General features: G+C 35.6%; 9 protein-coding genes and 1 non-coding gene across 19 annotated transcripts; 4 read left to right on the top strand and 6 right to left on the bottom strand.

The window, feature by feature from the left end:
• The first annotated feature begins 637 nt into the window (after window positions 1-637).
• LOC121237066 (pyruvate kinase isozyme G, chloroplastic) lies at window positions 638-12783 on the top strand. Of its 6 annotated transcripts, none has more exons than XM_041133628.1 (14): window positions 641-878; window positions 994-1162; window positions 2975-3256; window positions 4340-4505; window positions 5386-5520; window positions 5661-5771; window positions 5871-5959; window positions 9177-9239; window positions 10353-10528; window positions 10754-10856; window positions 11084-11232; window positions 12121-12232; window positions 12315-12624; window positions 12743-12783. In XM_041133628.1, the coding sequence occupies exons 1-13, from the start codon at window positions 697-699 to the stop codon at window positions 12426-12428; spliced, it is 1851 nt and encodes a 616-aa protein (XP_040989562.1). In that variant the 5' UTR covers window positions 641-696; the 3' UTR covers window positions 12429-12624; window positions 12743-12783. The 6 variants fall into 6 exon arrangements, with proteins under 6 accessions (XP_040989566.1, XP_040989562.1, XP_040989563.1 ...); XM_041133629.1 differs by having other exon boundaries at window positions 644-878; window positions 12124-12232; XM_041133630.1 differs by having other exon boundaries at window positions 727-1162.
• A 1606-nt stretch (window positions 12784-14389) lies between these two features.
• LOC121237068 (protein NRT1/ PTR FAMILY 7.3-like) lies at window positions 14390-19770 on the bottom strand. The gene is made up of 5 exons (XM_041133634.1): window positions 19626-19770; window positions 19287-19401; window positions 16598-16815; window positions 15877-16439; window positions 14390-15693 (listed from the first exon to the last, which is right to left on the bottom strand). Exons 1-5 carry the CDS (start codon window positions 19650-19652, stop codon window positions 14823-14825), a joined length of 1794 nt encoding a protein of 597 aa, XP_040989568.1. The 5' UTR covers window positions 19653-19770; the 3' UTR covers window positions 14390-14822.
• A 16196-nt stretch (window positions 19771-35966) lies between these two features.
• Window positions 35967-37425, bottom strand: LOC121237069 (glycine cleavage system H protein 3, mitochondrial). Its single transcript, XM_041133635.1, has 4 exons — window positions 37173-37425; window positions 36853-36941; window positions 36451-36621; window positions 35967-36290 (listed from the first exon to the last, which is right to left on the bottom strand). The coding sequence occupies exons 1-4, from the start codon at window positions 37279-37281 to the stop codon at window positions 36162-36164; spliced, it is 498 nt and encodes a 165-aa protein (XP_040989569.1). The 5' UTR covers window positions 37282-37425; the 3' UTR covers window positions 35967-36161.
• A 16486-nt stretch (window positions 37426-53911) lies between these two features.
• On the top strand, window positions 53912-58477 carry LOC121237070 (protein phosphatase 2C 29-like). The gene is made up of 4 exons (XM_041133636.1): window positions 53912-55996; window positions 57193-57306; window positions 57461-57725; window positions 58008-58477. Exons 1-4 carry the CDS (start codon window positions 54044-54046, stop codon window positions 58130-58132), a joined length of 2457 nt encoding a protein of 818 aa, XP_040989570.1. The 5' UTR covers window positions 53912-54043; the 3' UTR covers window positions 58133-58477.
• Window positions 58478-59816: 1339 nt separating this feature from the next.
• LOC121238023 lies at window positions 59817-59944 on the bottom strand. The gene has a single exon (XR_005935068.1). It is a non-coding gene; the product is annotated as a U6atac minor spliceosomal RNA (small nuclear RNA).
• A 7228-nt stretch (window positions 59945-67172) lies between these two features.
• LOC121237071 (NAC domain-containing protein 71-like) lies at window positions 67173-70214 on the top strand. The gene is made up of 4 exons (XM_041133638.1): window positions 67173-67969; window positions 68578-68855; window positions 68983-69303; window positions 69392-70214. The coding sequence occupies exons 1-4, from the start codon at window positions 67813-67815 to the stop codon at window positions 69668-69670; spliced, it is 1035 nt and encodes a 344-aa protein (XP_040989572.1). The 5' UTR covers window positions 67173-67812; the 3' UTR covers window positions 69671-70214.
• Window positions 70215-73229: 3015 nt separating this feature from the next.
• On the bottom strand, window positions 73230-76906 carry LOC121237072 (aluminum-activated malate transporter 12-like). The gene is made up of 6 exons (XM_041133639.1): window positions 76519-76906; window positions 76278-76418; window positions 75820-76092; window positions 75536-75657; window positions 75271-75414; window positions 73230-74035 (listed from the first exon to the last, which is right to left on the bottom strand). Exons 1-6 carry the CDS (start codon window positions 76832-76834, stop codon window positions 73412-73414), a joined length of 1620 nt encoding a protein of 539 aa, XP_040989573.1. The 5' UTR covers window positions 76835-76906; the 3' UTR covers window positions 73230-73411.
• Window positions 76907-83789: 6883 nt separating this feature from the next.
• On the bottom strand, window positions 83790-94188 carry LOC121236651 (aluminum-activated malate transporter 12-like). The gene is made up of 8 exons (XM_041133088.1): window positions 93627-94188; window positions 93388-93528; window positions 92706-92978; window positions 87693-87817; window positions 87429-87572; window positions 85351-85968; window positions 84642-84887; window positions 83790-84308 (listed from the first exon to the last, which is right to left on the bottom strand). Exons 1-8 carry the CDS (start codon window positions 93937-93939, stop codon window positions 83790-83792), a joined length of 2379 nt encoding a protein of 792 aa, XP_040989022.1. The 5' UTR covers window positions 93940-94188.
• A 12484-nt stretch (window positions 94189-106672) lies between these two features.
• LOC121237073 (MND1-interacting protein 1-like) lies at window positions 106673-109742 on the bottom strand. Of its 3 annotated transcripts, none has more exons than XM_041133641.1 (3): window positions 109532-109742; window positions 107714-109402; window positions 106673-107378 (listed from the first exon to the last, which is right to left on the bottom strand). In XM_041133641.1, the coding sequence occupies exons 2-3, from the start codon at window positions 109391-109393 to the stop codon at window positions 106860-106862; spliced, it is 2199 nt and encodes a 732-aa protein (XP_040989575.1). In that variant the 5' UTR covers window positions 109394-109402; window positions 109532-109742; the 3' UTR covers window positions 106673-106859. The 3 variants fall into 3 exon arrangements, with proteins under 3 accessions (XP_040989575.1, XP_040989576.1, XP_040989574.1); XM_041133642.1 differs by having other exon boundaries at window positions 107714-109425; XM_041133640.1 differs by having other exon boundaries at window positions 107714-109742.
• A 970-nt stretch (window positions 109743-110712) lies between these two features.
• Window positions 110713-113386, top strand: LOC121237074 (protein LOL1-like). 3 transcript variants are annotated; one of them, XM_041133644.1, is made up of 6 exons: window positions 110713-110843; window positions 111250-111406; window positions 111635-111748; window positions 111916-112029; window positions 112208-112317; window positions 113084-113386. In XM_041133644.1, exons 2-6 carry the CDS (start codon window positions 111346-111348, stop codon window positions 113123-113125), a joined length of 441 nt encoding a protein of 146 aa, XP_040989578.1. In that variant the 5' UTR covers window positions 110713-110843; window positions 111250-111345; the 3' UTR covers window positions 113126-113386. The 3 variants fall into 3 exon arrangements, with proteins under 3 accessions (XP_040989578.1, XP_040989577.1, XP_040989579.1); XM_041133643.1 differs by lacking the exon at window positions 110713-110843 and adding an exon at window positions 111034-111181 and having other exon boundaries at window positions 111217-111406; XM_041133645.1 differs by lacking the exon at window positions 110713-110843 and having other exon boundaries at window positions 111213-111406.
• The last annotated feature ends 8825 nt before the right edge of the window (window positions 113387-122211 follow it).

The following is a 122211-nucleotide window of genomic DNA, read 5'->3' on the forward strand; positions in this document are numbered from 1 at the left end:
ATAACATTATTAAAAATATTTATTTAATCACTAAGTAAAAAACAAAAAAAAAAAAAGAAATTTGTCGGGACCCAACATTATGTGATTATAGCATTTTTGAATATATAAATGTATTAAATTTAATAATTAGGAGTACATGCTAGAAATGGGAAACCAATGTTAACATTAGTATATTACTATCATCTTTTGTTTATTTGAGGATTTTTATTAATTCAAAGCAGATGTTTTTGCTGCTGTTATTGTTATTTATTTATTTTTGAATATTTTGAACAGATAAAAATTTATAAAAAAAGTAACGTAATCTAATCTATTAAATTGTAATTTTTTTTTTTTTTTGTAAAATAAAATTGACATATCACGTTAACTCAGTTTGTAAAATTTTTTATATAAAATATAGAAAAATACTAGTCTTTCCATTGGGGGCTCTTGTTGAGATTTTTTAATTTTTTTTTTACTTTGTGATTAAGGAAGTATTTTTTAACGAAGTTGTGATTTTTTTTTAAATATTTAAAAATATTATAAAAATATATGTAAAAAAAGAATAAAAAAATACATAAAATAACCAAATGGGAGAGCTCCCAGTGACCCTAGTGTTACTCTAAAATATATTCTCTCTTTTGAATATAGTTTTTAAGTGCAGATTTTTCGTTGCAGATATTGTAAGTTAATTGTTCATTGTTCAATGTTCTGTTCAGAATGAGAGCCAGCAAACAGACGCAGGGCATAAAATCCAACTGTCCTACCGAGATTGTCTCTCGTCCTTGCATTCTCTCTCTCTCTCCTCTCTCGCGCAGGCATGCGAGCGGCCACACGCGCGCGTGCGCACACAAACACACTCTATTTCACTGCGCCAATTTAGAAGTCTCCGCCACCTTCCGGTATCTCTCTCTCTCTATCTCTCTCTCTTGCTCTCTCGCTTTCTCTTACGCTCTCTCCGATGGCGACGATTAATCTTCATTCGAGAACGTCCCTGATGAATCTCGACTCCTCCAGGGCCTCTGATCGCCTCGCGGCTACCAAGCACTTTAGCGACTCTGTCTTCCAATCGAAACTACTCAGAAGGAAATGCATTCAGAAGCAAATATTTGCCGTCAGATCGATGGAGATCACGGAAGCAAGCCAGCTTGGACGGCTCACTTCCCCAAATGGTCCTCCGGGTGTTGTAGGTTTTTCTCTCTCTATTTTCTACCTGGATTTTTTTTTTTTTTTTTTGAAGTTGGAAACTTGGAAGTGTCATTGATTTTTACTGGTGTTTTCTGTTTTGTTATTGGAAAGGTGTGGAAAAAAGGGTAGAATGGAAGGTTTGAATTTTGGGTCTTTGTTTTCTGTTTCTGGTAATTGGGGAACTAAAAAAAGCGGCACATGCTTACTCTTATAACTGTTTTGCTCTGTTCTCTTACTGTGGAACTGTGGTAAATAAAGCATTTCGAATGGTGTGGTTTTTCTTATGAAAAATGCTAATTGTAGTTAAGAAAAATTTATAAAAAATTTACTTCTCCGCATGTGAACGTGTGAGCTATTGAGAGGCTGAAAATTATAAAATTAAAAATTAAAAATTTGAATCTAATAGGAAACTGATAAAACGAGTCTTTGTAAGTTTTTTATAAGTAAAATTGTAAGTAATCTTTTCTTATTTTTTATATAGGCGAGTGGGCGTAGGCTTCCATAAAAATCCGATATATAATTTTGCTTTTGTTGGTTACTGAGAAAGTTTAGGAAACATTTTTTTAACGGTAAACAGGGATTTTATTGATTAGAGAAATGGACATAGCCCAATGAGCAACACCTATGCATGATTGTGTAGAGATTCAAGAAATTCATAATTTAGGAAACACACAAACTCAAAGATTAATAGAGATTTCACCATATGGAACCTGAAATTATAAAGGCCTTCCCTTTTGAGAAAATCCCAATACAAATCTTCTGGCTCATTTAGGTGATCCTAATGACATTAGATTTAGAATTTTCCTTTATTTTCTTTTCACTTTTTGGTAACCATATGGAGGGTGAATTTATTGATATAGCTTTAATGAATTACGTACTCTACCCTTACAGACATTCACAAGTAATTCTAGATCAAGTTTTTGAATTTTTTTTTGTGATGCATTTTCATTGAACCCTGTTTAATTTGCCTGGCTATTACATGTCTCTCTTTTCTCTTATGTAAGTATGGCCAATTATTTAGAGAAATTACAATTTTTTTTGTGTGTGTGTGTGTGTGTGTGTGGAGAGGAATGTATAGGTGCAAAGCCTAGCTTTTATATTGTGAAGTGGCAGGCTCACTGTAGATCAGCTAGAAGCGACTGGAAGTGCGCTTGTACGTAAGACCGGAAATAACAACAAATCAAAGAGAAAAAAGGATAAAAGGAGTGCTTATGTGTAGTGATCGGTTGCCTAGAGGCTTACCTAGTAGAGGCAATGAATGGAAGAAATGCTGCTTATAGAGGAGGCTTCATTTGCTTCAGATGTGGCTCACATAGCCTAACCTGTGGCCAAGATTTTTTCTCCGGTTGCTGAGGATGGTCTGTGGGTGTGGAATTTGATCTTTTTAAATGTGTTCTTATTGGAGAAGTGGCTAAGACATTATGCTTATGAGAGAGTTACTGGTGGGTATTAGTGATTATCACGTATGAGAACTTGGGAGGTGGTTGGTATTCTCATGAAGTTTTTGGGTCTTTTTGGGTTTGCCTTTTGAAGAACATTATGAGGGATTACTTACAAAAAGAATATTACGAGCGAATACTAGGTTGGTGCAGCCTAGTGGTCTAATGGTGGGCTGGAGATGAGTGTTAGACAAACTCTGTTTGATTTTACACTAGGAGTTATAGAACCAACCTTTTGGTCTTGATGGAACCTTACAATTGTTTCTCAATCCATGTGTTTTTCTTTCTTTTGCAATTAACTAAATATGGAATTATGTAATTCTATAACCTTCTTATGCTGGTTCTTCATTTTCTTTCATTTTTTTCCGCAGGGAAAGCTGAGCTCTCAGTTTGAGCATGAGTCGAGTGATAGCATCCTTGGGCAGGAAGGGGTAACCTCAAATTTTCTGAGAAAAACTAAGATAGTATGTACAATTGGTCCTTCCACGAGCACACGAGAAATGATATGGAAACTGGCAGAAACTGGAATGAATGTGGCACGTTTAAATATGTCACATGGAGATCATGCATCACACCAGAAGACCATTGACCTGGTAAAAGAATACAATGCTCAATTTGAAGACAAGGTTATAGGCATAATGCTGGACACAAAGGTCTGTTAGTCACTTCACTTATAAATATATATTAATTCTTTACCAAATAGTTTCATGTAGGAAATTAATCCATTGATGCATTTTTTTTAACTAGGTCATATTCACAGTGGATTAGTGTTGACAGAATATACGAATAAAAAATCTCATTAAATCATAAGTTTTTTTTATTCCTTTTCTTTTCAAAGTATCTCCTCCTTTATTTATGGTGGAGAAATTATTGTTTGAAAACAGAACTTGAATTAGTTTTTCATTTTAAAGAATACATTTTTAGTTTTTTGAATTATACTTCTTGGTTTAGAGATTGCTACTTTTTTTTTGCTGAATTAAAAAGGTAAGAGGGCGCAACTAGAGGTGGCTTCCCTACCTAAGGTGACCATAGTAACACCCTACCCGCTAGGAACTGGATTGGAGGAGCCTAGAATTCTACAAGCCTTAGGCGCTCTCAAGTAGGGAATTCAATGAATCCTTAGGCGGATAATACTAATAGTCTAAGGTGAATCTATATTCGGATTCGAACCCAGGACCTATTACATGTCATACCACTTGGGAGTAACCCAAGGATCATTGAGCCACCACCCCTGGTGGTTGGGATTGTTATTGAAGCCTTAGGCGCTCTCAAGTAGGGAATTCAATGAATCCTTAGGCGGATAATACTAATAATCTAAGGTGAATCTATATTCGGATTCGAACCCAGGACCTATTACATGTCATACCACTTGGGAGTAACCCAAGGATCATTGAGCCACCACCCTTGGTGGTTGGGATTGTTATTGAAGCTTATGGTGAATGTCAAAATATTGTGCCACTATAACTCAACGTTTATACGATGTATTATTTTATATTGTCATCCTGAAGTAGAATTAATAGATTATGTATAATTGTGATTTCATAGCAAATATCCTTTCTTACCATTTCTTGTATCTACATATCCAGCATCCAGTCAATTTTTCAATTTTGACATCTTTTTCAAATTTTCAATTTCTTGTATCTACATATGCGTACTTATTTTTTCCGTTCTTTTTTTTTGTTGTCCTTAGGATAAACATAAATGGAATTTTTTGATGCATTATTTTTTATATGCAGGGTCCTGAGGTTAGAAGTGGAGATGTACCTCAACCAATTATGCTTAAGGAGGGACAAGAATTTAACTTCACTATCAAAAGAGGAGTCACCACAGATGACACGGTCAGTGTAAATTATGATGACTTTGTGAGGGATGTAGAGGTTGGAGACATACTGCTGGTTGATGGTAAGTATGGATGCGTGACATCGAAGTTAAGTTGGTGCATGAATTAATGGAATGTCAGGTTGTTGTCCGAACTGATGGAGAGTTTGTTATGTATATATGGTTTCAATTATTAGATATGGAAAATAGCCCTCCACTCATCAGAGTTTTACTGGATATAGGACAAAAGATGTTTCATGTATTTGAACTCACTAAACTATTAATTTTTCTCATGGGATGGTTGAGAATTCAGACTGCTTGCAGATTATATCCACTTTGTCCAAAATTTTTAGTCAATTTAATGTTTTGGCCAATATTTTATGTGGATTAGAAATCTTGACCCATATTTATACTTTGCTGGCTTCAATTTAACCTCAATTTGTTAAAGTAGAATTCGTGGAGTTGAGTTACATGTGAGACCTACTTTGTAGATACAGGCAAGACCTATTAATTGTATACAGGCTTTTGCTTTTAAGTGTCTTTAAAATATTTTTCCCAGAATAAATAAACTATCTTCTTACTTATAGAAAAAACTATTTTTTCCCAGAATAGATGACATTTTGTCCTTTACTGGTTTGGCAGATGGCTACTCTTGCCTCATTTTTATGTTGCAAGTCTTTATTTCATATATTTTTTTTATGGATTTGCGCCAATCTCAAAAATATGTTGCATCTCAGACTCTGTGATTGTGTTACCATTAATTGAAAATTTTCTTGTCATTTGTTATGACATAAATCTTCCCACTGAAATTAATATTCACTTGTGTTCAAACTCTATATATGTAAGCTTTAAGTTTGATGATCTGTTCATTAGACCTGATGAATTATCTTTTTGTCCATGAGACCTGATAAGTTTTATTCTTGCCTATGAGACCTGGTGAGATTTGTTTTTGTCCATGTGCTAGGTGGAATGATGTCTTTAGCTGTTAAGTCAAAGACGGAAGATCTGGTCAAATGCGTAGTAGTTGACGGTGGAGAACTCAAATCAAGGCGTCATCTAAATGTGCGTGGAAAAAGTGCAAATCTACCTTCCATAACAGGTGAACCCTGATTATATAGCATAAAAAAATGTTTCTTCAATCACTCATATAAAAGGTTGTTCTATCTTGATGTGAGGCTTTAATCCCTTATCTGTATTTACAGTCACCATTTTGATCTGCTTTATGTCTCATGTCCTCAGATAAAGACTGGGAAGATATCAAATTTGGGGTGGACAACCAAGTTGATTTCTATGCCGTCTCGTTTGTGAAGGATGCTAGAGTGGTCAATGAGTTGAAAGATTACCTAAAAAGTAATTCTAGTTTTAATTTTTAATCTTTAATTGTTTATTGGGGTTTTTTTTACTCTTATTTATTCTTTTTAATTGGAAGTATTACAAAACCTTCTGTAGGTTGCAATGCAGATATACATGTGGTTGTCAAAATTGAAAGTGCAGACTCCATACCAAATCTTCATTCAATACTTTCAGCATCCGATGGGGTTAGTTATAAGTCTACTGATGATTTGTGTTTGATTTACCAGATATGTTTGACATTTGAAATTAACGAGGGGAGAAAACTTACTGATCTATTTTGTGCCTACCCTTGTTACCTCTTTGCTACGTTTATTTTTTGTATGGATATGCTTTGGAAACGATATATTTTAAATTATATATAACTATCAATAAGGCATAGATTTTCTTTTAGGAAAAAAACCTCTGATTAGGCAAGGAAATGAGTATTGCCTTAAGTATACAAAAGGCCACGGAAAAAGAAAATTCCTTTGCTTAGCTTGAGAATATTCAAAGAGTTCTAGGAATTAGAGTTCTCTTGCAGGTGGACTCGCAATTGGGCTAATAGATTTTTGTATTCTGTAGCTTGCTATTGGTTCTCAAATTCATTGAAAGAGCTCTCACTGTTGCTATTAAAACCAGAAATTTGATGAAACAGAAATAATTTATTTTTATAAGATTTTGAAATTTCTCCTACAGTAAATTGATATGGGTTAAATTATCAAAATATATGAGAACAAAGAAAACCAAGTCAGATGTTAGCCACCAAATTAACTCCATGAAAGCTGTGCTCGAGATGTTTTGGAGAATTTGATCACCATTTCTGTGGTGGATGTATAGGAGAAGGCTTAAGGGGAGAATGAAGAGGCTAAGGCTACATTTAGATGTTGAATTGAGTTGAGTTGAGATGATAAAATATTGTTAGAATATTATTTTTTAATATTATTATTATTATTTTGGGATTTGAAAAAGTTGAATTGTTTATTATATTTTGTGTTGGAATTTGAAAAAGTTGTAATGATGAGTTGAGGATCCAAACGTACCCTAAGTGTAGCCTCATTAGATTGTACCTCTTTCTTGGCAATTCCAGATTATACGTAGGGGCATAACTGGGAACAATCTGGAGCTACAAAGACAGTTATTAAACCATTAGCGCCGTTGCTAACCCTAGTTAGATTCAGGCATGATACACTTATTAGTTATTGGGAGAGCCCAAGTATTATAGATTCCTTCTTTTCGTGGGTGAAATAGGTGGGGGCGGGGTTGGGAGTGTTAGCCATCTATTATGTACTAAGCAGATTATTATAGGTTGTGGAGTTCAGCGGATCAAGATGAATTGTAAACAGTGATATTGGTTGCATGACCCAATCTTTTCTGCAGTTGGTACTGTTATGAGAAGTGAAAGAGTGAATCACTCACATCTTTTGTGCTTACTCTCTTCAATTTTTTTTTTTTTTTTTAATCTATCACTTTTTCCTATACCTGCAAGTGTGGTAGGCCGGATTGAGAAACTCCAACGTGACTTCCTGTGGGGTGGTTTGGGAGAGGAGTTTAAATTTCACCTGGTCAAGTGGGAAACGGTTTGTCGCCCAATATCCAGTGGTGGTTTGGGTATTAGAAATGTGAGGACTTTTAATCGTGCGTTACTCGGCAAATGGTTGTGGAGATACAATAAAGAACCGGAACCCTTGTGGAGAGGGGTGATTGGGTGCAAATATGGCGATATATGGGGGGGATGGTGCACTAAAGAAGTTAGAAGAGCTGATAGAGTAAGGTTGTGGAAACATATTAGAAGAGGATGGATGGTCTTTCTTCGTCACACTCATCTTTTGATGGGCAATGGATCCAGGATTAAATTTTGGAAAGATACTTGGTGCGGAGATAATGCTCTACAAGATGCATTTCCATCATTACTCCAAATTGCTAGTGTCAAAGAGGCTTCAATAGCGGAGGTTATGGGAATAGTGGGTGAGCAACTTCATTGGAATATCAGTTTTAGTAGGGCTGCGCAAGACTGGGAGTTGAATAGTTTTACTGATTTCTATAGTCTTCTGTACTCTGTGAAGCCTAGTAACTCACAGGAAGATGGATTGTGGTGGGTACCTACCGGGAAAGGTGATTTTTCAGTTTGCTCTTTCTATAAGGCCCTTACTCAAGATCCCAAAATTCGGTTTCCTTGGAATATGGAGACACAAGGCACCCCTCAAAGTAGCTTTCTTTGTGTGGACAACATCTTTAGGCAAGATTTTCACAACTGATAACTTGAGGAAGAGGCGGATTATTATAGCAGATTGGTGTTGTATGTGTTGGGGAGGGGGCGAGTCAGTGGATCATCTCTTGTTACACTGTGACATAGCATGGGCTTTATGGGATGGGGTTCTGGGTAGAGTAGAGTTGGGTTGGGTCATGCCAGAGACCGTGGTGGCAGCTTTGGCCAGCTGGCCAAGTATTGGAGGGGTACATAAAATTTTAGGAATTTGGAAGATGATTCCAACGTGCATCATGTGGTGTCTATGGAAGGAACATTATGTGCGCATGTTTGAGGACAAGGAGAGATCGTTAGAGGAACTTATAGCTTTATTTTATAGCACATTATGTACTTGGTCCAATGCTGATGATTTCAATGGCATGGCCCTTCATGATTTCCTTGTTTCCATTGCATCCTCCTAGTCAGGGTTGTCTATTGCATCCTCTATGGAAGGAACATTATGTGCGCATGTTTGAGGACAAGGAGAGATCGTTAGAGGAACTTATAGGTTTATTTTATAGCACATTATGTACTTGGTCCAATGCTGATGATTTCAATGGCATGGCCCTTCATGATTTCCTTGTTTCCATTGCATCCTCCTAGTCAGGGTTGTCTATTGTATATACTGGGCTAGGCCTATTCTTGGAGTAATATAATTTATTTACTTATCAAAAAAAAAAAAAATTCTTTTTCTGTTTTGTGGAATAATTTTTTTCTGGGTGGGAAATGAATATTCTAGAGTGTAATTATTTTCACTAAGGGCTAAATTTATGAGGAAAAGTGAGCTGAAGGGTGTGGTTCACTTGTTAAAAGTTAAAAAGTGTTTCACAGGTGATCCCTAAATCTCAGATTATACTGCTGTGGAAGTTTTGAATTAAGTTCATTACCTGCTTAATATTCTCAAAGAATTAATTTCAGATGATTATTTAAAAAAAAAAATTCTCACAGAATTTATGGCCAGAATTTGTTATAATAGCATAGACATGCATTAACAAGTGAACCACACCCTCCTCCAACAAAAAGAAAAAAGAAAAAAGAAAAAAGAAAAAGAACATGCTAGTAATTACTGTTTGTAAAGTTTACTTATAAAAAAAAAAAAAAATTACTGTTTGTAAAGTAACAATATTTTTTGTGATCTTAAATCAATATCATCCTTCCTAATGCTTCTGACTTTGCAGGCAATGGTTGCCCGTGGAGACCTTGGAGCAGAACTGCCAATCGAGGAAGTTCCTTTATTACAGGTGAATTGATGTTAGGAATATGCATCACATCTTTGCTCAATGTATGTCAAGTTTGAGACAAAGTTGCTTGACATAAATAGCTTTGGTGTATGATCTATTCTTTTGGTATGGGTTAAAAATGTTAGATATTGTACATCTAATTTTGGGAAGAATAGATTTAAGAATCATATGCATGTTCAATTAAATAAGTTAAAGGAAGAATCCCCATACATATTGATCCAAAATTTGTTGTAAGTTTTGCACTTTTACTTTAGTTTATAATAGTTATATAAGAGAATAAAAATTTACTTTCTTTTATTTAATACATGTCCACTAAATTTTAGTAAAGAGATTTACTATAACCAGGTAGTTTTGTACTCAAAACTGTGGAAGGAGAAGTAAAAGGTGGCTGATAAGTTTGAGGGATGTCAGGACATCCCTTCGGGCCTCCCCCTCCCTCACAGCTGGGGTTTCATTTGAGGTGCTGATGGTGTTTAGCTCCAGGGTTTCGCAAATGAATTTGTTCTCGTATAGTTTATGGGCTTCTAAAAGCTCCTTATGGAATCATAAAATGCATGGAATATTTTTCTGAACCTAGCTTTGAACCAAATCGAAGGTTTATCAGTGCTTTTCAAGGGTTGATGAAAATGTTCATAGCCAGGTTTTTCTATTCATATTTGTTTGTATCTTATTTCAAATTCTTTTCTCAGCCCAAGAGCATTTTACACACCCGAGGTTCTGAATCAACTTCTGAACTATGATAGTCATGGTCTCCTGGCCTATGTATGTCATCTTTCATTGGGCATAGTTCGTTCATTTCACTGAAAAAGGAGAAAAAAGTCAGATATTTAGACTCCAAATAGCACTTCCAATATAAATTGGATTATCAATTATTTGGGCTTAGTTATGATGGATGGAATATGTTGCAGTGTACAATCAGTCTGTCTTCTTTCTTGAGGTCCTGATCTTATCATGCTTGCATGATTAACCATCCTTTGTTATCTTGACAAGTCTGTCACCTCTTTTTTTTCATATGATTATATTATTTATCTTTTCCTAACTCTGAAGTTCAGCAGGTATGATTAATGTGTATTCTAAATCATCATGGATCTGAATCCTAAGTTTGTGTAACAGGAGGACATCATTCAGAGATGTCATAGTATGCGGAAACCAGTGATTGTAGCAACAAACATGCTGGAAAGTATGATAAATCATCCTACACCAACAAGGGCAGAGGTATCTGACATTGCAATTGCAGTACGAGAAGGTGCTGATGCAATCATGCTTTCAGGAGAAACTGCCCATGGAAAGTAAGTTTACAGGTTTACAATTGGCTGCTCTTGTAATTAGTTTTGGTCAATATAATAATAGCAGTTCAAATTTCGATTCACACCTGCTAATAACATCAGTGGTGTTTTCTTTTCAGGCATGCACTGTTTCATGTTTGAGTTTGTTGTTTCCCTCTTCTTTTAAACGACATTTTATCTTTGTATCTGATTTTGTTTATTACTGTTTATTAATAACACTGTCTCAAGGTATCCTTTAAAAGCTGTCAAAGTAATGCATACTGTGGCCTTGAGGACCGAGTCAAGTCTACCAATTAGCTCAACTCCTGCAAATCAACTGACTGCCTATAAGGTATGCATTCATTACAATGAGGTGTCACAGCCTGTTTCTTATGTTATTGAAGTTGGTTTGAGTTCACATCTTACCTTTTTAAGTACTTTGAAATTATCATGTTTGGTTTGACATAACTAGAAAAAAGGATTTCTATTCAATGTTGCAGTGGCTTAACAACTGTTTATCAAAATCCATCTTTAGCTTATTATTCAATATCCGATGATGTTGTGGACGTTCTTTTGCAGAGCAATATGGGCGAAATGTTTGCTTTCCATGCCACGACTATGGCTAACACTCTCAATACTCCAATCATTGTTTTCACAAGAACAGGATCCATGGCCGTACTTTTAAGTCACTATCGCCCATGCTCAACAATCTTTGCCTTCACAAACGAGTGAGTTCAGTTGCAGTATTGTGTATAATATTATTTCAAGTCACATGTCTTGATTTCTTTTCTGATTTATAACCTGGACAACAGAATTTATATATTTTTTATAAGTAAGAAGTAATTTTATTAGAACCAAATGTATGGGCGAAGCCCACAACAGAATTTATATTAGTAAATAATCATGGTATTTGCACTGGATTTTTTTTTTCTTTTTTTCTATTCTGGTAATATGTCTGCCAACATTTTACTTTGGAATGATTGACATGCATCTGTAGATTTATAAGGTTCATTCAAATATGCTTGTAGTTTGATTTGATTAAGCCAAAGCTCAGTTATACTCAATCAGATGGTGGATCTGAATACCCCCCCCCCCCCCCCCCCTCCCCCCCCCCCCCCCCCCCCCCCCCCCACCCAAAAAAGAAAGAAAAGAAGGATGAAGTACAGAAGAAAAAAGATGTCACTCGGATATGTCCACTTTTTCTTTCTTTTTTTTTTTCTCTCTTTTCTAAGTTTTTAAATGGCTGTATGACAATCAGAATGGTTTGGTATTCTGGCCTTGCTCTTCTCACTAGAAACCAACACATTGCTTCCTCTCTCCACCCCTCCTTTCTAACTAGAATTTGAAACCATTTGGAAGCAATGAATATGAAACTTTAGGGTATACAAGATCAATATTTTGTTGAAAGATTGTAAGGGGTTTTTCATATTTATTTACTGCATGATGGCGGTATCCATGTTGGGAAAATAAACAGAGATGCAAAGTTCTGGAGTTCCTTCGGAGAAATCTGCATAAAAATCTATATACTTATAACTGCACAGTTTTATTGCATTATCAGCTGGAAATGTCTGCGGTAATCATTGAGAAAAACTTGTCTGACATGATTTCATGCATAGCAGAGAGAGGATTAAGCAGAGGCTGGTGCTTTACCATGGTGTGATGCCCATATATATGCAGTTTTCAGATGACGCAGAGGAAACCTTCTCCAGAGCACTGAAGTTATTAGTGGTCAGAGATTTCTCAAAAAGATATTACTTTTTATCCTTGGAATTATTATCTCAAGCTAAAATATTTTAATTCTATGCTTCAGGATAAGGGTCTGTTGAAGGAGGGAGAGCATGTTACTCTTGTCCAAAGTGGTGCACAGCCAATCTGGCGTGTAGAATCGACTCACCACATTCAAGTTCGAAAGGTCCAAGGTTGATTTGAAGAGGCTTTTACTTCAATATACATATTTTTTTATAGGTAGATACTGTGAACTAATATTATTAGTTCACAGTATCTAATATTAAATTGAAGTATCTTTTAGTTGTGTCTTCTAACAATCTTGTGATTTCTTGTTCCTAGTTTGAACCAGGGTCAATTCTAACAAATTTGATAATCACAAAGGTTGCTAATTAGTTCACAGCATCTAATATTAAATCATAGTATCTTGTAGTTGTGACTTCTAACAATCTTGTGATTTCTTGTTCCTAGTTTGAACCAGGGTCAATTCTAACAAATTTGATAATCACAAAGTTTGCTATTTATTGGGATTTTAGTGGAGAATGGTTATCTCATTGATTTAGAATCTTAGATCTTGCAAGGTGCTCCATTAACCTTAAATTTAGCAGTTATATATTTCTTTGTTTGATATCAAAGGTGCCAAGTCATCATTGTTTTCCAAACTTGTTTCAATTTTCTCAATTCTGGCTTTGTGGATTGTTTTTGCAAATTTGTGCCATATTGAACGTGTATTTACTTAACAGAAAAAGGTATCTTCAATCAGTTCATGAACGTAGAAGTTCTTTTTCACTCTACCTTAAATATTCCTTTTGAGGTTCTCTACCCCATTTACTATAGAATTCATTCATGTCAGCGCCATTGTGTATATACGTTATATATGAGACCAAGCTATCTTGGACTGCTTTGCTGGTAGTAGTATGTGACTCATGTACGTGTGTTATTTTCTTTGAGCATGTTAGCGTCATTTGTGGTGGTTCGTTCTTTTGGATTATACATAAAGAATTGGTTGATCAAACGCTCTTAATAGTTTATCCTTACGCAAGAAAAGAAAAGGAAAAGAAACTGCTGGAGCTGAGTGCAAACCGTGTAGGATTTTCTTGATGGTCATGGCTCTGAGGAAGCTGTTACAGGGTATGCAGCAGCTTGCTCCTTTTATATAACACCAAATGCAGAGCTACTGCTGCTAGTGCTAGGCCTGCAAACCACTGCTTTCTTTGTTTTGGCATCCAATATAAGCCAATCAATGAAGCACGAGAACTATTTACCTCACAATTCGCAACTGCAGTCCACATAACGACCAAAGGGTGTCTCCCAGCCCATAAAATAAGGCAAAGCACGAGACATCCATGGGCTAAAGGGTCGTGGCTGTGTAAGTATATCGACTTTTAACAAGGTGCCATTAGGCTATCTGATGCTTCTGAGTCTGAGGACCTTTGCCAGAAAACGACTTGCCTGTGATCTCCTATATAAGCTCAACCAGTTAGTCTCCTGACTGAGACTCTCCTCACAGGTTAGCACCTAGCTCTCCATTTGGGGCTGTTATTACGAAGCAGCTCCACTAGTTTCATTCTGATTCAGATGGTTCTCTTTTTCCTTCTTGGGGCTGCATATGAGAATCTTCTTGTCGACCATCATGGTTTCTAGTTCTCCAATGACATGGGCAGATCTCGGAAACGTGCTAAATGCAAGTTCTGTTTCGTATATCTGTCACTATGAGCTGTAGGACGTCATGCATACATCAGTTACAATCTAGGTAGGTTTTTGCAATTATTTCATCAGATATTTCTCTCTTCTTTCAGGAATTTTAGGGCGTTTCTAGTCCGATGAGAGTCCTTTTATGCTAGTGTGCAGCATTGATAGCTTTAGGTGCATTTTCACTTGGTACTCTTGATTTATGAAAACTTGGGGTCACTTCAGAACTGAAATAATGTTACCAAAACTTAATTTACGCTTAAAAAGTATTTTTCCTGTTGCATCTTCCCCACTGGTTTAGTTCAAAAATCTCCTGTTGCGATCTCATGCTCTGCTTTTGGAGCTGATATCATCACTATGCCTAGCAGTCGTTCTCAAAGTATATAAATGAATCCTTCACATGCTAACGATGCCATTATAGTCTAGAATCATATGATTGTTTGCCACTAAATGATCTGAAAATAAATATGAAGGAAAGGGGTGCTTCTATTAGTGTCAAAATAGTAGCTCTAATACACAGATATGGTCTGCTTCTATTTATGCACAGGTAGACAGCATTTTACATAAGAACTTCTGACTTAACCCAATGGTTAACACCATTGTAGCCATGTTACCAAAAGGACTTAACCCAATGGTTAACACCTCTTTGACTCAACTCTACATAACCTAGTTTGCTCCAAGAGTAAGGAGAGAAACTACATCGAGTTAGGTGTTTATAGAAACAGCAAGGAGTGATGCAAGAGACACTGAGAAAAATGGGTTTCTGTTATTCCATCTATCTTCGTTCAAGCAGAAACATGTGCTGGTGTTTTGTGGCTACACCATTCCTTCACTTATTTTTATATAAGCTGGAACCGCAGGCCTTAACATGTCTTGCTGATGTTTGTTTTCAATAAAAACATCAGACTCTGAACTCATCTTGATCATCCTTCTCTTGGGATCTACCTTCCAACTCGATACACTTGAACCACTTAGCACAACCAACATAGACAACCAAATCTATTGTTGTCAAGGAGGCTAAAAGGAAGAAAAACCTGTCCAGGTGACCTTTGTTGAGATTTCCTGGGATCCATCCTGGCATGTGATCCTCAGTAGAGATCTTCATTACCATGCTCACAAGCAAGCTGCTCACATAATTCCCAAGGGAGATAGATGCCATGCAGAGTGCACTTCCAAAGCTCTTTAACCCATCTGGTGTCTGTGCATTGAAGAACTCCAATTGGCCCACATACATAAAAACTTCAGAAGCTCCTATACATGCGTACTGAGGAATTTGCCAAAGGATACTCAGGGAGCTTGATTCTTCACAATGTGTGCAGTCTCTTCTGGCATACTTCAGCCTATAGAGCTCCAGTATTCCTGCTGAAACCATTGCCATCACTGCTATAACAAGGCCGACACCCATTCTCTGAAGCTCAGTGAGCCCCTTGGAATCTGATTTCTTAATTCTACCCACAAGAGGGTCGAGAACTCGCCGGTAAATGAAGATAAAAGTTGCCACGCTGAGTATGTCGAAGCCAGACATGCTTGCCGGTGGGATTCGGAAGTTGGCGATGGTAGTTTTCATGGCTGCACCTTGCTCCACGAAGAGAGAGGCCATTTGTGTGAAGACCACAGAGTAGAGTATGGTGCAGAGCCAAATTGGGAGTAGTCTAAGGACGCATTTAACTTCTTCCACTTGGGTGACTGGGCAGAGACGCCAGGGATTCTTAAGGCCATGGTTCTGGTCATCAAGATCCCTTGATGAGATAAATGCTGCCCTATCCAAGAATCTACAACATAGATGAAAATGAGTTAGCATCATAATGAATAGTCATCTAACTTGCAGTGCATTATTTCCATTCAGGTTTAGCTTAGACATATATTTGAAAACTAAGTTGGTCCAAATTAAAGTATAGTGGGGTTATCCATTGAAACAATGGAAAGTGAGCAATTTGATGGATCTTTAGACTTACTTGAATCCATGGGTGTGTAGTATCCTTCTACTACCATTTGTGGAAGAATCTTTTCCATCCACACCATACAAGTCCCCTGCACTTGGTGGCATCTGGACCCTCCATTTCTTCACTGCAGAAACTATGACCTGGCAAAACCTGGAGAGTGGGTTGCCGCTTGGCTTGAAGTGCCTGTACCTTGGGGTCCCAACAAGAAACAAGACCAGTGCTGCGAAGGCAGATCCGGCAGACACCCAAAATCCTAATGCCCACATCCCTTCATCCTCAAAGTACACCAATATGGTGTTTGAGAAGAGGGAACCGAGGTTTAGAGCAAGGTAAAAGTAGCTAAAAAAGGCCACCTTGGAGACTCCCTCCTTGGGGTTTTCCTCATCAAACTGGTCAGCTCCAAATGTACAAATACTAGGTTGATAACCTCCATTTCCCAGGGCAACAAGGTAGATTGAGAAGTAAAATAATGCCATCTCCATGCTTGAATGGGTACCACATGGAGTTTTTCCATCCCCACAGCCTTTAGGTTTGACCAAGGAAAGGTATGCTGACAGTGATAACGATACCAAACCCTGTCGACAAATGCACATATATAGGAACTATAAGATTGCGAAGACTCTTCATTCATTCATTCATTCTCATTTTGTAGATTTAGTCCAGGAATTTGAAAAAACAAAATTAAATAAAAGCTAGCGTTCAAACATATAATATAGCAATTCAGGATACTCACTACGACAAAGATGAGCTGAAAGATGGCACAGGTTTTGTATCTTCCCCAGTAGGAATCACTTAGGAAAGCCCCAACTAGAGAGAAGATGTAAACTGTTCCAGTCCATTTGCTCACGCTGTTAGCAGCATCAGCATTGTTTTGCTGCATGACCCTTGTGAGGAACAACACCAGATTCACTCCCACTCCAAAAAATGCTAGGGTAGCTAGACCTTGGTTCACTATTGATTTCATCATGAGCAAAATAATAAAGAAGAACACAAAGTTAGAAGCTGCAATTTGCTTTAGGATATAAATATGTATATAGAACACTTTAGAAATTAGAAGCTTTTTATTGCCAATTAAGCTAAGCTAGCGGTATTCAGTTTTAAGGTGTGCCTTCTGTTCGATCTAATTATTCTTTGCAGAAGCCAAGGAAAATCTCATGGAAGAAGCCAAGAAAGTGTCTTCCATGCAGCTCACTCTAGAGCCCCGTTTGTTTTCACAACTCTTATCAACTCATCTAATCATTACAATTTTCTCAAATTCTCACACAAAATAAAATAAACAATTCAACTTTTTCAAATTTCAAAACAAAAATAATATTAAAAATATATATTCTAACAATATTTTATTCAATTTTTAACTTTAATCTCAACTTATCTCATCCCATCTGTGAAAACAAATTACGATTGATTGCACTCAGATTCCTAAATACAGTCCAATTAATTAGGAGATCAGCGAAGATTATCGAAACCTTGATCTTCAAATAATAATTAACACAAAATCAGAATATTAATGCATGCCTTGAAGTTACTAATTAATTAATCATGATCAAAATGAACCTAATTCTTCCACTAATCCTAATTAATTAGCAGCTTCTTCCACCAATACTAGTCCATACAAGTGATTTTCGTGTCATTACTCATTAATTAATCAGGTTAGTGGGACATTAAAACATTCCACGGGTGTAAAGGGAATTAGGAAAAGAAACATTAATTTAATACTAGATATTATTAATTTGAAATTAATACTAGTACTACTGCATACATGATGCATGCAGAAGAAAGAAAATTCGGCCTTCCATTAATACCAAACATGCTTACCTAAAAAATTAATATATTTAATTAATTGTCATGACTGTGACTACATATATAGTTTGGAGGTAGACCCCAAATTAATATATTTAATTTGTCAACCAAAAAAGATTAAAATAAAAAAGAAAACATGAGAATGCTACGTACGGTAAATTTGATTGGGATTTATAAGCATATACTGATCTCGATTTAATAATAATTACTTTACATGATGATGGAAACAACTAACTACGTACAGTACCCCGGCCCATAAACTTCGAACTTTAGACGTACAAGCTATCAAAGAATATTTTAATTGAAAAAAAATTTGGGCTTTACCATTAAAAAATAGATATTTTAATGTGAGTATCAACTTTATGATCTATTTTTTTTTTTTTTTAAACAGAAACTCTATGATTATATAAATCATTTTCCCTTCTCATCCTATTTGGCACGTTTAAGATTTTACAATGACAGAAGTTATAAATCCATATACTAACTATAATTAGAACACCATGTCTTTATATATATATATATATATATATATATATATATTCACATCGACACAGACGAGATCAACACTGACCAAGCACTAAAAATATTAGCTTGGTCTCTAGCTTTCCTTCTACCCTTTATTTTTTTGGGACAAGGGGTTAGGTCAAGTTGCTGAAGTCACGTTGGATAATGTGGGCGTGGCTTCTATTTTCATTTCCCATGCTTTCTTTCGATGCAAATTTGTGCCCAATAACACGTGGAAGTGACCCACATCATGCAAAATCGAGCAGTACTACTCGTTACGTGTCAAGCACGTCCTATATCTAGCTACTTCATATGCATCGATCCATGCTCGCTCTCTCTCTGTGCTCGAGAGGCATGTCGGTTAGTTCTCAAAGTAGGGTGGTGATCAAGCTCAGGCACAAAGGGTGCAACACATGGTTAGGTTTTCAGTGCCAAATTAATAATAAGTACACCCAAACCTTCATTTATAGAACTGTCCTTATCCGGGGACTTCGGTATATATCGATGAGCTCTTATGAAATCTCTTCTTATAACTGCTTATCTAAATATGTTACATCGAGACAAAAACCTCACTATATTCTTTGAAAGTTTCGAGTGTATGTTCTTGTTCCTGAAAGCGCCGCCAAAATTATAGAAAATGGCTTACACTAAACAATTACACGCAAGTGATATATGTATATGTATTTGGTATTCATGATATATGTGTGCATGGATATGGCAGCATGTAAATTCTGAAACGCGTTGGGATTAAGCAATAGAAACAAGATGGATATGCCGCATCAATGGCGCCATCATGCATCCATAATACAAGGGAGGCTAGCTGGACCTTTTTCTCTGGTGGAGCAGGCAGAGGATCTTGGAGAGAGAGAGAGAGAGAGAGAGAGAGAGAGCAATATAAAAACTACGTACGTAGTCAAGATTCTCTGGTATATTTTTAGATTTAGAGCCGGTTTGGATTGGGAGATGGGATCACTGAAAAGGGTTTCGTCGCAGTTCATAAACTGGTTCAATAAATGAGAAATCCTATATGCAATGCAATGAAACTAAGAAATCTTGTTTGTTTAAAATCATTCCCAGAATTATTTTTCGATAAAAGTCATCATGTCTAAAAAACTTACAAAGTATGATACTTCCAGCAACCCATCCTCCAGATTTTGCTCTGATTGCGGGGCGGCCATCCCAATCAACACTTCCATCAAGAGTGCATGCTTCTTGCCCTTCTTTGAATTTAACCTGCGTATTCTTGAAATAATCAGTAAAACTTCCAAACTACAATCGATGTTACTATCGAAATCATCACGGTACTACAGAAAATCTTGTCGTATAATGCAACTACGTACAATTCTTGTCGTATAAACAAGAAAATCTTAAAGAATAATATGACATGCAATGACACAAAAGGTACTTTGTGCAGAGAGAGAGAGAGAACAAGAGAAGAATATGAGACTTTCACTTACTTCCTTACACAACTCTAAGCAAGCCATTGTTGAAGAGTTGTGCAGATATTAATGCAGGGGAAGTGAGCAGAGGAGTGTGTGGTGATTGTGGTGATTTTCAAAGAAGAGAAGTGGGGTGGAATAAATAGAGCAAAGGGTGTGGGATGGACGGTGTAGATTTAGAGATATAAAGCAGGAAACCCACTTGCCGAATCATAAAAAAAATGTTACCAATTCCGAAGCAATTTGTTTGGCTGAAAAGGGGATGGAAAGTCTTTCAAGCTTAAAAATTCATTTTAATTAATTAGAAGGTACTATAAGAGAAGGGGGGTGGAAGGCCTTTCAAGCTTATAAAAGTCTACAGATTTGAAAATTTAACACGATCTTAAAAAGAGCATTAATGCTAAGCTGAGATTTCCCCCGTGGTTGTGGACCTTCCCACATCATCGGTAACACTTCAATATTGGTAAGCGATGGAAGGAAGGGGTAACTGAGTTCACCTCCCCCAGATAGCTAGGTGGGTGGGTAGGAAAAAGAAGAAAAAGGTGAGTACTAGACGTTATAGCCAAAGAGAGATCCCATAAAAGTAAATTTATAAACTAGCATGACTTCATATGATCTGTTAGATTTAATTTATAGCAAAAGTAATTTTATAATTTAACATACATCTACATTAAGTTACGTCAGTTTATGTGATCTCTTTATAGCTAAAACATTAAATTCTTGTAGAAAAGCTTTCCAAATAAGTCATTTAGATATATAGATTTAATATTGTATCACGTTAATATTTTGAGATCTCCAGTCTCAACTTTAATAAGAAAATGGTATCCTATAATTTATTGTCTAATTTAATTTTGAACATGAACTTCATATATATATCGATCAGCTCTTAATTATTCAGTACCCTCAATGGTGCTATCAATTCTTAAATGTCTTTGGAAAGTCCTTGTAAGTCCTGCCAATCAACTTGCATGAGATAGAAATTAATGGGAGTGTCAACGAGATTAATTTGTCACCTAGTAATTCGAGGTTTTGTTTCAGCTTATGACACATCAATTGTAAAAGTCTAACAAATTACAAGTCTAAAAGTCTAACAAATTACAAGTCTAAAAGTCTAACAAATTACAAGTCCAAATTCTAAAAGTCTGAATTACAAGTCCAAAAGTCTAAATTACTATTTATAGTTATAATAATATATGATCATAGTGATATAGTCATAGTGATATTAATACTATATATAGTTATAGTGATTTAGTTATAGTGAATTAGTGATTAGTATAACTATATAATAATATTAGTAGTATAACTATATATTAGTATTAGTTATAGTGATTTAGTATAATTATATTAGTATAAGTTATAGTGATTTCGTATAACTATATTAGTATTAGTATAAATATTAGTTAAAGTTAAAGTGATTACTGATTAGTATAACTATATATTAGTATTTGTTATAGTGATTTTAATTTAGTATAACTATATAATAGTATTAGTATAATTATCAATATACCTATATTACTGATAGTTGTAGTATTAGTATAACTATATCACTATAGTATCATATAGTGATATAGTATTAGTATAAAAGTGGATTACTAATACTAAATTAATATTAGGGCATAAAATGTAATTAATATACTAATATACATTAGTATACTAATTAATTAAAGTGAAATATAATTAATATATTAATGTATTATGTATTTATCAAAAAGATTGTGTTGAGAATTTATTCGGCCATAAAATGTTATTAATATATATATATATATATTATGTTTAAAACATATGATCAAATAAATTTTCATGTTTAAGATTAAAATTTTTATGTTATAAATTATAAGAACATTATTTTCTATATAATTATAATTTATATTATTATATATATTATATATAAAATAATATATAATATAAAAAATATTATATATAATATTCAAAAAATTAATTTAAGATATATAAAATAGTGAACCGGTCTGGTCCTAAAAAGCATAGAACTGGAACCGGACCGGTACCGGCCGATTTTGGAACCAAGGGAATAATCCAAAACAGGACCCATTCCACCGGTTCGGGCCGGTCCGGACCCGTTACCGGGTTAAATTTTACATCCCTAATACTAATTATATTTGGATCAAGATATTCTTATCCGAATTTAAGGGTCTCAAAAGGAAGAGGAAGAGAAGTTTTATAGCCAAAGAAAGATCCCATAAAATTAAATCTAAAAAGTGACATGACTTCATATGATACGTTAGATCTAATTTATAGTAAAAATAATTTTATAATCTAACATATTACATTAAGCTACGTCAGTTTGTGAAATCTTTTTGTAGCTAAAACATTTGATCTCTTGTAGAAAAGCTTCCTGAATAAGTCATTCAGATATAAAGATTTAATATTGTATCATGTTAATATTTTGAGATCTCTGTCTCATTTTTAAACATATTTTTAATAAGAGAATGGTATCCTATAATTTATTGTCTAATTTTGAACATCAACTTCATATATATCGATCAATGGTGCTATCAATTCTTAAATGTCTTTGCAAAGACCTTATAAGTCCTGCCAATCAACTTGCATGAGATAGAAATTAATGGGAGTGTCGACGAGATTAATTTGTCACCAATAGTAATTCGAGGTACTTTTCTTTCAGCTTATGACACATCAATTGTACGTACAAAATTTCAGCATATTCGGAACGGCATGCATGCATATTTTTCTAGAGCATAAACCTAGCTTGCTAGTTTACTCTCATAAACAGTAACAAGATGATGATTCTAGAAATAATTCATCATGCTATGGAATAAAGGATCAATTAATTATTTAATTATATATATTTTCTCAAGATTTGCATCAAACAATATTTATATATATATATATATGTATGTATGTATCTTTCCCGCTCAATTATTAGAAAGGATAGGATTCCAACATGACAATTTATACATGATGACATACAAGATATATAGAAGATTACATGCAGAGTTTTTGATCGATCTTTCATTAATAATTGATGCAATTATTAGAGTACTGAATGTTGAATTATGAACAAATAATACACTTCTTTACTACAACTTGCTAAGACATTCTCGCACACAATATATCCTCGATATGCCAATTTGCTAGCTTTTCATGATCCGAAGGTGTCTTTAAAAGCACTTTTATGTACAATTATTTAGTCGATAAGTCATGTTGATCAGGTATTTATAAAGCTAATATTTATTTATTTCATCATTATTTTATAATTAGTTTCATCTGGACTCGGACATGATCGATGTACATGCATGCTTTAATTTGGAGAACAGCATAAGATAATATATGCTAATGTCCTTAAAGTGCTTTAGATATTCCCCTAGCTAGACTGCCTGTCGATTCTCAATGAAACATGTTCCTATTTTCGTCCACAAAATTGCATCATTTATTTCCTGATCAAACCATGCATATATATTTATAAGCGCGACAAGAAGCTAGCTAGCAGCTAGCTAGTTAGCATCTAAGCTTATCTTAAACCTTTCCAAAATTCTAAATGCAGAATAATTCTTGTAGCAAGACAAGATGTACCATAAAAAAGAAGTTTAGAAAAGTTTCTTGTCAGAATCTTGGGTTAGGTTCTCCCCACCTTGATCTTGTTGTAAAAACTTATTACACCACGCCTAACCTAGCTGAGAAAGATTAAGGATATATAAAAATTTTGAAGGAAATAAAGTGTTATAGTCATAATGAGATTTAACAAAAGTAAACTCAGAAATTGACGTAGGTTCCTGTGATCTATTAGATTTAATTTATAATAAAAATAATTTTACAATCTGACGCATTATATCAAGACACGTCAGTTTGTGCGTTTATAATTATAGTGAAGTTCTTTTGTGACTAAAGTATTAATTTCTCAAGTCTCCTCTCTTTTCTCTCTGGAAAAGGGGGTGGATTGTCATGAGTAGTGCATGAGGCACATGAGGTGGTTATAACGGAAGAGAGGGAATTTGGAGATGGTCCCTGCCATTTAGGGAAAGTTTTCTAGCAGCCAACTGTCGTCAAGTGGTAGAGAGGTAGTGTAGGCCACGACGGAAAGGGTGGAAAAATCTTCTGGAGACGCCATTTTTCTGTGGGATGCCAGTGCTTTTTACTGAATGATGGAGGATTTAGAGGAAAAGTGGAAGGATCTGAGGTTGCTAGACGAGGAAAGAACGATGATTGAGATCGATAACAACATACCGAGTGATTTGTTGCTGAAAGAACAGAGGTCTCTAATGGGGAAGTTATGCTCGACAAGGTTGATTAGCAAGGAGGTGTTGGAAACTATGTTGGCAAAAATATGGAGGATTAGCGAGGAGGCACAGTTTACTGAGGTGAGTCCGAATATTTTTGCCATCGTTTTTTATAATATTGCTGATAAACAAAGGGTCTGGTAGGGGAGACCATGGTTGTTTGATAACCAATTGCTGGTTTTGAAGGAATTTGATGGCTATACTCCTCTTAAACAAGTGGCTTTACTCCTCTTAAACAAGTTGCATTTGGGGAATAGATTCGGGATATGGTAAAGAGTGGAGAAGGTGGATGTGCAGGAAGATGAGAGTGGATAGAGGAACTACTAAGAGTACAGATCCATATGGATCTAACTCAACCTCTAGCAAGAGATAGAACTCTGTCGGTCAAAGGAAATACTATCTGGGTTCCTTTTAGCTATGAAAAATGCCAAGAATCTGCTTTTCGTGTGGCTCTATTTATCATGGGACTAATGGCTGCAATGGAGGGGGGAGTCCTGAAGGAGAAGAGAATCAATATGGTCAATGGCTAAGGGCTGCGCAATCTCAAAGGAATAAGTTCTTTAGTAATGCTTCCAGGAGAAATGATGAGGGTAGTAGGTGGAGGAGGGAAAGGGGAACATGTTTCAATTTGGAGGTAGTGAGAGTGAAATTGAAGAGAAGGGTAGTAGGGAAAGGGAAGTGAATGAGGGTGGCGAAGGGGAGAGTGAAAAAAGATAGGAAAGTGAAAATGGGGTTAGTGAAAAATCAAAGGAGGGTGGGGAGGTAAGGTGGGGAGGTAAGGGTCTTTTCCAAAAGGAGTATGGTTGAGGGAGAAGCTGAAAGGTTTTCTATTGCCTTGTTGCCTAAACAAGATGATTTAATTGAAATGGGGGATAATCTACTGCAGGAAGTTGAAGTTCATTTTGAAACTATGGTGAAGGAGGAGAGTCCTGTGAACTTAGTTGAGGAGGAAGGCAACCTTGTGGAGGGGAATAAGACAACAAAGAAGAGGGTATGGAAGAGGAGGGCCAGTGCAAAATACAAAACAGAAAGGATAGCTACAAACAAGAAAACACAAAAGAAGAGGGATGGGGTTGAGATGGAAGATATGTGTGTTGACAATTTATGCAAGAGAGGGAAATGGAATGGTACTATTGATATTCCTATTGTAATGGCGGCCAATCATTATGAAACTTTTGAGTTGGAACTACCAGGGGTTGGGGAACCCTCGGACAGTTCAAGATCGGCAGAGGAAAATAAATGCAACATAGATTTTATTATGGAAGCTAAGCTCAGCAACAAGAAATGTGATAGAATAAAAAGAAGATTGGCCTGTGAATGATATCTTGTAGTGGAAGCAGTGGGAAAGAAGGGTGGTCTGGTTCTGTTTTGAGACTCAAGGGTGCAGTTTGAAATTGTCAATTTTTCACAAAGATACATCAATGCATGGGTTGTAGGGGAAGGGGAGAATAGATGGTTGCTTACTTGTTTCTATGGTCCACCTAAAACTGTGAAAAGAAAAGAGACATGGATGATGCTAAAAACTATGAAACCAAGAGGTAATGAGGGATGGTTTATAGTGGGTGATTTTAATAAAATCCTTACAAATGATGAGAAGTGAGGAGGGAAGGTTAAACCTGAGGGTTAAATGGAACTATTTATAGAGGTGATGAGTGATGGGAATTTGTATGATTTGGGATGGAGGGTGATAAGTACACATGGAGTAACTCTCATATTGATGCAACATTTACTAAAGAAAGGTTGGATAGAGCAGTGGCGAACCCTAAATGGATGAACATCTATACCGAGGCTTGGGTGGAAGTAATGGTGGCTAGAACTTCTAATTATAAGCCACTTCTAGTCCATCTAAATATGCAGTGTCAAGATATAGCTTCACAGTTCAGACAGAAGAAAAGATGCTTTAAGTATGAGGCCAATTGGGCCTTAGAGGAGGACTATGAAGTGGTTCTGAAAGAAGCTTGGAGGAGGACTGGGTCATAAAATCACAGTGTCACGGTTTACTGAATAATAGTAGAAAGGCACCTATTACAAGCTGAGGAATGTAGTAGCAATGTGGAAGAAATCAGAAAGGTATCCACAAAGTTGCACCTATTGCTAGAAAAGGAAGATGTCTGGTGGAAACGAGCAAAAAAGAAATTGGTACAAGCATGGAGATAGAAATACTGAGTATTTCCATGCTTGTGTTAATCAAAGAAGAAAGAGAAACTTTATTAAAGAAGTGGAAGATGAAAGCAACAGATTGACTATTGGATACAAGGACGTGAAAGCAACATTCAGAAGGTTTTTTGGAAATCTGCTCCAAACTACAAAGCCAAGTCAAGCTGAGATTGAAAACTGTCTTGTGGGCATAGATAGGAGGGTTACAGTTGAGATGAATAAAAGGTTGTCAAGCAGGTTCACAGCACTAGAAGTGGAAGAAGCAGTGAATCAAATGGCACCACTAAAAGCCCCTGGACCAAATGGCTTTGGTCCTTACTTCAATCAGAATCATTGGGGTGTAGTGTCTGAAGAAGTGAGCAGAGCGACACTGTCTATTTTGAATGGTAACTCTCTTGATCCTTGTCTCAATTATACTTAGCTTTGATCCCAAAAACAAAGTCCCCCAAAAAAGTGACTAGTATATGCCTATAAGTTTGTGTAATGTCATGTACAAAATTGTTTCCAAAGCAATCACAAACAACTTTAAACATGTTTTATTTGAGATAATCTCCCCTACTCAAAGTGACTACCTCCCTGGAAAGCTGATAAATGATAATATCATGGTGGCCTATGAGTTATTACACTCAATGAAGAATAGAAAGAAAGGAAAAGTGGGAAGTATGACCATGAATTTAGACATGTCTAAGGCCAATAATCATGTGGAATGTGAGTTTTTGGAGGCTGTTTTTTTACTAAACTTGGGTTCTGTACACAGTGGGTGGATTTAGTGATGAAATGTGTAAAATCTGTTTCCTGCTCTACATTAATTGATGGGGTACCTGGACATAATTTTTGGTCTTCAAGAGGGTTGAGACAAGGTGACCCCTTGTCACCCTATTTGTTCATTATATGTGCTAAGGGATTGAGTAGTCTGCTAGACTACCATGAGAAGAGAAATTTCACAAAAAGGGGTGCAAGTGTCTCGAGGGGGCACTAGCATCAATCATCTGCTTTTTGCAGATGATTGCATCTTATTTGACAAAGCTAAGATTGAGGAGTAGATGAAGATTCAAGAAGTCCTGCAAATTTATGAAAAGGCCTCAGGGCAGTTTCTCAATAAGGATAAAAAATCTGTGTTTTTCAGCAGCAACACTAAGTTTACTAACAAGCAGACCATAAGGGAAACTAGCAACTCATTTGTTTGTGGTACTTAAAGAGAAGATTTGGCAGAAAATGGTTAGTTGAAAAAATAATTTTTTGTCTCAAGCTGGGAAAGAAGTCTTAATCAAGGTTCTCTTGTAGTCCATTCCAACTTACACGATGGGTGCTTTTAAACTCCCTAACAAATTATGCAAGGAGATTAATGTTTTGCTCTCTAAATTCTGGTGAGGGAGACAGCAGGAAGGGAGGGGATGGTGTGGAGGAAGTGGGAGAGGATGAGTGTGCAGAAAGGTAGGGGGAATGGGCTTCAGAGATTTGGAGAGTTTTAACACTACACTTATTGCAAAACAAGGGTGGAGAATACTCAAATATCTCATTTCTTTGGTGGCAGTGATGTTTAGAGGAAAGTACTTTAGACATGGGAGATTTATGGAGGCAAAGTTGGGCACTCAACCTTCTCTTGCTTGGAGAAGCATATGGTCTGCCAGGGACCTCTTAAAGAAAGGAATAAGGTGGAGGGTGAGGGATGGAAAGGAGATTCAAATCTGGGGCTCAAAATGGCTACCTAGTCCCACTTCTTTTGTTGTACAATCTCCAGTGTCCTTGCTACAAGAAGACTCTAAAGTTGAAGAATTAATTGATAAACAGAAGGGAGAGTGGGATGAAACAAAGATCAGAGTTATTTTTTCAGATGTAGAAGCAAACCAGATTCTCAGTTTACCTTTGAGCAGAGGTAGAGCAAAGGACAAGATGTTTTGGGACCCATCTCAGAAGGACTATTTTCTATTAAAAATGCTTACTTCCTGCATTTAGAAATAAGGGAGAGAAGTAAATTTGAGAGCTCATCAGAGAGGAAAGTAGATGACAGATGGAGAAGCATTTGGGACCTTGAGGTGCCAGGTGTGACAAAATTGTTCCTTTGGAAAGCTACTACTAATCTGCTACCAACAAACGAGAACCTTTATAAGATTAGGAAGGTGACAGAGGACAAAAGATGCCCTATGTGTGATGCAGAAGAAGAATCTCTTATGCATGTGTTGTAGGAGTGCCCTACAGTAAATGACATATAGGGCAATGATGCAAGGATTATCAAGAAATGGGCCAGATCAGAGATCGATTTCCTTATATTGTGGGAGCAACTCATGACCAGACTTACCAAGGGCCAATTGGAGGAGAAGACAATATTGTTTAGGAAGGTTTGGCTTAGGAGAAATGACTGAGTTTTCCAAAAAAGAATGGCTTGCCCCAGGATCTCTTTCATTGCTACAAAGGTAGCTCTACAAGAGTTTCAAAAGACTCAGTTTTCTCCTATTAAGGATGGTACAGTGTAGAACAACTTGATCGAAAGGTTGCAGTGGGAGAAACCAAAAAGGGATTTTGTCAAGGTCAACTGAGATGCCTTTTTGGATTTACAAAGGAAGAGAATGGAGATTGAGATCATGATAAGAGATGAAAAAGGAGAGGCTATGGTTGTTGTGTGTGATCATAAGACTAATGTGGTGGATGCAATAGTTGTAGAGAGCTTTGCTTTGAGGAAAGCAGTAGAGTTGTGTTCTGATCTCAATATTCAAAAAGTCATATTCGAGGGTGATGCAAAAGTAGTTATTCTTGCTGTACATAGTGATGATAAAGTCTTATCTTCTTTCAATTCTATTGTTGAGGATATTAGATTTTACTTTAGAAATAGGCGAGATTAGCATTTACAATTTGTACTTAGAGAAAAGAATATGGTATTTATGGCATTTTTTAGAAGAACTGCTAACTAGTTTATAAGGAATACAATTTACTATCGGCCATCAATTCCGAGAAGGTAATTTTTCGATAGATGCCTTGGCTCGTTTGGGTGAGCAAGGCCTGAATATGAGATTTAATTCTTTCACTTCTCTACCTCGGTTCGTAAAAGGCACGATTCGATTAGACAAGGTAGGACTCCCTAACATCCGTATATAGTTCTTTTTGTTTCTTAGGCCTGTTTAATTTCATTACTATTAGGTATGATTAGTGTGTTTTATAAGCATGTTTAGTTTTATGGTATTTTTGGTTCATTGTTTGGGGTAGCTGAATAGTCCTGGTGTCTTGCTTGTAACTACGGTATTCATCTGCCATATGTGAGAATTTATGAATAAACTTAGAACAGGTCTACTATATGGGTGGCTACCGACTCTTTCTAAAAAGAAAAATGGTAGTTCATACTTTAGCAAAAAAAGCTTTTAACTTTAAGGAAAGACCAAGTATGGATAGAGGAGGTCCGTTGTGGGATGTATGAATAGTGATACAAGTAGTAATACGTGAAGCTTAATGAAAAGTTTCTGAAGTTCTTTAAAAAAAAAAAGTATTAATTTCTCATTATGAAGTACTAATATTGTCATATATGCATCAATATATATCCAGATTGATTTAAAATGGGGGTAATTATTATCCACATTTTCTAATTACCTGTTCAGTTTATTTCACAATTTTCTTGGCCACCAAATGGATACGAGCGTTGTGGATCTCAAATACATCTCAACTCATCTTATATAATTATTATATTTTTTTAAATTTTAACATAAATATAATAAATAATTTAACTTTTTTAAATTTTAAAATAATAATATTAAAAAATAATATTTTAATAATATTTTATTTAACTTTTAATTTTTATCTCAATTCAACTTAATTTAATTCAACGTTTAAATAAATATCAATAAGAGAATAGCATAAAAAAATGTACTATGCATTTAAAGTGCAAGTATCTTACCTGGCAGGGGACAAGTACGTAGTGCTCTGTATTTAATTGAAGAGTACTTTTGTCTCTATATTCATCGTTGCCCCTTGCCAGCTTAGAGAAAAGTAATTTTTTTTTTTTTTTTTTTCTAAAACATATATAATTAGGAAAAGAAAATGGCAGTGGGCTATCTATGATTATATGCCTAACAATATTCTATGATCTACAACTTAATGGAAGATGAATCGATAGTTTTAATTATAACTTTTGAAGCAAATTAATTAATTAATTAGGTACTAATTAACTAAGTACTGGTTCTATTTCAAATTCCTAGTAATTAATTATAGATATAAGAAATATTCAAAACATAAAGGACTTGTAACGAAGAAAAACATGATGAAATACTTATATATTTCAAACCACATAAGTTAATTCCTGTACGTACACCAATTAGATATATATATATATATGTAATAATATATATCTGAATATATATATATACATATATGCATATAACTTCACTCATGAAATATTGCATGTAATTAATTCGTTCTAGTGAATAAATATTTGCATAAAATTAATATTGCTAGTTTTATATCTTTTTCTTTAACTCAATTAATTAAGTATTAATTGTGACAATTAATGATTATAAATCATATATATTATATATCTCAGTGGTGATGATGATATATATATATAGGATATTAATTGCATGGTGTCCCATGCTTATAATAATTCTTAATTATCTCATTTCAAAGCTTAAAAGTTATATAATTTAATTCCCACTAATTAATTATGAATCAGTACTCGTGACGATGATCCTTACGTACACCTAATTAATTAGGAAATGGAATGATTAGATGCATCGAACCGGCAAGCGCCTTAACATTCGTGACTTTTAAAAATTGTTTAAATAGTAAGATGAGGTAGAATGATTTTAGATAAAAATTAAATAAAATATTATTTTTTAATATTATTATTATTTAAAAATTTAAAACAAATTAAATTATTTATTATATTTTATATAAAAATTTAAAAAAATTATTATAATAAAATAAAATAAATTGAGAATATTTTTCAATTCAAACTATTCTAATCATGATCAAATATCTTGTCACGATACATAGCTAGGCTGCATGCTTTTCTAATATTTTTTGGGCTTGTGGGGGCTATAGGCATTTCAGTGAGCTGATCATGAGTAGTACTCTGCACTAACTAATACACGTGGAAATTTAAGAATGCCAACGTAGATGAAATTATAATCTTATTATTATTGTCCATTAATCTCATAACATAAAACTAATATAACATGATTTGATATAACATAAAACTAATCTTATAATTTTTAAAATAACATTTGATATAACATGTAAATTTTAATCTTATAACATAAAATTTTAAACTTAAACACAAACAAGCATTAGAGAAATCAGCTCTCAAGTCTCAACTGATGTAGTGTCACACGTTCTGTAGACGGTAAATCAAAAAAATTGGACTGGATGGGACCAAAATAGGAAAAACTAAAGCTTTTAGTTTCGGTGATGAATTGGTCCGTGTCAATTTTTAAATCTCCAAAACTTGTATATATTGGCTCGCTTCCAAAATTTATCCAAAACCGGTCTAAGCCAGACTGATTACACCCCTAACTGCGTATCATGACATGGGAAACCTCAACTATTTAACTTCACATATATTAATGTTAATTATTATTACATGGATTAATTACATCACAAAGAAATTAAACCAAAATGCTTCTATTACTTAGTGTTAAGATATAAAATAAATAATAAAATCTACCTAGTTATTCTCATCAGGTTAAGTTTTTAGGACAAGTGGTCATTTTACATGGTATCAAAACAGAGGTTTTGAGTTTGAACCCTGACTCTACATTCTATCCATTTAATTAAATATTTCAAGTGTTGGGCTATTCATTGAGAGAGAGTCTGGCCCACACGTGAGGGGGAGTGTTAAGATATAAAATAAATAATAAAATTAATTTATCTCTTTTCATATGCTTAAAGTCAAGGAATATTAACAAACTGCAAAATGGAGAGAAACTAATTTGAATGAGAATCACTTGAGCCATGCTTAATAATTAACATGATGAATTCAACATAATTAGTATTAACTAATGATGGTGAAACGCAATTGCTCGTATTACATGCCCTTGCACGAACTTATCAATCAACATGACAACAATACCACAAGATGATAGGCCATTTTGGATATTTCTTACGCACGCATACACTATGTGCATTTAATTTTCCATATTAAAAAGTGATGTTGATTTTTCTTAATTAATTATTAATTTGTGTGCTCCTGGCCGGGGATGGCCTGTCATGCATTCTGCGCAATATTAACCATGTTTTCCATTGCTGCCGATGATCATCTTTCCATTTTTCAATTGATCTGTATAATAAAGTAAGTACTGTTGATATATAATATACGAGTCAGATCCCACTCATTTTAGTAAAAAATATCAACATCGTGACCAAATTTAATTGATTGTGGAATACCGGCCCACATTTGATTGAACAAATCATGAATTTAATTGCAGCTTTATCATATGATCACTATATATATATATATATATATTAATGATGCAGACAATAAGTACTACCCTAGCTTTTGATGATCTTCATCGTTAAAGGCATATATACTTCTAGAAATTCATTGGTCGTTCAGCTTCGACTTTGATCTGCCCCACCTTTTCCATGAGCTGTTTAAAGATCCTTCTCCTAGCTAGTCTTTCACCATAAAAGCAGATATATATAGTCAATCAATACATATACCTTTTACTGTTAGTTTAATTCCATTAATCTTCGAATTCACTTATCATCATGCATGCACTGGTCATCGATATATATTACAAATGCATTTTGTATGATCTGTGGACGTTTAAAATCCACCAACCCGGCCCTTATCAATACATAGTAGCTAGTATTTCGTTCATGTCATGTACTTAGATATATAATAATTACAAGATCATGAATTAGGTCATATAGTTAATTAATAAGATCAAGATTACAAGGAAATTCATCATTAATATAATGACCATGGTTTGTAAATTAATTATGACTTTGTTAGCCACTTGAAACGAAAATCTAACCCTATTTGTTTAAACTTATTAATCTTCTTTCATAAAATCTATGGTGGGTTCCGTTCAATATGCAAGAGGAGGAGGATCGATCGAGGATATTTAATGTTACCAGCTGCTGCATGTTCTTCCATGTGTAATAAACATCGATCGATCGAGCTAGCTGGGAAATATTAATTAGATAATGGATTTAGAGCGCGCACTAGCTAATTAATTAGCTAAAAGATCATGCGCATGATCATCTTATGTTAGATCAGTAAATCCAGTTTTGGATACAGCTTGATTAATAACCCTCAAACAAAACATTGCCTGATCTACTTTTGTTTAATATTTAACAGTGATTTAGGTCCTCTTTGCAGCAGTTAGACGTAGACAGTGCCTGATCTGATCTCTAGCCACTAAGATCGATGCAGCTAGGAGGGTATACGAGCATGATCACAATTCACATGTCGTCGGCTGTGACCTATCTTTTCATCAGTTAGGTCATTCCACAAAGTCTATATATATATATATATATATATATATGTATTTGTACACATGCTGCAAAAATATATAGGATTGGCTGATCATGATCTTCATGATAAATAGAGCTGATGATCTGATGATCATGTACGGAGTAACTTATCTGCAAAATTAATATTTTCCAGTACTCCAGTTTTTTCCATGCTTTAATATATATCGATCTGCTATCTCGGAAAGCTCGATGATCTGGATCTCTTCCATATGATCTGTTTCTTGACATGCATGGAATAATCAGAGAACGGGGTAAGATTGAGCACTGCCCATAAGGAACAGTTCATATACTTTATCTTAGTGGGAAAATTCAACCTCTCCTAAACCTTTACATGATCGTGTCATGATGTCTATTCGTGCATGCGAGGATGATCATGAATAACCAAGTATATAGTATACCAGTACCTTCCAGCTAGGTAATTTAATTAATTAATTAATTAAGAACTTGGATCGTCCAAAGACTAGAGAATATTGGATATGTTTTAATATATATTATGGTAATGTCAACTTGGATACAGCTTGAGCGCGCCATGGAATTAGAAACATGGTGCTTATGCTTTTTTAGCTTTTCAATTAACAATTATAATTTAACTCCAGATGGAAGACAAAGACTTTTCTAGCCACTTACTTATAGAGATGAAGACATCATTAAACGTCACTGCAGGCCAGCCATATGTCCATGACCATGAGCTACCTTATCAGATCAGTTAGGTCATCCCACGAAAGGAAATCAGATCAGTTGCATCTATTCCTTTGCATCATTGGATTCTCTATCTTACAATATTTCCCCCTTTTTCATTTTCTTTGTCAATTATAATAAGTGATTTAATCTTCACATCAACTAGCATATATATATATATATATATATATATATATATATATATATATAACTTCTGATGGTTTGAATGAAGATGTTTAATTGGGTTTTGCGAAATGAAGGTAAAAAAATTGTAAAGTTAAAAAATTGTTTGAATATTATTTTTGTTTTAAAGTTTGTAAAAACTACATTGATTTTTATATTTTGTTTTGAAGTTTGTAAAATTTTTATTGGTTTTTGTGTTTAAATAATTATTAGGTAATGATTAAATAAAAAAGTTGAATATTTAAAATTGACAAATGTTTTGTATTTTAATGATGTTTGGAAATGAAATTATGAGAAAATTTTAGAATTTCATATCTCATTTATGCGTCCAGACGTCCCCTAAGTTCTCGATAGGTGCCAATGGATTAATTAATTTGCTTAATTAGGACCCTCTAAATTAGTTTAATCAAAGGATATTACAGTTCATATATATTGAATGCATACTAGCTAGCACATTCATACACATAACCATCGATATAATGGGCCGTTAGGTGCATTCGATTAGCACGTTTAAGTGAAGATTTAAGCAATTTCATGCATATCTTAGACTATACCGAGCTAAAAAAAATTAAGAGGCCCATATCCCACAGCTTGTATTTCAGAAGATAGTGAAGAAAATAGTAGTTTTATTTATTTGTTTTCACGCCTCTCATACTCATAATTTACATAAACAGAGCTATATTGCATGCCCTTTGTACAATATTTTTCTAAAGAGAAGTAAAATTTTTTCAATAAATCAATTCACAGAGGTCATAAAACTGTAAAGAATGCACTGAAGTGCAGCATTTATCTGCAACTTGACCCTTCACCCAACCCCCCCCCCCCCCCCCCCCCCCCCAAGGGATGTTTGGCGGGGGAGGTATTGTTCAGAATGCGGGGGTCATGTACTTGAGGGTTTTGCTCATTGTTGTGGACAAGTTTCCAATACAATTGCTGAATGCCGAGCCTTTATTGATGGTCTTCGTCATGTCAACAGCTGGGTTTAAGGGATTTTTTGGTTGAGTCGGAATCAAGTGTTGTAGTGGGTTGTTTATTTTGGGAGCTTGTAATTATTGGTATTTATAGGTTTTTTGGAAGAAGTCCAGTCTATTATTTCTTCTCTCAACATTCAGTTTAGGCATGTGTTTAGAGAAGACATGGTAGGATTTTTTAGTTAAACATGGGGCTAATGGAGGGACTTGGGATTTCTTTTGGAGAGACGTTTGGTCCAGGGCTTAGGGGTTTTATTCATACGGATAGATTGGATACTTACGTTAGACGTTAGATGATATTTTTGTCTTGGTTGGGACTTTGGTTGGGATTATTGGAGGTGTCGCAGTCCTTCCCCTCCGCGCCACCCCCCCCCCCCCCCCCCCCCCCCCCCCCCCCCACCCCCCCCCCCCCCCCCCCCCCCCCACAACAGCGGGCTTCACTTTTTCTAGCTTTGATTATGTCCACTTAGTACAACATTTCAATGTTTTATTCTGTTAGTACAAGAGTCTTCTTTGAACAAATTTCTGAAAATATTCATCTTCGTCCCACCCTTGCCAAGTCAAGAACAAAGGGAAATATTAAAATGTTGGAATGAAAGGGAAAGGGATCTTACATGAAGATGCAGAATAACAAAAGTGGGAGATAGAAAAAAGGCTGAAAGGAAAACAAACATGCATATTTGACTGACTTAAAGCCAGCAACTTTGTAATCTTTGAGAACAACTTTTTCCTTTTTTTTTGTGTTATTTGATAGTGAAAAACAGCAACAAGTGATAAGAACATAAGAAATATAACATTAATCTTTTGTAGCAGAAAACAATCCAAGATGTTTCCTGCTGCAAGTTCAAATTCTAATGTGCAGCATCCTCCTCCTCACAGAATTTTGTATATTCTTTTGGACCCAACAAGGATTCCAACTCTGATGGACTGCTAGGCTTCACCTTGATCATCCATCCTCCTTCGTATGGGCTTGAATTGATCTTCATTACAAAATGTGTCATTAAAACAATGGCATACAGAATTCAGCTTCATTTGCAGCAAAGGAAGTGGCCAAGGAAACAAACCATGGAATCTTATCTAAAATATATGATACCAATGTGTATGTAGGGGAAGAAAAACAGAGGTAGGGGAAAGAATTACCAAGCCCGGTGTTTCAGTAAGCTTTGTGTTGACCTCAACAATCTCACCAGAGATAGGGGAATTGACATCACTGGTTGCTTTGACACTTTCCACTGCTCCGAAGCTGCTACCTTGAGAAACAGAACCACCTGCTTCTGGCAATTCCACAAACACTACTTCTCCAAGATGGTCCTGCAACAAATCGAAGTTCAAGTTCCATATTTCAATTTCAATGGAGTAATTTGTGAATTTTATTCACTATATTTGATGTAATCAGTACAAGCAATCATCTAGCCAAGACATATTCGACAAAAAAAGTGTAAATAAAATCTCAAGATTTGGCTCATTTACGTTAGAATGTCGTCACTGGTGACAGAAGAAAATTGCTAAAAAATGAAGTGCGATTTTGGGAAGAAGAATAACCTGAGCATGATCAGTGATGCCGATTGTGGCCACAGCACCTTCAGGCTTCACCCACTCATGAGAAGATGCATACTTCAACCCATCCAAAACTGCAAAAATTCAGCACTAAGCAAATCGATTCACTCCCACCCTCATGACATGATCAGAAAGAAAAAAAAGCATTTGTATGCAGAGAAAAGCAGCTCCGGTTAAAAGAACCAAGCATTTCTTCTGTTGTTTGAAGCAAAGCTCAAGTCAGAACAGACTAGTTAGCCTTACTTGCACTCTCAAACACAAAGAGAGAGAGAGAGAGAGAGAGAGAGAGTTGGAGGAAAAAGTACCAGTAGAGAAGCAGCGGGAGAGAGAGAATGCAGGGGAGAGATGGGAACTGGAGGCACGAGAAATTCGGAGTGCATTGGCGGTGGAAGAAGCCCACATTCTGAGAGCCATGCTGCTATCTTGTATATTATCTGCGTCCTTCAGGCTATCTTGGATGAACAAAGGAGATGGTTCATATATTTCTCAAGTTTATTATCTTTGACGAATGGTGGGCAACAATAGCCTCATCCTAAGACCTGAACCGAACTCAATGAGCCAGTAATTCTCTCTTCCTTTCTCTCGAAGTTTATTTTTTCTTTAGAAATGTTTTATCAATAGAGATATTTTATAAAAAGTTTACAAACTAACGTGACTTGACGTGATACATTATATTATAAAAATATATTTATTATAAAGTAAATTTAATCTATCATATAAAACCATATCAATTTATAGATTTATTTTTATAAAATCTCTTTATAGTTATAATATTTTTTTTCTTATTTTTATTATTATTTTTTATTATAAGAAAATTATTCTACCCCCGCACACAAAAAATATATATTTTCCCTTTCTAAATACAACGAAAATTGTAGCCTTTCAATGTCTTTTTTTTTTTTTTTTTCCAATTCCTTGTTCGTCCCCAATTCACCTCTGTTTTCCCATAAATCTGCCTCAATTCCAACATTCAGATCAAGTAATCAACACAATTTCTGTATATAGATCTCATTAGAACAGATTGACATGGATCCCCCACAATGAAAAATCAAAACCCAACAACGGTCTGTTGGCAGCAAGGGGGAAAAAGTTCCATTAAATGAAAAGGTAAAAAGTAGACATTGGATATTCAGGCATGTTAACAATTCATAATTTATTGTACCACATCCCATCACTACTTTTAAAAATAAAAAAAAAAATTATATACAGAAAAATGATATTTGTAGTATCTACTCTGAATTTCATTTATAACACTAAAAGAGAGAATATGAGATTAAGTTGATTAACTGTGGCATCATTGCCACATAACTGAAATATTTCATTCTAATACTTTAATCGAAACAATCACCGAAATAGTATTCAAAATTTTGATCGAAAGTTGAAACTATATAAATTACATATACATATACATATATGTATATATCAAAAATAACACTACAGCTGAAGAGGCCAGTACAGCGTCCTTAACAAATAAACCAATTATCGCACAAGCTATGGAATAGTCTAGATACTTTTACTTTTGTATACGTGTCTCATTCTGTTAGAAAGATTATTTTCATTCTTTGTATATAAATAGGCACTGTGTACTGCACATTACAATCAAGGAAATACAAACAAAATTCTTTCACTTTTTATTACTTTTCTGTTTTCCATCATAGTATCAAGAGCCGTGTAAGGACTCACGTCCAAGCTCATCCATGGCTACGAAACAGACCCCCTCCAAATTCTCTCTTCCTTCTCCCTCTCATTTCATCACTGTCAAGTTAACTCATGACAATTATTTTTTATGGAAGGCGCAACTTATGCCTTACCTCAATAATCAAAATGTTTATGGGTTCGTCGATGGCACCATTATTGCCCCAACTCTACTTGATTCCGCAAAGCCAAGTTCTACATATTTGGCCTGGAAACAACAAGATCAAAGCATCATGATCATTCTTATTTCCTCCCTCTCCGAAAATTTAATAGCACATGTCATCGATGCCTCCACCTCACGAGAAATCTGGACCATTCTCGAGGACCTATTTGCTTCCAAATCTCAAGCACGTACCATGCAACTCCAGTATCAACTTACCACACTTAAGAAAGGTTCAGACTCTGTTGCCGATTACTATCAGAAAGTAAAACTGATTCGAGATACACTTGCAGCTGCTGGTAAAACTTTAACCTCCTCTGTCAATGAAGTGTCCAAGTTTCCCGAATGGAGGAAAGCCATGCAAGTTGAGTTTGATGCTCTTCTCTCTAATAACACTTGGAGCTTAGTCCCTTCCACTTTCTCTCAGAACCTTGTTGGATACAGATGAATTTTCAAAACAAAATACCTCTCTGATGGCTCGATCGAGCGCCGCAAAGCACGACTAGTAGCCAAAGGCTACAGTCAACTCGAGGGATTGGATTATTTAGAAACTTTTAGTCCAGTAGTGAAACCTACAACTATCAGATTGGTGCTTTCTATTGCAATTTCTGCTCAATGGCCAATTCATTAATTAGATGTACAAAATACCTTTTTGCATGGTTCTCTCAATGAAATTGTCTTTTATGTCTTAGCCCACGGGGTTTGTTCATCCTCAGTTTCCTCACTATGTGTGTAAGCTCAACCGAGCTTTGTACGGCCTCAAACAAGCCCCTTTTGCGTGGTATGCACGACTGAGTAGGAAGTTAATTGAGTTGGGTTTTGTTGTTTCAAAATCCGACACTTTATTTTTCATTTATCTCCAGTAAACAGTGGTTATTTACTTCTTGGTTTATGTTGATGATGTGGTTTTAAATGGTTCTGATTCAAATGCCCTTACACAGCTTATTCATAAGCTCGGTATTGATTTTCCTTTGAAAGATCTAGGTCCTCTAAATTAATTTTTAGGAATTGAGTGTCACCGAACCTCCGCAGGACTTGTTCTTTCTAAAAAAAAAATACATCATTGATTTACTCAAAAAAACAAATATGGCTAATTGCAAGCTTATCGGTAGTCCAATGTCCTCTTCGACTAAACTTTCTGCTTTTGACTCTACTTCTATGGAAGACCCATCGCTTTATAGGAGTGTGGTAGGTAGCTTGCAGTACTTGCTATTTACAAGACCATATTTAGCCTTCTTAGTAAACAGAGTCTGTCAGTTCATGCATGCACCATTTGTTTCTCATTAGCAATCAGTAAAGCGCATCTTATGGTATTTGAAGCAAATTGTGGATCATGGCTTAATTATCACACAATTTCCTTCTCCTGATCTGTCTGCCTTTTCGGATGCCGATTGGGCAGGATGTCCGGATGACAGAAAATCTACAGGAGGTTACTGTGAGTTCTATGGTAAAAATTTGATTTGTTGGAACTCCAAGAAGCAGTCAACCATTGCTAGATCCAGCACAGAGGCTGAATACAAGGCCTTAGCTAATGCAACCTGTGAACTCATTTGGGTACAATCTCTACTTTTCGAATTAGGCATTTTTCTGTCCAAGCCTCCTATTCTTTACTGTGATAACTTGGGAGCTACTTACCTCTCAGTTAATCCAGTGATGCACTCCCGAACGAAACATGTTGATATTGATTACCACTTTGTACGGGATCACATTCATAACAAGACTCTGTAAGTCTTTTTTCTCTCAAGTAAAGATCAAATAGCGGATGTTCTTACCAAACCACTATCCACAGCCAAATTTTGTCTACTTTGATCTAGCCTCACAGTACTACCAGCACTGCTTGGCTCGTAGGGGTATATCAAAAATAACACCACAGCTGAAGAGGCCAGCACAGCATCCTTAACAAATAAACCAATTATGGCACAAGCTATGGAATAGTCTAGAATACTTTTACCTTTGTATACATGTCCCATTCTGATAAAAAGAATATTCTCATTCTTTGTATATAAATAGGCACTGTGTACTACACATTACGATCAAGAAAATACAAACAGAATTCTTTTACTTTTTATTACTTTTCTGTTTTCCCTCAGTATACATAATATATGTTCTACTTCGATTCACCATATTAAAATATTTGTGACGAGATATTTGAGATGAGAATGACTATTTATAATAAGAATAAACTCATTTTAACATGAAAAAATCATTTGAACATGATGATCAGGTAATTGGTCACAAATAAATAATTTTCTTATAGTGATTCTTCTTTTGATCAATGTCATTCACTAATATTCTCAATAATACTGTGAATAAAGTTCTCTTCTTTATCTCGAAATTATGAAAATAATGTTAAAGTGGCACCAGCTGATCACTTCCAAATTAGTTGTCGCTCTTAATTATAGAGAAGTACTTAGTAGTACGTCATTATAAGAAAATTACTCATTTACGATCAGTTAATTCTAATGAAATGATTATTTATAATTAAAATTAATTATAAATAATCTTTTAGTTACAATAAATTAATCACAAAAATTCAATTTTTTTTTGTAGCGCATTCTCATGTTCTTTAATTCGATCTAAAACGTTAATTGTCCAATGTTTTTTACAATGTCCGGTTCATTTGTAAATTTCACACGGTCTGATCACTCTCTGTCGGTAGAGTATTGAAAAAAGAAAAAATCTCTTTTTACTTAACTAATATATAATGTACTTTAATTTCAAACTTCTATAAATTATGATGACGTGTAATTATCTATTAATTTTTAAATTTATTATTTTTAAAAAATTTCATCTGTTAGGTAAAAGTTATTATTTACCTCCGAATTTTTTTTTTTTTTTTTTTTGGTTTGGTTTTCGTGTAGAAATTATGTTTTTATATGAAAAACAGAATTATGGAAATTCGTCTAAATTGGGGGAAGCCTCTCAAAAGAATATCTTGTCGAGCTTTGAGCCTTTGATGACATCCGAATTCCCGATGAGTTGACTTGGATAGATCAGCTTTGACTAGATTCTTTCATTTTTATTTTATTTTATTGTTAGTTGATTACGGCTGTGTTTATATATTGAGGGGATATCATATAATTCGAGTTCATATGTAAATAATAATATTTTATAAAAAAATAATATTCATTATCTTAATTCTCATCATCTTTTTATTATCTGTAATATTATATGATAGGTTTATAAGTGAAATATAATAAATAATTTTTAATCATCTAATACCACATCACAAGATGATGAAAGAATGATAAAAATTAAAATGATGAGTAGTATTACTCTTTTATAAATCTCATTGAGATGTATTAAATATAAACAAATTGAGATATATGTTTGAATAAATAAAATAGGTTGAGATATATTTAATTTTTTTTATGTGAAATTAAAAAAGGTAATGACTAATGAGTCTTATCGATAATTAATTTGAGATAGATTAAATTGATTTTAATAACCAAACATACCTTATATCCAAATTGAGCACGCTAAAGGAGTAGAATCTTCTCATTTCTATATATTCTTTTGACATTTTTTGTATGCTAGTAGTACTAGAATCCGTATGCGTAGGACATACAGATTCTAGTATAACATTATTATAATCTTCGAGCACATGAATAATTCATTTTATAAAAGGTAATAATATGTGTAACTATTTTGCATTTTGACTTCCGATATGCTTAGTAGTAACAAATACTGGAGTACCATTTTCTGACTTGCATATTGCTGCTGTTGTACTACCTACTCTCTTTATAGCTACATCAAAAAATAGAGTGTAATGACTTGTAGGTGTTGATTTCCACTTATGACTTTCATTAACTTGTTTACTGGCCCACGCATTACAATGATCATTGTAAGTTTTGAGAGCTCCAAAAATGAAGTTATTGACATTTGAGATTAGAGTCTCATGAACAACCTTGTTCCTTATCATCCAGATACTATCCATAGCATTAATGGCAAAAATTTGAAAATTTTGTTCCTCACTATGGGGTATGTTCAGTTTTTCTATAAGGGAGATTATGCATTCCATCCATTTGCATATTTCTTCATTTGCAAAGCATTATATATTTAAAGGCCACGGGAAATTTCTCCAAAGAATTCTAGTGAATGGGCATCACAACAATAGATGAGTTTGTGACTCTTCCTCACCTTTGCAGATAGGACAGCTAGCTTCTTCAACAATAAGTAGGATGACTCTTTTGATTAAAGATTTTGTGAGGATAATCTCATTTAAAATTTTCCAATTCAGCAGCTTCAACCTATCCTGAATCTTTAATTTCCACAATTTTTTCCAAACATTGGATTGCTCTTGAGAATGGTGGGAGTCTCTTGTAATGGCTGCATAAGCAGATTTGACAGAAAATTTTCTAGAGATGTGGTGCATTCATTGTAGATTATCCTCTTGTATTTGAAAATCAGTTTGTGCTAAAGGAATTTTGAGGATTTCTTTCAATGTGTCAAAATGGAACAAAGTTTGTAGAAGAATGATATTCCATTCTCTAAGTTCTTTCAAGGTGAGTTCAGAAATAGTTAAGGACAAGTCCATTCCTATGGATGAATTCCATTTCTCAAGCACATGAATAATTCATTTTATAAAAAGTAATGATATATGTGTAACTATTTTTATAATTTTTTATACAATCATATTTTAAAATGAAAATATTTACGTAAATTGATGTTATTTTTATAAGTTTGTTTAAAATATAGATGTATAAAATGTTAAAAAAATTATTGTATGTCTATCATTTTCCAAAAGAAACTGATGAAAATTAGCTATATTCAAGGGGAAAAAATGGAGAGCTATGCTAATTGCTAGTTAAGTGATAAGTTATTTGTTACGAAAATGACAATTTCTTATTAAAATAAGTTTGTTTTTGTTACAAATAGTCTTTTTGTTTTTTATATATAGTACGTAACTGCATCAAATATATACAACAGCCAAAAAGTCTTTCTGAATTTAATTTACTCAAATTTTATGCTTATATATATACATATATATATATATTATATAATTTCGTCATAATCAGTTCGATCCCAATTAATACACAATATTCCATCCCAAAAGTACTCTTGGAATAGAAAATCATGTGGGCCATTAATAATATTGTTATTATAATTCTTAAAGGAAGGAAGAGATCACATGCAAAGTTCGGTCTCGATAGACGACACCGGCTCTAATGTTAAGATAATTTGTGAATAATAGTGAGATAATTTGAATTGAATATTATAAAATTAAAATATTATTATAATATTATTTTTATTTAACGATTTAAAAAAGTTAGAATTTTTTTTATTTTTTATTTAAAAGTTTAAAAAAATTATAATAATTAATTTAAAATTTTTATATTTAAATTATATTTAAAAATAATATAAAATAAGATGAGATGATATAAAAACCTGCTAAACTTCAAACAATCAAAACCGCCATGCATGCATTTGAGATGAGATGAAGGTCAAACTTTATTGGTGTCAGACACTTTAGCTTTGTCATTTGTTGTTTTTTTCTTTCTTTTAGAAGGGGGGTCGAGGCCGTACGTAGTAGTATACGATCAAGCATATATATATATATATATAATTTCTATGATTTTTATATATAATTATCACGAGAATTTATTTGAATTAGAGACCCATTAAAAAAGAAAAAGAAAAAAAGGTAATAATTAATTAGGAAGGTACTGTAGAATGCCTTTCCAGTACTTTGCTTTGGTGGTTAAGGGCAGAGAGTTTGAATCGCACTTTTCAAACAAAAACGACATGTGATATATATCGTTGTCTTGACTCTTGACAAACGACAAATTAGACACATTCAAAACATCTCTCATGCACCCTTTCTACGACATATGTATCGGTGATTGTTGACTATGAAACAACATCTTTGATCTATGGCTAGTTAGCTAGCTACTTCTATTAATTTGGTGCAAAATACAAAGCCGCCCAACAACGTTCAGTTCGTTCAAATTCTGGAGTTCAAATGTCAATGACTTTTTGTTCCAACACCAATTTTTCCCCTCTTGTGAATAAAAAAATTGAGAATAATATTCTTTTAATATTCAATATAAAAAAAATAAATATTTATGATTAATTATTTACAACAAAAATGACTATTTATAACGAGAAAATATTCATTTTAACAAGAAATAGTCATTTTAGCAAAAAAATAATTGGTTACAAATAAAAAATTTTCTTTTAATGATTTTAGGCAGTTTTAATTTAAGTGATTAAACTATATATATATATATATATATATATATGAAAAAAAACTTCTTATCAACCACTATATATTCACCACTTCACACTACATCGTATGAAAAATACTCACAAAATTATAGGTGTAGAATGTAAAAATAAATAGTAATTGATACATAACATTTCTTATATATATATACACACAAATACATACATATACATGAAGTAAGTTTATATACTAAATAATTATAATTAAGATGATGAAATTTAGCATGAAAAAATCTAAAGTTCTGGTGACGTTTTGGAGGAAAAGTGAGTGTATCATAAAGAAAAGTTTTCTTCCAAACGATTTCGCGTATCAAACCGTACACTAATATTAAATGTAAGATATTTATTTAATGAAACAATACATTAAAGATAAAAATAATTTTTGTGAGATAAAAACTTTTTTTTTTCTCTCTAAATTTTTTTTTATAATAAAAAATTATATAAATATTGATATACTATTTAGTGTGCTAAATTATTTATACCTAATAAATTTCGTACTGGAATATTCACAAGATAAATATGTATATATATATATATATATATTGCATGCGTCGGATCTATACCATGCAATCACAGACCTTGAGGTCCATGACTGGTGGGGGAGACATCTTTTTCTTTTTCGAAAACACAATCCTGACGTGAATGGAGAACAGTAATATCTTAGGGCATGCATCAACCTTTGTATAGCTAAGTACATGGATTTCAACTCCTACAGCGTCCTAGCTTAGGTCATGTGTTGGCCTGTTTGTTAGATGTGACTTGAAAAACAAAACAAAGAAACAAATTATTCTATATCTTCATCATTATTATGTACCCACTAAATAGTTATTCATTATTGCATGAAAATGAGTGTTAACTCGTAGATAAAAGGGTATTATATTACATAATAATTAATAATGTCACTGCAACAAATTAGTTTTTTTTTTCACGGATAATTATGTCGTAATTAATTTATATTTCTATCTAAAATAACTTTTTTTCTCAATTTTAAGTTATAGCCGACTCCTCAAAAATATATAGCAACATAAAGTAAAACTACGAATAAAATATATGCCAGAAATACTATTTTTCTCACGATTCTTTCTTGCAAAAAATATACCAACTATGGTTAAATGGGATTGTGAATACTTATCTGCCGCAGTAGAAATTGTAAGAAATACTCATTTGCGATAAAAAATTTTTTCTCAATTTTAAGTTATAGCCGACTCCTCAAAAATATATAGCAACATAAAGTAAAACTACGAATAAAATATATGTCAGAAATACTATTTTTCTCACGATTCTTTCTTGCAAAAAATATACCAACTATGGTTAAATGGGATTGTGAATACTTATCTGCTGCGGTAGAAATTGTAGGAAATACTCATTTGCGATAAAAAAATATTTCTGACGATTATGAAATAAATAAAAAAATACTAGTAAAACATTATCATAGGCTCACAACCTTATATCTAAAATATATAAAAGAATGTGAACAATATATTACAAAAAAAAATATTGGAATACAAATAACTTGAACAATGGACATGAAAAAAGAAAACTTGAACAATGGACAAGAAACTTACTAGTAAACTTACATTACATTACAAAATATAAAATTACAAGATATGAGTTATATATCAATAACATATTTTTCCATATGATTTAATCATACCAAATAAAACTTCACAAATATTTCGATGTAGCCACCCAAATTGAAGACAACCGCTACATTGAATTCCTAGTATATTTCTCTGCACCACCCAAACTGAAGAATAAGAATGTATTTCAACAGAGAAAAACACAAACTATGGAAAGGAACACTAACTTCTCCATGCATACATTCCAAAGAAAAGATTTCCAAAATGGAATAACCAAGTATTGATAGTAGACACAATATATAATAAAAGTAGCTTAATAACAGTATTTTCGCATCTTATTGAATAGAGACACTGTCAACAAAAAGGTTTCATTCAAAAGGATGCTATTTATCCTGAATGCAGACAGCAAGTCACAGTATACAGTTAGCAAGCCAATGCTTCTGCAAAGCATACCATTTGTAGAAAAAGGTGTCAGGGATTGCAGCAATGATCTGCGTTTTGTGAACTCAATGTCCAACGTTGTGTAAGAGAACAAGTTAGAGAAAGAGAACCAGAATACTACAACTCAGTGCCCTAATATTACACCTTTATTTAACAATCAGAATACAAAAATTATCTGTTTGCAGAAAATAGAACTATTTGAAGAAAAGAGGAGTAAGTATTTGGTCATTCAAACCTCTCCCACCAAAACCCATCACTTTCACAGTTTCACTCCCTCTTCAAACCTAACCCACCGAATCCAAAATTAATCCCAAGATTCGACTTCCACCCAAACTCTAAAACCCATCACAACCAAATACTCCTCAAACATTCAAATATTCTCTACAAAACAAACTCAAAATCACTAAAGAGAGAACATAAAAATAGAGAGAATAAAACATACCCACGGATGAAGACGACGGCACAAGGATCTAATCCATAAAAATACTCCTCAAACATTCAAATATTCTCTTTAAAACAAAATCAAAATCACAAAAGAGAGAACAAAAAAAAGAGAGAAGAAAACATACCCACCGATGAAGACGACGACATGAGGATCTAACCCGTAAAAATACTCCTTAAACATTCAAATATTCTCTTAAAAACAAACTCAAAATCACCAAAGAGAGAACAAAAAAACAAAGAGAAGAAAACATACTCACGGATGAAGATGACGGCATGAGGATCTAATCCATAAAAATACTCCTCAAACATTCAAAGATTCTCTTCAAAACAAACTCAAAATCACCAAAGAGAGAACAAAAAAATAGAGAAAAGAAAACATACCCACAGATAAAGACGAGGGAGTTACAGGAAGGGAGAGATTGTGGGAGAGCTGGGGGATGATCGGCAGGAGCCTACGAGGGGCTGTCAGTGCCACTGAAGACAAGCGGCGATGGCTTGGGTGTGGGTTATGACGACAACGTGGAGAAGCCGAAAGGGAAGGAGGCTCGTTTTGGGGGAGGAGGAGAGGGAGAGAGAGGCATCGTGGGGAGGCTGGGTTCCGCGAGGGGTGTTCCCACGAATACTATTTGGTAGCAAATAATGCATACCACATAATATTCTTAATATATCAAATAATTTAAATAAAATGATTTTTTATAACTATATATTATTTTTGGTTGTTCCAAAAATACAAAGAGGCTTACTTAAAAATCAGGCTTGGTTCAACAACACTAAAAATATCCTATTTAAAATATTTTGGGACATTTTCTGACAACGTGAATTTAATGGTAAAATGTAATTATTTGCTACCAAATAGTATTCGTTGGAACTATAAATTTTTTATTACCAACTAATTCCGTCACTAATGAATGCATATGTCATCGTAATAAAATCTATTGTGGAAATTTTTTTTGATGATCTTAATTTGTGGGAAAAAGTCTTTAATTTTCACAGATTTTAACTCGTGACAAATGGAAAATGGTCCGATATAATTATTTGCGGCAAGACTTTTCTGACGACGTGGATTCAATGGTGAAAAGTAATTATTTGCTACCAAATAGTATTCGGAAGAAATGTAAATTTTTTGTTACCAACCAATTCCATCACTAATGAATACATATGTCGCCGTAATAAAATATATTGTGCAAATTTTTTTCTGATGATCTTAATTTGTGGAAAAAAGTCTTTAATTTTTACAGATTTTAACTCGTGACAAATGAAAAATGGTCCAATATAATTATTTGCGGCGAGACTTTTATAACGACTTGAATTTGGTGGTAAAACGTAATTATTTGCTACTAAATAGTATTCGTGAGAATTGTAAATTTTTTGTTACCAACCAATTCCGTCACTAATGAATGCATATGTCACCGTAAAAAAATATTATCTGCAATCTTTTTTTGATGAGCTTAATTTTGTAGGAAAAGGTTTTTAATTTTCACATATCATAAATCGTGACAAATAAAATGGTCCAATATAATTATTTGTGGGAGAATTTTTTGACGACGTGAATTTGATGACAAAACGTAATTATTTGTTATCAAATAGTATTCACAAAATAAATTTCTGCCTCAAAAACCATTATTTGTTGTAGTGTGTTTTATATATAATTTTGGGTGCACAATTTTTTTTTTGTGTGTACTTTTTTTTATGAAATTTATCATTAAAAAAGTAATTTTTTTCATATGACTCTCAATTTTATCACATTTTCTTTTTTCTAAAGAAATGTGCGAAATTTATATATCTTAAAACCGTACAAATCATTTTATATCTAAGATATTTTCACCTTTGTTTTCGTTTTTAACCCATTACATCAATTGTCTCTCTTTTTTTTTTTCTCTTTTGTCATAGAATTAAATTTTGAAAAATAAATTAAACTAGATCATGGAGATATAAGCTTTATAAGAGAAGTTTCAAGCTGGTACTATCATGATCATCAAAACAATATCAGAAAAATAGATCAATGCAGGCATGGTTTAATTAAGCTGTTTACAAGTAGTAATACCAGTCGATCGAGTTTATAATTATATTTATTTTGAATTTATAAGTGAATATTACTGCATGCATGGGCTTATAAATTTCATCCATTTATTATCTTGTTATTTTTTTAATAAGCAGAAAATATTAAAAAATAATATCATTAACTATCGGTGGTAGTTGCACTGCGCATCCTTGACGGCACGTAAAATGAAGAAAGTCAAGCATGTGGAAACGACAAAGCTCTTTTTTTTTTTTTTTTTTTGCCCTTTCAGCACCTAGATCCCATGCATGTACGTTCACCAACTCAATCTTTACCTAAAATTTGCATCATACACTATCTGTTATTTATTATATTTATTACATATGCCTAATTAATTAATATTAGCACAATAGCAAAACCACTGTTTTTTAAACATTTCAAAGTGTTTGACGGGCTGATCATCGATCCCAGCTTCCTGTGGGCGCTGGTTTAATTTTGGCTGTACTCATGCTACCATGAAAAGGATGTATTACCAAATGTTATTACTATATATTAAAAAAGAAGAAGATATTAACGTGATTTGATATGATATGTCAGATTGTGAAGTTTCTTTTATTATATGATAGACATGATCATATATCATATGAAATTATGTACATTAATTTATTAGTTTATTTTTGTAAAAAAATGTTGTGACCGTTATACTTCTCTTAAATTATTTGTAAGGAACATGACAAATGATCAATAAAAAATCGGAGAGTTCAATTGGCTGATAACTCTCTGCCATTGCGACTCCTATAAAAAAGACTTCCACATTCTATGAAAAAAAAAAAATTTATGAGTGTAGAGTATATGAGTAAATAGTAGTTGATGTATAATATTCTTCATTCATATATATATATATATATATAATAACTAGTTACAATGAGGGGAAACAAAAGTACGAGTCGAGCTGAATAAGATTGTTGCGCCTTCCCACCTTTGGACTTTCACCCTTGCCAAAAGTACATCAAATTAAGAGTACTCTTGTACTATTATAAGAAAATTAATGTTTATTTGTAATAAATTATTTCTTGTTAAAATAAATATTTTATGATAAAGTAATATATTCTCGTTATTGTCATTCTCGTCGTAAATAAATTATCATAAATACTTAATTTTTGTGGATGCATATATATGGGTATATGTATATATTAATTTATCTAGCAACCATGTTTTTGTTAAGTTTCGCGTCTAATATTAAACATAATCGTGCATTTTTTTCCCTAAGCCTCCGGGACTGGCTAGCTAGCTAATTAACAAATTCACTATTGTTATGCTCGGATTATAAAATAAAATAATATATATGAGTTTGGCTTACATTCTATTAAAATTTTATTTGATATAAATTAATGAATATAATGGACAAGATTGATGAAAAAGATCAATACGTCTTGGTAGCCGCTAGAAAGCCAAACTAAATCATCATTAATTTTCATGTTTTTTTTTTTTTTTTAAGATAGGGGGCATGCATGCAGATGATGAAATTAAGCTTGTTTCAAGCACCAAACCTGCTTACAATTTTACATTAATTAATGATATAACAGCATTAATTAATTCAACAGCCCATGAAAGTCATTGCTTAGGATTGATTGTCATTAGCCAGCGCCTCAGTAGGGATAGAAAGTCAAAAATTAGGAGGCATCATTTATGCCGGATTAATGACTACAATTAATGGTCAAATCCATATTATATATATATATATATATAACTAATTATATATTGTAAAACCCACATAAAATTAAGAAAAACTTATAAAAAATTTATTTATCTACATATCAGTTATTGATCTGATAAAAATCATAAAATTTAAAATTGGAAACTTGAATTACAAAAAAAAACTAACAAAATAAATATTGTAAATAAAAATATAAGTAAAATTGTAAGTATATTTGATGCTTCTCTAAAATTAATTAGTGGCCCAGTTCATTTATAAATCATGTTTTTTTTTTTTCATTTTTCTTTTGAATATTGTATGACTATCAAAGTTGTAAAGGGTATCCGAGAAAATTATTAAAAAAAAAAAAAAAAAGGAAAGGTCACGTATCTTTATTAAAATTGGGGTAAAGTGTGCTTTTTAAAATAACGAGATTGGTGAATTTTCAATCTTCGGTGAAAAATAAAAAATTTTGTCAATTTAAGAGATTTTTTTAATCAACGTTCATTAATTTATTCTGTTAAAATGCTATAATATAATTTCTAAATAAGAAATATATATAAAAATTATTTTATTTGCACTTGCATGTTTTGATAATTAACAAAATTTGATGAATTGTAGAGAAATAACATATTAATTGTAGAAAGTAATCTTTATCTACTTTATTAGAAGTTAAAACAATATCTTGAATAGAGAAAATTAAACAAAAAAAAATAAATAAATAAAGAATTTATAAAATACAAACAAAAAATACAGTCAAAAAGTTCTTTGTTTGGTAAGTCAATTTATCTCAACTCATCATTACAACTTTTTCAAATCCCAATACAAAATATAATAAACAATTTAACTTTTTCAAAATTTAAAATAATAATAATGTTAAAAAATAATACTCTAATAATATTTTATCATCTTAATTCAACTCAACTGAACTCAATTTAACATTTAAACGCAACTTAAAATTTTGCTGATATAGGTTAAGGTCAAATTTTTGTTAAAAGAAATGGAATAATAATGATCATGAGATTGTTTTATAGTTCCACTCACAAGAGCAGACCCCATAAATCAGAGCTTTGTCACAGGTGTTGACCAACTGATTCATCTGGACCCACCACAATCTCTCTATCTATTTTTTATTTTTATTTTTTTATAAAAATATTCTCAATTTATTTTATATTATCGTTATAATTTTTTAAAAAATAATATTTTAATAATATTTTATTTAATTCATTTAAAATTATCTCAATTTACAACGAGCTCTAAAACTGAATAGGATTTATCTATTTTTGTAACCATTTTTTTGGTACATTCTACAGATTTACTCTTTTAAAAAATAAATATTTGTATAATATTTTATTATCAGAATATATACATACATATGCGACAAGTAGCGTTACATTATGTTCTCCTTGTCGTTTAGCCTCAAGAATTCACATATTTGACGCACTCTTTACTTCCCTTTTTTTAATAAAATTCTTACCTTTTAAATACCAAGAAAAATACATTTATTTCTTTCATAAATTATTACTATTATTAATTAAAAAATAAAAAAGAGAAATAAAAATATGTTATTTTTCATGAATTTGAGACTTTATAAAAATAGAAGAGGACAAAAAGGAAAAGATAAAGGCGGGAATGGGGATGAATTGCAGCCCTTTGACTAATCAGATACAGTTAGGCTGAGGGACAAAACATCTGTCTTTTGCTTGTCCGTTCAATCCTGGCCGTATAATTATTGCGTCAATGTTTGATCCAGCGGTTCTCTGTCAGTATGACGTGGCGGTGGCATGCAGCTTGAAAGATTGCGTGTGAGATGGCAAAGAGGTGGATGTATGATTGCTTTTTGGATTAGGGCCTCAGAAGTCAAAGTCAAGCCTCTTTTCTCTCGTTAGTGATAGATAGTTTGAATAATGAGATAGGAGATAGAGTTGAAATAATTTTAAATAAATTAAATAAAATATTATTTTTTAATATTATTATTATTTTAAAATTTTAAAAAATTAAATTATTTATTATATTTTATATAAAAATTTAAGAAAATTGTAACGATAAATAAGATAGATTGAGAGTATTTTTATATCTAAATGAGGTATTAAGGATTCTCAAAATTTAATTTTTTTTTACATAAAATTATTATCTTTTGTGTGTCTAAAATCATATTTTTAGATCCATTATAAAATAAAAATTGTAAATGTTAAGAATTTTATTTTGTTTCTATTATTTTATTTATTTTAAGAGATAGAGAGATAGATCTATAATATAGATTCTATTATATTTATTCATAGTTTAATATTATCCTAAATATTTATACAAATAATAATAAATATTATAACATTAATTTTATGTGTCTACCTTTTCTCAAATTTTAAATAAAAAATAGATTTTTTTTAATATTACTATTTATAAATGAAATGTATCGATAAAACGCTTATTTAGAAACACAATATAATTATAAAAAAACCTGTAAAATACCTTTTGCTCGGACATCGTAAACAGAGAGTCGACAGATACACTCATACACCCAACACTAACAGGACTCCCCCGTCATTTCTATAGAAGCCGAGCCCAAAGTTGCCAAATCAACCCAGCTACATTATACATGCACAGTGTCCAGTGGATCCCAAAGACAATCCACCTGGCATCCGACGTGTCTCTCTGCCTTTTGCTAGAGACCAGGTGTAACCGTCGGTCAACCAAGATCCAACAACTGTACACAACATGAATAAAATAAGGAAAACAAAAGGCAGGTGCAGGTCAGGTCAGTCTTCTCAAATATAATAAAATTACTATATATATTACATTTCATTAATGTAACGTCGCCATTCGCCAGTTTCTCCCTTTCTTCAATATTTTTTTTTTTTCTTCTCTTGCTTTGGACTTTGCCGGAAAATAGAGCCGCGATTTTCTCGGCAGCCAAACGGTGGAGTTCGTCAAATGTGATGGGAAGTGGAGTGTCGAGCCTGCTGCCTTGCTTCGGACCGGTGAACCGGACGACCAACCGGCTGGTCAAGGAACAACATGACGTGGTGTTCGCGCCCTCCGAGCCCTTGGATGAAGCCCTAGGCCACTCCTTCCGCTACGTCCGTTCCTCCGCCCGCTTTCTCTCTCCCACTCACTCCGATCGCTTCCTCTCCCCAACTGGCTCCCTCCGCTTCTCTCCGTCTCACGAACCCACCGGGTCCAGGGTCAGACCTGGCTTTCCAGAGACCGGCTTCAAGACCATTTCCGGTGCTTCTGTCAGCGCCAACAGCTCCACTCCAAGGACAGTTCTTCAGCTCGACAATATTTACGACGATGCCACTGAGACTGTGCTCGGCACTACTGGTGCTGCTGGTGGCGGCGGCGTGAGGGGGAGTATTGTGAATGGCTTTGAGAGCACGTCTTTGTTTAGCGCGCTCCCTCTCCAGCCAGTGCCACGCGGCGGCGAAGGGGGAGACCCGTCCTGCCCGATGGAGCGGGGCGGAATCTTCCTCTCGGGCCCAATCGACCGCGGCGCTCTGTCTGGCCCAGTGGACGCCATCGCTGCCGTGAGCTTGGAAACGGGCGGCTCGGTCCCCTTCTCAGCTCCGCTTGGTGATGCATACGTAAAAAGGAGGAAGAAGAAGGGCATTTCGGGGATTCGGAAGGCGTTCTACGGGGAGTTTTCGGAAAAGAAGCGGCCCTGGGTGGTCCCGGTGCTCAATTTCGTGGGGCGCAAGGAAGTTTCAACAAATGGTGACGATTCGGCGGAGGGGAGGAACGAAAGCGAAAACGTACAGTGGGCGCTTGGGAAGGCCGGCGAGGATCGTGTACACGTCGTCGTTTCGGAGGAGCAGGGGTGGTTGTTCGTTGGGATTTATGACGGGTTTAATGGCCCAGATGCGCCCGAGTTCTTAATGGGTAATCTCTATCGCGCAGTGTACAATGAGCTCCAGGGCTTGTTTTGGGAAATTGAGGAAGAAGTAGAGGAAGCCGGTAATCTTACTAACAATAACAATAACAGTAGTAGCAGTAATATTAATGATGGTAATAATTATGAGAACCCATTAAATGCAGCTGTAGGAAGTAACCTATCTATGGAAAATTCTAGGGGAGAGGTCAATTGTGAATTTGCTCGAAATGGGAATGGTTTGAATTTGGAATCGGACTCAATTCCTGTTGATAGAGGGCCGGCCAAGAGAGTTACATTTGAAACGGAGGGGACGGAAGTTCGGAGGCGGAGGCTTTGGGAATTTCTTGCGGAGGATGACCCAGAAGATGGTCTCGATCTTTCTGGGTCGGAGAGGTTTGCTTTTTCGGTCGATGACGCTCTTAGTGTTAACAATGCAGGTTCGGCGTTGAGCAGACGGTGGCTCTTGTTGTCGAAATTGAAGAAGGGGATGTCGAAGCGCAAAGATGGCCATGGTAGGAAGCTGTTCCCTTGGAGGTTTAGAATGGAGGAGAAAGAGAAAGTTGAGGTTGAGAATAGAGTGGAGGAGAGGTGTTCACGAACTGGGAGGAAGCGGAAGGAGGGGCCGGTGGATCATGATTTAGTGTTGAGGGCACTGTCCCAGGCTCTTGAAGTTACAGAGCTCGCGTATCTGGATATGACGGATAAGGTTCTTGATACGAATCCAGAGCTTGCATTGATGGGTTCGTGTTTGTTGGTTGTGTTAATGAGGGATGAGGATGTGTATGTGATGAATGTAGGTGATAGTAGGGCTATTGTCGCGCAGTATGAACCGCAGGAGGTTGGTTCAGGGATAACTGGGTCGAGGGCGCCAGGGGCCAACGGGTCAAGGATGGAGAGTATAACCGGGGAGTCCTCAGCCGTGGGTGAAGAGGCAGTTAGGGTGGCATCCGAGGCTCCTGCACAAGTAATGAGATTGGAGGCTTTGCAGCTATCTACTGATCATAGCACGAGCATTGAAGATGTAAGTTTTGAATTCTGGAGGGATTATTATTTTGTTAGTTGTTCCTTACTGTATTTGCTGAAAATTTTAGTTTCTTGTTGGCTGTTGATATTGATGGTTGAACAGTCGCAGCTGATAATTCTACATGAACATACTGTTCACTTGCATGTGTTGGAAGGAATTATGTGCTTACATAGCTTGCTCTGTTTACAAATTGGTGTGCAAAGTCGTTGTCCCTATTACCTTTATAGACATGGATGTGTATGGACTCTAGTTTTGCCTTGAACAGAGGTTGGCACTTGGATTACAGATCAAAATTCATATCAATTCTTCAAGTGTCAATTTTGGCTCATGAAAATATGGCATAAAAAGATATTTAAGACCTTTCATCTAGGCAAAGGTCACATGCCTTTGTCCCATTAGTTTTTTGAGTACACATATCCCATTTGCAATTCTTGATTTTTCTGATTTCAAAATTGTGATGTCCTCTGGTTATATTGATGGTTTACTGAACAGAACAAGTAGTATCTAGGAGATCAATCTGCAAGTTGTGTAACCAGGTCTTGACAGGCTGGGGGACATCCCTATCACGTCTCCTTTGAAGTGTGTGCTTCATCATAATGAATCTTTTCTCCGGGCATATATGACTTTTAAGTTTGTGTTATTTTCAGTAACAGTGACTCATCTTATGTTGACAATTTCATCCCCCGTCTGGTAGTTACTATTCATGTAATAGCTTCCATAATTCCTTGTTTCTCGTTTCAGGAAATCATGATTTGAGGTTTGATCTTAATGCTTTACATTTTACATATAAAATTTAAGTTTTTCTAGCAATGTTTGAAGCATCTCTCTCCGCCCAAAAAAAACTATTTCTACAGTATAATTCGTGATTATTTTGGTCACGGCTTTTGCTCAATTATTATAGCTGGCTCGATTCTATTGCTGATTCCCAGACTGTTATACATTCATTTCATGCAGCAATGAAGGACATTACTTTGTTAAGCTTGGTCAACTTCGAGCAGTTTGGGGCCATTAAATCAAGACACTTGATGATGTTTGACACTCATATGTTCACTTGCAGCTCATTTTGTTATCTCCTTGATGAATGATTGGGTGTTTTTCTTTTTATGCTTGTATTTTCCCATATTCTAGGTATCCTTTTAGTGTCTAGGATCAGTATTGCAGATTTTCTAATAATTTCAATCTTCATTGTGCAGGAAGTCATAAGAATCAAGAACGAGCACCCGGATGACAAACAATGCATTGTCAATGATAGAGTAAAAGGTCGTCTCAAGGTTACCAGAGCTTTTGGAGCCGGATTTCTAAAACAGGTTCTCAGCTTTATTTCTATTTGTAATTTGTTGTAAGAATTGTGCTCGTGTTATGTCTACTGAATGAAACTCTCCATATATGGTTGTTTTTGGATATTTCATTTGTTATTGGAGCCTAGAGATACATACTAATGCAATGTAAATGCTGGTGCAGCCCAAGTGGAATGATCCACTGTTGGAAATGTTTCGGAACGAGTATATTGGTACTGCACCTTACATATCCTGCTCACCTTCTCTTCGTCACCATAGACTGTGCCCTAGAGATCAGTTCGTAGTCCTCTCATCTGATGGTCTATATCAATATCTGAGTAATCAGGAAGTGGTTTCTCTTGTTGAGAGTTTCATGGAAAAGTTCCCTGATGGAGATCCTGCGCAACATTTGTTAGAGGAGCTTCTTTTCCGTGCTGCCAAGAAAGCTGGTAAATAGTCATTTTGCTGACATTTAAATGTTTTAATTTTTTATATTTGAACTGTAGAAGTGGGTTTTGAGATAATGTGACAGTAGAAAATTTGTTTGATTTCAACACGGGACTTTATAGTAAACTTAAAATCCAACAGAGCCTTAATCCCAGCATAAGAATCTGGTGTTGGAAATACGATCAAATAGTGCATTCTCCTTGTCACTCTAGTTCAACCATTTTCAGTCTACTTCAGTTTTCTCGCGTTTCCAGATTTTAAACTTGAAGTGGTTTTTTCTGCAGGAATGGATTTCCATGAATTGTTGGACATCCCACAAGGAGATCGCAGAAAATACCATGATGATGTTACTGTTATGATTGTATCACTCGAAGGAAGAATTTGGAAGACGTCAGGAAAGTACCTGTGAAACCTACCTTTCATTGGCAAGATATTGGCCTAGTGAAATAGCAGTTTTCAATTTTCAAGTCAGGCCACTCGCAGCGGTATCCAAAGTTACACAAATGATCCATTTTTCTTGGGTCCCATTCGCATTTTTCTCTACGTGGCAAAAGAATGTAGCTATCATAGAGAATCCTGGATGATACTGGCAAAAGGCTGGTCTTAGATATTCATCAAGATCTCGAGCAGATGCCAAAAAGGTTTGGTTCAAGACCGAGAATGGGAATCTATCGATGAGGTTGTAGGGAAATAATTCTTTTCTTTTCTTTTTTTTATTCTTTCCATTTCTAGACTTTTCTTTTCTTTAGAAAGGGGAAAAAAAAAATTTGAAATTTTGCATAGTGGGGAGGGTCTTTTCATTCATTTGCGCTTTCTTCCTTCCTTCCTTCCTCCCTTTCCGGAGCCTAGAAATTGAAGTTGTATATTGGTGGGGGGTTACAGATTTACTTACAGAACATCAATGATTCCCTTGTCAACAATGAGCTACACTACAATTTTGTGGTGGATTTTCACCACTACGGGTTACTAGTGTTGGAAATTTATTTGAAATCTTGTACGACTTCTTCATATGAAATCGTGTGTTAAAAAATTAATACAATTCTGGGTCGATTAGTAACTCTGGAATGCGTTCGGGCACTCGTTTGAGCTGAAAATAACTCAGTTAGTGCCTCATTGCTAGTTCTCATCAAGTCTTCTAGAGCAGTTTGAGCTGCATCAACAGGTAGGGGACCGAACATCCAATCTTATCAACGCCATCTTATTCCTTGCATAATAAACACACAATGGAAAGCAACATATACCCGAAATCCATCATCCGGCTTAACCCCTTTTTCAACAGAAACGACAAACCCTTGAACCCAATCAACAATTCTCTTGGCCTTCCCCAGGCACTGAATACCCAAGCCACTAGCCAGGCTTCCCTTCCTCACAGTAGCCTCTAATAATGTAGTGTACAAGACCCAATTAGGCTGCAAAACAATTGACTTTGTTTAGTTTGGATGCTAAGAGTATCTCAGATCATCTATGAATAATAGTGAAATATTTGTAAATAATTTGTAAATAGTAATGAAATAGTCTGAAAATATCTGACAACAATTGTGATCCCAAATAAAGCTGATTCTTACAAGTTGCAACACACACCTAATGCCATCATGATCCCCAGATACACCTAATACCCCTCCCTCTCTCGTACAAATCCCAACTCTTGCCCAATTCGTCATACACATCTAGGATAGATAGCAGAGGTGTTACGTCGTCATTTAATCTCATTGCTATATCATCTCATGGGCAAGGTCCTCCATGAGCTGAAACTGTCTTTCAAACCTCAAAAGGCTTCATTGTGACATTGTAAATGCTGGGTCCTGATCCAATTGAAGAACAAATGGGTTTTGTACAAAGGCTTCAATCGGTCCAGTTAACTGGCATTCTCTTTAGTGGGTCGGTGTGGGATTTCCTCAAGAGCAGCCAAGAAAGCAGCTTCAGAGTTGTCACAACCATTGAGCTGGTGGTTGTGGATAAAGGTTTGAGTTTGCTCCGGATAAAGATGGATTTTCTGGTTTGGTTGTGGAGCAGAGAGTTGAAGATGACTCTTTATGTCCTGTAAAATGAACATCCAGAGCCGTAGACACAGAGAGCATCGGTCATGAGAGAGAAAAAAAATTGGGTATAAGATCCACCATAGGTGGAGAGCCTTAACCGTATGTGTGGTAACAGGTAAGCCCGAAGGCTGTTCCCGTCCCTGTCAGGGGAGATGCCAACCGTCTCTCCTTTCTACGAACACAACGTCCATTGCTTCACATATTCCTTTATAAACCACTGCATGCTTATACATCTTTCCGATGTGGGATACAAATCACAAAGTCTCGCCTTTGACTTGGGCTTTTGCTCCTAGACTGTGATACTGAGCCATGGTATGTTTGACCCAATCTCGTGTTGTTCTCAATTCCCAGAAAAGATGAGAAAAAACAGTCCAAAGAGGCCAAGATTCAGAAGAAAATGATGCACATAAATAAAACAAAAGTACGAGACATCCCCCGGGGTCAAAGATTGTCTGAAGTTTCGGCTGCAGGATGGGCTGATATCTTTTGTGAGGCCCTCTGCCTGCAAAAGCGTGCGTGCCTTGGCCCTTAAGCAAGGAGGTTATTAACTTTTTTGAGTTCCATAGGGACGGGAAAATGGTAATCCCATGATTTTGTAAATTTTTTAATTACAAAAATAAATCTTATCTCAGTCATCAACGTTATGCTATTTACAAGTTGGTGTATAAACACACCGATTATTGTATGTTTTATTATAATTACAAAATAAAACAAAATACAAATACTTGTTTATAATTTTGCGTGTTCAATCTTGATTGAAACTATTTTGAAAGTAGAAAAGGGAGAAAAATAAGAAAGAAATAAAGAAATGGTTATCATCATCGTTGAAGGTTGCTAGGATTAAAAAAGAAAAAAGAAAAAAGAAAAAGAAAAAAAATCTCTTTAAATTTTTGTTTAAACTTGAGAGTTTTTAGTAAAAAAGAGATTGTGATGAAACGAGTCCTGTAATAATCAATCATGCACGGAAAATAAAGAATTAATGGTGAAACTTTTATATCTTACAAATCTCCGAAAAATAGTTGAAAGACAGAGCTACAAATTTTGGACAAATAATTGAATGACACGAGTTAGATCTGTATTGGTATTGGATTAATCATCTCAATCTTCAAAATTTGACTAATATGAAATTTTTTTATTATTAGCTAAGCACTCAAATTTTGAAGTCTACATTGAATTAGTCATCACACTCTCTATAATAATAAAATATTATTATTATTTTATTATTAATATTTATTTGATTAAATTATATAGATGAGCATTACTTATATTATAATTTGTTATTAGATAAGATTATTGCATTGTTTTATACTTTATAAATAATGAATAAAAAGTTTATTCATATTTTCCCATATTAATATAATTTTTGCATGAATATAGATAGATGTAAAAAATAATTTCTTAATTAGTTTTATATTTAAAAAGATATTAAAAGAAAGATGATTAATATTATTTTATAAAAATATAATTAATAATAGAAAAATGCTTCGTAATTCTAGGGATGAAGTTATATTAGAGGGAAGGAAAAGAGAAACAAGAAATAATATAATATTAGAATGAAAATACTACAGTTTTCTTCTTATATGACTCTAGGAATGAAGTTATTGTAACTCATCTTTCAAATAAATTGTGTTTAGCTAATCTAATATAATAAAAATTTAATAGACATTCTTTAAAATATGACTTTCACGGACTTTGGCTAAACCAATGTTGGCGCTCTTAAGCACGTCAAACATTAGATGACTACACACACAAACTTTAATGGCTCCATGATCTAGAGATTATATAATTTGTGGATCTATTCTTAAGAGTATTGTTTGTCCTTTATTTATGTTTGCATGATATTTGCATCTTTTGTTGAAGAATCACACACCACAATATATATATATATATATATGAAAAATGTTATTTATTATCTTCACGCCACATATCAATATGTGGTTTGTCATTTTTATCTTTTTATTTAAATATACATATTTATATATTAATATGTGTAGATTTAAATAGAAGAGCAAAAGTGTCAAATTATATATTATTATGTGGTATATGAGATGATAAGTGTGTATATATATATATGCATGCACCATGTAATTCATGTGTCGAATTAACATCTATTAATGGTCAAGATTTTGGTGGATTGGATCATCAAATCAATGCTCATGCAATCAAGTAGCGACAAGGAGGCCGCCGCTCATGCATACTAAGTAGCATAATATCTCAATATATAATAGTATTTGAATTAATATGTTTGATTGAATTTAAAAAAAATGAGAGAAAAATAGTTTAAATAAAATATTATAAAGTTAAAAAAATATTTTAATATTATTTTTATTTTAAAATTTGAAAAAAATAGTACTGATTTTTGTGTTTTGTTTGAAAATTTTAAAAAATATATATAATAATTAGATGAAAAAAATTAAATATTTGAAATTAAAAAAAATTATATTTAAATAATATTTAAGAAAGAAAATGTTTTAGAATAATATAGTGTCGATGAACGGCAGGATGTTGATTTTGACGTTGATATGATGCAACTTCGATATGATTGTCGGGACATGTCTGGAACAGCAGCTGTTTGTGTGTTTCGTGGTTCAATTGCCTGGCATCTTTTCACAAAACGTAAATTGTAATGATAATTAGAGAAGACAATTAATATTTGACAATTGGGCATGGGTTCTAAACGAGGACAATGATAAAATAACAACTATTTGATAATTTAAATAACTTCACATTAAAATATTAATTTTTTCAGTTTAATTCAAAATTACCATAAAATCAGTAGCTCAAATCACATAAAAATTATTAATTTTTATTCTTAATTATAATTAAGTTATAGCATAGTTGTCATTTTTTTTCATTTTTCTATAAATAAAAGAGAAATTCCCTTAAAAAAAAAACGAGTTCTTTCGATTAATTTAGCCTCTTCCATACCTCGGGACCAACAAGAGACAATATGGAAATATTTACTTGTTGAGTATACATTTCGGCCCGATTTTAAGGCTTCGTTTGGTTATACATATGAGATAAGATAAAAGTTAAAAGTTGAATAAAATATTATTAGAATATTATTTTTATTTTAGAATTTAAAAAAGTTAACTTGTTTATTATATTTTGTATGAAAATTTAAGAAAACTGTAATAATTAGATGAGACGAGATAAGATAGTTTAATCTGTATAACCAAACCAAACCAAACATGTCTTGACTCACCCTCCGTGAATGAACCTTGAGGAAGAACCCTAAAGTCTCAGTGCGTGATATTGAATTCTCACAAATGTTTGTATTACTCAAGCTAACGTTTTGCTGCTCATGCAAGTGCTTTTCCCATGTATACTTTCTTATCATCGAAAGATGAGAAGAGACAAACAAAATCACTTTTATTTTGTTCAAAATATTTACAGCTTTTGACAACAGTGTTTGGAGGCTGCAGGCTGGCCTAGATTTCCAATGTTTTCCAGATGACCAAATTATTAGAACAAAGGCATGATCATGAACTTGGTAAATACAGCCAAATTGACTTGACTCCAACAACCTCACTCAATCTATAAGATATCATATGATCATTTGGTGGATGCGGCCAAATGATCATTCATCAACTTTTCCTTTTTATGTATCTATCAAAATCTACCACAATCTCTCATCCACTGTTCCTGGAAAGCAACTTCATCCATTGATAATCTCTGATGAATCTTAATTTCGAGCAAATTCGTTCAAAGACATATAATTTTTTCTAAATAAAAGGACAAATTGTATTTTTTCATGGTATATCTATAAACTTTAACTCAATACAAATCGACTATTCTTATTTTTTAGTGATGTAAATTAAATATTCTTTTAAAATATTTAGACCGTTCAATAAAAATAACTGATGAAAGAACGAGAATATCAAGTAAAAAAAAGATAAACACATAAAATAGACGGTATGTCATTTATTATTTATGTAATATTTTCATCTTCTTTTAATTCTCTTTTCAATGAATGCCAAAGACTCAAGAGTGCCGGTGAGCAGAGGAAGTTGATGAAGATGATTGGCGCAGGGGGGGACAAAGGGAGCCGAAAGCAGAAGACAAACAAGGAAGAGATAAGGTGTTCTTCCTATTTTCCAGTTCCCCATAAATAAAAGTACCCTTCCCTGTTCTTGTAATTCCTGCCATTATCATGCAGTCACAGTCACACCACGACCTATCTTTTGCCTTTTTTACTTCACTCACGCCATCATATTCATGCATGCAAGCAATACGATATTGTGAACCAACTCATCGCACAGGCTTCAAAACTACATTTCACATAAAAAGCTCCTTTTCACTTTGAAATCGGCTCTAGAAATATCCTCTCGATCTCTCCGTTTATTTATTCTTAGAAGACCAAGTTTTTAACAAAAAGAAATGAAAGAAAATATGGGGTGTGAAAGGCAAGTTTTCTTTCTATTTTTTGAGCTTGTTAATGCTTTAATTTGTACAATAGACTGGAAGGGAGGAAATAGTCATTCCTGACCCACGAGATGATTCGAGTTTCGATACGGTGCTATTCACGTTCATCCATTACATAAATAATAAATAAGTGAATAAAAATAAATAAAGAGAGACACATGGATGTACGTGGTTCAGTATAATACCTTATACGTTCACGAGTTGTTTGGAGGTAAAATTCATTATCATGAATGTTTTTACAATCTCTCATGGCCTCATATATCTCACAATACAATAGAAAAATTTAGAAAATATCATTTGAAATTGTAGTGGGATTTGGCATAGGGAGTTTTTGTGGGGAGATTATGTGTAGAGGGTTTGTAGAGAGTCCTCCCTCTTTGTGGAAGACCTCCTCATATATACAGAGGTTTATTTATTTGATTGGGTCTAACTTGCCCTTTTAAGAGTTTATATATATTTTTTCTTAGAAGTCTGAGTTAACTTATTCTATCCCTTATTGGCTTATCTTTTAACTTAATTTCTGAGCTTTATCTTGAACCTAAATGATAGGCTACTGATTTTACTGAACTCTTTTTTGACATTTGGGGAGACTTTATTCTAGGCTCTTCTTCTTTTCATCTGTCTTCTTCTTTTCATCTTCTTATAGCTAGCCTCTAGGAAATTGAGATACCGAGAATTTCTAGTAAGAAAAAGATTGCTTTGCTGCAAAACTTGGTTGCAACTTGATGGTCATGCCGTCATTGATGAACAGATCTTGCTTTCAAATCTTGCCGGGTTGGAAAAATAAAGCAAAGAAAAAAAGGACAAGAACTCATCCTGCTTTCATTGTTACCTTGGAGGCTAGTACATTGACGAGAAGTTGACAATAAAGCATCTTGATAGGCCAAGAAGATATCTTCATGAGATGATTTTGGCCAGGTAAATGTGCAACACTTCTACCCAGTTTGGATGAGTAACTCAGCTTAACTTATCTTATATTATTATTACAATTTTTTTAAATTTTCACGTAAAATATAATAAAAAATTTAACTTTTTTAAATCTCAAAATAATAATAATATTAAAAAATAATATTATAATAATATTTTATTCTTTTATTTACAACTCATTTTTGAATCCAAACGAAGCCGAAAATGTGACAGTACCAAGATTGAGTGGAAGAATTACAGACTTGACATGCTAGAATAACCAAATGCTCCACTAAGTGGCTCTGTTTTGCCCATTTCCTGAATTGTACAAGGTAATAGGTTCAACAACTCCACTAGCTAGTTATCTACCATTTCTTTGATAAATCTTACTAAGAAGCCACAACCAACATGGAAGTCCAAGACTTGCTAAGTTTGCGTGTAACTTATTTTTTATAAAAAAGACTTGTATAGATCGACGTAGTAACGCACCATTATTAGCTCTATTTTCCCACATCCTAATCCCTAATGTAGCAAAAAAGCAAGAAGTCCTAGTAGTAAATAGGATTATCTGACCAAATTCTTTGCTAATAGAGTTAACCACAATATAGATGGAACACTTTCTTTCCATTTGACGTGGAATTAAGAGCTACCCACTGCCACGCGTTTTCCATCCCACTTCCTAAAGCAAGTCTAAAAATTCCCACCTTTTAGATTTGAATAATATTACTTTGACATCTTATTTTGATACTTCATATATTTTAATTTTTTTTAATTTTTTTTATTTAATAGTTAAGGAAGTGACTATTAGTGCATTGATATTTTTTTTTATATTTTTTTAAAATGTTTTAAAATGATAAAAAAATTGAAAAAGAATAAAAAGCTAATTTTGACCTAGTGGTAACTTACAGCGGGCAGATATGAGAGGTAGAATAGCACTGCTATTTAGATTTTGCTAATGTAGAAGCTAAGGTCATGTGTCCCATTAAATACTCGTATATATATTAGATTCTTTGCTAAACATTAAGTTTTTTGTTTGGTCCCACTAAATTGGGGCTTAAGATGTACATGTTATATGCATGTGGATTCCAAAAACAGGTTAAAGCCACCACTTAGAAGTGCGTTTTGTCATTCCACAAAGTAAAATACTAAGCAAGCACTTTTGGTCTTAGTTTTGAATGGGGAGTGGACCCTGCTTGACGACACCAGCACTTGGACAAAAGTAGAGAAAAAAGTGCTTTGTCCTACTCAAGATGATGTGGAAGGGGGTTTACACTGCAGACCATGGCCAAGAAAAGCCCAAATTCCTCCGAATCAATGCCGCGTTTGACCCACTTGGCATTGAGGTCCCTTAGGTTACATTCACATTATGGCTCTCATCTTATGCAAAGTATATAGTTCTTAATTGGTGAACATTTCTTATAATTTTAAAATAGAATTCAATAAGAAGGTAGAATTGAGTTCATATTTCATATTTGAATTTAGGATATTTGTAATTCAGATATCTTGCAATAGGGATTGCACGGGTTGTGCGTTACACGATCCTAAACAGCTATTTCGATCAATCGTATGAAGGTTGTGGAATCCAAGATTCTCTCTCTCTCTCCCGAACAGAACTGCGAGATTTGATTTAAGTTTCAACATCTCCTAAAGGGTTGGCAAGTTAAGGTCTAATATGTTTTGGAACCCTCTGTATATTCCTCATTTATCAGCACAATTTTAACACAACTTATTGGGATTCCCAATGTTGTCATTATCAGTGAAATGCATTGAATGGTTCGCAATTAATGGGAAAACTATAGTCAATCAAGGTGAATGGATGAATCGAGGATCATAAAAATGTCTGTGTTCTGTCTGACTTCTGCTTCTTATTCCTCCTTTTAGTGGCATAAACAGAACCTTAATATGGGTGGTATCACTGTATCACTATGCATAGCAATTTCTAGGAAGCCAAACTCGTTCAAAACAACAGACATCAGTTGATTTGGCGCGAAGTAACTGTTAGGTGTGAACTGGTTTGAGTTATGTGGGGCCATTCCCTTGGAATTTTGGGGTACGCTCGAGACAAGCAATCTCGAAACTTTCGGTGTGTGTATTTTTGGACCGTTGGTTCCCCTATATAACACGCCCCATTCGCCACTCGGTTTTACTCTACACTTCTTCCTCCTCCTCTACTACGCATTCTTCTCTCTTTGTATCTTGTTACTCACAGATCCTTTTGTCACTTTCTCACAAGTTCTTGACCGGTTGCCCAAACCTATCCTTTGAATGTTTTAGCTTCTGGTTTTCTCGATAGGTTTCCCATTTTGGAAGTTCTAGCTAGTATTTTTGTTTTCTTGTGGGGATTTTAAGCGGTTTCGGCTTCTGGGTATTGCTTAAAGTTTCAGTTTTTGTTCATTTGAGCTTTATTCTGGGACTAAAATTTGAGAAGGGGTTGGTGGGGGTGACAATTTCATCATAATCACAATCTTGAATCTTATAGACGATGTTTCCGTTGTACAACGGATGCATTCTATGGAAGCTGTGCTCGGTTTTCGACAAAAAATCTGCGGTTGATAAAAGCTTTTATTTTTGGATCTTCCAGATATTTAATAGGTACAGTTTAGGCACATAGCAAGAAGTTGAAATTTGGGTGCCCAAGTTTTCTAGCTTTGCAATCTGTTCTGTTCGTTCCGTGGCTGTTTTTAGGGAAATATATAGTCTAGACGAGAGGGTGTAAGATATGGGAGGGGCAACACTGCCACCGGGATTTCGTTTCCACCCAACCGATGAGGAATTGGTGGGTTATTACCTGAAGAGAAAAGTGGAGAGGCTTCCAATTGAGCTCGAAGTTATTCCAGTAGTGGATTTGTACAAATGCGATCCCTGGGAGTTGCCAGGTACTATTCAGATCAGCATTTTTTTGAATTTTGCTACACTTAGCGTTTGTTATCATCTTGATTTCCATTTGAATTTGTTATCATCTTTAGCGAGAGTTTGCAAGTATTGGAAAGTGAATGTCAGATCAATCAAAGATGAATTTCTGTGTGTTGGTTTCATTTAAAACTTAGACTTGTGTTGGGGATTGTTGATAAGTCATGGATGATGGGCCAATGCAAAACCATACCGTACATTGGTGTTCTGGACGTTTGGCAGAGTAGCGAGTGTTAGTGGTTTTAGTCATAGATTTTGTGAATTGAGTTTTATGCCAATGTGAACAGAGAATACTTTAGATTTGGAAAGTAATTTTTTTTTTTCTTTTTGTCTATTTGATTGTTCTATCATTATTCTTTTTGCTAAAGCCCGTTATGAGATTTCTTTTTTCCGTGGGGCCTTCAAATTGTATGTTTTAAAGCAGTTCAATTTGCAGTTCTTTATTCCCAAAGAATAGAAAGGGAAACTACTGCAAGAAAAGCTTTCCTTCAAGTTGTTTTCATCAAGATTTTTATTTAAAGTTTATTGTTGGGGAGATTTTCAAGAAAACTGATCTCTAAGCGGCAAATTGCAGAGAAATCATTCCTTCCTATACGAGATATGGAATGGTTCTTCTTCTGTCCCCGGGATAGAAAGTACCCGAATGGCACACGAACAAATAGAGCCACCAAATCTGGATACTGGAAAGCCACTGGAAAAGATAAGAAGGTTGTCTGTCAGACTAATTTGATGGGGTATCGCAAGACCCTAGTTTTCTATCGTGGACGGGCTCCTTTAGGCGATCGAACAGACTGGGTAATGCATGAGTACCGCCTTTGTGATGATCTCTCGCAGGAATCACCGAGTTTCCAGGTAAATTCAACCGTCTCATATAATGGATTGACTTTACATTTGTCTCAAGTTTGTTTGTAAAGCTTTGGTGCTTGGTTGCCTTGTATAGACTGGGAGACCGATATTGTATTTGGTTATTTCTCTATAGGGAGCTTTTGCTTTGTGCCGTGTTGTTAAGAAGAATGAGCACACACAGAAGATGAATGATCATGGAGAGCCAAAAGCTAAGAGGGCAGGGAGCAGTTTGAGTAATGGGGATCAGACCTCCATGACAATTCCAAACGTGCCCGTAAGCATTCCCAATGAAATTCTCTCTCGAGCAAGTTACCCGTGCAATGAGAGTCAGTATTCTAGCCCTATCACTTCTCCTTATGAAGTTCTTCCTATGGCAGAGTCTGAGCCTGCTTTGATGAAGACAAGTCCTACAAATTTCTGGGTCCCACCAGAGCTAATTCTTGATTCTTCAAAGGTATTAAATTGAGTTGTTAAGGAACTTCAGTCAGCTATTTTTAGATTTTTTACTCTTACATGAAAGATATAACCTTGGCTTACTGCAGGACTACCCACAAGTACAAGAAGCTGCATCTGAATACCCACAGTACCAGAATCCAAGCTCGTCAACTTCTTGGCCACCATACGAACATGCAGAAATCGCATCAAGTTCATCGTATTCAAATTTCAACGGGGAAGTCGAAGTTTCTGATGATTTGACCGGATATGGCTGCATGTTTCCTTACTCTGGGCATGCAAACTACATGGGCTTTTTTGGAAGTGAGGATGTTACATGTGAAGGTTATGACCAGAGCAGTTCACTAGTCTACCCACATCTCTTCTGAAAAGGGAAGAAAGATCATAGTAGCTCCTTTTTCAATTCAAGATTGGAATCTTGGGACCAAGCTCCTATTTGTAGGCAAGCATGTCAAGATGGGAATTTGGGGAAACATCGTGGTATATGGTTGCAGGAGGTGCAGCAACTTGGTGCTCGTGATATAGGCACCTATTTTAGGGTGGGATTGATCAACTATGAGTACCTTGCATTTGGTATTATCTAGAACAGGCCTCCGAGACAACGCCTTTTAACGTTGATTCTTGGAATCTAAAATAATGACCATAAACCCTTTATCTAACAAGCATAAAAGAGCCTGCTGTACAAGAACTATCCATGCTGTTGTATTGAAGTTGGTTTGATAGCCAAGTCTGGCCTCAGTTTTTTATTAATGCTGTTAGTTAGTAGCTCCTGGTGATAATCACTATTATTGACTGCACCAGATTTTGGTTTACTGGCAGTTGGCGATATGTTTTATAGATTCCAAGCGTTTGAACACTTTGGTTTCCTTTTGCCTGCATATGGAAGCATCTTTATGCATTAATTCTATCTAATGCTACTGGAATACTTACTCGTTTATGTTGCAAAGTCATGTTACTAGAATAACCTTCACTTGTTTCTTCGGGTTTATTTTGTTGAGATGTTCCTACACCACAGCTTCTATACATATAGAACAGTGATGACTGGCTGTTTGCTTACTAAATTGGCTTCTAATGATTTCTCTATTTAATTTTGTAAAATTATTAGAAAACATGTTTAATTTTGTCATTCTACAAGTTCAAGACAAGGAGCTCAAAGTTAGTTGGGCATGTGTGAACTGGAGGGAGTGCTTCTGTTTGAACTTTCTACTGCCAAAGCTGCTTTCTGTGATGACTGTACTCATTAAGTTGTGAATTAAGTTTTTAAAATGCAATATGCTCTTTATCAAAAGCTAAGGTAAAGTCTATCTTAAATCTACATTAATATAACCACTTTATCACAACTTGCTTTTACGCACATTCTTTAACTTTGTGTTGGTTTCTTATTGCATGCTTTGGTGGCACTTGTGTTATTGGTGGATTCTGAAAGCCATTCACTACCGGAGTGGAATCTGTTTCAAGATAGATCAATTTCTAGTTATTCTTTCTTTCTTTTCCTTTTTTTTTTTTTTTTTTTTTGGGGTTCATCTAACAAGACATTCATTTGAAACTGTCCTTTCTTCTAGTATCTCAGAAACATGGAAGGTGTCCGGCAGTAGGGGGTAAATCCTTGTGAAGAGCACCCCCTATCTTTTCTGGTTTTCTAAAGCAATAGCAAAGAACTAAATTATTGTTTGGCTAGCAATAAATATAGAAAGAGGTCATCTCTTATGAAGTGAAGATAGCAAAAGTAGACTTATCAAAATCTGTTGTGCTACGTGCGGCAATTACGATGAAAAGTATGTAAAGAGAAGAAAAACAAGAAAAATACAGATTTAATGTAGTTCGGTAGTGTGCCTACATCCATAGGAGCGGAGGTTGAATTTTCACTACCAGTCAAAGTAGGGTTACATCATATGTATTTATACTAAACCTAGCTGTACAAAGGTATTAGAAAATTCCAATAATACCCATGTACGCTCCCCTCACTCCACTGCACTTTACTTCCGACATCAACTTGCTTTCTCTGTATATGTGTTCCACTCAATATGAGCTACATACTACAACAAAACGAATCTGGAAAAGAGTTATGCTTTTGATGGTATAACCTGTTCGAAGCTAGGATACGTAGCAATTAGGTAAAGATAGGGAAACTATTTGGGGGTTGTGGTAAGAGACAAGGTCTGGAAAAGGTGGTTGCAAGAGGACAACAATAAAGACACAATTCATGTAACATTATTCATCATCATCGGCGGTAAAAGTATTAATAGTTGCATGCCAGAATTGAGTGGAAGACTCCAACTAATAGAAAGTTGTACTCAAATTGGTGGTTTCAGTTCTGTTATTTTCGCCCATATTAGATTAGCATTCTGACATAGTCTAATCATTTTGAGCCTGAAAGAAAAAGGAACATAAAAAAGAAAGAAAGGAAGAGAAAATGGTCTGTTTCAAATTGGTATTCTAGCATGTTCATGTTGTTGTTTTCGTTCTGTTAGGATGCTGCTTTTTAAGGATGAAGTTTACTTGTTACCAACAGGTGGTTGTCTGTCAAGCTTTGTATGTTTTTAATGGAATCACTTATTTTCTCAGAGAACCCTCACGCAAATCATACGTTTGAAGTAAACTTCATGTGCAGAGAACACTGATCATAAAGTTTAATGGGCCATTTAGTAAGACTTTTATCCCAACTTTTTGAAATATATACTGATGTACCATCTTTTTGAAACCCCCCCAACTTTATCCCATGAATGAGAACCAGAAAAGAATAAAAGAAGTTTCAATATCATTGAGTAATATACATTTGAATTCAAGCGCCACTAATTGGAAAGAATAACCAACGATGCAAATAAATTATAATTCAAACATGTAGCAAACATTACTCGAAATTTAAAGTGCAGAAGTGAAACAGAAGCACCTCAAAAGAGACCACAAAAAGTGCTATCTAATAAAATCAGTTTCCAGGCCAAAGTTCTTGAATTGTTCCCCGACCCATCTTCACTTCGGCAAGAATCTTGAAAAAAGTACTACACTTGTGTGACTTTATAATGCTTTCCTGGAATCCACAAATCCTTTTCATGCACACTATCTACTTCTCTGAGATATATTCTCCCGCCCCCTACTGCATTGCCCTTGACACCTACTTCTTGGCTTCATAAAGTATGGAAAATGCGCATCTGTGTCGCTTTTCCTTACCAGGCAAACAACTAAATTTGTTAGTCAGAGTCAGGGAAATCCTTTTTATCAATTGTATGCCAGTAGTTCTATTTGACAGTGAAATGAGAAAAAAGAAGCTCATTCTCTTTCCGTGAGCTGATGCATATATTTTTATGAAAGCAGCAGTGTTGGGCTTTACAGACAACTCTTTTCACATTATTGAGATGAGTGAAGTGACAAAAATGATTTTTGTCATTTTTGGACTCTTTTCACTCCAGTATAAGCTTGCAATTTTAGGACTGCAAAAAAGTTCGCTTCTATGGTAGCCTTACTATCATCTCCAAGCAGAGACTCTTTCACCATCTTCCCTCTTTGCATATCACAATTCTAATCTAGATTTAGGTTGCTTTAGATCTCCAATTTCTGAATTGGTGTCGATGATTTTTTGGTATACTTTATCATCTTTGTCATTTTTAGTAGATTTGTCTGTAACTAAAATCACTTTCTTTCATTGTACTTCCTTCAAATTTCTTTTTTCACCACTTCATTCCCCTACTGATGGATTGAGGCCATGGCCACTGACAAATGTTTTGGGAGAAGTCCTTGGAAGAGTTAGCTTAGGTCCCTCTTCCATGTCAACATTATCATTCCCTCCCCTAACCTTCCATTTAGGTTATCCATACATTTTCATTAGCCACATGCATCCATCATCATTAATATCAATTTGAATTAGGGACCACTATTACTCTATTTTATTTATTTATTTATAATGAAGTTTATTGATCGAGAACTCCCACCACAATGTTGATATAAGCTTTATTCAATGTTGATGTTACCACACAACTTCACGAAAGCAAGAAAAATATCTGATCGAGACCTGAAAAATCATTAGTTTTTGGTTCGTGCCATTTTGACTCAAAATATACTCAAATGAATCAATATCTATATCAGAATGACAACTTAATTAAATATCTTTTCTACTATTCTGCCCCATGAGATGGAAAATTGTTCTGATCAACAATGATTTGTGGTCTCTCAGAAGTCACAACAATCTGATCACAATGTTTGTACTCTTTGAAGCATGCTTTCCTCCCCAATTCTTCGACTTCCTCGATAATGTGATCGAGTTTTGCCACCATCTCTACAAGCAAAGAAGCAAAAGCAGCAAACGGAAGTGCTTCCGAGAACTCAAGGCTAGTTATGGCAATCTTACTCGACAGTCGCCTTAAGAGCTTCAACTCTGCCTCCTTTGACTGCTCAGAAACCCTTCTGTTTCTCCTTTCAAGCAATGTAGAAGGGTCAGTTCTTACACTCGATGTTGAAACTCTGGAGTCTTTTTGGTGTTCTTGGCTTGCATGTGCAGTTGCAGCTACGGCAAGCATGTTGGAGTCTTGATTAATTTTGGAGCCAAAGAAGAGCCTTGGTTGGGAAGTTATAGCAGTATTGAGGTCTTTTAAGGCTTCCTGAAGATGATCGGAAAGTATCTCCGGAGAGCAATGGCAGCGTTTTCTTATGCTATTGGCAAGTTCCATTAGTACTTTTGCTACTTCCCCTGCAAGTCGAATGCAAGGGTCTTTGAATAGGGCTCGGACAGATTGAGGCGCCTAGCCAAAAAATAAAACAGCAAGTAAGAAATCAGGAAGAAAACGTAAAAAGAACATCAAATGCACTTAATATATCACAAATCTGCACTAAAAAAATGTTAGTTCAAATGGGCGGCAAAATAAAAAATAGTAAGAGAAAGTTTGTTTCAAGGTGTGTTACAATATCGATTTTCTTAAGATAACATTCGCCCCACTAATAATGATATGCGTACGGGTTACAAGTGAATTTATCTCTCAGATATATACAATGAAGCCCAAAACAAGTTTATTTGTCTAACTGCGTTATGCACATACAAAATTAGATCCTGAATACCTTTAGATTTTGCTATTCAACCAAGAAATTAGAAATCTGTTCTCTCGAGAACGAACTGATTCTAACAAATTTTGAAGAAATGAACATTTTGGGAGAGAGAGAATCTCGAAATTCAATTCTAGGATATGAATCGACAAGCCAATGAGTTTATTTATATAGATGACCAAAAGATAATAACGAAAAATTATTAGTTTTCATTTTTTCTGAAAACTGTTCAAATAAGTCTATATATTGTGTCTGTTGTCATAAGACATAATAATTGGACTTGGTCTAATGGTTACCTCGTTTGCACACCCTTTATCCTCAGTTGCCGCACAAGAGTTCTCCATAAATATTTTAAAAAAGACAATACTTCCACAAAAGTAAATTTATAAATTGATTTGATTTGATGTGGTACGTTAAATTGTAAAGTTATTTTTATTATAAAATAGATCTAACGAATTCCAGTTTGCACACCCTTTATCCTCAGTTGCCGCACAAGAGTTCTCCATAAATATTTTAAAAAAGACAATACTTCCACAAAAGTAAATTTATAAATTGATTTGATTTGATGTGGTACGTTAAATTGTAAAGTTATTTTTATTATAAAATAGATCTAACGAATTCCATGAAACCATATCAGTTTGTAAGTTTATTTTATATAATCTCTTTGTATTTGTAACACTTATCCGTTAAAAAACCCATCTTGACATGGGGTGACTCCAACTCTAGCCCTATGATAAACCAAGGACATCAATACCACTAAGCCAATGAATGGCTCATGTTGCATGTGTGGACCCAAAATATTATAAACTTTATAAACTTTTCATATATTTTCTTTTTATAATTCACAACTTCCAAAATCAATCCAAAAATATTATTAATTAATATAATAAATAATTAATTATTTTGAAAACATTTCCAACAAAAAAATGTATAATACCTGAATTTCGGTCTGCAAACATCCATGAAGAGCTACAACTGTGTAGCAAAAATGGCGGAGAACAGCTCCCAATTTCAGATACTGCTGTGATGGAAATTTATGACAGTATCTTGAGTGCCTTGGCTCCCAACTTGCATGTAATGCCTGCTTATTTCACAATACCATCATTCAAAAAAACATTGAGAAGCTAGTAATTAGTATATCTGCACTATATTTTCTTTGAACATATATAACAAGCTCAGCCAAAACTGTGCGAAAAACTTACCAGCGTTTCATCAGTGGATTTTGAGTCCAAAACGGCTTTATAACCTTCGTAAATGGGATCCTCTGAAGATTCATCCTCGTTTATTTCTATATTATTTTCATTAAAGTATTCTTTGACACAAGCTACAAAATAATTTACATCAGTACTTAACCCAAATAGCATAAGATCAGTTTGCGTACATTCAGCTTCATATATATATATAGTTTCTACAACTTAAAATAAATTTTAGTACTATCTATAATTCAACATATAGAAAATTTCTGTATGATCATTAATAACCATACCTTCTATAGATTTTGCTAGCCTTTCAAGCTTGGACACGGTGGAATTATGGAGGTCTTGCCCAGACCAATTTGGAAAGATCAACAGAGTCATGATCAGGCAGATGCCACAGCCAATGGCAATGGTATAGAGGCGCTCAATTGCAATCTTCAAGACGTTCTCAACACGGTAGCTCGATACAGTTATCAGATTAAAAGTCAAGAGAAATATCACAACACCATAGTCATAGTTCTTCTTTATGAAGGGAAAGAACCTCGTGTATGTGGCCGCAGCTCCTGCCAAATCGGATACAAAATCGAAATTGAAAAATAGCACAAGTTTAGTACCAGCTTCTTGTGTATTAATGCAACAATTAGCCTCAAAAAAGAGGATGCATGTAGAGAGAAAACTGTACAGAAAAAGTTAGCTGAAGCTAGCCAATGAAGGTCTAGATCTTAAGTAGTTAGCTGGTAAAACTAACCGATTAGAAAAACTGCAGCTCCAATGAAAATAGCTCGAAATATCAGGCCAGATTCATCTGCAATGTACTCCATTAAGAAGGCCAATGATCCCGCTAATAGCGTACCAAATCCTCGATTCAGTCCTTTGCATAAAGTTGCCCCTGTAATCCGATAATGTTAATCCACAGTTTTAGTAATGAAGTGATCTTGCATTAATTAAGGAGCTGACGAAAAAAAAAAAAATTGTGCAAAGAGACTAACCTACTGTAAACTCGAGCACAAGAACCACAGTCATGACAGCCCAAATGGCATTGTGTCCAATCCCTAAGAAGAGTGGTTCCATGAGATATAACAATGAAACCAGCGTCAAAGATATACCAACTTTCAAAGAGTGGATCACCCTCCTTGGATCATCGCGTCCCAACTTCCACATCTTTTGCCACACCAAACCAGGACATCTTTCTACTTTCTGAGCAAACTTTTGGATACGTTTCCCACAATCACCATTAGTTTTAGTGGAATGATCTCCAGTTCTGGCCATCGGCATTTCCGCGTCTGCATAAACTTTGGGGCACATTTTTCTTGACTGTCCGGAAACCAGCAAAACGATAGTCACCAATGGTAATGGGAGCTTTTAACTGTAGAGAAATTAAATGGCACTAATCCTAAAGGAAAAGGTCCTGATGATTCCCAGTATTTATAGACACACCATGCAACCAACCATGAAAAGGGCAACATTAAATAAATAGGGAGAAATTGATATATTTGTTTGGCTGTCGGTAAGTTTGGTAGCACAATGAAACTCACCTTTCACTAAAGATCAGGCCTGCGTCGTGGGGAGAGAAGAGGCCGGGGCGGGGGTGATGATATTGATGTCATTCCTACGTTCACAAGCATTCCCTTTGCGTAGACAGCTAGAAAGGTTGACGTTGCTTTCACAAGGACTAAAAGTCAAAACATGGTGGGAACGAATCAGCTTATTTCAGAAGGTTATTCAATTAGGGGGTTGATAATTAGTATTCATGACGTTACCAGATTTTGTTGGTTTTCTGCTTACAGCATAAGCAATTTTTGGTGTTTGTGTTTGTATATAGCTCTCGGGTTTCTGTTTCTGGAGCCTGCAGGTAGATGATTGATGCAATGTTCCCTGGTTTAGTGTATATATATAGGAAAATGCTAAATCTACTTAAAAACTTGAAAAAAAAAAAAATTATTTCTCTACGTACAGTTATTGATATACTGAAAATTATAAAATTTAAAATTTAAATTTTAAAAGAAAACTAACAAAAATGAGTCTAGTAACAAAATGAGTCTGGTGTAGTAGTACTCTTATATAAATGTTCTATCTGTGGAATACTGACGCGTGAGTACTCTTGCTAATTGGATGCGTTCATCATCGAGTGTCCCCAGCTGAGGCATTAATGTAATCGATCGATATAAATGTATTATGATGTGAGTACCATGTACCAGGCTGGTTTGTGTTTAGAAGATTGAATTGATGTATGGCCCATCATACCGGTGGTGGATGCCCTTTCACGTACAGTAAATATATGATGATCTTGACTTCTTATTGATCAGTGGTTTATTATAAGATAGATCGTCCATTAATATTTATTAAGCATGTAACGTAATTCATGAAATTCACAATCAATATTGAATATTATAAAACTTATTTCAGGTCTCTATCTATTTTTCTACTTTAAAATGATCTCAAATTCAGACAATAGTAATCATCATCATGTCATGGCACCGGCACATGCATGGGAGAGATCTAGACTCTCTCTCTCTCTCTCTCTCTCTATATATATATATATATATATATATATATATATATATATATATCAGCATCTTGCATGAGGTGGCAGAATCATGACAAGTCAAAAAAAGAGAGAAATAAATTCATATAGAAACAAACCAGAGCCGGTGTGTCTTCCTCCTTGCCAACTTTTTTTTGACTTGTAGTACTCCAGAATCCAGAATGGTCCATCCTTTTTTCTCACCTAAAGTGATTTCCTAGCTAGGGAAATGCATTGATCTGCATGCATCACAGACAGACGGAGATCTAAGTTTTAAGAACAACTTTCTTAAGGGTACTGCAGTTTTATCTAATTTCCAGCAAATAATCACTTTGATACTCCCATTAATTCTTGAGTATCCGGCCTTTGCAGTTTGCATGCCCATTTGCCATTTCACATGCAGAAGCACCCAAACTCCAATATGTACAAAATATACATATATATATATATATATTATTGATTGATTTGCATCGCTAACAATGGCCCACTTATGAATGTGGTTTGGAAAAAAAAAAAATTACAAGGTATTTTCTGTTTCCAATAGGTAGTTGACACTTGACAGTACTGTTTCAATCAAGTTAAGGTACAGCCAATTAGCCGCACCTACTCCTCGTTATTTGACAGCTTGTCCTAAAAAACTGGTCCAGCGGATCAGGTGGCTGTACGTACGTGTGTGGGTGCCGACTTCCTAGCTGGTTGACCTAACTGGAGCGGCGCAGTACTTTTAAGTTACGGTTGGCGTTAAGATTCCTACAGGTGAGTTGATCATTATTATTTATTATTATTTATAAATTTTAATTCATAAATTTTATTATTATCTATAATCATTTTAATTCATTTCATCTTATATTTAAATTCAAACAGTACTTAGAGATACCTTTTCAAAGTCATAGACTTTTATATATAGAAAATGTTAGTAGAGTACCTTAAATTTACCGTTCAATCTTATCGTTCATATATTTTAATTTCTTTTACTTAATGGTTAAGAAAAATGATTATTAGTGAAATTGTATATATATATATATTTTAATAATTAAGAATGTTAAAAAAATACTTACAAAAAATAAAAAGTTTATAACTAGCAGTACCCCTCAGTGATCGTAGCACGACTCATGCGATTTATTACCCTAGTATTTCTAACTTGCGAAATAAGGATGGAGACCTTATTGTTAACCTTTAAAACAACTTGATGAAATATGGGTAAGTACTTTTGTTGTAGTTACTTATCATTCTACACACAACATATTATATTTGTATTTTTTTTAGTTTTTATTTTTGCTAAATTAATTGAGATCTTTTCTTTATTATTCCTACACCACATAGTTATTAAGAGAATAAAATAAAAAAATATTATATATAATATGTGGTGTGAAAATAATGAATAAAATTTTTCATTATTATGAGGTATGTTGTTACGAAAGAGTTCATGTAGTGTTGGTTTTATGGAGAGATCTTCCCGTGCTTTCTCTACTTCTTTGAGTGAGTGGATAACTTTTTTTCTTGGGAGTAGTAGAAAAGCTTTTGAGGTGGATTAGGCAACTTGGATAGGTTAATTAAATTCTTGTCGTGGGATTATTATAATTTTAAAAATATTAATCGTTTTTAAAAAATAATTGATATAAAATATTTTGTGTAAAAATTATGACTTTAAAGTAAATATAATTTTTTTTTTCTCTTTTCGAGTTATTAGTTGAAACATCGCCCATAATATATGCCTTAATTGAGATTTGGCTAGCACAATCTTTTATTGAGGACAAGAATCGTTTATTATAAATTAATACACGTGACTTTTATTACGACTTCCGCTTGCTTAAAATATAGAAATTTGTTAAAAATATTGAAACGAAAATTTGAAAAGTTAATACAAAACAAATTCTTATGATAAAAACAATTTTTAAAGCTTAAAAAAATAAAAAATAAATATAAAAAGAATGCTGAGGGACCGTGGTTTTTATAAAAGAAAAAAGAAAAATATTTCATTATGAAAAACTTAATAATGAAGTTCGGACCCTAACAAATCTCGATCAACATGTTTAATAATTAGAACTCGATTTGAGATTTTGACATCTTAATTTTGTATTCTTGCTATTAATGTAACACCCAGGTCCAACATCAAGACTGCATTCTATAATTTTATATTTTAAAAATGTTAATATGTATGAAAAGTCTACTTGAAATTTTTAACGAATATTTTGAATAAATTACGAGTTTAAAAATTTATTTTGATGTTATATGGATTTTGTTTTGAGGCATAAATTACGTTTAAGGCCCAATATTTGGGACACCTCATTTGGGAGTTTATGGGATAATTTTGGATGAGCCCACGGGCTATAACTCTCTAGGCTAACTGGAAATTTTAATTCGGCCCATGTGTTCAAAAATTATTTTAAGACTCGGTTTAGTAAATTATGGTTATAATGATATTAATGGGCTAAATTTAATTTTGAAAGCTCAAAGGATCAAAAACCCGTGTGGATGGCCGAAGGCTTAAGCCCATACCATCACCCTAAACCCAACCCAAGAAGAACCCAAGAGAAAACCCGTTAGAACTCCAAACCATGCATGTTTCTTCCTCCTTTTGTCTAGGGTTTTAGCAAATAAATTTATATACACACACTTGATGCAAAAACCCACTACTGCAGACCTCATACATGGATGGCAGCATGTTTCTCCCTTTTTATCAACACATCCCGACAGTTTCTTCTCACTATCCTTTCTGTCTTTCTTCTCGCCGTCGCTTCTCACTTACGTTCTTATTTTTATTTTTTCTTCTTACTCGACAGATGACTTTATTTTTCTGTGAGTTTCCAGCAAGTAAGCCACAACTCCTCTCCTTCCTCAGGTTCCCTAGGATCGCCACACTGTAGCCACCACCACCACCACCTTTCGTTGAAAGCCAAAACCACATAAACCACCCCTTACGACCATCACGTCCCCTCGCGAAGGTTTGTCCAACCCCACGTCTCAGCCAAAGTCCACGTCCAGGAAGCAACCGTAGCCACATTAACCACCTGTAGCCTCATCTCCTTAGCCTCTGTTGCACGAAGCAACAGCCACCTAAGGAGGGCAATCTGATGCATCGCAAGACCCCCTTCACGTGAACTTGATTATGTCCGGCCACCAGGTCTGCCGTTGCACAGCTCTATCGCATAGTTCTTTTTCCTCTCGATGAGTATGTTGCATGATCCTCCTTCCTCTAGTAGAGGTTGTCTATGTTCTTCTTTCATACCTTCTGTTTTAGCCCCGTTTGGACGTTGATATAATCTTAACTTGAGTTCTTTATGAATGGTAATGAGTTGAAATGGTGAAGTGAGTTTTGTGGGGTTCACTTAAGATGAGGTTAGATGTATTTATAAAAAGTTGAAAAAAATTATAGGTCCAAGTGTAAAAAAATGTTGATTTGAAAAAAGTTATAAGTTCTATGTGTAAAGAGATTTTAAGTTGAGATGATTTTAATAATTTAAGAGTTAAGTATTTAAATATTAAATTCAGTTTAAAACTAGACTAAACTAAGTTGATCTCAGTTCAGTGTAAATTACAAACGGGCCTTAGTCTACCGAAATAAGCAAAGAATACCCCACATTTTTTAAGCCTCATGACCTTACTACCCTTCTTCTTTGTCACGTGTTCCCTGACATTTGATGCTAAAAATGTTCTCTTGGGCCTTAGGCTGTTGTAGCTTGGGTTTTGTTAGTTGATTTATTTCATTTTCAACTTAGTTTTTGGGCTCAGTCACTTCACTTTAACTAGACTTATTGTTTCTACAGAACTCTATTTTTCAAGAAATTAATTAAGAGTTTTTTTAAATATATTATTATGTGTTCAATTAAGATTTCAATATGGCACTAATTTACAAGATTGTTTAAATATTAAGTATAGTTAAATCATTGTTTATGAACTAAATGCTTAAACCATTATTTGATATAGATTGGAAATAGGTTATAAACTTATAATATTAGTACTTTCTGGTTTAGGTGTTGATATTACTAGTGTTCAAAATCAAGGCTTAGACATTGCACGGCAAGAGTCAGGTAAGAGGGATTCCCATGCTAGAATTTGTATTAAAAATATATGGACTGAGGTTGATTTATGAAAAATATGCAAGGAAAAAAAAAAAAACTTGAAAACAACTCCAGTTATGTGTTTATGCATTACTCATGAAACCTGTATAAAAGTAAAAGTATTTTTCATCATGACTGGTGTAGACATGAGCAAGATTTTGACATTTTGTTTCTGAATTGTGCAAAAAGAACAAATATGAAATATGAAAATTTTTGGTATGATTACGAAAAGGTGATCTGATTTTTTTTTTATTATTATTATGTGAAGATGCTTTGAATCTATTTTGATTATGTGAAGATTATATGAATCTGTTCAGTACCCTGTTTTGATATGATGTGGCATCTAAAAAACATTTGGTATGACTTTCTGATTCTGTTATGATCTGTTCCGTTAAGGTCTCGCCACAGGTGTAATAGTAATATACGACCCTGCCACGAGTATAATAGTGATAGATGGCCCTGCCAAAGGTATAATAGTGGTATACGACCCTACCATGAGGGTTAAATATGACTTCTGTTTTGATAAGATGCTCATATATGATGATAATATGATGTTCAGTTATGCTATGCCAAAGAATTTTTTAATAAGAATGTTTCTGAAAGTTTCGCTCTGATATTTTGATAACATGTTTTGATTCTGCATTTTGAAAGTAAATGTTCAGATTCTGCATTATGAAATTAAATGTTTTATTCTGCATTCTGAATTCTGTAAATGCTCATATTTACATACTAGTATATATTTTCTGCCTACTGAGTTGTTGATAACTCATCCCTTATCTTCACAATATTTTTTAGATAATTTGAATATTTCAGTTGAGAATCAAAATTATGGAGCATGAGTGACATGATTTAAGCATAGTGGATTAAGCATATAATGTTTCTTGAGTGTTGGTGAATTTCATTAGTAATTTTGTCGTATTCTGATGATTTGGTATTTTGGGAGGTTAATTATATTGAGATAGTTGGTTTGAAATAATAATTTTTATATAGCATTGAGAATTTGGAGTCTATAAATATATTGTTAAAATGTGAATTTAAGTGACAGGAAGTAATTCTTCGACCCCTCCAAGATTGAGGCGCTACAATTAACATCAAAAGTTGCTGAGAAATAATCTTTTTTAACAATAAAAAATGAAAGAATGAATATAAGTGAGAAAATCAATCAAGAAAAATAAGCCCCTTATAACTTTTTTTTTTCCTTTTTGGATAGATAGATAATCGAAGATTTTATTTAAAACTCAAAAGGCATAGTCTATGTAATAGAAAAAAAAAATTATACGTGCAATATTTTTAAAAAAAATGGACAAATTTAAGAACCATATGAAAATTTTCATTTTCAATAATGAACCACACTTTTTTTTTTTTTTCGAAGTGGGTGCGGAACTTGTATAACTATATCTAGTAGAAAAGTTGGAAAAAAAAGTCCAGCAGCCGGAATTTTATGCAAGTAATCGAAGGTTAAAATCCTGAAACGTAGACTATTTTAGAATTTCAATTTGCAAAATTTATTCTCCATCCAAGCAAGAGTGTACATGCCCAAACCAACCCACCCAGAAAAAAGCTTCACAAAGAAAAGTCAAAATATGTAAGTAAAGCGGTAAAAGGCAAACCCTCTTTTGTAATGCTCTTACAAGTATTATTTATCAGTCCCCTCAATTCACTCAAACCAAACAAGCTATGAACTTGCACCGTAAACACGGATTCTTTGTTCAATTGGAACCCTGCAGCAGGGACAAGTAGCATTACCCTTTTTATCATAACCCACACTGCAGTTAGCACATAGAACTTGGTGAGCACACGGCAAGAAAACAACAGAAACTTCATCTTTCATGCAAATCATGCATTTCCTATCACAGTTGGCTTCTTTATCTGAGGAATCTTCCCGACCATAGATGTCATGAAGCAGCTTAGCCATCGTTTCTCCTCTTGGTTTTGCTCCCTCATTGTATGCCGAGGATATCATATTCAATGGGTAATGCGATTCCGTAGTCAGAGCAGATGCTTTAAGACGTGAAAGTTCTTGCTCAAGTCTTTGAAGATCATCCTTGTGCCGCTGGAAGTCTATCTCTATCTTTAGGCGCAAAGCCTCGAGCTTTCGTTTGTTACTGGCCTCAGCAGCTTCCTTGCTGTGACGTTCCTCCTCCACTTGAGCCAAGGCTAGCTCTTTGACCTTCAGCTCCTGCCTCCACTTTAACTGTAATAGGAGAATTTTAGGCACATAGTTTAATTGAGATATACCAAAAAAAATCATGTAAACTTGCAAACTATATAACCGAATATATAAGAAAAGCGCCTAACTGAGACAGTAGAACATGAACATGAAAAATAACAGTCATGTAAACCAACACAAAGAAATATCGTCCCATGCAAACTGTGTGAGAAAGCAGGTAGATTAATATTCTTAGCACACCTCAACCCGAGTGTATTAAGTTATTTATAAAAGATAAAAAGAATATCATCCCATGCAAATTGTGTGTGTGTGCATTTATGTGTGTATGAAACAGATAAATTAATATTCTGAACACACCTCAACTTCTTTCTGAGCCAGTGTGATCCGAACCAGAAGTTGTTGCAATTCCTTAATCTTCTGTTTCTCGTCAGCAATCTCCTCCTGCAACTTAGTTTTTTGTTTTTCCCATGCCAAAAGCTTCTTCATGAACTTCCTCTCCCTCTTTTCAACCTCCAAACATGTTGTGACAGACTCTGATGCACTTAATTTAGAAGCCTCCTTCTCTGCTCTAATTTCAGCATACTCATTCTCTAATTGTACTTCCTTCAAATTTCTTTTTTCACCACTTCATTTCCTTACTGATGGATTGAGACCATGGCCACTGACAAATGTTTTGGGAGAAGTCCTTGGAAGAGTTAGCTTAGGTCCCTCTTCCATGTCAACATTATCATCCCCTCCACTAACCCTCCATTTAGGTTATCCATACATTTTCATTAGCCACATGCATCCATCATCATTAATATCAATTTGAATTAGGGACTACTATTACTCTATTTTATTTATTTATTTTTAATGCAGTTTATTGAATTCCCACCACAATGTTGATATAAGCTTTATTCAATGTTGATGTTACCACACAACTTCACGAAAGCTAGCAAAATATCTGGTCGAGACCTGAAAAATCATTAGTTTTTGGTTCGTGCCATTTTGACTCAAAATATACTCAAATGAATCAATATCTATATCAGAATGACAACTTAATTAAATATCTTTTCTACTATTCTACCCCATGAGATGGAAAATTGTTCTGATCAACAATGATTTGTGGTCTCTCAGAAGTCACGACAAAAATCTGATCACCATGTTTGTACTCTTTGAAGCATGCTTTCCTCCCCAATTCTTCAACTTCCTCGATAATGTGATCGAGTTTTGCCACCATCTCTACAAGCAAAGAAGCAAAAGCAGCAAAAGGAAGTGCTTCCGAGAACTCAAGGCTAGTTATGGCAATCTTACTCGACAGTCGCTTTAAGAGCTTCCACTCTGCCTCCTTTGACTGCTTAGAAACCCTTCTGTTTTTCCTTTCAAGCAATGTAGAAGGGTAAGTTTTTACACTCGGTAATGAAACTCTGGAGTCTTTTTGGTGTTCTTGGCTTGCATATGCAGCTGCAGCTATGGCAAGCATGTTGGAGTCTTGATTAATTTTGGAGCCAAAGAAGAGCCTTGGTTGGGAAGTTATAGCAGTATTGAGGTCTTTTAAGGCTTCCTGAAGATGATCGGAAAGTATCTCCGGAGAGCAATGGCAGCGTTTTCTTATGCTATCGGCAAGTTCCATTAGTACTTTTGCCACTTCCCCTGCAAGTCGAATGCAAGGGTCTTTGAATAGGGCTCGTACAGATTTAGGCGCCTAGCCAAAAAATAAAACAGCAAGTAAGAAATCAGGAAGAAAACGTAAAAAGAACATCAAATGCACTTAATATCACAAATCTGCACTAGAAACATGTTAGTTCAAAGGGGCTGCAAAACAAAAAATACTAAGAGAAAGTTTGCTTCAAGGTGTGTTACAATTTCGTTTTTCGTAAGATAATATTCGTCTTCACCAATAACGATATGTACACGAGTTACAAGAGAATTTGTCTTCAAGATACAATGAAGCCCAGAACAAGTTTATTTGTCTAATTGTATTGTGCACACACGAAATTAGACTTTGAATATTCTTAAATTTTTCTATTCAACCAAGAAATTAGAAATCTGTTCTCTCGAGAATGAACTAATTCTAACAAGTTTTGAAGAACTAAAAAATTTGGAAGAGAGAGAATCTTGAAATTGAATTCTAAGATCCTAAATTGGCAAGCCAATGGATCTATTTATAGATGGCCAAAAATGTGAACGAAATATTACTTTTCCTTTTTCTGAAAATTGTGTCTATTGTCATAAGACACAACAATTGGACTTTGTTCAATGGTTACCTTGTTTGCACACCCTTTGGGGTCTCAAAGTATTAGTAGTGGACTCAACAAAGTTATATTTTAGCCAAAGTTTAACTAGATTGCATAAAACTCATTGTAGTGGACTCAACAAAATTACAGTATTTTTACTTTGATCATTTTTATTGGCCAAATCTGTTGAGTCCAAGTTGCTTATTGAATATTACTTTGGCATAAAAAATTCCCTCTCCCACATGCTATATATTCGTTTTGTGCAAGTTCATAAGTCCAAAAAATTCATCATCATCTCAAAAGCACAAATTGCCCAAAATCCCAAACTCAACCATAGAAGGCGGCCAGTTTCCGCCAGTTTTCATTTCAATGACGTGGCATCATCTTGCTGGAGTGCTTCAAGTTCTAGTTCTACAATATTATGATTAGTTGATGCTAATTTTTTCTCTTAAAATCTAATATCAACGTTAGCAAATTAATGTGTAATTTTTTAATAACAAATAAATATTCAAATTACAATTAGAATTAAAATAAATGAAAAATGTCAAAATCAATATTTTAATAGAATAATGATAGATTTGGAGATTCTATTATTTGATGTTGTTGAAAAGTGACTAGCTAAATTTATAAATATGAATTCTCTAAATTTGCCGCACAGGAGTTTTCTCCATAAATATTTTAAAAAACCCATCTTTACATCGGGTGACTCGATCTCCTTCCCGATAAACCAAGAACATCAATAGGACTAAGCGAGTGAATGGCTCATGTCGTGCGGAGCCAACATATTATAAACCTTATAAACTTTACATATATTCTCTCTTCCCACTACGATTCACAACTTCTAAAATCAACCCAAAAATATTATTAATAAATATAATAAATAATTAATTATTTTGAAAACATTTCCAACAAAAAAAATGTATAATACCTGAATTTCGGTCTGCAAACATCCATGTAGAGCTACAACTGTGTAGCAAAAATGGCGGAGAACAGCTCCCAATTTCAGATACTGCTGTGATGGAAATTTATGACAGTATCTTGAGTGCCTTGGCTCCCAACTTGCATGTAATGCCTGCTTATTTCACAATACCATCATTCAAAAAACATTGAGAAGCTAGTAATTAGTATATCTGCACTATATTTTCTTTGAACATATATAACAAGCTCAGCCAAAACTGTTCGAAAAACTTACCAGCGTTTCATCAATGGATTTTGAGTCCAAAACGGCTTTATAACCTTCGTAAATGGGATCCTCTGAAGATTGATCATCCTCGTTTATTTCTATATTATTTTCATTAAAGTATTCTTTGACACAAGCTGCAAAACAATTTACATTAGTACTTAACCCAAATAGCATAAGATCAGTTTGCGTACATTCAGCTTCATATATATATATATATATATATATATATATATATATATATATATATATATATAGTTTCTACAACTTAAAATAAATTTTAGTACTTATTGGAGCATGAGACAGAACAAGTTCAATTTTTAAATAAAGGAAAGGAGCCATATATTGATGCAGAATAATTTAGTTAGTCTATTTATCATCTTTCGTTGCTTTGCTGTACAGAAGGGTATTTATGTATTTGTTCTTTAATAGTTTGTTAGAAGATTCCTTTTTGCAATTGTATATATATGGTCCATGTAAAGCTGCACATAAGACAAATATACTCAGAGAACAATTTTCTCTCCCTTTCTCTGCGTCCTTTCTGCACTTTTCCATTTTCTTCATTCTGTTACATGGTATCAGAGAGCCCCTCAATCCTAAGCCTACGCCATGACATCTGACTCTGAAAACGCGGCCCCTAAAACACTTCACAATTCATCCTCTACCGAAAGGTTTCTCAAATTTTCAGATCCTTTCAACCCCTTTCGTATCGACAATGGTGACAACCCCACTGCTGCATTGGTTTCAGATTTATTGACTGTTGACAACTATGTTAGTTGGTCTGGTGCTGTGAGTCGCGCCCTTCGAGCCAAAAGCAAGATTGGCTTCATCAACGAGACTCTTTCTAAACCAACTGATGCTACTAATCCACCTTTGGAAGCATGGGAACGATGTAACGACTTAGTCGTCTCTTGGCTTCAAAATTCTGTAAGTAGCTCTGTTAAAACCAGCCTCGCCTTGGTTGATGATTCCAGGGTTCTCTGGCTTGAGCTTCAGGATCATTTTACACAACAAAATAGTCCTCGCATATTTCAACTTAAATGAGATCTTGCTAGTCTCTCCCAAGGTCAGGATTCTGTTAGCCTTTACTTTGGTCGCCTGAAATGTTTATGGATGAATTGGCTATTTATGACCCTCTACCTGCTTGTGATTGTGGCAAGCTAAAGATTATCCATGAGCGTTATGATAGAGACTGTGTTATACAGTTTCTTATGTGCTTATCTGACTCTTATTCCCCTTCTAGAGATCAGATCATGCTACTTGAACCCTTACCTCCTCTCAATCGAGTTTTCTCTATGATCCAACAACAGGAGCGTAAACACCAAATGCTTAATCACTCCCCTTCTTCAAAACTCATGGCCATGATGGCTAACACCAATTCCTCTCATCCTAAGCATGTCCCGAAATCTACTAATTCTGGTGGACAGAAATCAGCTCGCCCTTATTGCACCCATTGCAAAATTCAAGGTCACTCACTTGATAATTGCTTTAAAGTTGGGAATGCTTCACCTCCACTGTGCACTCATTGTAACATGACTGGGCATTCTGTTGAGAAGTGCTATAAATTGCATGGATATCCCCCAGGTCATAAGCTCCATGGCAAGAACAAGAGTTTTGCTGCTACTGTTACTCCTCGGTCTTGTTTAAGTGATGAACCCGATGTAGAACCTGCTGAGACAATGGCTTTGACCAAGAATCAATACAATCAACTGATTGCTTTGCTACAATCTAAGGACACCAGCTCAGCCATGGCCACCATTTCCGTTGCTCAACCATCCTCTTCCCCCTCCCCTAATCATCTCAGTACATCAAAAATTTCTGGTATGATTGCTTGTTTCTCCTCTCAAACACACAAATCTATTTCTTCACACACCATTCCTTGGATAATTGATATAGGAGCAACAGATCACATGATCTGTTGCCCTTCCTATTTTACCTCTGTCACAGCCACAGTTTCCTCCTTGGTTAAGTTACCAAATGGTGCAAATGTTCCTATCACCCACATTAGTGTTGTCCACTTAACAGATAAATTGGTACTGAAAAACGTGCTCTGTGTTCCTTCTTTTAATTTCAATTTGATTTCTGCTAAAAAGCTTGCTCTTCATTCTTCATGCTGCCTTATTTTCTTTTCCCATTCATGCTTTGTACAGGACTTAGCATCTTGGACAACGATTGGGATGGGTGAAGTGAGAGGTGGCCTATATCACTTGCTGCACTTTGGTGTGTCACCCTCAGCTTTGGTTGATGTTTTACCAGCTTTCCTTCACAAAGACCAGCTCATTAGTAGTTCTGTTAGCTGCCCAAATTCAATCTCTGATTTATGGCATTGTTGTCTTGGACACATCTCTTTCTCTAGATTACTTTTAATTGATGATCCCCTTGTAAGACAGAATTTGCATTCTAATAATCAATCACCTTGTTGTGTTTGTCCTTTAGCCAAACAACATCATCTTCCTTTCTCCCTTTCCACAACTAAATCTCTGCATGCTTTTGACATTGTTCATTGTGACATTTGGGGTCCAAACTCCATTGTTGCAGTTGATGGTTACAGATTTTTCCTCACACTCGTGGATGATTTTTCAAGGACCACATGGGTCTATATGCTGCAAACTAAGTCTACTGTGAGATCTTGTATTGAGAGTTTTTACAACCTGATTGAAACACAATTTCAAACAAAAATCAAAATGTTTAGAAGTGATAATGGCAAGGAATTTCACATGAAGGAATTTTTTACCTCCAAGGGTATTATTCATCAAACAAGTTGTGTTGAAACACTCCAACAAAATGGGATAGTTGAATGTAAACATCAACATATCATGAATGTAGCTCGTGCCTTAAAGTTTCAGTCACATATCCCTCTCAAATATTGGAGTGACTCTATCCTAACTGCTGTCTACATAATAAATAGAACCCCCACCCCTTTACTCCATAATAAAATCCCTTATGAAAGTCTTTTTCATAAGCCCCCTACCTACCATCACATGTGAGTTTTCGGTTGCCTTAGTTTTGCTTCTACTTTATCCCATGGAAGAAAGAAGTTTGATCCGAGAGGGAGAAGATGTGTTTTTTTGGGTTATCCATTTGGAGTGAAAGGTTACAAATTGTTAGATTTAGAAACTGAACAAATATTTCTCTCCTGTGATGTTGTGTTTCATGAAAGCATTTTTCCCTTCAACACAAGTCTCTCCACCATTAATTCTCCTCCTACTTCCTCTATTCCTCATCTTACTCCTACTCCTTTTAATATTCCATTACATACCCTCCTTGTTTTCCCCTCAAATTCTCCTTCTTCTCAGGATTCACCCATGCCAAACTCTTCACCATCCTGTCCTGAAACCTTACCCACTTCTGCTTCCCCTTCCACTTCACCTTCTAACTATTCTTCCATTCCTTCTCCACCACCACCACCTCCCCCACCCCCTCCTTCTCCTCCTCCTCCTCCTCCTCGCAAGTCAACCAGAACTCGGAATGCACCCAAGTACTTGCAGGATTTTCATTGTGACCAGACCTCTCTCACTTCTTCAACCCAGTTTTTGACCAGGCAGCAAGGTCCTCTACAAGGTACACCTTTCCCTTTAGCTAATACTTTGTCTTATCATAATTTTTCTCCTGCTTATCGTGCCTTTTCCACTAGTATTTCCACCCACCTTGAACCTCATACCTATAAACAAGCACTGAAACATCCAGGCTGGTGTCAAGGCATGGACAAAGAATTAGCAGATTTAAAAGCAAACAATACTTGGGAACTTACAGACTTAACCCCTGGCAAAGTGCCAATTGATTGTAAATATGTTTACAAAGTGAAATATAATTCCAATGCGTCAGTTGAGAGGTTAAAGGCCCGCTTAGTAGCAAAGGGTTACACCCAACTTGATGGGGTAGACTATCACGAGACATTCTCATCTGTTGCTAAGTTGGTTACCATGAGATGTTTATTGGCAATTGCTTCAATCAAAGGCTGGCATTTACATCAATTTGATGTAAACAATGCCTTTTTTACATGAGGATTTAAATGAAGAAATATACATGAGAAAACCTCCCGGTTATACCAAAGGGACACCTACCCAAGTCTGTAAATTACTTAAGAGTTTATATGACCTCAAACAAGCTTCGAGGCAATGGTACTCTAAGTTCTCTACTTCTCTAATTGATTCTGGTTTCTCTCAATCAAAGGCTGACTATAGTCTTTTTACCAAGGAATTCAATGGCTCATTCACAGCTTTGCTTGTATATGTCGACGATATTCTTGTGACCAACAATGACATCAATTCTGTGAACCAGTTGAAGTCTTTCCTGGACAGCAAATTCAAAATTAAGGACCTCGGTTCTTTGAGGTATTTTCTTGGCATCAAGATTGCAAGGTCTTCAAAGGGCATCCATTTGTGCCAAAGAAAATACACTTTTGATATTTTGGCAGATTCTGGAAGTTTGGGCAGCAAACCAACTAAGGTTCCTATGGAACAAAATATGAAATTGACTCAATCTACTGGCACTTTTTTATCTGACCCGAGTGTATATAGAAGATTAGTGGGTCGCCTTTTATACCTCACCATCACTCGGCCTGACATTTGTTATAGTGTTCAAACATTGAGCCAATTCATGGCTCAACCCACTGATATGCATTTACTAGCTGCCCAGAAAATTCTCAAATACCTCAAGGCTGCACTTGGTCAGGGGTTACTTCTTTCCAGCTCATCCTCTCTTCAAGTTCAATTTTTAAATAAAGGAAAGGAGCCATATATTGATGCAGAATAATTTAGTTAGTCTGTTTATCATCTTTCATTGATGTGCTGTACAGAAGGATATTTATGTATTTGTTCTTTAATAGTTTGTTAGAAGATTCCTTTTTGCAATTGTATATATATGGTCCATGTAAAGCTGCACATAAGACAAATATACTCAAGAGAACAATTTTCTCTCCCTTTCTCTCATCCTTTCTGCACTTTTCCATTTTCTTCATTCTGTTACAGTACTATCTATAACTCAACATATTAAAAATTTCTGTATGATCATTAATAATCATACCTTCTATGGATTTTGCTAGCCTTTCAAGCTTGGACACGGTGGAATTATGGAGGTCTTGCCCAGACCAATTTGGAAAGATCAACAGAGTCATGATCAGGCAGATGCCACAGCCAATGATAATGGTATAGAGGCGCTCAAGTGCAATCTCCAAGACGTTCTCAACACGGTAGCTCGATACAGTTATCAGATTAAAAGTCAAGAGAAATATCACAACACCATAGTCATAGTTCTTCTTTATGAAGGGAAAGAACCTCGCGTATGTGGCCGCAGCTCCTGCCAAATCGGATACAAAATCGAAATTGAAAAATAGCACAAGTTTAGTACCAGCTTCTTGTGTATTAATGCAACAATTAGCCTAAAAAAAGAGGATGCATGTAGAGAGAAAACTGTACAGAAAAGTTAGCTGAAGCTAGTCATTGAAGGTCTAGATCTTAAGTAGTTAGTATAAGGGAATCCACCTAAATCACGCATGGCGTGATTTCTTCTCTGTCAATATCTTTGTATAGCAACTCTGGTTTTTGGTTGTATATTCCTTAAATAGTTGTTGTCTTGTTTATGGTTGTACATTCCTTAAATAGCCGTATTCTTCTATTATATAAAGAAGAATTGTAATGCAAAATATTATTGAAGATTTTCACCAAATCACTTGCGTAATCCTTATAGTTAAGCTGGTAAAACTAACCGATTAGAAAAACTGCAGCTCCAATGAAAGTAGCTCGAAATATCAGGCCAGATTCATCTGCAATGTACTCGATTAAGAAAGCCAATGATCCCGCTAATAGCGTACCAAATCCTCGATTCAGCCCTTTGCTTAAAGTTGCCCCTGTAATCCGATAATGTTAATCCACAGTTTTAGTAACGAAGTCTTGCATTAATTAAGGAGCTGACGCAAAAAAAAAAAAATTGTGCAAAGAGACTAACCTACTGTAAACTCGAGCACAAGAACCACAGTCATGACAGCCCAAATGGCATTCTGTCCGATCTCTATGAAGAGTGGTTCCAAGAGATATAACAACGAAACCAGCGTCAAAGATATACCAACTTTCAAAGAGTGGATCACCCTTCTTGGATCATCGCGTCCCAACTTCCACATCTTTTGCCACACCAAACCAGGACATCTTTCTACTTTCTGGGCAAACTTTTGGATACGTTTCCCCCAATCACCATTAGTTTTAGTGGAATCTCCAGTTCTGGCCATCGGCATTTCCGTGTCTGCATGAACTCTGGTACACATTTTTCTTGACTGGCCGGAAACCAGCAAAACGATAGTCACCAATGGTAATGGGATCTTTTAACTGTAGAGAAATTAAATGGTAATCCTAAAGGAAAAGGTCCTGATGATTCCCAGTATTTATAGACACACCATGCAACCAACCATGGAAAGGGCAACATTAAATAAATAGGGAGAAATTGATATATTTGTTTGGCTGTCGGTAAGTTTGGTAGCACAATGAAACTCACCTTTCACTAAAGATCAGGCCTGCGTCGTGGGGAGAGAAGAGGCCGGGCGGGGGTGATGATATTGATGTCATGATTGTCAAACAGAGATGCTTTCATATTTCCTTAGAACAGAGTACAATAATATATAGATGCAAGGAGGAATTTTAGGAAGCTATTCCCCGCCTGTACATTATCTACGGCTAAACTTACGGTTGACCCTTACAGTATGGAATTTACAATTAATTGGTTCCTATAATCTTGCTATTCTAATGACTCACGCTAACACTCCCCTTCAAGTTGGTGCGTAGATATCTCCAATGCCCAATTTGTCGAGTGAGTCATGAAAGTTTCTACTGGACACTGCTTTTGTGAGTATGTCCGCTAACTGATCTTCCGACTTAACGAATGAGAATTGAATAATCATTTCCTCAAGGTTCTGTTTGATGAAATGCCGATCCACCTCCACATGCTTGGTACGGTCATGTTGGATAGGATTATGGGATATGTCGATGGCAGCCTTGTTATCGCATAACAGATTCATTTCCAAGCCAGGAGCAAAATCAATCTCTTGATTGCGCCTAAAGAATAATGTGGTAGTTGTAGTACAGTTTTAAGGTGTCAATTTCACAGAGAGACAAATTAAAAGAATAGTAGAAGGAACAAAGAAACTAAAGAAAAATATTAAATAATTAATGAAGAACAAAGATTAATTTTAAATTCAAGTTAAAGTGAAGTAAAGTGACTAATGGAAAAAGTACTCAAATTTGACAAACAATAAAGTGTCGGGAATCCCTTGCACAAATCTGATATTTTTTTTTTTTTTTAGAAAAACTTCATTCATTGATAACAAGAAGTATTACATGATCTGATATTTTAATTATTCTTAATTCATTGAATAACTTAATTGAGAACTCAATTACCAAAATTTCCAATCGGAAGGTATAGATTTATAAACCAAGATTAAACCAAATGTAACCCTTTGAAAAATCATTCACTATTTTTAAAATATATAAATTATTATCACTATTGAGAAAATCCAACGACGACAATATACTGAGGAAGTGATATTGCAACAACGAATTAAATTAATATAGATAAATAATTGATCCAAACATAATCAAAGAGCTAATCCATTCAATAGAAAAAGCATGATTGAATCCATAAACAGAATAAATTCTATGATTATTCAGAGAATAAAACATCAACAATGAATTGAGAATGATAAAACAAAAGAGTTTTTGTAATTGAAAATCAAATACATAAATAAAAAAAATAAATTAAAAATACCATCAAATGTGCAAATTCATCTCTAGCCCTACTTGAGAATTTAGTTACCTATAAATATAATGGACAACAAAAATCTCAAGAGAAAAATAGAGCAAACGGCGACCATGGAAATTAATTTCGTCTCCCCCTCTTCAGAACTGAGCCGTCTTCCCTTTATTTACTCTCAATTCCGTGCTAATGAAATACTTATATAGGGTAGGAAAAAAACTCTAATGTCTTTCATATTCCCGCATACAAAATCACCTAAATTTTATGACTCAGTTTGGCAACCACGTACGTGCTTCAGGAGTTCGAATTTAGAAATTATTATTATAGACAACTTTGTAGTCCTTTAAGATAGCTTTCCAACGTATCAAGAATCGCATCAATCCGATATTTGAGCGGAAAGTTATGATTAAAATACTAAAGTGTATCCATGCTGTCTCCTAGCGTGTTTTGAGTTCTGATCCGAATTACTCTCAAACCCCATCATTATCCTTATTTGAAGAGTCCTACACTCATTTAAAATTCTTAGGTTATTCCAACGTCTTGCCCACTTGAAATTCTTTTGAATTTGAATGGGTTTGGACTTGCTATTTTATAGACTCTAAAATTAAACATAAAAATCCTCAGGAGTATTCCAAAGTAAATAGAAACTCAATTCATGAATACACATTAATTCTAATGATTTCTATTAACATTTTAGCATTTTAGTCCAATAATAGGGTATTTAGAGTGCACTTTTGTATACTCATCACCTCTATTAACAACCTTCTAAGCCAAAGAAGTTGACAAAGTCCTTTAGCCATTCCTCGAAATTCAGCTTTAGCACTGGACAAAGCTACTGCCTTTTTGCTTCTCCATGTAACTAGATTGCCTCCTATGAATGTAAAATAGCCCGAAGTAGATTTTCTATCCGAGATATTCCTTGCCCAATCCGCATCTGTGTACCCTTCAATGTTCAAATGGTTCTTCTTGGAGAACATAAGCCCCTTCCCAGGTGAGGACTTTAGATAGCAGAGGATCCGAATAACTACACCCATATGATCTTCACTAGGACAATGCATAAATTGACTTACTATACTTACAGCGTATGCAATATCTGAGCGAGTATGAGATAGATAGATGAGCTTACCCACTAGTCTTTGGTACCTCCCTTTATCAGTTGGCACCTGATTAAGATATTCTCCAAGCTTATGATTCTGAGTAATCGGAGTGTCCGCTGGCTTGCATTCCAATAGTCCCACTTCCGACAGCAAGTCTAGCACATATCTTTTTTGAGAAAGAAATATGCCTTTTCGTGATCTAGCCACCTCTATTCCCAGAAAATACTTGAGTACTCCCAAGTTCTTCATTTCAAATTCAAAGGAAAATTGCTCTTGTAGCCTAGAAATCTCCTCTGCATCATCCCGTAATAATCATGTCATCCACATAGACTATTAAGGCTGTCACTTTTCCAAACCTGTGTTTTAGGAAGAGAGTATGATCTAAATTGCTTTGCTGAAAACCATACTTTCTCATAGCCGAACTAAATCGACCAAACCACGCCCGAGGTGATTGTTTCAATCTATATAATGCCCGTTGCAATTTACATACAACCTTCATCTTGGAAGATGCTATGTACCCCGATGGAATGTCCATGTAAACTTCCTCTTCAAGGTCGTTATGAAGAAAGGTGTTCTTCAGGTCGAGTTGGTGTAGCAGCCAATCTAAATTCACTGCAAGAGACAACAAAACTCTAACTGTATTTAGTTTGGCTACTGGTGAGAAAGTTTCCTGATAATCTATGCCATATGTCTGTGTAAATCATTTTGCCACAAGTCTTGCCTTGTATCGGTCGATGGATCCGTAAACTCTGTATTTAATAGAGAACACCCATTTGCACCCCACTACCTTTTTCCCTTCCAGGAGCGAGACCAACTTCCAAGTGTTGTTTTTCTGCAGAGCTTCCAGTTCTTCTTGTATAGCTTGTGCTCACTTTGTATCTAATAAAGCCTCTTCAACGCTACTGGAAACGTGGCATGAGGACAATTTCTGTGTAAAAATCTTGAGAGGTTTAGATAAACTTTGAGTGGACACATAATTGGAAATTGGAAACTTGGACCTTCTTTGTTCCTCGTTAAGAGAATACCTATTTGGTGGCTTCCCACGATTTCGTCTGAAAGGTAAAGTATAATCCGCAAGGAGTATCTAAGGCATTAGTATGTGAAGGTGTGATAGGAGAACTTACCTCAGGGATATTCTCAGGAGGAGGATCTTCGGGTACTGAGGAGTGGGGGGATTTATTTCCAGGCGCTTCATTTTCATTTTCGGGTTCTACTACATTTTTAGTTGCTACATTTTCAGTTTCTGCATCTTCTAGTCTCAGCTCTTCATTTTCAGTTGCTGCATTTTCATTTTTGGGTTCTACTACATTCGATTCAATTGTTGCATTTTCAGTCTCTTCAATTTCGGCATTTTCAGTTTCAGCTCTTGGAGTCATAGTAACTCCTGATGACATCTCACCTCCTATCCACCAGTGCACACCCAACCAATTTTGCTCTTCATTTTTTCTCTCCCTCTGAAAAGATGAATTGGATACCGGTTATTTGGAAAAAATATCAGATTCGAGAAAGGTAACATCCATAGTGATGTAGGTACGATTGGCAGTAGGATCGTAGCACCGATAGCCTTTTTTATGTAATGCATATCCTAAAAACAAGCAACGAACCGCGCAAGGGTCTAGCTTAGTGCGCTGATTCTTATGAAGATGAGCGAAGGCCACGCACCCAAAAATTCGAGGAGGTAGCATCAAAACTGTAGGTAGGGGAACATGGGTAGATAAAACCTACAGGGGAGTCTTAAAGTTTAAGATTTTTGAGGGCATACGATTCAACAAATACACAGCCGTGGCTACAGTGTCACCCTTAATGGCGATTAGGCACATGCGCACCAAGTAATAATGCACAAGCAGTTTCTAAGATATGTCGATTCTTCTGCTCAGAGACACTATTTTGTTGTGGAGTCTAGGAACATGATGTTTCATGAAGGAGGCCATGAAGTTGGAAATAAGCCTAAAATCGGTGATTGACAAATTCCCCACCATTGTCCAAAAGAAGAACTTGAATTTTTGCTGAGAATTGTGTCTGAATCATGACATGAAACGACTGAAAAATACTAAACACTTCATCTTTGTGTTTCAGCTGGTAGAGCCATGTCATTCAAGTGCAATCATCGACAAAAATCACAAACCAACAATGACCAGAGGAGGTAGTTACTGGGGAGGGTCCCCACACATCAGAGTGTATTAATGCAAAGGGAATATCACTTTTATTTAAACTCACTGGATAAGAAACTCTATGGCTCTTAGCTACAATGCAAGTATTACATTTAAAATTTTCTTTTTGTAAATTGGAAAACAAATCTGGAAAAAGATGCTGTAAATAACCAAACGATGGATGCCCCAAGCGACGATGCCAGAGCCAAATCTGTCTCTCCTTGTTGCTGACCTGATGCTGCATGTGATTCGCTGTTCCCAGGCTGAAGTCATCCATGTAATATAATCCCCCCCCCCCCCCCCTCTTAGTACCATGTCCAATGATATCCTTGCTGAGAATATCCTGAAGAAGACAAAAGGTAAGATATATTAATACCACACAATTGAGCTCTTCAGTAACTTGACTTATAGACATCAATTTATTTGATAAAGATGGTACAAGTAGAGTGTGAGATAATGAGAGAGAGGGTGATAGAGGCACAGGTCCAGCCCCTGTAACCGGATATATAACCTCATTGGCATTAGCAATGCAGGTTCGCCGTGGTGGAGTAGTATGGGAGAAGTCATTGGGATCAAAAGTCATGTGGTCCGTTGCCCCGGAGTCGATAATCTAGGCGCTGTCATCATGAGAATTAGAGCTACAAAATGCTTGACCACAGTTACCTCGATCAGTGAGAGAAATGGAGGGTTTTGCCAAGGGAATGAGAGATAATTGAGGCTTTGCAGTGACCATAGCAGCTCTACTCGTGCCTTCCTCAATACCAGCAGGATCTCGTTTCTTTCGTGCCTGTAATTCATGCCACCAATCTGGGTACCCATGGAGCTTGAAGCAAGTATCACGAGTATATTTTGCATTGCCACAATGAGTACATTTCCCTCCATCAGATTGACCCTTAAGCCTGGCGGATGAGTTGGACTTCCCACCACTCAGGGAAAGTGACCTTGATTTCACCAGTGTTTGAAATTGTCCTGATTTAATTCCTTTAGTGGCCATAATGACATCACTAGAAGTAGCTTCTACCCCAGATGCCATCACAGTTTGTCGAACATCCTCCCGTCGAACATGAGCGTAGGCCTGTTCAACCGTAGGGAAAGGTTTCAGCTACAGCACATCACTCCGGGTGTTATCTAGTCAATTGTCCAACCCATCCAGGAAGGTGTAAACTCTATCTTCCAGTAGGATTGAGTTATATTTTTGTATATCTGCTGCACATTCCACTGGGTAGGGGCGACGAAAATCAATCTCACCCCACAAACCTTGTAGATCATTATAGTATTTTTCAATAAATCCACCTGCTTGTCTCATGCGAGTCACACGACGCCGTAGATCATATACTTAGGAGGTGTCAGTTCCATCAAAGTAAGTTATAGTAGTAGAATCCCAAACATGTTTGGCCATTGAGAAGCGAATGAAGTTCACGATTAAGAAAGAATCCATTGAGTTGATCAACCACCCCCTCACAGTGGCATTCTCAGTTCGCCATTTTCAAAACGATGGGTCTTTTTCAAGAGGCTGGGGAGAGTCTCCATTGATATATCCCAGTTTGTTTTTACTAGAGATATACATCTCAACAACTTGGGACCATAAAGCATAGTTGGAACCATCCAACTTAATGCCGATTGGAATTGTAGGGGAATCAACAATCAGTGATTGTGATGAGGTCTGGGCTCTGGTCAAGACTTCCGTCATCTTGGTCGTCAGGTCGTCAAGAATGGATTCGGTCGAGATGGTATGTTGTTGCGTCAATTCAGTGGTGTCCTCCTTGAACATGTTTTTGGTCAAGAATAAAGTGGAGCAGGAAATCGAAAACTTGGCTCTGATACCATGTCAAATAGAGATACTTTCATATTTCCTTATAACAGAGTACAATAATATATAGATGCAAGGAGGAATTTTAGGAAGCTGTTCCTAGCCTATACATTATCTACGGCTAAACTTACGGTTGACCCTTACAGTATGGAATTTACAATTAATTGGTTCCTATAATCTTGCAATTATAATGACTCACGCCAACAATGATTCCTACGTTCACATGCATTCCCTTTGCATAGACAGAAATGTCGACATTGCTTTCACAAGGACTAAAAGTCAAAACATGCAGGTAGGAACGAATTAGCTTATTTCAGAAGGTTATTCAATTAAGGGGTTAATAATTAGTATTCATGATGTTACCAGATTTTGTTAGTTTTCTGCTTCAAGCATAAGCAATTTTTGGTGTTTGTCATGTTTGTATAGCTCTCGGGTTTCTGTTTCTGGAACCTGCAGGTAGATGATCGAAGCAGTGTTCCCTAGTGTAGTGTATATATATATATATATAGGAAAATGCTAAATGTACTTAAAAACTTATAAAAAACTTACTTCTCCACATGTCAGTTATTGATATGCTGAAAATTATGAAATTTAAAATTCTAAATTGAAATTTCAAAAGAAAATTAACAAAAATGAGTCTTGTAACAAAATGAGCCCACAAGCTATAACTCTCTAGGCTAAAGAGAAATTTTAATTCAGCCCATGTGTTCAAAAATTATTTTAAGACTTGGTTTAGTAAATTATGGTTACGATGGTATTAATTAGGGCTGCAACCCGACTTGAAACAACCGGGTTTGCGCCCGACCCGACCCGATTGTCCCATCTAAGGCGCCAAACCGACCCGACTCGACCCAAACAAACAGAGATCGGGCCGAACTCGTATGACCCAACATTCACCACAGAGGCCCAAAAAAAAAAAAAAAAATCTGCGCTCTTCACTTCCACATCGATGTACAAAATATTTCTATTATGATCTTATCACAATATCAAATTATCAATCTCAGATCAACATCCCAAAAAATAAAAAATGAAAAGTGCAGTTATTTTGACTACACATTGTATACCTTCTGCAATGTCTGACGACCTCAAAAACGCCATATGAAGACATTGCGAACAGTACTTGTCAATCAAAATCTGTCACATTCTATTTTGAATTGATGGGGTTTGAAACCAACAAAATATAAAAAGCCGCGAATCAAGGGATGTTTCTGGATCTGGGGAAACCTTTATCTCCATACTTTCTTCTACTCGTAAAAACAAAACGTATGAAGCCCATTAATTCAGATCCAAACGTTAAAGCAAGTAATGCAAACCCCACGGCCATGGCACAGTTCTGCGGGACCAAAGCATAAGATGAACTACAAGGACAGCTACTTGAGTAGCATCTTCTGCATCTTGGGAAACAAACAAAGAGAGAGAGAGGAAAAACCATCGCCAAGGGCCAAAATGTGAGGGCTTCCTTCCCTTCCATCGCCAAGGGCCGCAGCGATACCACTGCCGCCAGCATCGACGTGAACAAGAACCAGCCACCACCGGCGACGTATGTTAAGAAGGAGAAGCAGCCGCAGCTACAGCAGCCGAGGTCACCGCGGTTCGCACAGAACTTGGATGAGTTGAACTGCTTTGAGACTCTCATCTCGTCTGTAGAGTCTTTTTGCTGCATAGAGAGAGCGGCGCTAGGGTTTGTGCTGTAGAGAGAGAGAGAGAGAGAGAGAGAGAGAAGGGCTAGGGTTTGTGCTGAATAGAAAGAAGAGAGGGGGGCTGCGGTTTCATCGGTTTCATGCGCTTAAAAGCGGGTTGGACATCATCCAACCCGCATCCAATTTTAATCCGATTTTATGCGGGTTGATCGGATCGGTTTTATCTAGTGGGTCGGGATTTTTGTGTTTTTGCACAGGCCTAATATTAATGGGCTAGATTTTATTTTGAAAGCTCAAAGGATCAAAAACCCGTGCGGATGGCTGAAAGTTAGGGGTGTCAAATCGTGTTAACGAGTCGTGTTCGTGTCATGTCAAGGTATGTACATTACACTTAATGGGTCAACACGAACACGACCTGTTAAGGATTTTGTGTCAAAATTCTAAACCCGAACACGACACGACCCGACCCGTTTGACCTGATTGATTTTATATAAATATTTAAATATAAATAATATCTATAAAAAATAAAAAAATAACTACAAGTCTAAAATTACAATCCAAACAAATATGATCCACACAATTTGTAATAATATTCATTATTAAAATAACATCCCAAATATAATAAACAAAACATACATTGTAAATATATTAATGTTACAATCTCAAATATAATAAAAAATTAAAAACATAGATCTAAACAAATTTAGAACTTGAATAAGGACGTGGAGCGTTCTCCTTGCCCTTTAGGTCTAAGGGTATAAAGGTAAATTTAATTTTCTTAATGGGTCATAATGGGTTGACCTGTTAGTGACCCGTTAAGCAATCGTGTCTTAGCGGGTCAACCCATTTTGACCCAAACCTGTTAAAGCTAAACCCTAACCCGCTTTTATCGTGTCGTGTTCGTATTGGGTTAATAGGTCATGCCACATATTGCCACCTACCAAAGGCTTAAGTCCATACCATCACCCTAAACCCAACCCAAGAAGAACCCAAGAGAAAACCCGTGCAGGTTTGAGGGATGAGATGATAATTTTTTATTTTAGATGAAAGTTTAAAATATTATGTTTTAATATTATTATTGTTTTGGGATTTGAAAATGTTGAATTATTTATTATATATTGTATGAGGATTTGAAAAAGGTGTAATGATGAGATGAGATGAGAATTTTGTGTTTTGTCTCAGCCCCCAAACCCGCCCGCACGTTTCTTCCTCCTTTTGTCTAGGGTTTCAGCTTTCTATAAATAAATTTATATACACACACTTAATGCAAAAACCCACTCACTGCAGACCTCATGCATGGATGGCAGCACGTTTCTTCCTTTTATCAACACACCCCGACGGTTTCTTCTCCCTATCCTTTCTATCTTTCTTCTCCCTGTATTTCTCTCCTTCCCATCGCTTTTCACCTATGTTCTTATTTTCTTCTTACCTGACAGATGACTCTATTTTTCTGTGAGTTTCCAGCAAGCAAGCTGCAACTCCTCTCCTTCCTCAGGTTCCCTAGGATTGCCACACTGCAGCCACCACCACCTTTCGTTGGAAGCCAAAACCACATAAACCACCCCTCACGGCCATCACGTCCCCACGCGAAGGTTTGTCCAACCCCATGTCTCAGCCAAAGTCCACGTCCAGGAAGAAACCGTAGCCACATTAACCACCTGTAGCCTCCTCTCCTCAACCTCTGTTGCATGAAGCAACAGCCACCTAAGGAGGGCAAGTTGCTGCATTGCAAGACCCCCTTCACGTCGAAGTCGCAGCGAGCTGCTACTATTGGAAACATTACACCCAACGTAGACCCATGCCTATAGCCACAGGAAGCACCTCTCACAGCAGCACCACCCTCGTTGGAATAGATCAACCGTGAGCCAAAGCCCTGTTGTACACCATTGTCATCGCACCACCCTCTGTAAACCATCATAGAAGCCTATGTTTCACCACACCGAAACAAAGCAACTTCATTTCTCCTAGCTCTCAACCCCCTTAGTTGCCAACAGCCACGGTACGGTGAAGTCCAGGAACGTCTCATCTCTCTCTCCATTTCAGAACAGCACCGCCACCCATAAGGGAAGTCGCTGTGAACTTGATTATGTCCGGCCACCAGGTCTGCAGTTGCACAGCTCCGTTGCATAGTTCCTTTTCCTCTCGGTGAGTATGTTGCGCGATCCTCCTTCCTCTAGTGAAGGTTGTCTATGTTCTTCTTTCATACCTTCTGTTTTAGGCCCCGTTTGGATGTTGAGCTAGTTAAGATGAATTGAGTTCTTTATGAATAGTAATGAGTTAAGATGGTGGAGTGAGTTTTGTGGGACCCACCTAAGATGAGGTTAGATGTATTTATGAGAAGTTGAAAAAGGTTGTGGGTCTTGCATGTAAAGAGGTGTTAAGTTGAAAAAGATTGTGGGTTCCATGTGTAAAGAGGTTTTAATTTAAGTAGACTTTAGTGATTTGAAAGTTGAATGTTTGGATGTTAAACTTAACTTAAAACTAGACTGAGCTGAGTTGATCTCAGTTCAATCCAAGTTCCAAACGGGACCTTAGTCTTCCGAAATAAGCAAAGAATACCCCACATTTTTTAAGCCTCATGACCTTATTACCCTTCTTGTTTGTCACGTGTTCCCTAACATTTGATGTTAAAAATGTTCTCTTGGCCTTAGGCTGTTGTAGCTTGGGTTTTGTTGGTTGATTTATTTCATTTTCAACTTGAGTTTTTGGGCTCAGTTACGTCACATTAACTAGACTCATTGTTTCTACATAACTCTATTTTTCAAGAAATTAATTAAGAGTTTTTTTAAATATATTAGTATGTTTTAAATTAAGATTTCAATATGGTACTAATTTACAAGATTGTATTAATATTAAGTATAGTTAAGTCATTGTTTATGAACTAAATGTTTACACCATTATTTTATATAGATTGGAAATAGGTTATAAACTTATAATATTAGTACTTTCTAGTTGAGGTGTTGATATTACTAGTGTTCAAAATCAAGGCTTAGACATTACATGGCAAGAGTCAGGTAAGCGGAGTTTCTATGCTAAAATTTGTATTAAAAAAATATGGACTGAGGTTGATTTATGAAAAATATGCAAGTTATGTTTTGACAAAAAAAACTTGAAAACAACCTCAGTTATGTGTTTATGCATTACTCATGAAATTTGTATAAAAGATAAAGTATTTTTCGTCATGACTGGTGTAGACATGAGCAAAGTTTTGGCATTCTGTTTCTGAATTGTGTAAAAAGAGAAAATATGAAATCTGAAAATTTTGGTATGATTACGAAAAGGTGATCTGAATTTTTTTTTATTATGTGAGGATGCTCTGAATCTGTTTTGATTATGTGAAGATGATATGAATCTGTTCAGTACTCTATTTTGATATGATGTGGCATCTAAAAAACCTTTTGCATGACTTTTTGATTCTGTATCTGATTTTGTTTATGATCTGTTTTGTTAAGGTCCCATCACAGGTATAATAGTAGTATACGGCCCTGCCATAAGTATAATAGTGGTATATGGCCCTACCACAGGTATAATGGTGGTATACAACCCTATCATGGGGGTTAAACATGTCATCTATTTTGATATGATGCTCTGATATGATGCTCAATTATGCTATGCCAAAGAATTTTTGAATAAGAATGTTTCTGATAGTTTCGCTTTGATATTTTGATAACATGTTTTCATTCTGCATTCTGAAAGTAAATGTTCCGATTCTGCATTTTGAAAGTAAATGTTTTTTTTTTTGTATTTTGAACTTTGTAAATGCTTATGTTTACATACTAGTATATGTTTTCTGCCTACTGAGTTGTTGATAACTCACCCCTTATCTTCGCAATATTTTTTAGATAATTTGAATATTTCAGCTGATGATCAAGATTATGGAGCATGGGTGACATGATTTAAGCATAGTGGATTAAGCATAGAAGGTTTCTATGAATATTGACGAATTTTATTAAGTAATTTTGTCGTGTTCTGATGATTTGGTATTTTGGAAGGTTGATTATATTGAGGTAGTTGGTTTGAAACAATAATTTTTCTATGGCATTGAGAATTTGGAGTCTATAAATATATTGTTGGAATGTGAATTTAAGTGACAGAAAGTAGCTCTCCGACTCTTCCGGGACCGAGGCATTACAATTAACATCAAAAGTTGCTGAGAAATCATCTTTTTTAACAAGAGAAAATGAAAGAATATAAGTGAGAAACCAATCAAGACAAATGAGCCCCTTATAACTTTTTTTTTTCCTTTTTGGATAGATAGATAATCGAAGATTTTATTTAAAACTCAAAAGGCATAGCCTATGTAATAGAGAAAAAGAAAATAATTTGTACAGTGTAAGTCACATGCAATTTTTTAAAAAAAATGGACAAATTTAATAACCACATGAAAATTTTCATTTTTTTTAATAATGCACTTACTTTTTTTTTTTTCAAAGTGGGCCCGGAAGTTGTAATCCTATAACTGTATCTAGTAGAAAAAGTTGGAAAAAAAAAGTCCAGCAGCTGGAATTTTATGCAAGTAATCGAAGGTTAAAATCCTGGAACGTAGACTATTTTAGAATTTCAATTTGCAAAATTTATTCTCCATCCAAGCAAGTGTACATGCCCAAACCAATTCACCCAGAAAAAAGCTTCACAAAGAAAAGTCAAAATATGTAAGTAAAGCAGTAAAAGGCAAACCCTCTTTTGTAATGCTGTTACAAGTATTATTTATCAGTCCCCTCAATTCACTCAAACTAAACAAGCTATGAACTTGCACCGTAAACACGGATTCTTTGTTCAATTGGAACCCTGCAGCAGGGACAAGTAGCATTACCCTTTTTATCATAACCCTCACTGCAGTTAGCACATAGAACTTGGTGAGCACACGGCAAGAAAACAACAGAAACTTCACCTTTCACGCAAATCATGCATTTCCTATCACAGTTGGCTTCTTTATCTGAGGAATCTTCCCGACCATAGATGTCATGAAGCAGCTTAGCCATCGTTTCTCCTCTTGGTTTTGCTCCCTCATTGTATGCCGTGGATATCATATTCAATGGGTAATGCGATTCCGTAGTCTGAGCAGATGCTTTAAGACGTGAAAGTTCTTGCTCAAGTCTTTGAAGATCATCCTTGTGCCGCTGGAAGTCTATCTCTATCTTTAGGCGCAAAGCCTCGAGCTTTCGTTTGTTACTGGCCTCAGCAGCTTCCTTGCTGTGACGTTCCTCCTCCACTTGAGCCAAGGCTAGCTCTTTGACCTTCAGCTCCTGCCTCCACTTTAACTGTAATAGGAGAATTTTAGGCACATAGTTTAATTGAGATATACCAAAAAAAATCATGTAAACTTGCAAACTATATAACCGAATATATAAGAAAAGCGCCTAACTGAGACAGTAGAACATGCACATGAAAAATAACAGTCATGTAAACCAACACAAAGAAATATCGTCCCATGCAAACTGTGTGTGAGAAAGCAGGTAGATTAATATTCTTAGCACACCTCAACCCGAGTGTATTAAGTTATTTATAAAAGATAAAAAGAATATCATCCCATGCAAATTGTGTGTGTGTGCATTTATGTGTGTATGAAACAGATAAATTAATATTCTTAACACACCTCAACTTCTTTCTGAGCCAGTGTGATCCGAACCAGAAGTTGTTGCAATTCCTTAATCTTCTGTTTCTCGTCAGCAATCTCCTCCTGCAACTTAGTTTTTTGTTTTTCCCATGCCAAAAGCTTCTTCATGAACTTCCTCTCCCTCTTTTCAACCTCCAAACATGTTGTGACAGACTCTGATGCATTTAATTTAGAAGCCTCCTTCTCTGCTCTAATTTCAGCATTCTCAGTCTCTAGTCGTCTCACAGCCGCATTTGCCCTGTCCACTTGACCACTGGCTTTTCGCAATGCATTCTCCATCTCTGAGAGTCTCCTCATGGTTGTGTCCTCGAGAGTCTGTTTCCCTTTCTTCAGCCTTTGAGTCTCCTCCCTTTCCATTCTCAACATCTTAAGCTCAGTCAGATCATGACAAAGCTTTCTTGCAGCTTGCATTGCCTTCTGATGCGCCCACTCCTTCCGGTCCATCACTTGTTGCTTGAGATCCTTAACCTGACGAAGTAGATTTACAATCATCTCATCCTTTTGATCTTCTGCCACAGAATCCCAGCTCTCATCAAGTTTCAAATCGCGAAATTTACTCAAAACCGAGCTCACAACCTCTTGGTTCTTCAAACCCAAAGATTCCTCACTCTGATCAGCTTCCCCCAACACAACATGAGCATCCCCGTGGAATGAAGCACTTGGGCAAGCTTGGGACAGTGGCTGCAGCTGTTTTGAGTTGGCTCGGAAACCAGCAGCAAACATTGCAACATTCCTTTTTAACAATGACTTCATTGAAGGAGAAAGAGTAAACTTCTTTGGGCATTCAATATCTCTCTGCAAAGTCACTTCTGTTCCACATGAGGAAAACCCAACAACCGGAAACTCCGACCTTCCCCCATTCCCAAAACCCCACCCACCATGAAACCTACAAAGTGCCGGGGCCACAACACCACGATCACTAACACTCTCTACACTACTAGACACAGCAGGACTATTACCAAGACCCTTACTTCCCATATTCGAAGGGAGCACCGGGATTTCAATACTACTTGCTCGACCCACATGAAGTTCACTCATAAGCAAGCACCACATTGCATCACCCTTGCTTAAATTTGGTCTAACCTGTTGTAACAAACACACCATACCTGCGAGCGAGTACTCCTCCAACTGCTTCAAATCCGTGAATAAGGGCTCAGAATTATCGGAAACCCCATTACCACTAGCATTCTCACCACCACCACCACCACCACCATTACCACGATCACCGCCACCACTACCAGTCAAATAAGCCAATGAGTTATGCATAATGTTTGTCAACACATCCATGCCTCCATACCAATGCCCGTTTCGCAATATCGCCTTTAGGGCGACATCCTCGTCATACCCCAATGCAACAAGCTTAGATATAGCTTCATTGTACAAGAATTCCAAGTTTTTCAACAGAAAATCTTCTATCTGTTCCTCGGTGCAGTAACCCCACCCGTTATCGTCGGAATCAGGGTCATCAGAATCAGGGTTTTGGATCGACTCCTTGAGACCCAGATGATCCAGGCGGTATTTCCCGGATTTGAGACCCGAATCAAATACGGATTTGGAGATTGATTCTCTGTCCAAGTGAGCACATGGACCGAATTCGGGTTTCACCGATCGGAGCCTCCGATTCGCTCGGATGTGCTTCTCTCTTAGAGTGCAACCCATGTGCGTGTACTGTGTGTATATATATAACCAGAGAAATGAATAAAGAAGCGTGATAGAATTACAAAAAGAAAAAGGGTATTAATTTGTATGAAAAAAAGAACGAGATTTTGATGGGATATGAGAGGGAGAGAGGCTCACACTGCGTTTTTGCCGAGGATCGGAGTTTTGATTCTGCACGAAAGCAGCAGCACGAGACAGAGACTGTAAAGAAGGTGATGACAAGGGACGGCCATGCAATTGCAGGGGCAATTTGATATGGGGTTAGGTGTTAGGTGCCAAAACATGGATCATGGATTCATGATCAGAGCAGAGGTGCCGCTGTTTGTGATGCGGACCATGAAAGGCAATTTAGGAAATAGCTTGGGGTTGGGCCCTTCCAAGTTTGAACGTAAAAGTCTTGTTTGATATTTCTGTCCTCTTTGAACATTAATTTAAGCCCAACTTCAAGTTTCCACTAAATACATGCCCAAAAATTAAGGAAAAAACAAAAAGAATTCCACGTTTTAATATAAAAAACTTACATAAAATTTTAACAAAAAATTTTATCTCCAGTCATTTTTTAATACTCATTTATACACTTTACTAATGTGATTATCTACGTCATTTTTTTTAATATAAAATAATTATTTTAACCAATCACATCAGTTGAATGCGTAAAAAATACGCAAAATTGACTGTACGTAACATAATTCAAATCTTAATTTGTATCATATAGATGTATGAAGCTTAAGCCATAATAAATGAGATTCTTAAATATTAGTTGAAAAGATTAAAAGAAAATGTTGTAAAAGTTAAAACTAAGAATCTTAATTGTATAAAAATGAGACTACAACAAAATAAACATCATTTACATATAACTTGGTCGGCATATATTTTAATGAACATTCTATCATGAACAATGTTATTCTTTATCATGAATTTTATCATTCTCTGTCATATTGATTGATGCGGTACCAATAACTCTTTTATACCCATACTTCAAAAGGCAAAAAACAACCAACCAACCAACCTACACATTCTTTACCGGTTCACATATAATCAATCTGCTCTTGGGTTAACTGCTGCTCTTAAGTTTCATGTAAAAAAAAGAAGTAGGAATCTTATTTGTCAATAGTCATGGCTATTAGAACAGCAAATAAGAGAGATTACGTTTAAGTAGTGAGGTATTCTGTGAATAATAATAATAATAGAATATTGAATAGTAATGAAAAGTAAATAAAAAATAATAATAAAATAATAAATAGTAATAAGATATTCTCAATATAATAATAAAATAATACCTGAAAATACTTCATTACCCAAACTAGGTGGCACAACCCACGTTTGAATCTGTGGCTACTGGGTGTACACGATATATCTATACCTACTGAATCAATTGACGGGTTGTTTAAAATCTGAAAGTTTGTAGTACTGAAGGAAACGTCTCCAATTCTCTCCTTTCTTTGTCGAAGTACGTAGTTGTTCATTCTACAATCTCTCTCTCCCCCCACCCTTTTTTCTCCTCTAGCTTCTTTCCTTATTGATAGGAAGAGATTGAAATGTGGCTGAGGATGAATGACTGAAATATTATCGTGGCAATGTATCTAACTATCAATTGACTACACCACTTTTTGTCATTAATTAAAATAATACTACTTTTTTCCATTGTTTGGTCGTTCGGTTTGACATATAGATGTTTGACAATCTCGTCGATATGTCAAGTTCTCACCTTTCATTTCTTATAAATCTCATTGATGTTTGCCTTCAATTTCTTATCAATTGAAGTGTCCTGGCAGACCCGGGTCTTTTGTAATTCCAACATTTGTACTACTTACTCTTTTTAGTTTTTTTTTATTTTTATTTTTTGCTCCATCCAGGAATAAGAATGGGAAGATTAGAGCGTTCTGCATGTCTCTGGCAGTGAACTACAAAGAGCTTGGAAGAGAGAGAGAGCAATTCTGTCAGATTTTATTATGCCAGTTCCGCTTGCTCCATATCCGACACCTCCAGCGCCATATACACCACCTGCAAATGGTATCTGACGCAGTTCTATTCAAGATTACGCTTTTAAAACTGTAGATTCTCTTATCTTTTCGGTAAGATCAGGATTAGTCAAGAAATCTAGGCATCTTTCCAGTACCTTGTAATGACTAGCAAAAGATCTTCCCAAGGCAGTTATTATTGGCTCATCATCCAAGCAAGTAGATATATATTACTTCTATCAGTGATTAAGTCTGAGATTATATCTATGTTCATCATCAGGTGCACAGAGCCATCTTGTGTGCTCTGGATGTCAAAACCTTTTACTTTACCCTGTTGGAGCAATGTCTGTTTGCTGTGCTGTTTGCCACGCAGTCACAGCTGTGCCACCTCCAGGTATGCTGTGTCGTTTTTTTTTCGTCTTCTTAATTTCTTCTTTGTTTTTATAACCCTGATACCATATCGATCGAAACTTATAAGTTTTGATTCTCTTCAATCTCTATCGCACTAAGTAGACAAGTCCAAAGAAACAGTCACTTTCTGTTTGTATTACTCTTTCACAGGCACAGAAATGGCCCAGTTGGTTTGTGGCGGCTGTCACACCTTGCTCATGTTCATCCGTGGAGCAACAAGCGTCCAATGCTCTTGCTGTCACACAGTCAATCTAGCCATGGAAGGTAACTGTTTTTACTGCGGAAATTGATTTACGAAATTCCTCCTTACTTTTCCTTGGCCTCCTGATCCCCATATAATCTCTTAAAACTCGAAAATAAGTTCTCTAATCTCTAGTATTTGTTAAGAAGGAAAACCTTACCAACTGAGCAAGCAAGAAATCATGCATACTGTCTGTAACAGCAAACCAGGTGGCGCACGTCAATTGTTGCAACTGCAGGATGCTATTGATGTACCAATATGGAGCCCGAACCGTGAAATGTGCAGTCTGCAATTTTGTGACATCAGTTGGGGTCAGTTGATATTTCTTTCAAACTTGATCGGTATACTTTGATAGAACTAAAGAGTTTCCTCCTAATGTATGTGACTCAAAGTTAAGACGACAGGACTTCTAATCAGAAAATTGGAGTTTAGCTGCTGTTTAAGGTGGATAACTTTGTTTGAGTTCATAAATAAATACAGCTTCAAAGCCTGCATGATATGGAGGGAAAGCAAATCACGCCAGGAAAAGAATAACAATGTTAGATCAAAGGACTTTCCATCACCCCCTTTTTTATCCAAAACTCTAATACACAAAATCCGCCTTGAACCGCCCACCAGTTCAAATGTGCTCATAAGCAGCATTGTGGTTATCCTTGAATATCTAAACCACTTCTTTTACCCCCATAACTATGAGAGATATTTTTAAGATATAAAATAAATAATTGAATCTACTATTTTCACTAACTTAACATTTTGGAATAAGGAGTGATTTCATATGGTATCAAAGTAGATGTCCTTAGTTCGAACTGTCTTGACTCTACATTCTATCCTATTTAATTAAATATTTCATGTGTTGGACCATCTATTGATGGAGAGTTTGGCCCACACGTGAGTGAGAGTGTTAAGATATAAAATAAATAATTGAATCTACTCTTTCCATCAGCTTAAACTTTTGGGACAAGTGGTGATTTCACAGATATCATGTGTAAAATATCATGAGAACTATTTAGTTCTAAAACTTCCCCAAATTCTGTGTTCTTATCATGTTAATTGTGATGTCAATGGATGATGATGCAGGCCTCAGCAAGCACGAGTGCTGAACAGAAGTTGAACAATTAAAACTTCTACACATGAACTAAGTTGTTGTTACAGATTCTACAAACTGGTTTTTCATATCATGAAACTGCCCATCAGTGCATCTTTCAGCAAGCCGAGGGTTTTTCTTTTCGTCACTTGTACAGAGTTATTTTAGCATTAATGTGTGATGCTTTTGATGATGAATAGAGTTGGAGTTTGGAAGTATGAAAACTATTCTGTCAGAAGACTTTTGAGTGCATGCTTTTGGAACTGTTCAGATAAGAAGAAGTTCATTTTCCTTTACTTTGACAAGTGTGTATTTATGAATGACATTAAGCACACGAGAATCCTTTGCATGAGATAAGTTCTGCTTTTGATGTTTGAATTCGTCCGAGTGCATGAAACAATGTCTTGGCAGCAACCAATGGAAAATTATGTTTGGTACCAAAGAGATATTTCAGAGACGATATATGTTTATGACCATGACTTTCATGAATAACCTCAGTACAAGGATTAATCCTACGAAATAAAGACAACATAGCATTTAATTCATGAGCACATAAAATTTCACAACAAAGAGGCCAACCGGTACCTCGTTACTTTATTGAGAACAGCTAAGCAATATTTGAAGGGTAATGACACCTTGTTTTATTACTTAAACTTTTTTTTTTTTCCTTTTGTTATTTTAATCTGGATTAAAAATTTCAGAACATGACATTCTTGTATAGCTTAGAAGAAAATATATTCAATCAACCAACGTAATTATATAAATTAATTTAAAATAAATTCAATTTTATAAAAAAATTGACTCAGAGAGTAAAAAAAAGTCAAGTTTTATAAAATTGAATTTTTTTAATTAAATTATATGATTACATTGATTGATTGAATTTATTTTCCTTTAGATTATGCAAGAATGTCATGTTCTGAGATTTTTAATCCAAATTCAAAGAGCAAAAGGAAGAAAATAACGGTTGGATAGTAAAATAGTAGTAAAGAAAGTTCTCGTTTATTTTCGCAAATAAGATGAGTTGAGATAAAAGTTTAAAGTTGAATAAAATATTGTTAGAATATATTTTTTTAATATTATTTTTGTTTTAAATTGTTTATTTTATTTTATGTTGAAAAAATTATAATGATGAGATCAATATTATTATCTATATTTGAATTGTTGAATCAGCTGCTAAGGCATCTCTTCTGATGTTATCTATATTTGAATTGTTGAATCAGCTGCTAAGGCATCTCTTCTGATATTATCTATATTTGAATTGTTGAATCAGCTGCGAAGGCTGATTCAACAATTCACGTGGAAGAAATAAGTATGCTCATTTATTTCATCCTCAGCCACAACTTCTGTTTCTCTTTGAAAGCGCATCCTGAAACATGTGATCAGTAGTACTTCTTGATGGGCAACGATTCTTCTTTGTAGGACATGACCAGAAGATCTTAACAGATCACTGACTCTCATCTGGTCGCTGAATATGCAATTTTTCTACGTCTCAACGTGGCCATTCTTATGTAAGAAACATGGTCCTTCTTGTTAAGAATGATGCGAAAAAAAAGTAAAGTTTAATCGAAATTAATCATACACGAACGCATGATTTACGTGGTTCAACAATACGTTTACGTTCATGAAACTGTAGAGAATTTTATTCAAATGAAATATTAAAGATATAGTGCGGCAGTACAAAAATAGTATGTATATATATGGCAAACCCTAATTGGCGGCCGTATAAGAGTTTAATATAATATATATTAAACTCAAAAAAAATTGGTTCCAAATTTAGCCCCATTGTATAAGAGATTTAAAGCATACAGTTTTAATGAGAAAACACCTCAATTTTCATTAATCTTTTTAACCAAATATATACAAGTGCAGAAGCTGTTTTTGGTAACAACATATACGCAGAACTGATATTGTGCAAGAATAGAATTTACAATAAATGAAAACATTTACAATAAATGGAAACAGCTGGGATTCTATATTTGATCTTGATTTGGTTGACTTGGCTGGAATCAAGTTTTCTGGCCGTGATTGTTGGGATCTTTACAATGAATCTGGAATCAAGTTTTCTGGCCGTGATTGTTGGGATCCTCCTTAATACGCCCCCGCAAGATAGGACTTCCATCGGCAAGACCAATCTTGGATCGAAGAAGTTCAGTACGCTGCCGAGACAATGGTTTGGTGAGCAAGTCTGCAAGCTGGTCCTGAGTGTGGACATGTTTGACATGAAGAGTCCCTTTTTGAACTAAGTCACGGACAAAATGGAGATCGATTTGAATGTGCTTCATGCGAGAATGATAGACTGGATTAAAGCTTAGATGAGTTGCTCCAAGGTTGTCACATAACAGAGAAGGTGGATCTTTGAGAGGAAAACCAAGTTCATTGAGAAGGCCAAGTAACCACATAGTTTCTGAGGCTGCATTAGCTAAGGATCTGTATTCAGCTTCTGTAGAAGAGCGTGCAACAGCCCTTTGTTTCTTGGAGCTCCAGGAGATTGGGTTGGTACCAAGAAAACTGATATAGGCAGAGGTAGAGGAACGATCATCAACATTTCCAGCCCAATCAGCATCAGAATAGGTCATAAGATGCGAAGGAGTGTCCTTTCGAAGCTGAATGCCGTGAAAAATGGTTTGCTTCAGATATCGAAGTAATCTTTTTGCTGCTGTCCAGTGTGTAATGGTGGGCTTGTGCATAAATTGAGATAGCTTGTTAACAGCGAAGGATATATCGGGACGAGTAAGGGAGAGATATTGAAGACTCCCAATAACTTGTCGAAATTCAGTGCTATCAAAGGAAGCAGTACCATCAACCAGTTTTAAGGATATACTAGTAGATAAAGGAGTGGACACATCCTTAGCACCAGCCATGTTGGTTTTGGACAGCAAGTCACGGATATATTTATGCTGGGATAGAAACAAACCTGCACGGGTTGGGATAACTTCCACACCCAAAAAATAGTGAAGGGGGCCCATGTCTTTCAAAGAGAATCTAACACCAAGTTGCTGAATGATAGAATACACAAAGCTGGAATCATTTCCAGTGAGCACAAGGTCATCCACATAGACCAGAAAATAGCATATAATTGAGCCACTTTGATAAATAAAGAGAGATGAGTCAGCCTTAGAGTTATGAAAACCAAGGTGAACAAGTGCATCCCTGAGTGTGGAGTACCAGGCCCGAGGGGCCTGCTTAAGGCCATAAATTGCTTTCCGTAATTTGCACACATGATTGGGTTTGGACGGATCCTTGAACCCTGGAGGTTGACTCATGTACACATCCTCAGTCATATCCCCATGCAGAAATGCATTGTTCACGTCCATTTGTCTGAGAACCCAGCCTTGCATAACAGCAACTGTAAGAACAGATCGAATAGTGGCAGGCTTGACAACGGGACTAAAAGTCTCCGTGTAATCAATTCCGGGTCTTTGATTATACCCTTTCGCAACAAGGCGGGCTTTGTATCGGTCTATCGAGCCATCAGCTTTTCGCTTGACCCGAAAGACCCACTTACAACCCACGAGATTTGAGCCAACTGGAGGGGAAACTAAGTCCCATGTGCCGTGTCTCATAAGAGCAGTGAGCTCCTCGGACATGGCAGCACGCCATTGAGGCGTGGATAAGGCTTGGGTCACACACGTTGGTTCAAGACATGGGGGAAGGGGATGTTTGGTGACAACATTGAGTTGTTTGGGTTTGAAGATATTATTCATAGATCTGGTGGTCATGGAGTGTGTGCGTTGTGTGGATGTGGGAAGTGACCGAATGGGTTCGGAGTGAAAAACAGGAGAAGGGGAAGAGGGAGATATTCGGGGAGCAGATTCATAATGAGATTCAAGCACATTGACAGGCAATAGAGAGGTAGAATCCGAATGATTTTGAGAATCTAGAACAACATTAGGAGAAGATGGAGGGAGATTACCTGGAGGAGATGAGACCGCGGCGGAGACAATTTCCGAGACCACTGGTACGGCATGCGATGACGGCAGTGAGGAGACTGCAGGGGCGAGCGGAACGACAGCGTGTGGAGGTGGCACGCCAGACGAAGAAGAAGAAGATGAAGTCGGAGAGGAACGGATGGAGGCTAGGGTTCGGGCTTCATCAAAGAGGACATGCCGAGAGGTGTAAATCCTCTGGGTAATGGGCTCAAAACAGCGGTATGCATTTTGGGTTGTAGAATACCCAATGAAGACACACGGGCTGGACTTGGACTGTAATTTGTGGGTGTTATACGGCCTGGTAAGGGGAAAACAGAGACATCCGAAAAATTTTAATTTGAGGTAGTTTGGTTTTTGACCAAAAAGAGCCTCAAATGGAGATTTATGTTGAAGAAGAGGGGTGGGTTGACGGTTGATAAGATATGTGGCAGTTTGGAAAGCATGGGGCCAATATGAGAGAGGGAGATTGGCATCATGAAGTAAGGTAAGGCCAGTCTCAACCAAGTGACGATGACGACGTTCAGAAACACCATTTTGTTGAGGTGTGTGAGGGGCAGTAGTGTAGTGACTAATGCCATGTAGAGAAAGAAACGGTTTGAGACCGATATATTCGCCACCATTGTCGGAATAGAGACTTTTAATTTTTGCTTGAAAGCGCTTTTCGACAAGAGTTTTGAATTGAGGAAAAATGGTCTTAACACAAGACTTCGCATTGATGGGATAAAACCACATATATTTAGTGTAATGGTCAACAAAAAGTAAATAGAAACGAGAACCATCAAGACCAAGACAATGAGCAGGACCCCATACATCAGTATAAATAAGCTCTAGAGGAGCATTACTTTGAAAACTCGTGGATCGAAAAGGTTGTTGATGAGCTTTATTAATAGAACAAGAGGAACACAAGGAGTTCATTGTTTTATTCATAACAGGAAGGGAAAAATTTTTGACAAGATGTTGGACAATTTTAAATGACGGATGTCCAAGACGCTTGTGCCACCCATCAAACGAGGTCCGTTCATGCACGTTAGCCACTATTTGGGAAGAGGAGCCCACCAGTGATTTCGGAAAAATGTAAACGCCGCTTTCACATGCACCTCTTAGTAAGGTCGCCCCCGTAATCCGATCCTTCACAAGAAAATAAGAAGGGTGAAACTCAACAAAAACATTATTTTGAGAGGTGAAATGATGAACGGAAATTAAATTTTTGCAAATATTGGGGACACAGAGTATCACGAAGAATAAAAGTCCTATTTGGAGAATTTAAAGTTAATGAACCAATATGTGAGACAGCCAAACCTGACCCATCACCAATAACGACTTCATCAGTACCATCATACTCAGAGTGAATAGATAGGTTCGCCAAGTCACCAGTAATATTGTGAGAAGCAGCGGAGTCAAGAAGCCATTTTTTTTCTTGTTGATTGGACGTAGTGACACAGTTGGCCGTGACTTCAGATGGGTGAAGCTGGGGACAAAACTTGGCAATGTGGCCCATTTGATCACAATATTGACATTTTGGTTGATAACGGCGCTGGTTGGAGGGATTAGAGGGCTTGCGATTTTGCTGGGCTTGGAAGCTTCGATTTTGGCCTTGAGGCTGAGAAGGCCCACTGGCCTTATACGTGCCTTTTGATTGAGACCCACCAGACTTCGGCTTGCTGCGATAAGAGAAATTCGCAGAGGCGACAAGTTGCTGGGTTTTCATCTCCAAACGCCGTAGGTAGCTTTCATGCCCCACAAGGATGTCGTGCAATTCTTCGAAGGCCAAGGATGTTTCTCGGGCACGAATCGGCGCTGCAATTTCCCTGAAATCAGAACCCAATCCGTTAAGAACATAAAGAGTAAGATCATCATCAGAGATGGAATGATCAATAAGGGCGATTTCGTCGGCAAGGGCTTTCACCGCATGCAAATAATCAGGGATGGAACGAGTTCCTCGCTGAATCAAGGTAAGTTCTTCCTTGAGTTGCATGGCTCGGGTTCGAGATTTACTAGCATACATATGGTTCAATTTTTGCCAAGCCTCATGAGAGGTTTTGGCAGTGGCGATGAGGGGAGTAATGGTGGTGGAAGTTGAAGCCAGAATAGCACTTAGGATTAATTTATCCTGACGAACCCAGTGAGTTTTATTTAACTCGGTGGAAGAAGTGCCGACAGGGGAGGGGCACTGTGAAATGCCATTGACATAGTCAAGGAGATTATAGCCGATGAGGAGAGCTTCAAATTGAGCTCTCCATTGAGGGAAGGTAGAAGGTGTCAATTTCTCATTGATCTGGGTAGAGATATTGAGAGCGATGAGGGCATTTTCAGTGGGTGAGATGGGATGAGAGTGGGGTGGATGAGTGGAAGTTTGTTCAGATGAGGAGGCCATCGTAGAGAGTAGGATCTGTTTGCTCGTGGGAGAACGGCTCTCTGGATACCATATAAGAGATTTAAAGCATACAGTTTTAATGAGAAAACACCTCAATTTTCATTAATCTTTTTAACCAAATATATACAAGTGCAGAAGCTGTTTTTGGTAACAACATATACGCAGAACTGATATTGTGCAAGAATAGAATTTACAATAAATGAAAACATTTACAATAAATGGAAACAGCTGGGATTCTATATTTGATCTTGATTTGGTTGACTTGGCTGGAATCAAGTTTTCTGGCCGTGATTGTTGGGATCTTTACAATGAATCTGGAATCAAGTTTTCTGGCCGTGATTGTTGGGATCCTCCTTAATACATTGAAAATTTACTAAAAAATTGCAACAAATTCTTGTCGGATTAGATCATCAAATCGGGCTGCCACAAAGTAAAAGTATGATTTTTCTCAAAGTTGAATTGTAATTTGTTTAGGATTTATATCTCTCCTAGAAAAACAAAATGGTAACTTAATCAAATACATTATTTTTTATCATTTAAGTTCAGCTTACTGATATGTTATATAATTATTTTTTGTTTTTCCAACTAATTTTATGTTTTGTTAGTTTTGTAACCAATGAATTCATAAATGTTATCAAATTTTAGAAGAAAGTTGAAGAGTCTACCCATTATGGCTATTGACAACTAGTGTTTGTTACTTTTGGACACTATATAAAATGCTTTTGATCCCTCTCTTCATTAATTCAAGCAAAGTTTGTGAGGATTCTCATCACTAACATCGAAACGACAAAAAAGAGTACAAGGATAGAAGATTGAAGTTACTCCACCAAAATCTTGGAAATAAAAATGCTAGCATGCATTGAGGCTCTTTTAAATGTTCTATGCATTGTATAATGTTATTCCCAGACATCATGGCAGGCATATTGCTAGCATAATAAAAGGGAATTTCATCATCCAGGTGCACTGATGATAAGGGTAACAAAATCAGAACAGGAACTGCAACAAGTTTACCCTCAATCTCTTGAATGAGACAATCAAATTTGCAGGGTGTTTCAAATGTTCTGTGAAAGTTAAGCCTTTAGATTTTCAAGGCAGGCAGCTGAGTCATATTCCAAGCTGAGGTTGAGGAAATTTAACAAGAATAAAAGATCAACCATGCTCGATTGCAGTGCAGACTCATCTAGATGGTTATCAGTGCTAGATTTCCCTCTACTATTTGACAGAGACAGCAAGCTAAAACTAGTTTTGTCTGCATTTTAGTGCCCCCACAAAGGTGATGATGATAATTACAATTAGACCGAAATGATCTGTACAAGACAAATATACACGTCATTCTGAGGTTGGTCGAACAAAGTAACCAACAGCATTCTTACAAAGATTAAGACAAATTAAGTGTCAACTTAATTACCATGGAAACTCTTAGAAACAAGCAGTGGCCTTTTTGTATGCATCTTCAGATTCTTTACCCAGCACAACCTCAATCAAATCATGTTAATTTCCTCTCACAATCTTGATTGATTGATTTCTTCCTAACACACAACCATTCAAGAAAGTAGTCCTGATTAAATACCATCTAGAGCTAGCCTACCTGGATCATAACTTGAAGAATTTCTTGGGCCTAACTCATCTTATAAAATCAGTTCTACAAGAGATAATTATTCATTCTTTATAAACATGCCTAAAACCTTGTCCACAAGCAATGTAAGATTATTCCTCAACACCCCCTTACATGCAGGCCAGTACTTTTTTCTAGTCCTTATCACGAGATAAGTAGTGTGAGCTCACATTCGTCCTGTGGCAGAATCTGATACCATGAAAAAATTCATGATTCTAATTCATCTCATAAAACCGGTTCTACAAAAGATGATTGTTCATTCTTTATAAACATGCCTAAGACCTTGTCCACAGGTAATGTGAGATTATTTCTCAACACAACTTCACAAAAGAATTTTTGAAATTATGTGGAGCTACGACAAGAAAAAGAAGTAATTTTAGATATTTTGTTAAAATCACTATCAATGTACAACTTTGTAATATGCAGCCCCAGGACAAGATCAGGATAAACTTTATAGGTCAGGCAAAAGGCGTTAGCCTTGAACTTGTCCTATATATTGATATTGCCTTGTCCACTTTGTAAACTGCCATGCATCATTAAATTGACAAGTGAAAAGCAATAACAATGACAGGAATAGCAAGAAGAAGAAAATAAATAGACAACCGAAGGAATCTGATTCTTTAACTTAACGGATAGTGATGTTCTCTTGGGCTTGAATCATTGTGCTGACAGCCGAGACATTTCTGTTGATTAAGATAAGAACTAAGCTTGAAAACAAAAGCAAACATTGGATGATGTATTGGGGCCTGGGGGGATATTTCATACTAACAAAACTGAACGTGCACAATGAGGTTACTAACATTTTTCTGTAGCAGATGGAGAACAGGTTTGGAGGGAAGCTATTTCTCCAATAGAAGAAATTGTTTTAGGCCTTTTACTTTTACTTTTGCAATAATATGTTCTTTTCTACGTAGTGTTTGATTTCATGGATAAATCAATTTGAACACCAAAGACATTTCTGTCAAGTATGTATCAGGCATAAGTACTTCATAATTGTTGCTTCTCTTTGTTGTAGCTGATAGGGTTGCTACCAGCCTACCAGCACCCCTCGGACAGGGGTGCCCTTGTCCTGGCCCCCATCCCCACATGAGCAAGGGGACAGTTTGGGCCTCCATACCCCGACACCACCCCCAGTGGATGGGTGCTCTCGTCCGAACGCTAGGGGGTAGATAGGATCCCACGACCGTCCGCCCCACCTTGCTC

This window comes from Juglans microcarpa x Juglans regia, chromosome 6S, assembly GCF_004785595.1.
Source record: "Juglans microcarpa x Juglans regia isolate MS1-56 chromosome 6S, Jm3101_v1.0, whole genome shotgun sequence".
In the NCBI taxonomy this organism is placed as follows: domain Eukaryota; kingdom Viridiplantae; phylum Streptophyta; class Magnoliopsida; order Fagales; family Juglandaceae; genus Juglans; species Juglans microcarpa x Juglans regia.

Bases quoted from the DNA above. Each gene is read 5' to 3' on its own strand.
- LOC121237073 (XM_041133641.1), bottom strand. From the start codon at position 109,393: ATGGGTTGCACTCTAAGAGAGAAGCACATCCGAGCGAATCGGAGGCTC. The intron at 107,379-107,713 runs GTGTGTTAAGAA...CTCCTATTACAG, and splicing joins TGGCTCAGAAAGAAGTTGAG to TTAAAGTGGAGGCAGGAGCT.
- LOC121237071 (XM_041133638.1), top strand. From the start codon at position 67,813: ATGGGAGGGGCAACACTGCCACCGGGATTTCGTTTCCACCCAACCGAT. The intron at 67,970-68,577 runs GTACTATTCAGA...GGCAAATTGCAG, and splicing joins CGATCCCTGGGAGTTGCCAG to AGAAATCATTCCTTCCTATA. The intron at 68,856-68,982 runs GTAAATTCAACC...ATTTCTCTATAG, and splicing joins AGGAATCACCGAGTTTCCAG to GGAGCTTTTGCTTTGTGCCG.
- LOC121237068 (XM_041133634.1), bottom strand. From the start codon at position 19,652: ATGGCTTGCTTAGAGTTGTGTAAGGAA. The intron at 19,402-19,625 runs GTAAGTGAAAGT...AAGAATACGCAG, and splicing joins GCTTAGAGTTGTGTAAGGAA to GTTAAATTCAAAGAAGGGCA. The intron at 16,816-19,286 runs GTAAGTTTTTTA...TGAAATCAATAG, and splicing joins TGCTGGAAGTATCATACTTT to TGAACCAAGGTCTAGCTACC.
- LOC121236651 (XM_041133088.1), bottom strand. From the start codon at position 93,939: ATGTGTACCAGAGTTCATGCAGACACGGAAATGCCGATGGCCAGAACT. The intron at 84,888-85,350 runs GTAGAATAGTAG...AGAAATTTGAAG, and splicing joins ACAATTTTCCATCTCATGGG to GAAGTACAATTAGAGAATGA. The intron at 84,309-84,641 runs GTGTGTTCAGAA...CTCCTATTACAG, and splicing joins TGGCTCAGAAAGAAGTTGAG to TTAAAGTGGAGGCAGGAGCT.
- LOC121237070 (XM_041133636.1), top strand. From the start codon at position 54,044: ATGGGAAGTGGAGTGTCGAGCCTGCTGCCTTGCTTCGGACCGGTGAAC. The intron at 57,307-57,460 runs GTTCTCAGCTTT...ATGCTGGTGCAG, and splicing joins GAGCCGGATTTCTAAAACAG to CCCAAGTGGAATGATCCACT. The intron at 57,726-58,007 runs GTAAATAGTCAT...TTTTTTCTGCAG, and splicing joins CCGTGCTGCCAAGAAAGCTG to GAATGGATTTCCATGAATTG.
- LOC121237066 (XM_041133628.1), top strand. From the start codon at position 697: ATGAGAGCCAGCAAACAGACGCAGGGCATAAAATCCAACTGTCCTACC. The intron at 4,506-5,385 runs GTAAGTATGGAT...TCCATGTGCTAG, and splicing joins AGACATACTGCTGGTTGATG to GTGGAATGATGTCTTTAGCT. The intron at 5,521-5,660 runs GTGAACCCTGAT...TCATGTCCTCAG, and splicing joins AAATCTACCTTCCATAACAG to ATAAAGACTGGGAAGATATC.
- LOC121237072 (XM_041133639.1), bottom strand. From the start codon at position 76,834: ATGTGCCCCAAAGTTTATGCAGACGCGGAAATGCCGATGGCCAGAACT. The intron at 75,658-75,819 runs GTATGGTTATTA...ATTATTTTGTAG, and splicing joins GCTAGCAAAATCTATAGAAG to CTTGTGTCAAAGAATACTTT. The intron at 75,415-75,535 runs GTAAGTTTTTCG...TGAAATAAGCAG, and splicing joins AATCCACTGATGAAACGCTG to GCATTACATGCAAGTTGGGA.
- LOC121237074 (XM_041133644.1), top strand. From the start codon at position 111,346: ATGCCAGTTCCGCTTGCTCCATATCCGACACCTCCAGCGCCATATACA. The intron at 111,407-111,634 runs GTATCTGACGCA...GTTCATCATCAG, and splicing joins ATATACACCACCTGCAAATG to GTGCACAGAGCCATCTTGTG. The intron at 112,318-113,083 runs GTCAGTTGATAT...ATGATGATGCAG, and splicing joins ATTTTGTGACATCAGTTGGG to GCCTCAGCAAGCACGAGTGC.
- LOC121237069 (XM_041133635.1), bottom strand. From the start codon at position 37,281: ATGGCTCTCAGAATGTGGGCTTCTTCCACCGCCAATGCACTCCGAATT. The intron at 36,622-36,852 runs GTTATTCTTCTT...GATTTGTTGCAG, and splicing joins GCATCACTGATCATGCTCAG to GACCATCTTGGAGAAGTAGT. The intron at 36,291-36,450 runs GTAATTCTTTCC...TTTGTAATGAAG, and splicing joins TTACTGAAACACCGGGCTTG to ATCAATTCAAGCCCATACGA.